The sequence below is a fragment of the Bombina bombina genome, chromosome 10 (assembly GCF_027579735.1).
Source record: "Bombina bombina isolate aBomBom1 chromosome 10, aBomBom1.pri, whole genome shotgun sequence".
NCBI classification, from domain to species: domain Eukaryota; kingdom Metazoa; phylum Chordata; class Amphibia; order Anura; family Bombinatoridae; genus Bombina; species Bombina bombina.
Window position 1 is genome coordinate 75,164,421 of NC_069508.1, and position 144,179 is coordinate 75,308,599.

Genomic DNA, 144,179 nt, shown 5'->3' on the forward strand with positions numbered 1-144,179 from the left:
GGTGGCCTGCCTCTGCCTGTCATTTTTTTTAAAATGGACACTAACAATACTATTACACCAATTGAGTGGTGGCACTGTGAAAGTGGGCACAGTATACGCTGTGAGACTGACAACAACAAAAAAGACAGATGTTTTAAAAATCACAAATTGTTAATTTTTTTAAATATTACTAGTACTGTGGCAACAAATATGATTGTTTGGCACTATTTGGCAAATGAGCCTGTCTGGCACACACGCTGGGAGAAAGGAAACTGCAATTCAATGGCACTAGGAGACTGAAGAATCACAGTCAAAACAGTTATGATTAACAAAAATTCCAATCCTGTTACAATAAATATGAGTGGTGGCACTAATTGGCTAGTTGGGACTGGCACACAGGCAGGCAGGCAGGCAGGAGGAAAATGCAATTCAAGGGCACTAGTAGACTTCAGATTGATAGTCAAAACAATGTTGATTGACAAATTTTGCAATACTGTTAAAAGAAATATGATTGCTAGCACTAATTGGATAGTTGGGCCTGGCACACAGGCTGGCAGACAGTAGAAAAGTGCAATTCAATGGCACAAGCAAAATGAGGATTAAGATCAACAATAAAGATTTTTTTTATTTAAATTAGTAACTATACTGTGACAACAATTAGGATTGGTGTAAATAGTTGGCAAGACGGCCTGGCACAAAAGGATGGCAGGCAGGAGGGAGATGCAATTCAAGGACACTAGGAGACTGATTAATGACAGTCAAAACAGTGATGATTGACAATTTTTGCAATACTGTTAAAAGAAATATGATTGCTGACAACAATTGGCTAGGTGGGCCTGGCTCACAGCAGGCTGCAAGGCAGGAGGAAAGTGCTATTCAATGGCACCAGCAAACAGAGGTTTCAAATCACAGCAACTATTACCAAAAATTTTAATTTTTAATTATTAGAATACTGTCACAACAAATATGATTGGTGTAAATATTTTTTAAGTAGGCCTGGCACACAGGCTTGGAAGGCTGTAGAAAACTGCAATTCAAAGGCACGAGCAAACTGAGGGTTAAGATCATCAACAATAAAGATTTTTTTAATTTTAATTAGTAACTATACTGTGACAAAAAATTAAGATTGGTGTAAATAGTTGGCAAGACGGCCTGGCACAAAAGGATGGCAGGCAGAAGGGAGATGCAATTCAAGGACACTAGGAGACTGATTACTGACAGTCTAAACAGTGATGATTGACAATTTTTGCAATAGTGTTAACAGAAATATGATTGCTGACAACAATTGGCTAGGTGGGGGCCTGGCTCACAGCAGGCTGCAAGGCAGCAGGAAAGTGCGTTTCAAGGGCACCAGCAAACTGACGATTCAAATCACAGCAACTATTACCAAAAATTTTAATTTTTAATTATTAGAATAATTGTCACAACAAATATGATTGGTGTAAATATTTTTTAAGTAGGCCTGGCACACAGGCTTGGAAGGCTGTAGACAACTGAATTCAAAGGCACGAGCAAACTGAGGGTTAAGATCATCAACAATAAAGATTTTTTTAATTATAATTAGTAACTATACTGTGACAAAAAATTAGGATTGGTGTAAATAGTTGGCAAGACGGCCTGGCACAAAAGGATGGCAGGCAGGAGGGAGATGCAATTCAAGGACACTAGGAGACTGATTACTGACAGTCTAAACAGTGATGATTGACAATTTTTGCAATACTGTTAACAGAAATATGATTGCTGACAATAATTGGCTAGGTGGGGGCCTGGCTCACAGCAGGCTGCAAGGCAGCAGGAAAGTGTGTTTCAATGGCACCAGCAAACTGACGATTCAAATCACAGCAACTATTACCAAAAATTTTAATTTTTAATTATTAGAATACTGTCACAACAAATATGATTGGTGTAAATATTTTTTAAGTAGGCCTGGCACACAGGCTTTGAAGGCTGTAGACAACTGAATTCAAAGGCACGAGCAAACTGAGGGTTAAGATCATCAACAATAAAGATTTTTTTAATTATAATTAGTAACTATACTGTGACAAAAAATTAGGATTGGTGTAAATAGTTGGCAAGACGGCCTGGCACAAAAGGATGGCAGGCAGGAGGGAGATGCAATTCAAGGACACTAGGAGACTGATTACTGACAGTCTAAACAGTGATGATTGACAATTTTTGCAATACTGTTAACAGAAATATGATTGCTGACAACAATTGGCTAGGTAGGGGCCTGGCTCACAGCAGGCTGCAAGGCAGGAGGAAAGTGCGTTTCAATGGCACCAGCAAACTGACGATTCAAATTATTACCAAAAATTTTAATTTTTAATTATTAGAATACTGTCACAACAAATATGATTGGTGTAAATATTTTTTAAGTAGGCCTGGCACACAGGCTTGGAAGGCTGTAGAAAAGTGCAATTCAAAGGCACGAGCAAACTGAGGGTTAAGATCAACACTAAAAAATGTTTTTATTTAAATTAATAACTATACTGTCTGACTGTGACAACAATTATGATTGATGTAAATAGTTGGCTAGACGGCCTGACACAAAAGGCTGGCAGTGGCAGGCAGGAGGTAAATGAAATTCAATGGCCCTAGGAGACTGAATATTTTTTATTTATTACTGTTACGAGAATTGTGATTGGTGCCACTAATTGGCTACTTGGGCCTGGCAGACAGGCTGGCAGATATTAGTCGTGGATGGTAGGTAGGGCAGTAATTGAACACAGTATGCTGTGTAAGTGACAAAAACACAGGACTGATAGAAAATTAAGTTACATTACACTAGCAAAATATTTTAAAATTTTAGATTTTAATATTAAAATTATGTTAAGAAGTGCAATGCACATATGACTCTATGAGTGGTCGCACTGGCTGGCTGCTACGTAGGGCAGCAATTATAACAACAGTATGCTGTGTAAGTCACATAGACAGTTAGACACAGGCCTGATAGAAAATATAATTAGATTACACTAGCATAATGATTTAAAGACTTTTTTTTGGAATTTTTAAGAAAAAGGTTAAGCACATACATATGAGTCGTGGCTGATAGCCTTGGAAGGGCAGCTATTAAAAACAGTAGGCTATGTATGTCGGATACACACACACCTGATAGAAAATACTATTAGATTACACTAGAAAAATTATTGAAATTATTTTTTTGGGGGGGAAATTAAAAAAAGGTTAAACACATATGAGTCGTGGCTCATAGACTAGGGAGGGCAGCAAGTAAACACAGTAGGCTCTCTATGTCAGCAAAACATACAGGCCGGATAGAAAATTAGATTTGATTACACTAGCAAACAAATTTAAACTTTTTTTTTTTTTATATATATTAAAATTAAGGTGAAAGAAAAATAGATATGAGTGCTGGGTGGCTGCCTGGCACAGACCAATTAACCAAAAGACTGAAAAAAAAAGAGGTATATTAATGCTGAGTGAGCCTGACAGACACAGGCATGATAGTAAATGTAATTAGATTACACTAGAAAAATAATTTTTTGTGTTTTTTTTTTAAATTAAAAATAATGTTATAAACGGATATTAACACTGCTGGCTGCTGGCTGGCACAGAGCAATGAACCAGAGTATATGCTGTGTGACACTGGCCTGATAGAAAATGAAAAAAAATTACACTAGAAAAATAATTATATTTTTGGGTTAGTTAAATTTAAACTAATGTTGTTAGGGAGATATCAGTGGTGGCAGTAGTCACAGCATATGCTGTGAGCCTTAAACACACAGCTGAAAGCCAGGCAAATGCTAATTAAAAAAAAAAAAAAAAAAACGGCACGAAATATAGCCCTAAAAAGGGCTTTTTGGGGTGCTGTGCTTGCAGCAGAGATGAGTGGAGTCCTTCTGGACTGTAAATACACTAGCCTAGCTATGTTTTTACTATTAATGTCAGGAGCGAAAAAACAACACGTCCTCTCATTAAAAAAGCAAGGTCGTTATGAGTCTAAAATGGCGGATTCCGGGTAGCTGGGAGTGTCTGTGAGGGAGTGTCTGATGTTGATTGACTCTAATGTGTCAGGCGGCTGTGACATAAAGGGTCAAAGTTTCCACAATGATGACACATAGGGGCGGATCGAACATCGCCATGTGTTCGCCCACAAACGCGAACGCGAACAAGCTATGTTCGCTGTGAACCGTTCGTGGGCGAACAGTTCGGGACATCACTACATATATATATATCTCTATACTATAATTGTGTTTGTAATGTCCGTCGCCGTTGGCAGTTGCTCACGCATCCTCAATGGAATGTTGGCAGCGCAAGGACAAAATAATTCACCTGGATGCATTCCGGTGGATGCAGCGAAGGCAAACGGAGCATTACAAAAGCAACACCTAATCGCCCACATTAAAGTATTTAAAAAAAAAGAAAAAACGGCCGCATCAAGTATTAAAAAAAAAACTAACCGCCTGCATTCAAGTATTAAAAAAAAAAAAAAACACCTGCATCAAGTATTAAAAAAAAAAACTCCACCCGCACGAAATATAACAAAAAAATTCTTACACAAAGTATTAACTCCTAAACCGCAAAATGCCTATATCGCAATAAACCTATTAACCCCTTAACCGCAAAACCCCTACATCGCAATAAACCTATTTACCCTATTAACCCCTAAACTGCAAAACCCCAACATCGCAATAAACCTATTTACCCTATTAACCCCTAAACCCCTACATCGCAATAAACCTATTTAACTTATTAACCCTTTAAACTTAGTACAGTACACTAACCTAACAACCCCTAACCTAACACCCCATTAACTAAACCCAAACAACCTAAACTAATACATTTTAAAGTTACAAAAAAATTAAAAAAAATAAGTTTACAAAAAATAAAAAAAGTTAACATTAAAGAAAATAAAAAAATCAAATTACCAAATTTAACAAAATTAAACCTAATCCCTATGAAAATAAAAAAGACCCCCCAAAATAAAAACACCCCCTATTCTAATAATAAACTACCAGTAGTCCTTAAAAGGGATTTGCAGGGCATTACCCCAAGATAATCAGCTCTTTTACAAAAAAATATACAAAGACCCACCTAACATTAAACCCCCCCACCCCCCAAAATAAAAGAAGCTAACACTAAAAAACCTAAACTACCCATTGCCCTGAAAAGGGCATTTAGCTCTTTTTCTCCCCATCCCTAATTTAAATAAAACAAATCCCCCCCCCAAAAAAACCCTTAAAAAATCCTAAATCTAACCCCCAGGTTGGTACTCACGGTTCCTGAAGTCCGGCGGAGAAGGTCCTGTTCCAGGCGGTGAAGTCTTCTTCCAAGCGCAACCTCTTCTTCTTCCAGGAGCTGAAGACTGAAGACCGCAGAGCTGAAGACCGGCGACCGCGGAGCCATGGAGCATGGAGGATCCTCTTCGTACGATCTCCGCCGTACACTGAATTTGAATAGCCAATAAAATTTCACTTGTTCTCATCCTATTGGCTAATTTAAACACTCAATAGGATTTGAGTAGCTTTCATCCAATTGGCCAATTTGAATTGGAAGAATCAAATCAGCCAATAGGAATTCAAGGGACGTGATCTTTATCTTCTAGATTAGATTAGGGTTAGATTAGGGGTATGTGGGTGGTGGGTTGTAATGTTGGGGGGGGGTATTGTATGTTTTTTTTTCAGGCAAAAGAGCTGAATTCTTTGGGGCATGCCCAGCAAAAGGCCCTTTTAAGGGCTGGTAAGGTAAAAGAGCTGTAAACTTTTTATTTTAGAATAGGGTAGGGCATTCTTTTATTTTGGGGGGCTTTGTTATTTTTTTAGGGGGCTTAGAGTAGGTGTAATTAGTTTAAAATTCTTGTAATCTTTTTTTATTTTTTGTAATTTAGTGTTTGTTTTTTTTGTAATTTAGTGTTTGTGTTTTTTTTGTAATTTAGTTTGGTTGATTTAATTGTAGGTAATTGTAGGTAGTTTATTTAATTAATTTATTGATAGTGTAGTGTTAGGTTTAATTGTAACTTAGGTTAGGATTTATTTTACAGGTAATTTTGTAATTATTTTAACTAGGTAGCTATTAAATAGTTATTAACTTTTTAATAGCTATTGTACCTAGTTAAAATAAATACAAAGTTGCCTGTAAAATACATATAAATCCTAAAAAAGCTACAATGTAATTATTGTTTATATTGTAGCTATATTAGGGTTTATTTTACAGGTAAGTATTTAGCTTTAAATATGATTAATTTATTTAATAAGATTTATTTTATTTCGTTAGATTTAAATTATATTTAATTTAGGGGGTGTTAGGGTTAGGGTTAGACTTAGCTTTAGGGGTTAATACATTTAGTAGAGTAGCGGTGAGGTCCGGTCTGCAGATTAGGGGTTAATAAGTGTAGGTAGGTAGCGGCGACATTGGGGGGGCAGATTAGGGGTTAATAAATATAATATAGGGGTCTGCGATGTTAGGGACAGCAGATTAGGGGTACATAGGGATAATGTAGGTTGCGGCAGTGTGCGGTCGGCAAATTAAGGGTTAAAAATTTTTTATTAGAGTGGCGGCGATGTGGGTGGACATCGGTTTAGGGGTGCATAGGTAGTTTATGGGTGTTAGTGTACTTTAGAGCACAGTAGTTAAGAGTTTTGTGAACCGGCGTTAGCCCATAAACCTTTTAACTCCTGACTTTTTTCTGCGGCTGGAGTTTGGTCGTTAGAGTTCTAACGCTCACTTCAGCCTGTGGTTATCTATTAATTTAAAATATCTCTACTTTCTACTAAATATAATATGCTAAATCTCTATGGTGGTACCACTAAAACCAACACAGATAAATTGTGAAATAAACTCTATGAGTGTCCTCCGTTATTTGTCAAACAGTTTATTTAGGAATCAATATATGTTAATAATAAGATAAATATTTACAGGTATATATATATCAATCTATTTTACAGATACAGTCCACATTTTAAGATACAGGGCAACTTTTCTAAACTAACCCCAATTGTGCTACACAGAATATTATCCCAGAAATACTTAACCAGATTCTCTGTGTCCAACATCATCCATCTTTTAGCAGGAGCAGGATACAAAAGAAGAGACAGAGGCTCTGGTGTTACAGTATTTTATAACCCAATTCAAAAGGGAGTGGCTTATCAAATGCCACTCAAAAAGACCAATGGGAGTGTCTATAGTTCAGAGAGAAAGGTGTACCTGGGGGAAGGGATCCCAATAACAGCTAAGTGAATATTCCAGTGATAAAATGTCACCACTTTCCCTCACTTTTTCTTCTCCTATGTTGCCCCGTTTTCTAGTTATACCCACTAGTACAGAAGAACACAGTGGGAGCGAAAACCTTACAGGAGAAATTCTCCCACCATCCCTTCGAAATCATTCCCTCAGCGATATGAGCTCTTCTGTACTTTCCTAGGACTGTCAATTCCTAATCTAACTTTATACAATTCATTAGAAAAATTAATTTAAAATTATACATAGAAACACAAAATCCTATGCTAAACCCCATTAGCAACATTTATATAATGGTCTTAAATATTGGGAAAAGTTCATGTATGAGTGTGTGAGTGTGGGTACACTAGATGGGTATGCGTGTAGTAAAATCTTTATTAAGAAAGTGTGAATTGTGCCTGTAAAACAAAAGTTATAATGGTTCACTGAAGTTCTTTGTTGTCATCTTTTGGCATCTAGTCCTTGCTTTTGGCATCTGGTCCTTGCTTTTGCTTTACCAAATCTCTCTCTTTGAACCACTTTGTTTTTTCCAAGACCCTCAAAGGAATGAAAAAAAGATTAAAACCAGGCATATATTTACTTCACACTACAACACTCCATCATTCACAGTTATTAACTTCAAGTTGGAAAGTGCCTCTGTTATTGCATCATCCCACTCGCACCCTTACTTAACTTATGTTGCTTGATTTATATGATTATTTACCCCTTTATGATATATATATATATATATATATATATAATTATTTTGGCCTAATGCACCATTTTACATCTCCATTGTGATACATTATACTTATTTAATTTGTCCAACGCCACCATCATAGCTTCATGGTAAGATCAGTCCTGAAGACACCTGAAAAACAACAATCTATAATATGTGTTATTGGGGAAAAACTGGAAGGAAAGTGAGAAGCCTTCTATCTTCATTGGTTTTCTTCCTGCAAGATAAGACTTCAGACAGTTTACATAGAAATGGTATTGCATGTGGCCTCCCAAAACTAATCACAATGGAGGTATCTGTTATTGTTTTTTAGAAAGAGAATGCATCAATTAACTATACATTCTTAATATTGGCATTTAAAACTTAATAATGAAAAACACTTAAAATTATTAATTGAACTTAAAACTAAAGTACACATTACACGATACAAATGTACTGCAAACAAATATGCTTATAAAAAAAATGAATGATTTAATTTGAGCCCTCCAGCTCTGTCAGTTGCTTCTTTAGAAACCCAATTTGATCTCTCATTCTCCTGTTTTTTTGTTTGAGTTCCCAATAACTTAAGTTGGCCTTATTGTTTATCTCATTTGACCTCAGCCTCCAATTTTATCCTCTGTTAATATCGCCATTTAAATTCCTGTCTCTCCAGTTTTCTGTATTTGATGCTCTACTATTCTGATATCCACAAACATTCCTTCTATTACCCCTCTCTGATTCCTGCCTGTGAATATTCAGATTATTCTCCATTGACTGCTTCACTGCAGAATTTGCCTTAATGGTGCATGGGTGATAATTCCACCACTTCTCAGCTCTAGTGAGCACAATATGTAGGTTTGTGGAGTTTGGATCATACAGCTTTACAAACTCCTGACATTTTCTGGGGAGAGCTTCAAGTATCCTCTGTATGTGAGCTGGTGACCCCCAGACCGTTTGGGTCTGTGGCTGGCGCAGCACACACCAAAATAAAACTCTTTTTGCTACTTCAAATGGCCCATCTAATGGTCTCATGGTAATTTCACTAATCTCTTTCTCTAGACTAGTAAAATTGAAAAAGGTTTTAGCTATCCTGCCAGCCTGATCACATATACTTGAATTAAATCCTAATAACCTGTTGGCATAGGGGCCCATGGCATCTTGAAGCAATTCGGTCCATTCCGGCATGCTCATACCTAATTTTATGGCTTTTTCAGTTCCCTTGTGAAACCAATGTGAAAAGTTATTAAAGATGTTTGTGGGGATTGTGCCCCACCATTTCTTAAAAATGTCTTTATCTGCTACAGTCATTGGCCTGGTCTGATTTGAAAAACCTGTAGGAACTTTCAGGTTGTTAAAATTCTCAGAAATTATGACAGGGGCAATTGGAACCGAACTTGGGTTTTTAGTGGGGCCCATTTGCATTTTATCTTGTTTTACTACTTGTTTTGGCTCTTTCCTTTGTGGCAGTAAGTTATCACTATCTGCATTGTTCCCAGAAATATCACTAATTATTTTTTCTTTTTGTTCAATTTTCATCTGTAACTCAGTAATTTTGTTTGAGTATTCATTACTGATGTGTTCTGTTAATTTTAATTTACGTTGTAATTTACTGATCTGTATGGTGTTAGTTAAAGCAGAAAGCTTAATACAATCTCTGTCAGTCTGTGTGTTATCTAACTTTAATTTAAGGTCTTTATTTTACTCTGTAAGTTCTCCAATAATGTCCGTTAATCTCTTTATAGTTGAAATCACTGCCTGCGCTATCATACATTTTCTTTTATTATTATTCATCTTTTTAAGAGTTAATACCTGTGTTAGTATATCTAAAACACTTTCACACTTGTTGTTTTTAGCTTCTGGGATGAGGAATGGACCATTATATTTATGAATGTAATTGTTAAAGTAATCACAGATTTCCTGTGAAATATAGTTTTTTCCAGACATTTTTAACAGATAGCCGTTAGAACTAAAATAATAAAAAAAAAAAAATTCTATTTATATATTATATACTAGAATAGTGTGTCTCTCACAGCATAGTAGGTTTTTTTTTTTTTTTTTTTAAATGTTAACACAGGATGTACAAGATACCATTGAGATGCTAATTTTACACAACAAAGGACATAGCAGTTAAGCCATGTAGAAGGGTAGTAATTAGATCTGTTATAAGCAGGTCAGCATTCCAGCAGAGGTGGTAATATAGTTAAATTTAGTTTTTCTAACCACTGCTGATTATTCTTTATTTTAAATCTGGGGAACAGACTATTGTGTGTCTCTCACAGCATAGTTTGCCAGACTATTTTAACTGCCCCAAATGCAAGGAATTATAATCTCTATAGGGCAATGAAACTAAACAGAAATTAAGAAGAACAAAATTAAAAAATTAAATATTGTTCTCTTTTAAAAGGTGTGAACCATCAATAATACTAACCTAAATAAAATAAATGAACAAAGCAAAGGAAGGAATCCTTTTTACTGATATTTTCCCAAATTGAGGAAAAATTATAAAAATATTTTAAGTACAGGAAGATTCTATAGAACTTCTAAATGCTAATTTCAACTGTAGTTTTGGTTCCAGGATCTGCTCCAAACACAGGAAATGCAAATTTTTAACTTTGTTACCCAAAACAAAGCTTAATTAAACTGTAATTTCTTAACTTTAAATTCTACACAATTTCCCATACAATTCAGAATTAAATTTATGTATAGGGCAAGCTACAGCTCTGTGTGTGACACATTCACAGAAATGAATCCTTTGTAAAAAGAAATAAATAAAAAAAACCTTACTGTTGGCAGCTATTACATAGTACTGTAAAGCTTTTGTTTGTAAAACCATTTAGATGGGACCAACACAACACATGTCTCTAAACTTCATTAGAAAACTGATAGAAAACTGGCTCAACAATAAAAGTATCCAGTTTCCAAAAACAAGAAAAATACAAGAGTTAAAGGGACAGTCTAGTATAATCAACTTCACAATTTACTTCCATCATCAAACTTGCTTTTTTTCTCTTGGTATTCTAAGTTGAAGCCAAACATAGGTAGGCTCATATGCTGATTTCTAAGCCTTTTAGGGTTGCCTCTTATCACATGCTTTTTTAAAAAAAAATCTCTTTTCAACACAAACACAGAGATAACACTGTGGGGGTTATTTAAGATTTAGTAAGCTACAAACAGCAGGCCTGCTGAAACCAACCATTATGTGCTTCCCCTATGCAAAAATGCAAATATATACAGACCAGAAATACAGGTTTTTTAAAGCCATGCTTTTCTTGAGAAACATACAACAGGCCTTTGAAACCAACCACTATTTGCGCTTTTTAAATAAAGTACTACATACAAAAACTTTGCTATAAAACACAAAATCTACATTTACTGCAGTTAAATTTAAAATAAATCAACATTCATTTGATTCCTGCAAAACTAAATGGCATATGGATTCGTCTACAACTTCGTGGTCGCCAAAATTGGTTATCTATTAATTTAAAATATCTCTACTTTCTACTAAATATAATATACTAAATCTCAATGGTGGTACCACTAAAACCAACACAGATAAATTGTGAAATAAACTCTATGAGGGTCCTCCATTATTTGTCAAACAGTTTATTTAGGAATCAATATATGTTAATAATAAGATAAATATTTACAGGTATATATATATCAATCTATTTTACAGATACAGTCCACATTTTAAGATACAGGGCAACTTTTCTAAACTAACCCCAATTGTGCTACACAGAATATTATCCCAGAAATACTTAGCCAGATTCTCTGTGTCCAGCATCATCCATCTTTTAGCAGGAGCAGGATACAAAAGAAGAGACAGAGGCTCTGGTGTTACAGTATTTTATAACCCAATTCAAAAGGGAGTGGCTTATCAAATGCCACTCAAAAAGACCAATGGGAGTGTCTATAGTTCAGAGAGAAAGGTGTACCTGGGGGAAGGGATCCCAATAACAGCTAAGTGAATATTCCAGTGATAAAATGTCACCACATAGCCAAGACTCTAAATACCGGCGTTAGAAAGATCCCATTGAAAAGATAGGATACGCAATTGACGTAAGGGGATCTGCGGTATGGAAAAGTCGTGGCTGGAAAGTGAGCGTTAGACCCTTTCCTGACTGACTCTAAATACCAGCGGGCATTAAAAACCAGCGTTAGGACCCCCTAACGCTGGTTTGGACGGCTAACGCAGAACTCTAAATCTAGGCGATAGATTTTTTTTTTATTAAAGAAGATTTGAGCCTCTAACATGGCCAGGCTTAGGCAAAGCCCTCATCTATCTTGACAAACAATGACAAGAGAGGGGTGTTAATTGTTGTGAAACAACATAGTATTTTGAACTTGTGATTTGGACCTTGAATTTTTCATATTCTCAAGGATTTAATCGCCTCGGAAACTGCTTCTATTTATATAGATATAGTATAGAGATATGTATTCAACATTAACATTATCATATATATATATATATATATATATATATATTTATTTAATAATAAAATATTTTCTATGTGCATCGGGGTTCGCAATATTATAAACTATTTTAAAAAATATTAATAAAAATTATTTAAAATTATTATGCATACTGTAATATATATATATATATATATATATATATATATATATATAATACTAAAAATACTAAAATACTAAATGACAGTTCAAAAATACTAAACATACATAATATGTTTAGTATTTTTGAACTGTCATTTCTTATGCGCTCCTTTAATCTTTGGCTTGGTCAGTTGTTAAATAGAATCGGTACAATTTGAGGGATATATTTAATCGCACTTTGAATTTGGTATTAATAGTAAATATACTTGTATGCGATTGGGCATTAATATTATAGCAACATTTGTATCTATATTAGCGATGTACGGCTTGACACTCAGCATTTTACGTAGTTATGGGCGCTGGCTCAATACCAGTATGTGATTGGTGGAGCCTGGAACTAGGCGTTTGTTTACATTGCGTGCATGCCGACATCGCTAATGGTTCAATGGTGGGATTGTATTTGTTTTTTGCTGTCATTTGGTTAGGGTTGTGTAGACATATGTAGATTATGTTTATCTCCTTGTTTTTAATGTTAATGTTTTGGTTTTAAGGCACGATCGGCATGGCAATACAGGATGTGGTGGTCGACCACGGGATTGCTGTGGGTTCCGGTTTCACATGGGTAGCTGTGTGGGCGGGTAATAGGTCTGTATATAAGTTTGGTAAGCACCATATGTTTGTTTGTTGTTGGTCTGAAAACGGGATAAAACCCGAAACGTCACTACAATAAAAGGAATCTATATATAAAATAAGACATGGTGAGTGCCTTTCTCTTTTTTGAATTGTGTGTGTGTGTGTGTGTGTATATATATATATATATATATATATATATATATATATATATCAGCAAAGAAAGAAAAAACACCAGCGCTAGTGTCCAATAGTAATAAGAGACTACCTCTAGTCTGTTAGAAACTTCAAATGTTCCCAAAGATTAAATAAACAAACACAGAAATCATATATCAATGTATATTTGCTACTAAGGAGCGTAGGAGGTTGTGTACCCCTTACACTGTTAGTGAGATAATATAATAAAGAGAAAATCAAACAACTTAAGCACACAGAAACAGTCTCTAGGTGAGATAATAAAAATAGAATGTGCAAGCAGTGCAATCTATATGAAGGCTACACCTTTCACCAATTTCCAAGTGCAGGGTATCAGACAAATGTGTATAATACCTGCTTACCAGATCTCACCTCAATGGTATAAGGTAAGAGTGATGCTCTGTGTCAGGGGAGAGGAATCTGTGTCCACCCTTCGATATTTGTGGAGTGTTGTCTTGTAGTGGTTGATCCAATTCACTTTAACAATTGATTCTCAAAGTGTTTTCAGAGTAGATCAAATGTAAACAGAAGACATAAATCACATAGCGTGATACTGTATACACCAGTGGCGTATTTAGGTTTTCTGCTGCCCTAGGCACTCAAAATTCTGCTGCCCCTCCCCCTCTAGGTTTTGGCTGTTTTTTGGCCACAATATTTTTTTGGTCAGGGTATTGTAACTTTTTTTTAGGAAATGTTCACCAGGACTTGCATGTGTGTGTGTATGTATGTGTGTATAATATATATATATATATATTTATATATATATATATATATATATATATATATATATATATATATATATATATATTAGGTATGTGATATGTCAACAATTACAGGTACCAGTATGTTAACCTAATTAAAAATACTTTGTTGCCAGTCACTTGCTATGCTCTAATTAAGGGATACCCCAGTACTATTTACTTGTAATCTGACAACTTCCAGCAACTATGATATCAATCACGTTGTTCTCAAAGTTAAATATACTATTATACTGTTTACATAGTATGTGCCTATTACAGATATTATGTCTAGTCATATATTATAGTGACATTTACAGATATTCTGGTACGTTTACACGTTATGTGCACAAACGTAAGATAATATACAGTTACAGATGCCCTGGTGCTAGTTACATGTATGTGCCCACCCAGTTATATTTCCTATGACCCTAAGCATGTGTTATGCTCACAGTTACAGATGTCATGCCAGTGGTGCTAGTTACATGTTATGTGCCCAGTTATATTTACTATGCCCCTAAGCATGTGTTATGCTCACAATTACAGACCCTGATGCTAGTTACATGTTATGTGACCAGCCCTATCACAGACATTAGCCACATGTTATGCTCACTGTCAATACCTAACCCTGGTACCAGTTTACCCGCCATAGTCACAACTTCTCCGGGTGCCTCCACACCCTCTGTATTGGGCATCCCTTTACTCACCGCGGGTTCCGGTGACTCTCCCCTCACAGTCCCATGATCCAGCAGCAGCGGTCAGAGGCTCCAGTAAAGTCCATGAGGACCCGGGTGCAGGACAGCCTCTGATCACTCAGCACTCCCTGTACTGTGTGTTCAGCTCTGGGTGGGTTTGTTCTTGGTGCTGGGCTTCGGTGCAGCCTATGCATGCTACTTGAGTGTAACGTGAAAAGCCGGTCAAAAGTCGCCTTGTCTAAATTACATTTTTTTTTTTTAAATCCTGCCTGGCCACATATTCAGTGCAGCGGCCAAGTGCCGCCCCCCAGAATCTGCCGCAATAGGCACTGGCCTTGTTAGCCTATGCATTAATATGCCCCTGGTATTCACTGATTAGAATTTATTGGGTGAGAAATGCAAACTTACAGAATTAAACCTCAGTCCATAATGAGGTAAGCTTAAAAGCACAACACATTCTAAAATCATCTTCAAACGATAAGTGGCTATGATATTGCTCTGCCCTTCATGAAAATGATGTGGTCACACAGTAAAAACAAGTCTTCTGATTTAATAAATACTTATTAAAGTATATATTCACAATAAAATCAAACAGCCGGTTCTTAGAAGTCTGAGCGTCCACTCAGTGACACCTTTACACGTTTTGAAGTTTATCATCAACTTCTTCATCAGACGTAAATAGGCTTTCAGAATCTCGGGCTTCACAATTTAAAAGGAACCTGAGTGGGCATCATTTTACCGGCGTCTGACGTCATTTGTCACATGATTTGCAGTTAACCAATGGAAATTAGTGTTTGCCTTGTTGTTATAAAAACGGTAATCCCCTTTGTATGTGACGTGCCCGAATACAATTATTATACATATTAACAGGAACTACTGCAATTATATTGTGAGCGTAAGCCTATATTTGTTACCACTTTGAGCTATCAATCCCAGTACCCTATCTAAGAGCATTGTATCTGTTTAATTGCAAACAAATTTGTATGCGATCTCACGATCGTATAGAGGGGCATATATTTTTTTGTCTTTTAATTTCTTAGTTGTTGAGTTTATTAGAATCACCCCTGCTGATCCTAATTCTGATACTTATTGTAATGGAAACAAAGAGGTGAAGTTTTATTGTATACAGTTTAAAGGGACACTGAACCCAATTTTTTTCTTTCATGATTCAGATAGAGCATGCAATTTTAAGCAACTTTCTAATTTACTCCTATTATCAATTTTTCTTCGTTATCTTGCTATCTTTATTTGAAAAAGAAGACATCCAAGCTAAGGAGCCAGCACATTTTTGGTTTAAACCCATGGACAGCACTTGTTTATTGGTGCTGACCAATCAGCAAGGACAACCCAGGTTGTTCACCAAAAATGGGCCGGCATTAAACTTACATTCTTGCTTTTCAAATAAACATACCAAGAGAAGAGATTTTCTAAATCACAAAAGAAAAAAATGTGGGTTCAGTGTCCCTTTAAGTGAAACTTTATAGAGCTCCTGCTCAGGGTAAAATATGTGTGTATCTCCCTTTCTTTCCTTTTTATGGTTTAAAATCTATAGGTACAGTAGTTATGCTTCTTATATGTTAAACAACAAGAAGAAGATGAGACAAAAAGAGAAAGGGCGCCTCCTAGTGTAGCCAATATAGAACTGGACAGATATAATCAGATATAAATCTTATACTCACAAATTGTGAAGGCAAAGATAATGCCAAGGTAAACGCTCTGGGAACTCAGCAGTGTCCCAGTTGACTGTGCACCAGATGGCAGGGCAGCTCCTCCTGTTAAATTGTTATGGCAATCTGTAGAAATGGAAGATATATAGAGGGCGACTCCTACTGCAGATCAGTTAGCTTTAAATTCTCCCACTGTAAAGACTTCCCCTGTGCTACTTGATTCAATGGTCCTTTGTCCATTAATGGTGTATTTGCACATGCTACATCTACTCATATGGCACCTATAGAAACCTATTTTTGTACCTAGTATGAGTCCTAATTGTACTGAATCCCTATAGGCTAGTTTGTTAAATCCTTTTTTGCACATTACTACTTTGCTGGGTGCTAGTTTCTCTTTTATTGTAGGTGCTCATCTAAAGGTACATCATGGTTTATCTCCCAAAATGTTTTTTAAATACGGATCCCTTTTTAATAGTGTCCAATGTTTGGACAGAATTTTTTTGATTTCCCTATAATTATTGTTGTATCTTGTAATGAAGGTAGATTCATAACCTGAATTTGATGTTGATTTACTTTTTTTGTTATTAGTTAATAATTCATTCCTATTTTGGGAGCGTGCCCTATAGTAACTATGTTCAATTAGTTGTTCAGGATAATGTTTCTCCTTAAATCTATCTTTAAGAATCTGGCTTTGGGTGTCATATGTGCTTGTGTCTGTACAATTTCTACGAATTCTTCTAAATTGACTGTATGGTATGTTTAATTTCCAACTGGAATAATGGTTACTGTGGTAGTCTAGTAAGTTATTACTATCCACTGTTTTGAAAAAAGTGCATGATTTCACCTTATCATCTATGCCCCACATAAGGGAAACATCCAAAAAATCAATTGTATTTTCCTGTATATTCCATGTAAAAGTTATACCCATATTATTACTATTTATTTAATTTTGAAATGCTATCAATGAGTCTAAAGGACCTCTCCAAAGGAATAACAGGTTGTCTATGTAACGGCCATAGAAGACCAGATTATGTTCCCAGTTTGTGTTGAATATATAGATAAATTCAAAGTGACCCATAAATAGGTTAGCAAAACTGGGAGCAAATCTGGTCCCCAAGGCCGTTCCCTTAATCTGGATATAGAAATTATCTAAAAACTGAAAATAGTTGTGAGTTAAAATAAAATCTATAAGGTCTAAAATGTATTTTCGTTGGAGATCTGACATATATATGTCTTCGCTCAAAAAATGATCTATTGAATTTAAGCCTATGTCATGCGAAATATTAGAGTAAAGCGAAGTGACATCGCAAGATACCCAATACAAATTATTTTGTTTTTTGATATTGGAAAGTTTGAGTAATAAGTCTGTGGTGTCTCTAATGTAGGACCTTAGTTGTACTACATATTTTTGAAGAAAGAAATCAATGTATGATGATAAATTGTCAGTTATACTGTTCATTCCTGCAATGATAGGCCTACCCGGTGGATTATGTAACTGTTTATGTATTTTGGGCAGGTGATAATAATAAGGTGTGTTGGGACTTTTAGGAGTTAAAAAGTTTTTCTCTTTTTTGTTCAAAATGCCATTAGTATGTCCACAATTGATCAATGTTATTAGCTCTTTTATAAAACTATTTGTTGGATCTTGATCTAATTTTTTGTAGTATTCTTGGTCTAGTACTATCCTATGTGCTTCCTTGATATAGTCACTGTAGTTCTGGATCACTATCCCTCCGTCTTTATCGGCCTGGCGAATGACAATGTTCTTATCTCTTGTGAGTTCTAAAAGTGCCCTCTTTTCATTGGGCCAAATGTTATTATGTCTATTGCCACTAGAGGGTAGTTTTTCAAAGTCTTCCAAAACTAGATTTTGGAAGATATCCAGATATGCTGCATCTTCTCTGTTAGGATTAAATGAAGAAGGTGGCGCAAAGTTTGTGTGTATAATGCCCTCAAAAAGTTGTTCTGATAAATCCTCCGGGTCAATATATATCACCGGTGCATTTTTATGTGTTGGCATATCATCTGTAAGAATTGGGATACCTGTATTTTTTTTTAGTTTGAAGTTGTTTTTTTGCAAAATAGCGTTGTAATGATAATTTTCTAGTAAATTTGTTGAGATCTACATATAATTCAAACATCTTATGTGAATTTGAGGGACAAAAACTGAGGCCTTTGCCTAGAATTCTTATTTGGTCATTAGTGAGTTTTATCTGACAAATTGAAGATTCCTTTGCTTAATTGTTGTAACTTTTCTTTCTGGGAGGTAATTCCCCTTCCCCTGCGTCCCCGTTTGTGTGCAATCTTTTGTTTTTTCCTGGTTGCTGATATGGGGTGTTTTGCCCTTCTCTCCTCCATAAGGGTGCTAGGGGTATGCGATCCTCTAAAAAAGAAGAGGAACTATGGGGTGTGGGTGAATTATGTGTTGGTATATTACCAACATAGTTACTATAGGGCACGCTCCCAAAATAGGAATAAATTATAAACTAATAACAAAAAAATTAAATCAACATCAAATTCAGGTTATGTATCTACCTTCATTACAAGATACAACAATAATTATAGGGAAATCAAAAAAATTCTGTCCAAACATTGGACACTATTAAAAAGGGATCCGTATTTAAAAAACATTTTGGGAGATAAACCATTATGTACCTTTAGACGAGCACCTACAGTAAAAGAGAAACTAGCACCCAGCAAAGTAGTAATGTGCAAAAAAGGATTTAACAAACTAGCCTATAGGGATTTAGTACAATTAGGACCCACACTAGGTACAAAAATAGGTTTCTATAGGTGCCATATGAGTAGATGTAGCATGTGCAAATACACCATTAATGGACAAAGGACCATTGAATCAAGTAGCACAGGGGAAGTCTTTACAGTGGGAGAATTTAAAGCTAACTGATCTGCACTAGGAGTCGCCCTCTATATATCTTCCATTTCAACAAGAAGAAGATGATGTTCTCATATTAGCTCATAATCCTTCCTATTGGAGAATGGCTGCTATGTTCATGTCTTCATTAAGATTCATTGGATTCATAGTTCTCATGTAATGAATCCAATAGGTCTCTCTTTGTCTCAATTTCTGAAATCTGTCTCCTCCTCTTCCTTAAACCTGTACGTGTTTTAGTATGGTACCCTTAAGATGTTTAGGGTCCTGATTATGTTTATTCTTAAAATGATGGGAAAGACTATGTCCCGTGAACCCTGCCTCAATGTTTTTATGTGTTCCAGGAGGCGTATTTTATAAGGGCGTTTTGTACGGCCTATGTATTGCAAATTGCAACTGCACTCCAAAAGATAGACTACATTGGTGGTCTTGCAGTTGGTTAGATTATTAACAGTACAACGTTTGTTAGGGAGAACATTGGAATATTCCACTTTTGTCATTTTTTTCTGGTCATAGGCTTGTTTACATCCCTTAAAGTTTGCCCTATTACATTTAAAGACATCTTTACTTGTATTGGCTAGCCAATTTATTTTAGTTGTTTTAATTTGCTGGGGGCCAGAATTTGTTTACATTTTTTATTCCTTCTGAAGATAACTGTCTTTTAACGACATTTATCCTGCTGTAGGATATGCCAATATTTTTACAAAAATGTTTTGATCTATGGTGCTGCCTCACTATAGGTTGTAATCATCGCTATCTTGTTTTTATTCTTATTGTTTCTTTTCGGATTTGATTTAGTGTCAGTTCCTGCAAATCTCTGTTGTTTGTCCTTATTAGAGACTAATAGCTGACTTCTACCAATATTCCTTACTTTATTCAGAGAAGTATCTATGAGCTTCTTTGGATATTTCTTTTGGACTAATTTATTTTTTAACTCACTAGCTTTTTTGTCATAGTCCGTTATTTACAATAAAAAACACATTGTTCTGTAAGTGAAGAATATTGGAATATTAACTGCTGTTGGATTAGGGTGCAAGCAATAGGTCTTAGGGTTTTTTTTCAGTTTGTGTTCTCCATCGGCTTCTAAGGATAGAAGAAGTTATCATGGTCGCAATATTTGTTTAATGCACCTAGGGGTTTACTTGCGCACATATATTTTACTTTCAACTAGTAATACACGTGTTACCCAACAAGCGCAAAAAAACACTCGCAATCTAGTCCTCAATCATGTAAAAGTATGGTACATTGTCAGCAATTATGTTTAGAAGAGAAAAAAATTAAATTAATAAATCATACTCCTGTGCTGATGTTAGTAGTTTGTCCAGGCTCTGCTTTTATAAGTTAATGGAATATGAAACTCAAAAAATGTCTTTTATGATTCAGATACAGCATGCAATTTTGCTTTGTTCTTTTGCTATCCTTTATTAAAAAAATACCTAGGTAGGTTAAGAGCAGCAAAGCACCACTGGGAGCTAGCTTCTGATTGGTAGTTGCACTTATATGCCTCTTGTCATGGTCTTACCTGATGTGTTCAGCTAGATCCCAGTAGTGCATAGCTGCTCTATCAACAAAGGATACAAAGAGAATAATCACATTTGATAATTTAAGTAAATTAGAAAGTTCTTTAAAATTGTATTATGTATGGCCTAGATTTAGAGTTGGGCGGTAGCCGTCAAAACCAGTGTTAGAGGCTCCTAAAGCTGGTTTTTACCGCCCTCTGGTATTTGGAGCCAGTCATTAAAGGGTCTAACGCTCACTTTCCAGCCGTGACTTTTCCATACCGCAGATCCCCTTACGTCAATTGCGTATCCTATCTTTTCAATGGGATCTTTCTAACGCCGGTATTTAGAGTCGTGGCTGAAGTGAGCGTTAGAAATCTAACGACAAAACTCCAGCCGCAGAAAAAAGTCAGTAGTTAAGAGCTTTCTGGGCTAACGCCGGTTTATAAAGCTCTTAACTACTGTGCTCTAAAGTACACTAACACCCATAAACTACCTATGTACCCCTAAACTGAGGTCCCCCCATATCGCCGACACTCTATTAAAAATTTTTAACCCCTAATCTGCCGACCGCACGCCGCTGCCACCTACGTTATCCCTATGAACCCCTAATCTGCTGCCCCTAACACCGCCGACCCCTATATTAAATTTATTAACCCCTAATCTGCCCCCCTCACCGTCGCCTACACTTATTAACCCCTAATCTGCCGAGCGGACCGCACCGCTACTATAATAAAGTTATTAACCCCTAATCCGCCTCACTCCCACCTCAATAACCCTATAATAAATAGTATTAACCCCTAATCTGCCCTCCCTAACATCGCCGACACCTAACTTCAAGTATTAACCCCTAATCTGCCGATCAGAGCTCACCGCTACTCTAATACATTTTTTAACCCCTAAAGCTAATTCTAACCCTAAACCTAACACCCCTCTAAATTAAATATAATTTTATTCTAACGAAATAAATTAACTCTTATTAAATAAATTATTCCTATTTAAAGCTAAATACTTACCTGTAAAATAAACCCTAATATAGCTACAGTATAAATTATAATTATATTGTAGCTATTTTAGGATTAATATTTATTTTACAGGCAACTATGTATTTATTTTAACCAGGTACAATAGCTATTAAATAGTTAAGAACTATTTAATAGTTACCTAGTTAAAATAATTACAAAATTACCTGAAAAATAAATCCTAACCTAAGTTACAATTAAACCTAATACTACACTATCAATAAATTAATTAAATAAAATACATACAATTATCTACAATTAAACCTAACACTACACTATCAATAAATTAATTAAATACAATTCCTACAAATAAATACAATTAAATAAACTAACTAAAGTACAAAAAATAAAAAAGAACTAAGTTACAAAAAATAAAAAAATATTTACAAACATTAGAAAAATATTACAACAATTTTAAACTAATTACACCTACTCTAAGCCCCCTAATAAAATAACAAAGCCCCCCAAAATAAAAAATGCCCTACCCTATTCTACATTAAAAAAGTTCAAAGCTCTTTTACCTTACCAGCCCTGAAAAGGGCCCTTTGCGGGGCATGCCCCAAAGAATTCAGCTCTTTTGCCTGTAAAAAAAACACATACAATACCCCCCCCAACATTACAACCCACCACCCACATACCCCTAATCTAACCCAAACCCCCCTTAAATAAACCTAACACTAAGCCCCTGAAGATCTCCCTACCTTGTCTTCACCTCACCGGGTCCCGATCTGTCCAGAAGAGGGTCCGAAGTCTTGATCCAAGCCCAAGCGGGGGGCTGAAGAGTGACGTCCATCCTCGGGCTGAAGTCTGGATCCAAGCATCGGCTGAAGAAATCCATCATCGGGCTGAAGTCGGAAGTCCATCATCGGGATGAAGTCTTCTATCAAGCAGAATCTTCAATCTTCTTTCTTCCGGAGCGGAGCGGAGCCATCTTCTTCCAAGCCGACGCGGAACATCCTCTTCAACCGACGCCTACTCGCCGAATGACGGTTCCTTTAAATGACGTCATCCAAGATGGTGTCCCTCGAATTCCGATTGGCTGATAGGATTCTATCAGCCAATCGGAATTAAGGTAGAAATATTCTGATTGGCTGATGGAATCAGCCAATCAGATTCAAGTTCAATCCGATTGGCTGATTGGATCAGCCAATCAGATTGAGCTCGCATTCTATTGGCTGTTCCGATCAGCCAATAGAATGCGAGCTCAATCTGATTGGCTGATTGGATCAGCCAATCGGATTGAACTTGAATCTGATTGGCTGATTCCATCAGCCAATCAGAATATTCCTACCTTAATTCCGATTGTCTGATAGAATCCTATCAGCCAATCGGAATTCGAGGGACGCCATCTTGGATGACGTCATTTAAAGGAACCGTCATTCGGCGAGTAGGCGTCGGTTGAAGAGGATGTTCCGCGTCGGCTTGGAAGAAGATGGCTCCGCTCCGCAAGAAAGAAGATTGAAGATGCTGCTTGATAGAAAACTTCATCCCGATGATGGACTTTCGACTTCAGCCCGATGATGGATTTCTTCAGCCGCCGCTTGGATCCAGACTTCAGCCCGAGGATGGACGTCACTCTTCAGCCCCCCACTTGGGCTTGGATCAAGACTTCGGACCTTCTTCTGGACAGATCGGGACCCGGTGAGGTGAAGACAAGGTAGGGAGATCTTCAGGGGCTTAGTGTTAGGTTTATTTAAGGGGGGTTTGGGTTAGATTAGGGGTATGTAGGTGGTGGGTTGTAATGTTGGGGGGGTATTGTATGTGTTTTTTTTACAGGCAAAAGAGCTGAATTCTTTGGGGCATGCCCCGCAAAGGGCCCTTTTCAGGGCTGGTAAGGTAAAAGAGCTTTGAACTTTTTTAATGTAGAATAGGGTAGGGCATTTTTTTATTTTGGGGGGCTTTGTTATTTTATTAGGGGGCTTAGAGTAGGTGTATTTAGTTTAAAATTGTAATATTTTTCTAATGTTTGTAAATATTTTTTTATTTTTTGTAACTTAGTTCTTTTTATTTTTTTGTACTTTAGTTAGTTTATTTAATTGTATTTATTTGTAGGAATTGTATTTAATTAATTTATTGATAGTGTAGTGTTAGGTTTAATTGTAGATAATTGTATGTATTTTATTTAATTAATTTATTGATAGTGTAGTGTTAGGTTTAATTGTAACTTAGGTTAGGATTTATTGTACAGGTAATTTTGTAATTATTTTAACTATTTTAGCTATTAAATAGTTATTAACTATTTAATAGCTATTGTACCTGGTTAAAATAAATGCAAAGTTGCCTGTAAAATAAATATTAATCCTAAAATAGCTATAATATAATTATAATTTATATTGTAGCTATATTAGGGTTTATTTTACAGGTAAGTATTTAGCTTTAAATAGGAATAATTTATGTAATAAGAGTTAATTTATTTCGTTAGATAAAAATTATATTTAACTTAGGGGGGTGTTAGGGTTAGACTTATCTTTAGGGGTTAATACATTTATTAGAGTAGCGGCGAGATTCAGTCGGCAGATTAGGGGTTAATAATTGAAGTTAGGTGTTGGCGATGTTAGGGAGGGCAGATTAGGGGTTAATACTATTTATTATAGGGTTATTGAGGTGGGAGTGAGGCGGATTAGGGGTTAATAACTTTATTATAGTAGCGGTGCGGTCCGCTTGGCAGATTAGGGGTTAATAAGTGTAGGCAGGTGGAGGCGACGTTGTGGGGGGCAGATTAGGGGTTAATAAATATAATATAGGGGTCGGCGGTGTTAGGAGCAGCAGATTAGGGGTACACAGGGATAATGTAGGTAGCGGCGGTTTACGGAGCGGCAGATTAGGGGTTAATAATAATATGCAGGGGTCAGCAATAGCGGGGGCTGCAGATTAGGGGTTAATAAGTGTAAGGTTAGGGGTGTTTAGACTCGGGGTTCATGTTAGGGTGTTAGGTGCAGACGTAGGAAGTGTTTCCCCATAGGAAACAATGGGGCTGCGTTAGGAGCTGAACGCTGCTTTTTTGCAGGTGTTAGGTTTTTTTCAGCTCAAATGGTCCCGTTGTTTTCTATGGGGGAATTGTGCACGAGCACGTTTTTGAAGCTTGCCGCGTCCGTAAGCACCGCTGGAATTTAGAGTTGCAGTGGCGTTAAATTATGCTCTATGCTCCCTTTTTGGAGCTTAACGCACTGAAAACCCAGCCATTCTGTGAACTCTAAATACCAGCGGTATTTAAAAGGTGCGGGGGAAAAAAAGCCAGCGTAGCTAACGCACCCCTTTGGCCGCCAAACTCTAAATCTAGCCGTATGTGAATTATGAAAGAAAATTTTTGGGTTTCATGTCCCTTTAAATAATGCAAGTGCCATCTATGGTGTTTTGTTTACTGAATCATATAGTATATTAAAAAAACATATTTATATTTAAATAGAGAACAACATACAAGACCACCTTTACAATATTTTCAAGTTTGACAACACTCAAGATTAAGGTGCGTACACAATTTAGTCACTTGTCCGAAAATTGCCCAGGTCAAAATGTTTGTGTGCAAGCTTCAATTATCCACCAATCAGCAAGCTCTACCCAGGTTCTGAACCAAAAATGGGCCAACTCTTGAGCTTAAATTACTGCTTTTCAAATAAAGATACCAAGAGAACAAAGACAAATTGTAAATAGGAGTAAATAAGAAAGTTGCTTACAATTGCATGCTCTATCTGAATCATGAAAGAAAATATTTGGGTTGCATTTCCCTTTAAATGTTCAGTCTTACACTAACATCGGTCATGATTGGAGTGTATACAATTTCAGGAGAATGTTATTATCAAATTTGCAAAATAGAAAGGCTCTTAGTGAATAAAATATGAATATGGACAGAATAAAGGGTTGTATTATATATGAGTGTATATGTACTTAAGTTTCATTGTCAAAACATTTCACTGAGTAATAAGATAACATTTTTAGGAATATGACTGGTTCTGCATTTTTACAAATTGAGACAAGCTTTTTACTTTGGTAAAGATTAGCCATTATCTTTAAACAAAATGGAAAAAGAAAAGAAATTAGAGAACGTAATGTGCTGCTATTAAACATTAATAAAATGTTATGTTACTTTTAGTGAATAAAGCTGTAGGTTGTTCCAACCTTTCACACACAAGAGAAACTCTACATATCTGTGATGTTAAACTTTCCCAGTTACCATAGTAACAGAGAACACAAGATTGAATCTATAAACAACAAATTTTGAGACATCTGAAAATCTCCTTTATTGGGTTTCATAAACTTTGCACCAGCTATTAAAATTATTTTGACTGTTTTTAATGTGTATAATATATATATAATAATATATAATATAATATAATATATATATATATATATATATATATATATATATATATATATATATATATATATATATATATATATATATATATATATATATATATATATTAAACATTCTATAATTCAACCTTTTTATATATTTATATATGTTGAAAAAACTATTTAAATAAGTAATAATGTATATAGATAAACAATCTCACACCCACACATTTATATAAAGTGCAAACTGAATATAAAATGAAGGTAAATGTATGTGTGGTTCTTTAAGAATATCTTGTATTTTTCTGTGTTATTCTAATATTTTTATGGATTTTCTGCACTTGCAAATAGTAATACTTGATGATAAAATAAATCCTTGAACTAAAAAAAAACACGTTTTTACAGATATATTTTAATGCAGGGGAAATATATTATTTTTTCTGTTTGGTATAAAATTTCAAGACTAATTTGATTATTAGATTTTTGTTTGTTTGTATTAATCTATATTTTTATTACTTTGATAAAATAGAAATCTTAAGGGGATATTACATCCAAAAATAATATTTTGTGGTTAAGACTTTTTAAAAAGTCTTTTATTTACTTCTATTATCAAATTTGCTTTGTTACCATGATATTATATAATGAAGAGAGGTAGGCATCTGGAGCAGGGCCGTCTTTAATATTGACTGGACCCTGGGCAAACATTTTATTACCCCCCATGCAATTTCACTCTCCATCCCAAAAAAACAACTAAATCAATTTATTTTATATATTTTTTTTTATTAGTAAAAAAATGAAATAAATTACAATATGTGAAACTGGACCTAAGCAGTTCTAATAAGTAAATAAATAAATAAATTCCTCCACTGTGGATTAATTTAATATGCTTTTGAATGTGATTCTGGTGTGAGGTTAGCTGTTTAAAGAGATTTAGGGTAGCCAACAGGAGCAAAGCAAGGTAAAACTGAGGAGGAAGCATGGGGGTGCAGACAAATATAAGTTTATGGGAAGCTGTAAAATCTGAGACAGAGAGAAAACTATAAACTTACCTTAATGTGTGAAGTATCAGCATGACATTATACATCAGCCACAGCAACACATGTCACTTCTCTGCTAGGAACAAGTTCCCTCTCACCCTGCACTAGACAATGCTGCATGGGGGAGGGGCGTGTATGCACTCACTTATTCTTCCCACTGACACCTTTCTACAAAGCACTGTTCCCCTAACAAACTTCAGTTAGTTGATCTTAGGGCCACAGCAGAAAGAGTAGGGCTAAGGGAACCAGCAGACTGGATGCTGTCTGCCCAAGGCTGCATAGATACAGTGTGAGATGAGTTACACAGTCTCAAGACTGAAGAGAGCAGTGTGTGCAGCTGCACAGATGTTCAAATCCTCATGTGCCTGCCACTCCAGCTTTCTGGTGCATGTGCCTATAGTCATCCCTACCCAGAAACAATCCCCACCACCAGAACAGTTACCTGGTAACAATAGTATCCCCAGCAGGACCTTTTCTGATGCAGTGGGATTGGCTGGATGCCGAGTTAGGGCTTAGCATTCAGCGCTGCACATGGCACTAGCTTGGCATGTCACATGACACCAGCACGGTCTGGCACAGTTTCTCACAAATATATATAAGCAGAGAACTTTTGACTGTGACAGTATTAGGATTGACTGCCCCCCCCCCATGTCACATAACATCAGCAGTCTGGCATAAATCAAACAAAAACTGGGTCCTGGGCAGCTGCCCCTTTTGCCCTGTGTTAAAGACGGCCCTGGTCTGGAGTAGTAGATGGCAAGAAATAGCGCTGCCATCTAATGTTCTTGTAAATGGATAACATTCTTGCAAAACTACATCCATATAGTGCTTTAGAAATAGGCTAGCTCCTAAGCACATTTCCGTGTTTTCAACAAAAGATCCCAAGAGAAAGAAGAACAAATGATAATATAGTAAATTTGAAAGTTTTTTTAAAATCGTATGCTCTTTCTAAATCATGAAAGAAAATCTTTGGTTTCATATCACTTTAATATATATCTAAGGGAAATTATATTGTATTAATTCTCAGAAAGTGCATTTAAAAACATTGTTTAAAGGATAATCATGTTGTCAATCAATTTACATTTTGTTTTTATGACATTTATACATCTGCGGGCATTATCTTTATTAGGTGACTTTGCATACTGCAGTATTATGCATTCCATAATAGTTTTATTCTTCCTTTTAAAACAATAAAAATTAACCCTTTTGTTTCATTTTCCAAAAATAGTAAAATTATGAGCATTTTTACTGTTTTGCTCAGATATTCAAATGTTTCTTTAGTTTCTATTTATCATTATAGATAGCTTGTCTATCTATATACACATCTGATAAGATATATGTGGCTTTTTTACTACAACTGTTTCAACAAATATTATAAAAATAACAAGATTTTTATTGTAAATTACTGCTGAGATGTTGACAGGGTAATTTTGACAAAAATAAAATAAGAAAAAAATGAACTGTTGCATATTATTACCAAAAAGGAAAATAATTAAAATGTAAGAGCTTGATTAAAGTGTTGTGCTCGTTTTGTTTAGATAATGATTTCTCAACTTAAAATTCGAAGGGCTATATTACAAGTGGAGCGCTAAAATTAGCAAATTTTCACGGTTGCAGGCTTGCGATAATTAAACAGCATTACAAGTGGCTGGTTCTTGCTACTACAAGCTTGCAGTAGCAATTAGCTCTCCGAAAATTAACCAAAGGTCCGATCAAAATAGAGGGCATTATAGTTTTTTAAGTCTATGGAAGTTCACTCTCATGAGCGCAATGCTTACCAGCAATGCAAATGCGAACTCGTGTTTGCATTGCTGTCAACTTGTAATACAAGTGCACATTAGCGTGCACTGGTATTACAAAGTAAAGCGCTAATATCGCTTTCTTAAAAGCAATATTTAGCGGTCCACTTGTAATCTTGCCCTACATATTTACTCTCAAAAACACCACAAAAAGGGGCTGATGATCAAAACTTTGCCAGACAAGGTGTGGAAATCCACATCAACATTCACAGGGGTGGCCCTCAGGGAATTATAAAAAAAAAACAAAGAGGCAGTCCCTGTCAGTGGTGAGATATCTCCCATAGAATGTATTGGAACTCTTTAAAAAGGAAAACTTTGCTGGTGAGAGTGAAGTTAGCAGGGAGCAGGGGCACTCTTACAAATTAAACCCTTCAGCCAATACAGATCAGATTGTGCTGCTTCTAAAATATAGTACCGTACATTTGCGTCTATTTTTATATACATGTGGGGCATATTTGTTTTTTTCTTATTATGACACAATCTCGCAACTTTTTAGTTTTCGAGAAACTACAGTGAGATCTGCAGGGGAAAATGTTTAGCTAATTATGCAAAACCTGTAGAAGAAATTTCAAAAATGCCCATGAAACGCCCTTGTTCAACCCACTAGCTGAACTTATTTAACAATATGGAAAACAATGTATTACATTTTGTATTTTAAATACAAATTTCACCGTTTTTTTTGCATGTGCAGTGTTGTTTTACTGTGATTTCTACTGTGCACCTTTCACGTTTCATGCCTTGATGGCGCTTTCTCAAAAACAGTGTAGTGAATGCAGGTCCAATGCTACTTTTAAAAACCGGGCAGGACCGCCCCCCACTGGGAACGCTAACCAATCATGTGGCAAATCGAAGACCAGCCTCCCCTACACTGTGTTGCATAGGTAAACACTCGATACATTAGACAATATACACACATTGGTTATAACACAAAAACATAAAAATGTTACATCAAGAAGATGTTAGATCAAAAAGTATCTAAATAGTGAATTTTAGATTGACTACAATTATCATCAGTAGAAAAACCGGAATACAAAAAATTCATACATTGTGAAGCAGCAAAAGATATACCATTGTAGGGCTCTGGACTCAAATAATGATATATATATTAATTATAGTAATCAATCAAAGAGTGCACATATGTACCCATATATAGTCCCACTGGAAGTCCAGTTGGAAGCCCTGTAAAGCAGTCACTCAGTGACATAGTCACTCAGGGCTTCCACATTTGTCTAAGAAATGGGATCTTTGGTATTCATGTGTGAGATTTGTCTGATTGAGTGTTCTCTAGGTATCTACTCTTTGTAAACAAAGATGTAACGCTACACATAATAGGAAGGGGTGGAGTTGTAAGAGTCTGAAGAGGTATAAAAGGAAGGGGATCCTCACCAGGAAATACATCTGATCCGAATGTCTTGATAAAGTCTACAGAGGCCAGATGAAATGCGTAGATGGCGATTGGTCTATAGCTAGCTTGTCACTTACTAAAAGGTGTTTACAAGTAATATATTATTTGCCTTCAGGGGACAAACTAAGATCGGGTGAAAGCAGTGCTTAGTGCCTGGAGAGCCGTCTGGATCCGCAATTGATCTGAACTTTGTTTTAAGGCGATCTTATCTTTTAATTCTTTTAAATGCATATGATTATGTGCTCTAATAAATGGTTAATGTTTTTACCTTGAATCTAGAATGCACTTCTTTGTTCTTGTATTCCAGTGTTACTTTGCCTGAGTACTCCTTAGTGCTCAGAGAATGTGGAAGCTGCATTTTATGTTTTTGTGTTATAACCAATGTGTGTATATCGTCTAATGTATCAAGTGTTTACCTACGCAACACAGTGTAGTGGAGGCTGGTCTTCGATTTGCTATATGAATGGTTAGCATTCCCAGTGGGACGGTCCTGCCCGGTTTTTAAAAGTAGCACTTGGTCTGCATTCACTAAACTGTCTTTAAAAAAGCACCATCAAGGCGTGAAATGCGTCAGATGATGTAGGGTGTGTCCTTTCCTACAGTCCTCCGCTTTTGTCCTCTGCATATTGTAAGTTTTAAAGTTTGCTAAATAATTTTAAGTTGTTATACATTATATTAGTGCTATGGTGGTATTGTTGCCTTGATACTTTGGCTACCCACATGCTTAGATGAATTTATCTTGTTTATATTATACACGCTGTGACTAGCGTGTTTCTTTCCAGCTGGCGAAACATCGGCTGATTTCAATCCTTAGTGAATGGGTTTCACAGTGAATACATTTTTTAGGAGCTTTCGTTTGTTGAACTTATATACAGTATATATATATATATATATATATATATATATATATATATATATATATATGTTGAATAGGGTATGTTCTAATAGCGCTTGCAGAAGATGTTCCTCATGAGCAAGTGGAGGGGAGAGAAACAAAAATGGGAATGTCCCCAGATGAGTGTTGAATAATTGGAGATCAAAATAAGTGATAATAAATGCTCACCTGTTAGATCACAGGGATCAGCGATCAGCGACAAATAGATGCTAGTGGTGTGTGTAAACAACAGACACAAATACCACATATGATGGGAAATATATATGAGAAGGTGTGTAATTATAGATATTTAGAACCGGGAGGCAAACAATAAGTTACCGTGGAACCGGAGTGTACTTGTGGGAATCTCCTGTTCTTACCACACTGTAATTTTGGACAGAGGGTAAAAGTGAAGGAAGTTCCTATTTAATATGAGCTGATATCCAGAAATAAAATATATAAAAAATATACATGAGCCAAAAAATAAATATATTAAAAACAAATTTTATTATTATTGATAAACAATAGAAATGTAAAAATGTGTAAAAAGTAATACTGGTGTAGTGGATATGATACGAGAGACTGTTTGCAAAAGGGGTACAACCGTAAACGGTAAAGGTGAAAAAATGTAAAAATATAATAAAAGTGTAAGTAGCCAAATGGCCGTAAACGGTAAAGGTGAAAAAATGTAAAAATATAATAAAAGTGTAAGTAGCCAAATGGCACGACATGGCACATTGTCGTGCCATTTGGCTACTTACACTTTTATTATATTTTTACATTTTTTCACCTTTACCGTTTACGGTTGTACCCCTTTTGCAAACAGTCTCTCGTATCATATCCACTACACCAGTATTACTATTTACACATTTTTACATTTCTATTGTTTATCAATAATAATAAAATTTGTTTTTAATATATTTATTTTTTGGCTCATGTATATTTTTTATATATTTTATTTCTGGATATCAGCTCATATTAAATAGGAACTTCCTTCACTTTTACCCTCTGTCCAAAATTACAGTGTGGTAAGAACAGGAGATTCCCACAAGTACACTCCGGTTCCACGGTAACTAATTGTTTGCCTCCCGGTTCTAAATATCTATAATTACACACCTTCTCATATATATTTTCCATCATATGTGGTATTTGTGTCTGTTGTTTACACACACCACTAGCATCTATTCGTCGCTGATCGCTGATCCCTGTGATCTAACAGGTGAGCATTTATTATCACTTATTTTGATCTCCAATTATTCAACACTCATCTGGGGACATTCCCATTTTTGTTTCTTTCCCCTCCACTTGCTCATGAGGAACATCTTCTGCAAGCGCTATTAGAACATACCCTATTCAACTTTTTTCCCAATTCCAGTCTCACCAAGGAGGAATGAGACACCACTAATAGCAGCAGGCATTGGACATTTTCATAGAGCATTTTATTGCACAACAACTTCTACTCATTTTTTGGCGCAACTACCTACCACCCCCTTTCTTCATATATATATATATATATATATATATATATATATATATATATATATATATTTCTTTCATGTAATTAGCAAGAGTCCATGAACTAGTGACGTATGGGATATACATTCCTACCAGGAGGGGCAAAGTTTCCCAAACCTCAAAATGCCTATAAATACACCCCTCACCACACCCACAAATCAGTTTTACAAACTTTGCCTCCTATGGAGGTGGTGAAGTAAGTTTGTGCTAGATTCTACGTTGATATGCGCTCCGCAGCAGGTTGGAGCCCGGTTTTCCTCTCAGCGTGCAGTGAATGTCAGATGGATGTGAGGAGAGTATTGCCTATTTGAATTCAATGATCTCCTTCTACGGGGTCTATTTCATAGGTTCTCTGTTATCGGTCGTAGAGATTCATCTCTTACCTCCCTTTTCAGATCGACAATATACTCTTATTTATATACCATTACCTCTGCTGATTTTCGTTTCAGTACTGGTTTGGCTTTCTACAACATGTAGATGAGTGTCCTGGGGTATGTAAGTCTTATTTTCTGTGACACTCTAAGCTATGGTTGGGCACTTTTTTATAAAGTTCTAAATATATGTATTCAAACATTTATTTGCCTTGACTCAGGATGTTCAACATTCCTTATTTCAGACAGTCAGTTTCATATTTGGGATAATGCATATGAATAAATCAATTTTTTTCTTACCTTAAAATTTGACTTTTTCCCTGTTTCCGGCATCATACGTGTCGCCGGAAGTTGCGTCATTTTTTGACGTTCTTTTGCGCCAAAAGTGTCGGCGTTCCGGATGTGGCGTCATTTTTGGCGCCAAAAGCATTTAGGCGCCAAATAATGTGGGCGTCATTTTTGGCGCTAAAAAAATATGGGCGTCACTATTGTCTCCACATTATTTAAGTCTCATTATTTATTGCTTCTGGTTGCTAGAAGCTTGTTCACTGGCATTTTTTCCCATTCCTGAAACTGTCATTTAAGGAATTTGATCAATTTTGCTTTATATGTTGTTTTTTCTATTACATATTGCAAGATGTCCCACGTTGAAACTGAGTCAGAAGATACTTCTGGAAAATCGCTGCCTGGTGCTGGAGCTACCAAAGCTAAGTGTATCTGCTGTAAACTTATGGTATCTGTTCCTCCAGCTGTTGTTTGTCATGACAAACTTGTTAATGCAGATAATATTTCCTTTAGTACTGTTACATTACCTGTTGCTGTTCCGTCAACATCTAATTTTCAGAGTGTTCCTGATAACATAAGAGATTTTGTTTCTAAATCCATTAAGAAGGCTATGTCTGTTATTCCTCCTTCTAGTAAACGTAAAAAGTATTTTAAAACTTCTCATTTTTCAGATGAATTTTTAAATGAACATCATCATTCTGATTCTGATAATGGTTCTTCTGGTTCAGAGGATTCTGTCTCAGAGGTTGATGCTGATAAATCTTCATATTTATTTAAAATGGAATTTATTCGTTCTTTACTTAAAGAAGTCCTAATTGCATTAGAAATTGAGGATTCTGGTCCTCTTGATACTAAATCTAAACGTTTAGATAAGGTTTTTAAATCTCCTGTAGTTATGCCAGAAGTTTTTCCTGTCCCTGGTGCTATTTCTGAAGTAATTTCCAGGGAATGGAATAATTTGGGTAATTCATTTACTCCTTCTAAACGTTTTAAGCAATTATATCCTGTGCCATCTGACAGATTAGAGTTTTTGGACAAAATCCCTAAGGTTGATGGGGCTGTCTCTACTCTTGCAAAGCGTACTACTATTCCTACGGCAGATGGTACTTCCTTTAAGGATCCTTTAGATAGGAAAATTGAATCCTTTCTAAGAAAAGCTTACTTGTGTTCAGGTAATCTTCTTAGACCTGCTATATCTTTAGCGGATGTTGCTGCAGCTTCAACTTTTTGGTTAGAAGCTTTAGCGCAACAAGTAACAGATCATTTTATTTGTGATGCCATCTTTGATATCATTAGAGTTGATGTCAGGTATATGTCTCTAGGTATTTTAGCTAGAAGAGCTTTATGGCTTAAAACTTGGAATGCTGATATGTCTTCTAAGTCTACTCTGCTTTCCCTTTCTTTCCAGGGTAATAAATTGTTTGGTTCTCAGTTGGATTCTATTATCTCAACTGTTACTGGAGGGAAAGGAACTTTTTTACCACAGGATAAAAAATCTAAAGGTAAATTTAGGTCTAATAATCGTTTTCGTTCCTTTCGTCACAACAAGGAACAAAAACCTGATCCTTCATCCTCAGGAGCGGTATCAGTTTGGAAACCATCTCCAGTCTGGAATAAATCCAAGCCTTTTAGAAAATCAAAGCCAGCTCCTAAGTCCACATGAAGGTGCGGCCCTCATTCCAGCTCAGCTGGTAGGGGGCAGATTAAGTTTTTTCAAAGAAATTTGGATCAATTCCGTTCACAATCTTTGGATTCAGAACATTGTTTCAGAAGGGTACAGAATTGGCTTCAAGATAAGGCCTCCTGCAAAGAGATTTCTGAAATGCATTTCTGAAATGTGTTTCAGATCTAGAGTTGGCTGGAGTAATTATGCCAGTTCCAGTTCTGGAACAGGGACTGGGGTTTTATTCAAATCTCTTCATTGAACCAAAGAAGGAGAATTCCTTCAGACCAGTTCTGGATCTAAAAATATTGAATCGTTATGTAAGGATACCAACATTCAAAATGGTAACTGTAAGGACTATCCTGACTTTTGTTCAGCAAGGGCATTATATGTCTACAATAGATTTACAGGATGCATATCTGCATATTCCGATTCATCCAGATCACTATCAGTTTCTGAGATTCTCTTTTCTAGACAAGCATTACCAGTTTGTGGCTCTGCCGTTTGGCCTAGCTACAGCTCCAAGAATTTTTACAAAGGTTCTCGGTGCCCTTCTGTCCGTAATCAGAGAACAGGGTATTGTGGTATTTCCTTATTTGGACGATATCTTGGTACTTGCTCAGTCTTCACATTTAGCAGAATCTCATACGAATCGACTTGTGTTGTTTCTTCAACATCATGGTTGGAGGATCAATTTACCAAAAAGTTAATTGATTCCTCAGACACATGTAACCTTTTTAGGTTTCCAGATAGATTCAGTGTCCATGACTCTATCTTTGACAGACAAGAGACGTCTAAAATTGATATCAGCTTGTCGAAACCTTCAGTCACAATCATTCCCTTTGGTAGCCTTATGCATGGAAATTCTAGGTCTTATGACTGCTGCATCGGACGCGATCCCCTTTGCTCATTTTCACATGCGGCTTCTTCAGCTCTGTATGCTGAACCAGTGGTGCAGGGATTACACAAAGATATCTCAATTAATATCTTTAAAACCGATTGTACGACATTCTCTGACGTGGTGGACGGATCACCATCGTTTAGTTCAGGGGGCTTCTTTTGTTCTTCCAACCTGGACTGTAATTTCAACAGATGCAAGTCTTACAGGTTGGGGAGCTGTGTGGGGGTCTCTGACAGCACAAGGGGTTTGGGAATCTCAGGAGGTGAGATTACCGATCAATATTTTGGAACTCCGTGCAATTTTCAGAGCTCTTCAGTCTTGGCCTCTTCTAAAGAGAGAATCGTTCATTTGTTTTCAGACAGACAATGTCACAACTGTGGCATACATCAATCATCAAGGAGGGACTCACAGTCCTCTGGCTATGAAAGAAGTATCTCGAATTCTGGTGTGGGCGGAATCCAGCTCCTGTCTAGTTTCTGCGGTTCATATCCCAGGTATAGTCAATTGGGAAGCGGATTATCTCAGTCGCCAAACGTTACATCCGGGCGAATGGTCTCTTCACCCAGAGGTATTTCTTCAGATTGTTCAAATGTGGGGACTTCCAGAAATAGATTTGATGGCCTCTCATCTAAACAAGAAACTTCCCAGGTATCTGTCCAGATCCAGGGATCCTCAAGCGGTAGCAGTAGATTCATTGTCACTTCCTTGGAAGTATCATACTGCCTATATCTTTCCGCCTCTAGTTCTTCTTCCAAGAGTAATCTCCAAGATTATGAAGGAATGCTCGTTTGTTCTGCTGGTAGCTCCAGCATGGCCTCACAGGTTTTGGTATGCGGATCTTGTCCAGATGGCCTCTTGCCAACCGTGGACTCTTCTGTTAAGGCCAGACCTTCTGTCGCAAGGTCCTTTTTTCCATCAGGATCTCAAATCCTTAAATTTAAAGGTATGGAGATTGAACGCTTGATTCTTAGTCAAAGAGGTTTCTCTGACTCTGTGATTAATACTATGTTACAGGCTCGTAAATCTGTATCTAGGGAGATATATTATAGAGTCTGGAAGACATATTTCTTGGTGTCTTTCTCGTCATTTTTCCTGGCATTCTTTTAGAATTCCGAGAATTTTACAGTTTCTTCAGGATGGTTTGGATAAAGGTTTGTCTGCAAGTTCCTTGAAAGGACAAATCTCTGCTCTTTCTGTTCTTTTTCACAGAAAGATTGCCAATCTTCCTGATATTCATTGTTTTGTACAAGCTTTGGTTCGTATAAAACCTGTCATTAAGTCAATTTCTCCTCCTTGGAGTTTGAATTTGGTTCTGAGGGCTCTTCAAGCTCCTCCGTTTGAACCTATGCATTCATTGGACATTAAATTACTTTCTTGGAAAGTTTTGTTCCTTTTGGCTATCTCTTCTGCCAGAAGAATTTCTGAATTATCTGCTCTTTCTTGTGAGTCTCCTTTTCTGATTTTTCACCAGGATAAGGCGGTGTTGCGAACTTCTTTTAAATTTTTACCTAAGGTTGTGAATTCCAACAACATTAGTAGAGAAATTGTGGTTCCTTCATTATGTCCTAATCCTAAGAATTCTAAGGAGAAATCATTGCATTCTTTGGATGTAGTTAGAGCTTTGAAATATTATGTTGAAGCTACTAAGAATTTCCGAAAGACTTCTAGTCTATTTGTTATCTTTTCCGGTTCTAGGAAAGGTCAGAAGGCCTCTGCCATTTCTTTGGCATCTTGGTTGAAATCTTTAATTCATCATGCTTATGTCGAGTCGGGTAAAACTCTGCCTCAAAGGATTACAGCTCATTCTACTAGGTCAGTTTCTTTGCATACTTTTACTAAATTCTACCATTTTGATGTGTTTTCTTCTTCTGAAGCTGTCTTTGGTAGAAAAGTACTTCAGGCAGCTGTTTCAGTTTGAATCTTCTGCTTATATTTTCAGTTTTTTTCTTTATAAGATTTAAACTTTATTTTTGGGTGTGGATTTTTTTCAGCGGAATTGGCTGTCTTTATTTTATCCCTCCCTCTCTAGTGACTCTTGCGTGGAAGATCCACATCTTGGGTAGTCATTATCCCATACGTCACTAGCTCATGGACTCTTGCTAATTACATGAAAGAAAACATGATTTATGTAAGAACTTACCTGATAAATTCATTTCTTTCATATTAGCAAGAGTCCATGAGGCCCACCCTTTTTTTGTGGTGGTTATGATTTTTTGTATAAAGCACAATTATTCCAATTCCTTATATTTATGCTTCACACTTTTTTCTTATCACCCCACTTCTTGGCTATTCGTTAAACTGATTTGTGGGTGTGGTGAGGGGTGTATTTATAGGCATTTTGAGGTTTGGGAAACTTTGCCCCTCCTGGTAGGAATGTATATCCCATACGTCACTAGCTCATGGACTCTTGCTAATATGAAAGAAATGAATTTATCAGGTAAGTTCTTACATAAATCATGTTATATACACATACTTTGGAGCCCTTCCTAGTCAAACTCCTTGTCATCTAGTAAATCCCTTTTAACCTGTTTAAAATATATATATATATGTGTGTAATAATTTATTTTAAATGTGTTTTGTAAAACTTTTTTTCACCCCTACACTTTACACAACTCTTAGGTTGTGCAAATTCTTCTAGTTCTATTTGGGCTTTCAACACATAACTTTCTACTAATATCAGCCTAATTTAGTGCAGTTATTATATCCTTTGTGTAATGCACGTGGGATATTCCTCTTCAAACCGAACTTGGCCAGTAGTTTTGTTATCCCAGCATCGAGCCGGAAAGATAGGGAATATCCCAGAACAGAGAAAGTTAGTAAGATGAGGAAGGTGGTACTCACCACAGGCAGGGCAGTCCCCAGCGACAACGGCAGAGTGGTCCAAACCAGTAGAATGGTCTGGCAGGCAGGATTTGGCAATAGTAAAGCAGTCCAAGGGCACACCACTAGAATGGTCAGACAGGCAGGGTTCAGCAGCAGTATATCAATCCAGGAGTTAAAGGTTAAGAGTCAGAGTAGTCAGACAGGCAGAGTTCAGTAACAGTAATCAATCCAGCAATTTTATGGGTTAAGAGGCAGAGTAGTCAGACAGGCAGAGTTCATCAGCAATAATAAATAATGCAGTAAGTATAGTACGATCTGTCACACCCAGGAGCACATAAAGTAACACCTATACTTGGGCAGTGATGGATCATACTAGGATCACTTAAATAGGCGTAGGATTCTCGTCACAGCGTGACCGGCATCAGAGAGGGAGAGGAGCGTGCGGTGATGATGTCAGCACTGCACGCATCCAGGCCAGACACAGCCCTAGGCAACAATCAAGGAAAGAGACGCTACGCCCCTAGCAATGACTAGAGCAGCACGGCGTGACACTTTGAAAGTAATGGGTTTACTAGAATGATGTCAGCTGTGCCAAACATTCTCTGATAAATCTGATTTAACATGAACTTGTAATATCAAGTTGTGAGCTAATATTAGCTGAAGTCCAGTGATGCTGCTTATTGCGTCACATGCTCCATTGCCCAGCTGTTAGTGCGCATCGGGTTTCGCTCTCCCGCCAGCAATTTACTATAAACTTGTAAAACTTTTTAACCCACCCCCTTTAACAGTTTTCTTTGAGTGTTGTTTGCACACTAGTGATAATCTGGTAATCTGACCCATATCCTGTATACGGTAAAAAGATTTGTTTACAATGTACAGAAAGCGATATTAAGACAATTTTTATATTTCAGGCAGTATAAAGTACCATACTGTGAGTTTTATCTTTTATAGCTCAATATATTTCTTTATCAATTAACTGAATATCATTCTATTGATCTGAAAGAAAAAAAACTCAGGAAATCATTAGCTTTCTTGAAAATCTATACTTGGATAATAAATATTGAAAAAACTGTTTAAATCTAGCAATCGATAACGCTACACCTTATAGTACAATATTAAAAATCAAAGCAGTTCCAAATTTGGCTGTACATAGACAGTATGTGTTCTATATTAATTTTCCTGAGTAAAAAATGTAAAGTTGTACTTAAAAAGGGACATGAAGCCTTTTTTTTTTATTTCATTATTCAGAAAGAGCATGCAACGTTCCAATTTACTCCTATTATTCTCTTGTTTTCTTTTGCTGAAAGGTTTATCTAGGTAAGCTCAAGAGCAGAAAATAACCTAGGTTCTAGCTGCTGATTGGTGGCTGTATATATATATATATATATATATACTGATTGTCATTGGCTCACCCATGTTTTCAGTTCGAAACCAGTAGTGCATTGCTGCTCCATCAACAAATGATACCAAGAGAATGAAGCAAATTTGATCATCAAAATAAATTGGATAGTTGTTTAAAAATGTATGTTCTATCTAAATCATGAAAGAACATTTTTGGGTTTCATGTCGCTTTTATGTAATTTATATAAATATTCCCAAAATCGTGAACATCTGCACAGAGATTAGAGCAACTGTTTTTTGGATTTTTTTTTTAGCTATCTAGTCTCTAGAGCAGAGCTTTCCAAACTTTTCATGTTGGTGACACACTTTGTAGACCTACATCATTTTGCGACACAGTAATTCAGTTGTACTAGCAAACAGGAGGTTAAACTAACCTGTTTTAAGAGATATGGACACATACATAAATTATATAATAACAAAATGTATTTACAAGTAACAGTATGTATGTGCAAGAATTAAAAAAAGTTTAATAACACCAATAGCTATTACTAGTTTAATGGGATGTATGAGGTTGGTGGGATAAACACAGTTTCTAATTTACTCGAATTTAGGGCTAGATTTATTAAAGCTGAGGCAGACAGGGGCACGTATACGCGCCCCAGTACGCCTCAGCTCGCCTGTGGCAGGGCGAAATTACCCGCAGGTATTTGCCATTGCACACGAGTGCAATTTTGCGCTCGCGTGCAATCCCGCCCCCTGCCCGTGCACAGCCAATCACGCGCGGGCAGGAGCTGTCAATCTCCTCAGTCTGACTAGACCGAGGAGATTGAATTTTGCCACATTAGAGGTGGCGAAGAGGTTAGGGAAGCGGCGGTCTGGTGACCGCTGCTTGATAAATGACGATAAGCAAGTTCTTGTGAGAACTTGCAGCCGTAGGGGTTTAATAAATCTAGCCCATAATCATTAAGCAGCTGTCCCACTCACTGACTACATATGCAGTCATGAGCCGATTGGTTCCTGACTGCACGTGTAGTCTCCTCAATGTGCCATCAATGCCGCCAATGGGAATAGTTTCAGTTCCCGCTGAGCTGCGCCAATAGGTTAAGATGATCTGTGACCCACTAGGTATCAATCATGTGTCAACCATGTGATATGCGTAGCAGGCAGATGGAAAGTCGGAAACCAAAAAAAAATGTAAATTAAAAAAAAACACCTACATACTTCCGCCGACACACTGTGTCACGACACACAGTTTGGAAAGCTCTGCTCTAGAGCTTAGAATAAAATGCAACTATTGTTTGAGGCTAAACACTCTTAAACATCTTAAATTTAGATGTCTTTTTATCAAGTGCTACATAATTTATGAGTATAAAAATACAGTGCAACAGCACATTTTCAACAAATTTAGTTAAAGGGACACTGAACCCAATCTTTTTTCTTTCGTGATTCAGATAGAGCATGAAATTTTAAGCAACTTTCTAGTTTACTCCTATTATCAAATTGTCTTCATTATCTTGATATCTTTTTTTGAAATGCAAGAATGTAAGTTTAGATGCTGGCCAATTTTTGGTGAACAACCTGGGTTGTTCTTGCTGATTGGTGGATAAATTCATCCACCAATAAAAAAGTGCTATCCCGAGTTCTGAACCAAAAAAAAAAAAAAGCTTAGATGTCTTCTTTTTCAAATAAAGATAGCAAGAGAACGAATACAAATTGATAATAGTAGTAAATTAGAAAGTTGCTTAAAATTGCATGCTCTATCTGAATCACGAAAGAAAAAATTTGGGTTCAGTGTCCCTTTAATGATATTGACAAAGATGTTTTTTATTTAATATATCAAAAAAATTGTTAACGATGGCAAATAATAAAGAAAAATAATTAAGAAAATTAGTATTATCTTTTGATTTAGAAACCAGTAAAGAAAGAAAATTATGAAAAAAGAAGAGGTTTCTGGCAAATTATTATTGCCCTTTTTACGCAGTTCGTTATTGCTTATTGTTCACAACACCTGTCTAAATCATTTATAATGTCCAATTGAGCTTTACAGAAATATGTTCTCTAAGTATAAGGATACTTCAAAAATGCTGGTAAAGATATCAATTTCTCATAGAAAATTTCTTCCTAACTCTAACAATGTCTTAATCAAAACCATACGTGCCTGGTGGATCAGGTGATATAAATCACAAGCAAGAAATTGCTTCCACATCACCTAAAATGAAGAGAGATTAAAGCAGACATTACTATCAGGCTGAAAGACAAGTCTGTCTCTATACAAGTAATGATTTACTCTACCTATCAGACTAGACTTCACCAACAATGGCAAAAAACATGAACAACAGATTTGGACAAACTCCTTATGCACAGGTAATGTTTTTGTGTTTTATTGTGTGGTGGGGTTATTTTTCTATATCTGTGCAGAAAACCCAGAAGACACCTAAACGCCAAAGAACCACTGTTTCTCTTTAAATAATGACCAAATTACTAAATTATGTTCATTCTCTGATGCACATTAATTGTGTTCTGGATGAGAAGAAATTACCCCTTAAAGGAACATTAAACCCCCAAAAATATCTTTCATGATACAGATAGAGCATGTGATTTTAAACAACATTCCAATTTACTTCTATTATCTAAACTGTTTTGTTCTCTTGAATTCTTTAATTGAAAGAGTTACCAAGGTAGACCCAGGAGTCGCTGATTGGTGACTGCACATACATCTCATGCTATTGGCTCTCCTAATTCTCACATTAATGCATTTATTCTGCTTCAACAAATGATACCAAGAGAATGCAGCAAATTAAATAATATAAGTAAAGTGGACAGTTGTTTAAAATTGAATTCTCCATCTAAATCATTAAAGAAACAAAATGTAAGTTTCATGTCCCTTTAAGGATAAAGGATTTTCTATGTTTCTGTGTTTAAATGGACCGTGTATTGTAAAATGTGCTCATCTTTAATATTTTCCAAATTATTTATTTTACCTGCTGGGGTGTATTTATTTTTATCCAAAACATCACTTACATTAAAGGGACAATCTACACCAGAATATTTAATGTTTTAAAAGATAGATAATACCTTTATTACCCATCCCCCAGTTTTGCATAACCAACAGAGTTATATTTATATATTTTTCCCTCTGTTATTATCTTGTATCATAGCCTCTGCAAACTGTCCCTTATTTCAGTTCTTTTGACAGACTTGCATTTTAGCCAATCAGTGCTGGCTCCTAGGAACTCCACATGCATGAGCACTGTGTTGTCTATATGAAACACATGAACTAACACCCTCTAGAGATGGAAAACTGTCAAAATGCCCTAAGCTAAGAGGTAGCCTTCAAGGGCTTAGAAATTAGCATATAAACCTATTACTTAGCTTTCAACTAAGAATACCAAGATAACAAAGCAAAATTGTTGATAGAAGTAAAAAGAGAACAAAGCAAAATTGTTGATAGAAGTAAATTGGAAATTTGTTTAAAATGACATGCCCTATCTGAATAATGAAAGTTTGTTTTGGACTAGACTGTCCCTTTAATTGTAGCATTGAAAACTTTAATACTTAAAGGGACATGAAACCCACATTTTTTCTTTCATGATTCAGATAGAGAATGCAATTTTAAACAACTTTCTAATTTACTTCTATCTAATTTGTTTCATTTTCTTGTCATCATTTGTTGAAGGAGCAGCAATGCACTAATGGTTTCTAACTGAACACATGGGTGAGCCAATGACAATCAGTATATATATGCAGCCACCAATCAACATCTAGAACCTAGGTTCTCTGCTGTCCTGAGCTTGCCTAGATAAACTTTTCAGCAAAGGATTACAAGAGAAGGAAGCAAATTAAATAATAGAAGTAAATTGGAAAGTTGTTTAAAACGGTATGCTCTGTCTAAATTATGAAAGAAAATGTTTGGGTTTCATGTCCCTTTAAAGGGACACTGAACCCAACTTTTTTCTTTCATGATTCAGATAGAGCATGCCATTTTAAACAACTTTATAATTTACTCCTATTATCAATTTTTCATCATTCTTTTGCTTTCTTTATTTGAAAAAGCTAAGCTTTTTTTTTGTTCAGCCTCTGGGCAGCACTTTTTATTGGTGGATGAATTTATCAACCAATCAGCAAGGACAACCGAGGTTGTTAACCAAAAATGGTCCAGCATCTAAACTTACATTCTTGCATTTCAAATAAAGATACCAAGAGAATGAGGAAAATTTGATAATAGGAGTAAATTAGAAAGTTTCTTAAAATTTCATGCTCTATCTGAACCGTGAAAGAAAAAATTTGGGTTCAGTGTCCCTTTAAATATTGGCTTTAAAAATTTAAATAATCACAGCCAGCAAAATAAATGACACCCCAGTGGGAAGTAGGAGAAATTTAAAATAAATTGTTAATTGTCATTTGTTCTCTCTAAAGGCCTGATGATAAAATATTCTCCTGCTTGGAGAGAATTTCTAATGCAGACTACACAGGGGCTTAACTCACTGGCATCTACTTATCAAGCCGTCAACTTACTTGCATTCGACGGCACCAATACACTCATCTAAGATCGCTGCCGCGGACCTGAATACGTTCTCCAAAGTTACCAAAAAAGCTGTCAGAAAGCCGCACACCAAGTACGGGGCGATGAGCAGCAGACTATTGTTAACTAACAGTCATCGATCTCGCTGCTATTCGGCTTTTTCCCAGCTTTATTGGTAAACTGTCACTAAATACCCACACTATACTATACTGTTAACCCCCTATACTGCCGCTCTCAGAGCCCACCGCAACTCTAATAAATGTATTAACCCCTAAACCGCCGCTCCCGGACCCCGCCGCAACTAAATAAAGTGTTTAACCCCTAAACCGCCACTCCGGGAGCCCACCGCCACCTACATTATACTTATTAACCCATAATCTTCCCACCTACACCGCCGCCACCGACATTATACTTATTAACCCTAATCTGCCCCCCCTACACCACCGCCACCTGCATTATACTTATAAACCCCTAATCTGCCCCCCCACATCGCCGCCACCTACCTACGTTTATTATCCCCTAATCTGCCGCTCCCAACGTCGCCCCCACTATATTAAATTTATTAACCCCTAAACCTAAGTCTAACCCTAACACCCCCTAACTTAAATATACTTTAAATAAATCTAAATAAATATTCCTATTATTAACTAAATTATTCCTATTTAAAACTAAATACTTACCTATAAAATAAACCCTAAGCTAGCTACAATATAACTAATAGTTGCATTGTAGCTATCTTAGGGTTTATTTTTATTTTACAGGCAACTTTGTATTTATTTTAACTAGGTAGAATAGTTACTAAATAGTTATTAACTATTTACTAACTACCTAGTTAAAATAAATACAAATTGATCTGTAAAATAAAACCTAACCTAAGTTACAATTACACCTAACACTACACTATAATTAAATTAATTTCCTAAATTAAATTAAATGAAATAGAATTAAATAAAATTATCTAAAGTACAAAAAAAAAACAAAGACTAAATTGCAGAAAAAAAGAAACAAATTACCAGATTTTTAAACTAATTACACCTAATCTAATCCAACTAACAAAATAAAAAAGCCCCCCCAAAATAGAAAAGCCCTACCCTACACTAAATTACAAATAGCCTTTAGAAGGGCCTTTTGTGGGGCATTGCCCCAAAGTAATCAGCTCTTTTACCTGTAAAAAAAAGGACAAATCCCCCCCAACATTAAAACCCACCACCCACACAACCAACCCTACTCTAAAATCCACCCAATACCCCCTTAAAAAAACCTAACACTAAGGCCTTGAAGATCACCTTACCGGGAGAAGTCTTCACCCAACCGGGCTGAATTCCTGAACGAAGCCGGCAGAAGTGGTCCTCCAGATGGGCGGAGGATGGGCAGAAGTGGTCCTCCAGATGGGCAGAAGTGGTCCTCCAGATGGGCAGAAGTCTTCATCCAGACGTAATTTAGTGTAGGGTAGGGCTTTTTTATTTTGGGGGGGCTTTTTATTTTGTTAGGGAGATTAGATTAGGTGTAATTAGTTTAAAAATCTTGTTATTTGTTTCTTATTTTCTGTAATTTAGTGGGGGGGTTATACTTTAGACAATTTTATTTAATTTTATTTAATTGTATTTACTTTAGGGAATTAATTTAATTATAGTGTAGTGTTAGGTGTAATTGTAACATAGGTTAGGTTTTATTTTACAGGTAAATTTGTATTTATTTTAACTAGGTAGTTAGTAAATAGTTAACTATTTAGTAACTATTCTACCTAGTTAAAATAAATACAAACTTGCCTGTAAAATAAAAATAAATGATAAGATAGATACAATGTAACTATTAGTTATATTGTAGCTAGCTTAGGGTTTATTTTATAGGTAAGTATTTAGTTTTAAATAGAAATTGTTTAGTTATTAATAGTAAGTTTTATTTAGATTTATTTAAATTATATTTAAGTTAGGGGGTGTTAGGGTTAGGGTTAGACTTAGGTTTAGGGGTTAATACATTTAATATAGTGGCGGCGACTTTGGGGGCGGCAGATTAGGGGTTAATAAATGTAGGTGGATGGCGGCGATCTAGGGGGGGCAGATTAGGAGTTAATAAATATAATGTAGGTGGTGGCGGTGTAGGGGGGGCAGATTAGGGGTGTTTAGACTCGGGGTACATGTTAGGGTGTTAGGTGTAAACGTTACTATAGGAATCAATGGGATATCGGGCAGCAGCGAAGATAAGCTTTCGCTGCTTTCAGACTTCCATTGATTCCTATGGCATCCGCGGCCTCCAGTGTGGCAGATTTAAAACCAGGTACGTTGGGCCGGAATAGTGGCGAGTGTTACTGGTAGAAAATTGTTAACTAGCAAAAGTAGTCAGATAGTGCCAAATTTGCATTTGGAACATCTGTAATGACGTAAGCATCGATCTGTGTCGTACTGAGTCCGGCGGATCATTTGCTACGTCACAAAATTCTACTTTTGCCGGTCTGTAGGGTTTGATAACTAAGGCAAATCAGGCTCGCGACAAATACGCTGCGGAATTCCAGCGTATTAGCGGTTGACGGCTTGATAAATAGATGCCACTGAATGCTATAAGAAAAAGTGCGGAACCTGGAAGTCCCAGAGAGATGAACTGTGCCTCCCATAAAGCTCCCATAAAGCTCTCGACTCAGATGAGATGATCTAAAATAATCCTCCAGCACTACAATATCTCTCATAGTATTCTAGAAAGGAACAAGATTCTCTAAGGGGCATACCCTACATTTCTGTATGTGATGGAGAGACAAGCCCAGTGCAATATAACACTTTATCACCTCAAAATTTTGTTACACGTACACTTTGCTTTGTATTTTATATTACTTTACTCTTCAGATTGGGTCATGTTTTATTACATTTAAGCTTTGCACTTTGTCTTTTGTATTTTTATGCATTTAGATTGTTAATACAGCAATGATTTAAAAAAATCTGATTATTCTTTGAAGGTTTCTGTGCTACTTTAGCAAATTAGTATCATATTTTGTATATTGCTATGTATCTTTAAAGAAAAATGGCAGTACTGTCTTAGCTAGTGTATTCAAAGAAAGCAGAAATCCTATTGTAAGAAAATAAAAAAAAGCAATGCACAGGTGATACGTTTAATATCTAACTAATAGTTGATAAAATGGCAAGCTTTCTGGACACTGAAGGCCCTGACGAAATTGTCAACAAAATATATGGTATCCCCATTTCCTTAAACATACATACAGTTCAGACTGCTGGTGCATGAAGCATAGTCAAATCTTAGTTAAAACAGTGATATCTTCTACCATTTTTGCTAATGCAAATATATTGCAAAAATGTGTCTGTTTCAAAGTGAAATGCATTGATATACAAGGAACAATGGGCGCCATGTACTAAGGCATCAATTTTTTCGCACAGACCGTATCGAAATAACCCGCCGGCATTCGCACCATACGGATGGCACTTCGCTACATGAATGTACTAAAAACCAAGCCGTAAAATTTTGCGTCTATTGTGTGTCGAAGACAATCGGATTATTGATAACTTTGAAGCTTCGTTCGGCGCGAAAGAGCAAAGTTAAGAAGCAGTCTGCGACCTGATTGGTTTAGTTCTTTACTCACGTGACGATCTAGGTGTCATAATCGTCAGACAAGCGGCAACGTCTGGCTGCTGACATGTATAAGAATGTGCATTTTCCCAGAAATCTTATAATATTGTTTATTTACTTTTCGGTATTCACTTTGACAAGATGGCTTGCTCTGGAGATTCTGCTACTTCTAAGAAGACTCGCAACCCTAACTTCTCGCATCAACAGAATGTTGTACTTGTTGATCTAGTACTCGAATATTATGACAATATTTATGGTAGTCGAGTCAAGCAAACCCCAGGCGCTCGTAAGAAGATTATTTGGGAGAAAATTAGTGACGCAGTGAGTGCTCAAGGACCCACTAAAAAAGATATCGAGTCCTGCAAAAAAAGGTTCAACGATATCAAGCGTCAAACAAAATCCAAAATTGCCAAAGAAAAGCAATATGCTCGAGGTACTGGAGGCGGACAACCTTATGTCGCAGATTTGAAAGACTTTGAAAGAAAAGTTTTACAGAGGCTTGGCACGGAGGTCATTGAGGGCATTACCGATGACTGTGATAGCGATATTCGTGGTAATTATCATTTATAAATTAATATTTATATTGTTTACTTGTCTGCTCCAAAATTGTTTCTCTTACGTTCATGTTTTACAAAATTGGATTCTGTTAACGGAATCTTGATTGTACAATTTCTGGTTTACCGTTCATTTAAAATAGATTTATGAATTACATTACTTCTCTCTGTATCTATTTTTTTAAAGTTCCAGTGAACGAAAAATAAAGCATTCATGATGGAGCTTGGAATGAACCGGTGGCAAAAAAGTGTAAGGCTGCCAACAGTTTTAATAGTCCGGGTATGGCTTGTGAACGCGCTGTCATAGGTTCCAGGTATTCTGCTATTTCATAGTAAAGTTCCATAATAGCTTCTCTGTCCAAACGGAATCTCTGGATAATCTCTCGATCAGAAATGCTTTCCAAACCCATACGTGGAAGGAAAACTCTAGGGACTCTGATTCTTCTACCTCTCCTTCTTTGCAAGTTGTGAATCGGTGCCTGTATAGCCCTTCTTCCTCGTAATTGAATTAATCGGAAAATAAACATGTGTAAAAGTGTCTCCATCTCCATTCAGTGATCCAAAAACCAATAATGCTACAATAGTAGTCTAGTCCTTTCATTTAAGTACTTCTACCTGGCGTCAGGTTGAGACGCCCTATAGTTTTCTATTGTATTCGCTACCTAAATGGTCGCGAAGCAAATCACGCGAAGTTACAGTGAAAGTTGGAGCGGACGGATTAGTTGTAACATTCATAATTTCCGATTACAGCGAATTTACGTGCAATCGAACATGTAGTAAGTGGAAAAAGGCTTTGGAACGATCAGTTGCGTAAAATTACGATCGCTGATGAAAATAGTGGTTTTTCGACCAGATCGCAGATTGGTACATACGAGAAGCAGATCGTGAGCAAATTTTGACGCGGAAATACAGATGGACGGTCACTTCGAAGCTTAGTACATGGCGCCCAATGTGTGAATGAGGATGCAAGGGTAATATACAGCAAAAAAAAAAAAAAAAAATAGTTTTAAGTACACTTTATTTAAATTTCCTGTGACATTCTAATTCAAAGAATAGAGGGGTGGAGGTGTGTTTAGGGAAAAAAAAATACTGTGTAAGATTTAATACAAGTTATAATAATTTAACCCCTTAAGAACCGTGAATTTCAGAGAAAAACTTGTCCAAAAGACCAGGGATCTTTTAGCATTTTTGCTATCACTCAATTTAAACAGAAACAGACTCTTGATTATTTAGATATACCTATGAAAACTATATATCTTTTTTTTTTTTTTTTTTTAAGTTGACAACCCAAGGTATTGATATAGGTCCATTTATGTTGTATTTAATGCCATAGTTTTGTTGCCAAATGTGATCATAGTAAAAAAAATATTAACTTTTTCTTAAAGTTTTGGTTTCTCACTAACATTATTTACATACCACGGACGAGATCACAAGCCTGCTAATTTTACTCCCATAAACTAACATAGAACCGCATCGCAAATTGGTATCATATATTCAGCACAAGGACTTACACAGGGAAAATTGAGAAATTTTACTCCATTTTCACCCTGCCACACATAGGCAAGTGCAGCAAGCCTTGTGCTGAATATATAAGTAACATTGTGGTTATTAAAATTAAAAAGGGTCTCCATTTTTTCCCAAAGAATTTATTAGGAATCAATATATGTTAATAATAAGAGAAATATTTACAGGTATATATACACATCTATTTTACAGCAAAACAGTCCAAATAATCACTATAGGGCAACTTCTACTATAACCCCAATTTGTGCAACACTGCTAAAATAATCATAGGAATATACTTAGCCACATTCTCCAGTGTGTCCACCATCAGCCATCTTTTCAGCAGGAACAAGATAAGAAAGAGAGAGATAGAGAGTGTTCCAGTTTTTTTTATACCCCAATTCAATAGGGAGTGGTTTATCAAATGCCAGTCAAAGGCTATTGGAAGTGTCTTTAGTTTAGAGAGAAAGGTGTAACTGGGGGAAGGGATTTTAGGTCATTAAGCTATGTCACCACAACCATAACTCCCTAAGTTGTAACTAACACCTAACAAATGCACAATATCTCCCTGTCAACCATCATCACCCCCACCGCAATAACTGAATAAAATCTATTAACCCCTAATCCGCCAACCCCCACATCACAATCTCTTCTATCTTCATCCAGAAAGAAGGCGGAGTGGAGCGGAGTTGACCGCAGAGCAAGAAGCTGGCCACGGAGCCATCCAGCATGAAGGATCTGAGCTACTGAAATCCTATTGGCTCATTTGAACAGCCAATAGGATTTAGTAGCTCTCATCCTATTGGCTGATTTGAAAATTTCAGCCAAAAGGAATGCAAAGTAAACTATAAAATGGGTACCTTGCATTCAATCCTCAGTGTGCGGTGACGATCGTATGGAGAGGATCCTTCTGGCCGGTGTTCTTGCTCTGCGGTAACTTCCACTCCATGCCGCCTTCGCCCTGGATGAAGATGAAAGAGGTCCCCGTCTGGAAGAAGAACTTCACTGCCTGGAGGAAGACCTTCTTCGTCTGACTTCAGGAACGGTGAATACCTGTTTGGGGTTAGATTTAGGCTTTTTTTTTATTTCTTGGGGTGTCTTTATTTTTTAGATTAGGGATTTTTCCATTTATTAATTAAGTAATTTAGTAGACACAGATGACTTCCCTGCCTATATATTTATGTTAAAATAATTTTTATTTCGTTCCACAAGGCATGTAAAACTCACAATCAGCAACAATCACTGTATCAGCTTCAGAATTTTACATAGATGCAGTTAAAACATTACAGTGGTGCATTCCGCTAATTACCCATGGATACACACTATTTATTCCGTTTCTGAGATAGTGTCCATCTCTAATCGAGATTTAGTCCATAGCGTGTGATCCAACATAGGCCTCAGGAATATATTCTTTTTTTTTTTTTTTAACCAAATAAACAAGTAAACATTATAAACTCATAATAACTGCACTCTGTGTGGTCATAGTTTCTCTAATCAAATCAAATAATCTCCATCTATTGGGACACCGATTTCAAACCCTTGATCGACTTTAATTATCTCTATACATAGTACTCCGTCAATTTTATAATAATAATTTTCCTGTGCTATCCTATCTGTATCTTTATTTGTTATTCATAGTCCAGTAATACCAAATTGACTTAAACTGTTCTTCCGTACCCTGTATTCTTGATGCTCCTTCTGACATAATATATATATCCTGGATCTTATCCTTAACTTCCCTCCAAGTAGGGGCACCCTCTTTCCAATGCCTAGCTATACAGATCCTGGTAGTTGTGCATAGTATTTCTCCTACATAGGTGTGTCCGGTCCATGGCTTCATCCTTACTTGTGGGAATATTCTCTTCCCTAACAGGAAATGGCAAAGAGGCACACAGCAAAAGCTGTCCATATAGCCCCTCCTCTGGCCCCGCCCCCCAGTCATTCTCTTTGCCGCTCTGAACAAGTAGCATCTCCACGGGGATGGTAAAGAGTTTGTGGTGTTTAGTTGTAGTTTTTATTTCTTCTATCAAGAGTTTGTTATTTTAAAATAGTGCCGGTTTGTACTATTTACTCTACAACAGAAAGTGATAAAGATTTCTGTTAAAGAGGAATATGATTTTAGCACAAATAACTAGAATCCATTGCTGTTACCACACAGGACTGTTGAGCCAGAGAACTTCAGTTGGGGGTAACAGTTTGCAGACTCATCTGCTCCAGGTATGACAAGTCTCTTTTCTACCAACACATGGTAATGCTAGAAGACTGTCAGTTTTTCCCTCAGGGGACCGGTAAGCCATTTTCTTAGACTGAGTAACAGATTACAGGCTTATTTTTTTGGGGCTTTTGTACTGGTAGACACTGTTGTGGGCCAAATCAATTCACTTATATTACATTTTTATGGCATTTCAAATGTTTTGTGAACATTAATACACTTTGGGGAACGTTTTAATTATTCCTGGCATTGTTTTAGACGCCTAATCTAGTCAGGAAAGCCCCTTCACTCTAGTATGCAGAGGGAGGAGGCCTAATTTTCGCGCCTCAGTTGCGCAGTTAATTTCAAAGGCAGTGCATGCAGCTTCATGTGAGAGGGTCCTGTGGATAAGAAACAGACTCCGGAAGGCTTATTTCTGTGGTGAATAACCCCTAAGGAAGGTAAAAGCTGCAGCAAAGGCTGTAGCAGGGACTGTAGTGTGTAAAACCGGTTAAATTGAACAATTGGCTCCGGTTTGCTTATTTAAGGGTCTAGAGACTTCATATTTGGTGTGCAATACTTTCAAAGCATTAAGACACTGGGGTATAAATTTTATAAAGATTGGATATTGCCTTCATAGTTTTTTGAACATTCAGAAATAAAGTGTGTCATTTTATTATTTATGTTAAAATTGTTTTTATTGAGATAACATCAACATACATAACAAGTGTCTTATACAGATGATTACATATTCGGTACATCAAGTGTTGGTATGCACTAGTTAGTACATACCGTGTTCAGATTATGATTTTATCTGTGTTATCTATCCTAAGCAATACATTCTCAAAAACCAATACATCGCACCTGATGTTTTTCTCGTGAAAGACTGTTAACACATGTCTCATTTTTTGTTACCAAAAAAAAATACAAAAAAAAAAAAAAAACCCATTTAACAAACTGTAATTGAACAAACAAATCAAACAATTGGTCATTTAAAATCAATCAATTGTATATCACTGCAACTTTCTGCAAAGTAATCCTCTAGTGTTTTTTCCTCTTTCAGTAGTGGAGGGGGGCCTACGTTAGCCTGTTTAGTTTCCCTACCTATTGTATTTCCTGTATTAGTTAACACTTTTCTCACCTCTGTGCTTGTTTCTTTTTGAGATGCTATTTCTTTCTGTGTTCATGGTGTGGAGTTGAATTGGTTAGATTGGATGTGTTATCCAATAAAACCAGATTTTATGAAACACATCAACCGTTCCTAATAGCATTGCTGCCATTTCATGTAAGGAGTATGTCATTTTAAATCTTTCTAGTATCTCATTCCATGTTGGTACTCCCTCCTTCCAGTACCTGGCAATGCTCACCCTCGTGATTGTGCATAGTATTCTAATGAAGGTATTGATATGTTTGTTGAAGTTTGGTAAAGGGGCATTTAACAATCCCTGAGAAACAGTCAACGAGATTCGCTCCTCTAGAAGAAAGCCAAGATGAGTTGAGAGCTTAGCCCAAATGTGAGCTACTCTGGGGCATTCCCACCACATGTGCATGTAGGTTCCAATTGAGTTGCATCCCCTATAGCAATTTCTACTTCTGCTTTCTGTGTAATGTGAAGTTTTAATTGGCGTCAAATACCATCGAAAGATGGTCTTGAGGCTATTTTCTCGCAGGTCAGCACTAATTAGCCCCCTGCATGAGGAGTGGAATATGTCTTGCCATTCTGGCCTTTCCAATGTTATGTTTGTGTCTGTTTCCCATTTAAGCATTATAGGTGATTTAGTGCTGTCCTCTGAGTTTTGTATTGCCAAATATAATTGTGAGATGGCTTGCTTAGGTCTTTCCCTTGTGGTGCATAGTCTCTCCAGTGTGGTACTGGGTTGTGTGGCAATGTTTGGTATGAATTTGTTCAGGGCTGACATTATTTGTAAGTATAGGTACCATTTGAGGGGAAAAGGTGCTAGTCTATCTTGTATCTGAGTAAAAGTCAGTGGTTTCTTATTTATTAATAGGTCTCCCACTCTGTAAAGTCCCTTGTTCTCCCATTTATCTAGCTGTTTTCGGTATTCGTTTGGGATAAGATATTTGATTGGCATCTTGGAGGAAAACTCTGGAAACCCTCCCTTTCTATGTGCCATCGCCTTCCAGTGATCCAGTGAAAGTGTAGTAATAGGGGAGCATTTTTTGATCTGGTGCTGAGGCAGCAATCTATCCCAGATCAGATCGGCTGGGGAGTCGAGATTTCCTATCTCTGCCTCTATCTCCTTCCACACTAAATCTCTTACTGGAGAGCCCAGCAGAGCATTTTGGGCCAGTCTAGCTGCCTCATAGTAATTTAGAAGATTTGGGGCCCCTACACCCCCCAGCTGCCTATGTTTGGTTAAAATTGTATGGGGAATTCTTGCCTGCTTCTTGCCATTGATAAAAAGGTTAAATTCTGATTGTAAAATTTTTAAATCAGGTTTTTGGATTGGGATGGGCAAAGTCCTAAACAGATATAGAATCCTTGGTAAGCAATTCATCTTTATGGCGGATATTCTGCCATACCAGGAAAAGTTTAATAGTCTCCATTTTGCAATGTCAGAACGCAGTTCTTTGAATAGGGGAAGGTAATTAACCTTATATAAGTCTGTGTATTGTGTCGTTAGTTTAATTCCCAGATATTTAATATGTGATCTAACCCAAGAGAATGAGAAATTTAGTTCAATTAGTTTTTTTGTGTGGGCTGGTAAAGCTATGGCCATTGCCTCACTTTTGTCCATGTTTATTTTATAGCCTGACACTAGAGAGAACCGTTGTAGAATATCATATAGGCCTGTAAGAGATGTCAGGGGTCTGGTCAATGTTAGCAAGACATCGTCCGCGAATAGAGAGATCTTGTAGTCTGTATTTTTAACCTGAAGTCCAGTTATTTCGGGTGAATGTCTGATATTGGCTGCCAGCGGCTCCATGCATAAGGCAAACAATAAGGGAGAGAGCGGGCAGCCTTGTCTCGTACCATTTTTTATGTGTATTAGTTTGGAGTGGTGACCCATGGCCCTTACTGTGGCAGTAGGTTTGGAGTATATACAGCGTAGGGCTTCTACAAAGGGACCTTTGAATCCCATTTTGTCCAGGACTGTGAACATATATGTCCAATCTACTCTGTCAAACGCCTTCTCTGCGTCCAATGATAGGACCAGAGAAGGCGTTTTCATCCTGTCAAGCTGGGCTATGGTTGCTATAATTCATCTAACGTTATCAGGGGCTTCCCTACCTGCCACAAACCCAACCTGATCCGGGTGTATTATACTCGGTAGGATACTCTTTAATCTGTTCGCTAAAATTTTAGTAAAGATCTTTAGATCCTGGTTTATGAGGGAGATGGGTCTGTAGCTAGCGCATTTCTGTGGGTCTTTACCTGGCTTGGGTATAACAACTATCTTGGCTCCTAATAGGTCACATGGGATCTCATGCCCTTGCATGATATAATTCGAGAATTTGACTAAATGTGGTGTTAGGGAAGATTTAAATAATTTGTAATATTCTCCAGGTAGCCCGTCAGGACCCGGAGCTTTCCCTGGTTTTAGATCCTTGATGGCCCTGAGCACTTCATTTGCGGTTATCGCTTGGTTTAGACTCTCTCTATCTGTTTCCTGTATAGAGGGCAAGTGAGCACTATCTAGAAATTTTTTTAATATGGATTCTGTGGTAGGGGACTGGGTGACATGAGTCCCCTCGTACAGTGTGCCGTAGTATTGGGCGAAGCAGTCTACAATTTCTTGTGGGTGGGTGGATATATTGCCTTCTTGTGTCTGGATCTGAGCTATAGAGGCAATTCTCGCCCGCTCACGAATCCTATTTGCTAGGTATCTATCTGGCTTGTTTGCATATATATAGTAATTGGTCTTAAGCCGAAAGGCTGCTTTGACTGCTTGATCATTTAGGATAGATGCCAACTCTGTTCGTTTACCTTGGAGCAGTTTCAGTGTGGTCGTAGATAATGTGAGTTTATGTTGTCTCTCTAAAGTGTCTATCTCTTTCTGTAAGTCTACTCTCCGTGTATGTCGTTTCTTGAGAAAGCTGGATTTTTCTTTTATAAGTAGTCCCCTCAGATAAGTCTTGTGTGCCGCCCATGTCATGATAGGGTTGGTCGTCGTCCCCGTGTTAATGTCCCAATATTCTAACATACTACGTTCCACTGCAGCGTGGACCATGGGGTCTTTTAAACAGATGGGGTCGTATGTCCATGATCTGGTTCTATTCGGAACTCGAATATTACCTAGTGCGAGCTGCACTATAGAGTGGTCTGACCACACACATGGATGAATGTTTGATTTTATGAGGATGGATTGTAAAAACTGGCTGACAAATATGTAGTCCAGCTTACTGTATGTTTTGTGTGCCGCGGAAAAAAAGGTAGAGTCATTTGTGTGTCCATATAGTGTTTTCCAAGAGTCTATCAACAGGCCTGTAGTTAGATAATCTTGTATTGTCTTAATCATCTTGCGTTGTTTGTGTTGTTTATTGGTAAGTGGGGTGTTGCATTGTTTGGATTGTAATGTAAGATCTACATTGAAGTCTCCCGCAAAAATTGTCCTAGTTTGGGACCACCCTGTCATAAGATGTGTGATATGTCTGAAGAAAGTGTCTTGTTGTCATTTTATTATTTAAAGAGACAGTAACGGTTTTCTTTAAAATCATTTTTATTGCATTAATAGCCTGCCTAAATCTGCCTTACATGTCTGTGCCATCAGATAGCTTATGTTCTGTGTGTATAGAGGCCAAGGTGGTCCCCCCTTTAAGTGTATGTGATAATTGTGCCATGGCGTACAAACAAAGTAAGGACAATACTGTCACATTTAATAAAATTGCCCAAGATGATTCTTCTAATGAAGGTAGTGGGGATAGTTCATCATCCTCTCCTTCTGTGTCTACACCAGTTTTGCCCGCGCAGGCGATACCTAGTACATCTAGCGCGCCAATGCTTGTTACTATGCAGCAATTAACAGCAGTAGTGGATAATTCTATAGCAAATCTTTTATCCAAACTGCCAGCTTTTCAGAGAAAGCGTGATTGTTCAGTTTTAAATACAGAAAAGGATGAACAAGTAGACGCTGACGATACCTTATCTGTTTTACCCTCACACCAATCGGAATTGGCAGTGAGGGAGGGGCTGTCTGAGGGAGAAATTTCTGACTCAGGAAAAATTTCTCAACAGGCAGAACCTGATATAGTAGCATTTAAATTTAAGCTAGAACATCTCCGCACCCTGCTTAAGGAGGTACTAGCTACCCTGGATGATTGTGATTCTTTGGTAATCCCAGAGAAGTTGTGCAAATTAGACAAATTCTTAGAGGTCCCAGTGCACGCTGATGCTTTTCCGATACCCAAGAGGGTAGCGGACATAGTGAATAAGGAATGGGAGAAGCCGGGTATACCGTTCGTCCCACCTCCTATATTTAAGAAAATGTTCCCCATCGTAGACCCCAGAAGGGACGCCTGGCAGACGGTCCCTAAGGTAGAGGGGGCAGTTTCAACATTAGTAAAGCGCACAACTATTCCTATAGAGGACAGTTGCGCTTTCAAAGATCCTATGGATAAAAAATTGGAAGGATTACTTAAAAAGATTTTTGTTCAGCAAGGTCTCCATCTTCAACCAATTACGTGCATCATTACTGTCACCTCAGCGGCGTCTTTTTGGTTTGAGGAATTAGAAAGCTCGCTCCAGAAGGAGACTTCATATGATGAAGTCATGGACAGAATTCACGCACTTAAGTTAGCTAATTCCTTTATTTTGGATGCCGCTTTTCAAATAACGAAATTAGCGGCGAAAAACTCAGGTTTTGCTATGGGGGCGCGCAGGGCGCTTTGGCTAAAATCCTGGTCGGCAGATGTGTCGTCCAAGACTAAATTACTTAATATTCCTTTCAAAGGTAAGACCCTTTTTGGGCTGGAATTGAAGGAGATTATTTCAGACATCACTGGGGGAAAGGGCCATGCCCTCCCACAAGATAGGCCTTTCAAGGCTAAGAACAAGTCTAATTTTCGTTCCTTTCGCAATTTCAGGAACGGACCGGCTTCTAACTCTGCAGCCTCTAGACAAGAGGGCAATGCTGCCCAGCCCAAACCTGCATGGAAAGCTATGCAAGGCTGGAACAAGGGTAAACAGGCCAAGAAGCCTGCTGCTGCTACCAAGACAGCATGAAGGGGTAGCCCCCGATCCGGGACCGGATCTAGTAGGGGGCAGATTATCTCTCTTTGCTCAGGCTTGGGCAAGAGATGTTCCGGATCCCTGGGCACTAGAAATAGTCTCCCAGGGATATCTTCTAGAGTTCAAGGAACTTCCTCCAAGGGGAAGGTTCCACATGTCTTGCTTATCTTTAGACCAGATAAAGAGACAGGCATTCTTACATTGCGTAGGAGACCTATTAAAGATGGGAGTGATACACACAGTTCCAACATGCGGAACGAGGTCTAGGTTTTTACTCAAACCTATTTGTAGTTCCCAAAAAAGAGGGAACTTTCAGGCCAATTCTGGATTTAAAAATTCTAAACAAATTCCTCAGAGTTCCATCATTCAAAATGGAAACCATTCGGACAATATTACCAACAATCCAGGAGGGTCAATATATGACTACCGTGGACTTAAAGGATGCGTACCTGCATATTCCAATCCACAAAGATCACCATCAGTTCCTAAGGTTCGCCTTTCTGGACAAACATTACCAGTTCGTGGCTCTTCCATTCGGTTTAGCCACTGCTCCCAGAATTTTCACGAAGGTACTAGGGTCCCTTCTAGCGGTTCTAAGGCCGAGGGGCATTTCTGTAGCACCTTACCTAGACGACATCCTAATCCAAGCGACGTCCCTTTCAAAGGCAAAGACTCATACAGACATTGTCTTAGCCTTTCTCAGGTCTCACAGGTGGAAGGTGAACATAGAAAAGAGTTCCCTGTCCCCGTCCACAAGGGTTCCTTTTCTAGGAACAATAATAGATTCCGTAGAAATGAAGATTTTTCTGACAGAGGTCAGAAAATTAAAGCTTCTAAACGCTTGTCAAGTTCTTCAATCTATTCCTCAGCCTTCCATAGCTCAGTGCATGGAAATAATTGGACTAATGGTTGCAGCAATGGACGTGGTTCCTTTTGCTCGAATTCATTTAAGACCTTTGCAACTGTGCATGCTCAAACAGTGGAATGGGGATTATGCAGATTTGTCTCCCCAAATTCAAGTAGACTAGGTAACCAGGGATTCGCTCCTCTGGTGGTTGACTCAGGATCACCTGTCTCAGGGAATGAGTTTCCGCAGACCGGAGTGGGTCATTGTTACGACCGACGCCAGCCTCTTGGGCTGGGGCGCGGTCTGGGACTCTCTGAAAGCTCAGGGTCTATGGTCTCGGGAAGAGTCTCTTCTCCCGATGAACTAAGAGCGATATTCAATGCGCTCCTGGCTTGGCCTCAACTAGTGAAGGCCAGGTTCATAAGATTTCAGTCGGACAACATGACTGTAGCGTACATCAATCATCAGGGGGGAACAAAGAGTTCCTTAGCGATGAGAGAGGTCTCCAAGATCATCAAATGGGCAGAGGATCACTGCTGCCACCTATCTGCAATTCACATCCCAGGAGTAGACAACTGGGAGGCGGATTATCTGAGTCATCAGACTTTCCATCCGGGGGAGTGGGAACTTCACCCGGAGGTCTTTGCTCAGTTAACCCAACTATGGGGCATTCCAGGGATGGATCTGATGGCGTCTCGTCAGAACTTCAAGGTTCCTCACTACGGGTCCAGATCCAGGGATCCCAAGGTGACACTAGTGGATGCATTGGTGGCGCCCTGGTCATTCAATCTGGCTTATGTGTTTCCACCATTTCCTCTCCTTTCCAGACTTGTAGCCAGGATCAAAAAGGAGAAGGCCTCGGTGATTCTAATAGCTCCTGCATGGCCACGCAGGACTTGGTATGCAGACCTGGTGAATATGTCATCGGTTCCACCATGGAAGCTACCTTTGAGGCAGGATCTTCTAATACAAGGTCCATTCAGACATCCAAACTAGTCTCTCTGCAACTGACTGCTTGAAAATTGAACGCTTAATTTTATCTAAGCGAGGGTTTTCAGATTCGGTTATAGATACTCTGGTCCAAGCCAGAAAACCGGTGACTAGGAAAATTTACCATAAAATATGGCTAAAGTATATCCGTTGGTGCGACTCCAAAGGTTTTTCTTGGAGTAAAATCAAAATTCCTAGAATACTTTCCTTTCTCCAAGAGGGTTTGGATAAAGGTTTGTCAGCTAGCTCTTTAAAAGGATAGATATCTGCTCTGTCTGTTTTGTTACACAAACGACTGGCAGCCGTGCCAGATGTACAGGTGTTTGTACAGGCGTTAGTTAGAATCAAGCCTGTCTACAGACCTATAACTCCTCCATGGAGTCTAAACTTAGTTCTTTCTGTTCTTCAAGGGGTTCCGTTTGAACCCTTACATTTCATAGATATTAAGTTACTATCTTGGAAAGTTTTGTTTTTGGTTGCTATTTCTTCTGCTAGAAGAGTTTCTGAATTGTCTGCTTTGCAGTGTTCTTCTCCCTATCTGGTGTTCCATACAGATAAGGTAGTTTTACGTACGAAGCCTGGTTTTCTTCCAAAAGTGGTTTCCAACAGGAATATTAACCAGGAGATAGTTGTTCCTTCCCTGTGTACGAATCCAGTTTCAAAGAAGGAACGTTTGTTACACAACCTAGATGTGGTCCGTGCTTTAAAATTCTACTTAGACGCAACTAAGGATTTCAGACAGACTTCATCCTTGTTTGTCATTTATTCTGGTAAGAGGAGAGGGCAGAAAGCTACTGCTACCTCTCTTTCCTTTTGGCTGAAAAGCATCATCCGATTGGCTTATGAGACTGCCGGACGGCAGCCTCCTGAACGAATTACAGCTCACTCTACTAGGGCTGTGGCTTCCACATGGGCCTTCAAGAACGAGGCTTCTGTTGATCAGATCTGTAAGGCAGCGACTTGGTCTTCTCTGCACACTTTTACAAAATTTTACAAATTCAATACTTTTGCTTCTTCGGAGGCTGTTTTTGGGAGAAAGGTTTTGCAAGCCGTGGTGCCTTCCGTGTAGGTTGCCTGACTTGTTCCCTCCCTTCATCTGTGTCCTAAAGCTTTGGTATTGGTTCCCACAAGTAAGGATGAAGCCGTGGACCGGACACACCTATGTAGGAGAAAACAGAATTTATATCTTACCTGATAATTTCCTTTCTACTACAGTGTGTCCGGTCCACGGCCCGCCCTGGCTTTTTTTGTCAGGCTTAAAATTTTTTATCTCTATACACTACAGTCACCACGGCACCCTATAGTTTCTCCTTTTTCTCCTAACCGTCAGTCGAATGACTGGGGGGTGGGGCCAGAGGAGGGGCTATATGGACAGCTTTTGCTGTGTGCCTCTTTGCCATTTCCTGTTAGGGAAGAGAATATTCCCACAAGTAAGGATGAAGCCGTGGACCGGACACACCGTAGGAGAAAGGAATTTATCAGGTAAGATATAAACTCTGTTTTTAATATATGTGTTAATTGCTGGTATAAATTTCGGGAAACCTCTATTCAGCAGTGCCTGAAATATGGTCAGTGATATGTTTTCTTCTAATGTGTTGCTTAGTAGTTCGTTTAACCTTTGCCATATGTTCTTTATTACCACGCACTCCCACCACATGTGCTTGTACGAGCCTATCTTCCCGCAGCCCCGATAACAAAGTTTGGTGTTGCTACTTAAGTAGTGGGATGTACCTATCGGGGTCAGATACCACCTGAATGCCGTCTTAATGATGTTTTCCTTAAGGTCAGCGCTTATCAGTCCCTTACAGGATTTATACAGAATTTGGTCCCATTCTTCTTTCGGGAGGGTAAGTCTTAAATCGTCTTCCCATTTTAATACTATGTTGGATTTGTTACTAATCTTGCTTTTTTGAATATCTATATAGAGTCTGGAAATCGTTTGTTTTTCCCTATCTATTGACCTACAGATCCTCTCAAGACTTGTCCCTGGTTTCTGTTTGTTGTGTACAATGTATTGATTTAGAGCTGAGGAAATCTGTAAATATACGTACCAATGTAATTTGTCTGGTTGTATGGCGTCCTGTAGATGATTAAATGTGGTAATACTATTATGTGTCAAGAAGTCTGCCACTCTATATAACCCCTTGTTTGCCCACTTTCCTATTTGTTTCTGTATCTCTTTTGGTACAATATATCTGATGGGCATAATCCCTGTATTTGTGGGTATGAGCTCCTGGGTTTTTGTCGCTGCTTTCCAGAGGGTCATCGTGTCCCTAATGGTGGGTGATTTACTCAAGGTACCTTCTCTTCCTATAACAGAGTCCCATAGAATGCTATCTGGGTATTCTTTGCCAAAAAGTTCTGTCTCTATTTTTGTCCAAATCACATTTTGTGATTGTGTACTTAGAAGGGTGGCTTGTGCAACCCTTGACGCACGATAATAGTCTGCTAGATTTGGTAAACCCACTCCTCCTAGCTGTCTATGTTGGGCCAACACCTGGGAAGCTATTCTGGCTCTCCTGTCTCCTCCTAAGAAGGACTGGAGATCTGACTGTAGTTTCTTTAAGTCCAGGGGAGGTATTTTAATTGGTAATGCACGAAATAAATATAAAATTCTGGGGAATATGTTCATTTTAATGGTTGATAGTTGGCCAAACCACGAGAAACTACCCTTCCTCCACTTCTGTATATCTTGTCTAATTTGTTTGTATAATGGGATGTAGTTCAATTTATATAATTTATCAAATGAATCTGAGATCCTGGTTCCTAGGTAAGGTAAGGAGTGTTTAGTCCATGTAATTTCAAAGTTAACCTCTATAAGTTTTTGGGTATGAGAAGGGATGAGTATCGGGAGTGCCTCACACTTATCTAAATTCACCTTATATCCCGATATCTCAGAAAATTCCTTCAAAATCTAATATAAATGCGTTAAAGAATTAAGTGGTTTAGTCAGCGTCAGTAAGACATCATCGGCGAATAACGACAGTTTATATTCTGATTTACCTATGTTTACTCCTTTAACCTCCTTGGACCGTCTAATACAGGACGCCAGCGGTTCGATACATAACGCAAACAGGAGCGGGGACAATGGGCATCCCTGTCGCATACCGTTTAGAATCTGTATGGATCTAGATTGATAACCTGCTGCACTTATTGTGGCGGTTGCTGAGGAGTAGATTCCCTTAACTGCTTGTATAAATTCCCCTTTAAACCCAAACGTCCTTAGGACTTCAAACATGTATGTCCAATCTATCCTATCGAACACCTTCTCCGTGTCCAATGATAGGAGCAGAGAAGGCGTTCCCGTTTCTCTCAAGTGTTCTATCAGATCTATGGTTCTCCGTATATTGTCCTCTTCCCTGAATAAACCCCACCTGGTCAGGATGTATGATATGTGGGAGTATCGTCTTGAGTCTATTAGCTAAAAATTTTGTTAGAATTTTTATGTCCTGGTTGATCAGGGAAATCAGTCTGTAGTTTTTACATAGTGTTGGGTCCTTTCCTGGCTTGGGGATAACTACTATCTTGGCCTTGAGAATATCTGTTGGGATTTCTACTCCAGTCATAACATCATTACAGAATTTCCTAATATGTGGGATCAATGTCATCTTAAATAATTTATAATATTCACTGGATAGACAATCGGGTCCTGCTGCCTTACCTATCTTTAATTCTTTTAGCATGTTAATGATCTCTTGAGTAGTGACCTCCCCATTTAGTGTGTCTATGTCTGTGGCACTGATGGTTTTCAATTTAGCTTGTCGTAGAAAGTTTGCGGTGGAGGTGTGTGTTTCCACTGATCTTATCACCTTCCTACCATCATAGAGAGTTTCATAAAATGATGCAAAAGTATCTGCAATCTCTTGTGGGTTGGACTTCCTCACCCCCTCTTGAGTCTGTATATATGGGATAGAGCTCATTTTTGTTCTCTCTCTTAGTTTGTTGGCCAAAAATTTGTCAGGTTTGTTAGAGTGTATAAAGTAAGTGCTTTTCAATCTCTGGATAGCCCTCAGTGCCCCGTCATTTAAAACCTTTGCAAGGAGATTTTGTTTGGTCTGGAGTAATTTGAAAGTGGAGGCTGATAGTGTTATTTTATGTTGAGCCTCAAGCTTGAGTATATCTGCCTGTAATTGTTCTATAGTCTTATTGGCTAGTCTAATAATTTTTTCTTTTTCTTGAATAAGAATCCCTCTTATAAATGGTTTATGCGCGGCCCAGGAGGACAACGGATTATTTGTTGAAAGCTCATTAAGTTGCCAGTATTCCTCTAAGAGTTTAAGTATCCGAGTGTATGTATGTTTGTTGCTTAGAATACTTGGGTCATATGTCCAAGATCTTTGTCTTTGATTATCAATTATCCCCATTAGGTCTACCTGTACAATAGAACGGTCTGACCACACACATGGGTGTATGTGTGCCTTTTTAATATTGGGTAACAAAATCTGACTTATTGTGACATGATCCAGTCTGGTATACGTTCTATGTGCATGTGAATAGAAAGTGTGGTCTGCTGTCTCTCCATGTAATGTCTCCCAGGTGTCAACCAAGTTATATGAGGCTAAGGATTCCCTTACTGACTTAATTATTGCTTTTTGTCTTTGTTGTTTCATTGTTATCTTTTTTTCTATGGGGTTTAAGCATAATGTCAATGGGATGTTGAAGTCTCCCGCCAATATTGTTTGTGTTTGAGACCATTGAGTGAGGTGGTGTGAGATCTGTTTAAAGAACATATGTTGTTGCTCATTTGATGCGTAAACATTACAGAGTGAGATTTTCGTGTCCTGTATCCTGCCCCTTACTATAAGAAATCTGCCTTCTTTGTCAGCTATGACCTCTTCTTCTATGAAGTGTAAGGAGGAATGAATAAGGATAGAGACTCCTCTCTTTTTTTGGGCTGCAGTAGCGTGATAATGAGAGGGAAAGTGTTTATGCCAGAACTTAGGTATCAGTGTTGGTGTAAAATGAGTTTCCTGTAGGAAAACTATCTTGGCTTTCAATTTTAAATATTGGGTGAGGGCAGTCTTTCTCTTGACATTAGTGTTTAGCCCTCTCACATTGTGTGAGATAACTGTAAAATCAGGGGCGCGATCCGATATAGATCGCAGTTTGCGGCGCAAGTGAGGGAACCCACATTGCCCGCAGTTTCAGCTCGCAACTCGAGCTATCCCATATATGTCGCCGTCAGATGCTAACGTGCCGTAAGTCTGACAAACCAGCGATGTCCATAAATCTGCGCAAGTACAAATTTCTGGCGTCGCCAGTGACTTGCGGCACGTTAGAAACTGCCGGCGCCTACAAAACCTGACTAAAGTCTAAATCACCCACACTGTCTAACACGCCTCCCTAACATAGCCCGACACGTCTAACACACCTCCCTAACATAGCCCGACACGTCTAACCCTCTATCCGCTATCCCCCCTCACTATCCTAACAATAAAATATGTATTAACCCCTAAACCGCCACTACCTAATAAAGTTATTAACCCCTAAACCGCCGCCAGCTATATTAACCCTTTAAGGACACAGCTTTCAGTTTGCTCAACTGTTTTATGACGGAAAAATTCCGTCATATGTCCTTAAGAGGTTAAATCTATAACCCCCTAAAGTGAGCCCCTAACACCGCCGCCATCTACCTTACCTACCCCCTAAAGTGAGCCCCTACCCCGCCGCTATTTTAAAATTATTAACCCCTAATCTAATCCCCCTACCCCGCCGCGATCTATATTAAATTATTTAACCTCTAAAATACTAAACTATCCCTACCACTAAACCTAAGTCTAACCCTACAAATAGCCCTGAAAAGGGCTTTTTGCGTGGCATTGCCCCAAAGTAACAGCTCTTTTGCCAGCCCTTAAAAGAGCTTTTTGCGGGGCATGCCCCAAAGTAACAGCTCTTTTGCCAGCCCTTAAAAGGGCTTTTGGCGGGGCTTTGTCACAAAGTAAACTGCTCTTTTGCCTACAATCTACATCCCCCTACACCGCGGCCACCTATAATAAATGTATTAACCCCTAATCTAATCCACCTACACCGCCGCCAGCTATATTAACCCTAATTATATTAGGGTTAATATAGTTAATATAGTTATTATATTATATATATTAACTATATTAACCCTAATTATATTAGGGTTAATACAGTTAATATCGTTATTATATTATATATATATTAAGTATAATAACCCTATCTAACTCGAACATCCTAACTAAACTCTTATTAAAATAAATCTAATATTAATATTATTAATTAAAATATTCCTATTTAAATCTAAATACTTACCTATAAAATAAACCCTAAGATAGCTACAATGTAATTAATAATTACATTATAGCTATGTTAGGGTTTATATTTATTTTACAGGTAAATTGTTAATTATTTTAACTAGGTATAATAGCTATTAAATAGTTATTAACTATTTAATAGCTACCTAGTTAAAATAATTACCCAATTACCTGTAAAATAAATCCTAACCTAAGTTACAAATACACCTACACTATCAATAAATTAAATAAACTACAAATATCTATCTAAAAATACAATTAAATAAACTAAACTAAATTACAAAAAATAAAAAAAAGATTACAAGATTTTTAAGCTAATTACACCTATTCTAAGCCCCCTAATAAAATAATAAAGCCCCCCAAAATAAAAAAATTCCCTACCCTATTCTAAATTAAAAGAAGTTCAAAGCTCTTTTACCTTACCAGCCCTTAAAAGGGCCTTTTGTGGGGGCATGCCCCAAAGAAAACTGCTCTTTTGCCTGCAAAAAAAAACACAATACTACCCCCCAACATTACAACCCACCACCCACATACCCCTAATCTAACCCAAACCCCCCTTAAATAAACCTAACACTACCCCCCCCCCCTGAAGATCTCCCTACCTTGTATTCACCCCGCCGGGCAGAACTCCTGATCCGATCCGGGCGATGTGTTCCAGCAAGCGGCAGTGAAGTCTTCTTCCATCCGGGCGATGTCTTGAAGCAAGCGGCAGAGAGTCTTCTTCCATCGGCGACGTCTTCAAGCAAATCGGCATCTTCAATCTTCTTACTTCGGAATTCGACGGACGCCATATTGGATGACGTCATTTAAAGGAACCTCATTCGTCGGGAAGTCGTCGTGCCGGAAGGATGCTCCGCGGCGGAGGAGCGAAGTAAGAAGATTGAAGATGCCGATTTGCTTGAAGATGTCGCAGATGGAAGAAGACTCTCTGCCGCTTGCTTCAAGACATCGCCCGGATGGAAGAAGACTTCACTGCCGCTTGCTGGAACACATCGCCCGGATCGGATCAGGAGTACTGCCCGGCGGGGTGAATACAAGGTAGGGAGATCTTCAGGGGGGGTAGTGTTAGGTTTATTTAAGGGGGGTTTGGGTTAGATTAGGGGTATGTGGGTGGTGGGTTGTAATGTTGGGGGGTAGTATTGTGTGTTTTTTTGCAGGCAAAAGAGCAGTTTTCTTTGGGGCATGCCCCCACAAAAGGCCCTTTTAAGGGCTGGTAAGGTAAAAGAGCTTTGAACTTGTTTTAATTTAGAATAGGGTAGGGAATTTTTTTATTTTGGGGGGCTTTATTATTTTATTAGGGGGCTTAGAATAGGTGTAATTAGCTTAAAAATCTTGTAATCTTTTTTTTATTTTTTGTAATTTAGTGTTTTTTTTTTTTTGTAATTTAGTTTAGTTTATTTAATTGTATTTTTAGATAGATATTTGTAGTTTATTTAATTTATTGATAGTGTAGGTGTATTTGTAACTTAGGTTAGGATTTATTTTACAGGTATCTGGGTAATTATTTTAACTAGGTAGCTATTAAATAGTTAATAACTATTTAATAGCTATTATACCTAGTTAAAATAATTAACAATTTACCTGTAAAATAAATATAAACCCTAAAATAGCTATAATGTAATTATTAATTACATTGTAGCTATCTTAGGGTTTATTTTATAGGTAAGTATTTAGATTTAAATAGGAATATTTTAGTTTATAATATGAATTAGATTTATTTAATATGAATTTAGTTAGGGGTGTTAGGGTTAGATAGAGTTAATATAGTTTATATAAATACTATAGTAACTATATTAACTATATTAACCTTAATATAATTAGGGTTAATATATATAATGTAATAACTATATTAACTATAATATACTTAGGGTTAATATAGATAATATAGCTGGCGGCGGGGTAGGTAGATTAAATTAGGGGTTAATAATTTTAATATAGATGGCGGCGGTGTAAGGGGTTCACATTAGGGGATAGATCAGTTAGATGGTGGCAGTTTTAGGGGTTCACATTAGGGGATAGATCAGTTAGATGGTGGCGGTTTTAGGGGCTCACAGTAGAGGGTTAGTTTATGTAGATGGCGGCGGTTTAGGGGTTAAATACTTTATTAGGGATTGCGGCAGGGGATCGCGGTTGACAGGGAGATAGACATTGCGCATGCGTTAGGTGTTAGGTTTATTTTAGAAGATCGCGGTTGACAGGGAGATAGACATTGCGCATGCGTTAGGTGTTAGGTTTATTTTAGCAGCCAGTTTAGGGAGTTACGGGGCTCCAATAGTCAGCGTAAGGCTTCTTACGGCTGCTTTTTGTGGCGAGGTGAAAATGGAGTAAGATTTCTCCATTTTCGCCACGTAAGTCCTTACGCTGTATATTGGATACCAAATTGCGCGGGTTTGGTATACCTGCCTATGGCCCAAAAAACTACGGGCGACGGCAGAAATATACGCGCGTGACTTCTAGGTTACGCCGTATATAGGATACCAAACCCGCGCAAATATTGGCGTCGCCGACTTTTGCGGGCGACGATTTTTATCGGATCGACCCCCAGATGTCATTAGATGTCATTATCAATACAATATGAACCAGCCATCAATGAAATAGCACTGAGTATCTCCTTGAATTGGATTGACAGAGTCATTCTGAAGCACCGGTGTCCTATATGACCACACATAAAAAAAAAAAAATACAGTAACATTTCAAACATTGCAAACATATAATAACAAACATTATTCAAGTACAATCCTCGAATAATTAACATAATAAAAAAGGGGAGAGTCTGTGCAGGGTTATAACCAATTATAATTGAAGCTATAGTTCCAAAGGTTGCTAACTCTTAAGTAATTAAAGGTATATTCCCGAAAAGCGCCTTTACTGTTCAGTATTAATAATAGTCCTCATGGGATAGTCTCTTCTGTACCGTTCTCCACATCATGCCATAACATCACTAAATCTTAGAAGACTATCTTTACGTGTTAAGTAACATTTGACTCTAGCCTATAGGTAATGAACTTCTGACATATCTTAAGAGCGGCCTAAGGCAGGCTTTCACCTAGTAACATTCTTAACATGTTCTCCAAGCGGGAGAAATTATAAAGCATAGGGTATAAAAACAATTCAGAGTATACTCATCTGTCTCTTGACCTTCTGTAGGGTCCAGTGGTTTGTCCTTAAGGGGGTTGGAAAATATCCCTTTCTTTAAGTGATCATCTTGACTTTTTCTTGGACACTTTAGTCCATTTGGTTCTTTTGGTCCTTTCTTCTCTCTGGGAGGGTCTTTCAGCTTCCGAGTCGCTATGGCTTGTAGGTAGATCAGGAGCATCTAGCCCAAGATACGTGCAGATTTCCGGAATATCTCGCCTTTCTTTAATTGTCATAGTTCTGCCATCGTGAAGAATGTTTAAGGAAAAGGGGAATCCCCATCTGTAATTTATTTGGTTCTTGCGAAGCAGCAGGGTGAGTGGTCTGAGCGAGCCTCGTCTTTGTAGAGTCCGTACACATAGATCTTGATAGAACTGGATTACCCCTCCTTGATATTTAAAAGTCGGATTCTTCCTCGCTGCTTGGAGGATTAGTTCTTTTTCAGGAAACCGAAGCAGCTTAACTATTACATCTCTGGGGGGATACTCTCCTTTCGGCTTTGGTTTGAGGGCCCTATGTGCCCTTTCTAATTGGAAGTAGTCCCCTTCAGCACTGCCTGTAATTGCTCGAAAAAGTTGTTTTAGGTAATTATGCAGGTCTGACTGTGTTATAGTTTCCGGAATTCCTTTTAGTCGCAAATTGCTGCGATGGGTGCGATTCTCTAGCTCCTCCATTTTGTCTTGGAGAGCATCCAGCTCCAATTGCTGATCCAGAGTCCTTTGGGATAGGTTAGTCACGGTCTCTTCTGTATTGTTTTCGTTATCTTCCAAGGTTGAAACTCTCGTGCCCAAGTCAAGAATTTCATGCTTAAGCTCCGCCAAGCTATTGGTGATGGAGCTTTGAAAAGTGTCCATTTTATTCCACATCTTTTCAAAGTTTTTCTCTATATCCTTTTTTGAGACTAATGCCTTAATATCTGCTCTCGTGACCGGGATAAGATCCTCAGCACCGGCCTGCGCACTTAATTCTGCATCCATTTCCTCCTCCTGCTCTGTGTATTGGGGCTCTGTTACTTTCTCCCCCTTAGAGGGTTTGAAGAATAAACTGGCTGCTGCTGCTGCTTTGCCCCCCACAGATGTTTTGTGTAATTTTCTGGATGTCATTTTGTTTATGTACTTAGCAGGGTCGCAGCACCCAGAGATAATATTAATCTAATCAGCACCCCTTTTAAAAAGTCGCAGGTAGCAAGTTGCAGGGTGAAGAATATGTTATGTCACAAGTCACTTTGTCCTTTTTAAGTATATCAGTAATGATGAGTCTGTTATATACAAGTTACTCCCGTATTAACAAAAGTGTGTATGCATTTTCTTGCTTAGCTTCCTCTCTTTGTTGTTTTTCTTTTCTCCGTGTTAACTTTATCCCTCCTTGGGTCACCTGTTGACCAAATCACCCTGCTTCCTTATTGGTAGTTTAATTTATTATGATCATCTTTGCCATTAAGCTCTGACCTTTCCGTTTCATCTCATATTAATAAGTCTGTTGTGAGACCCGTTATATATGGCCTTCTGTGCCACTACGCCATGTAGTAAGTACCCTGATGCGTTTAAACCGCAAGAAAAAGTTCCTCTTACCCATTCCGGAGATCTCCAGTTGCTTTGTCGGGTAGGCTTATTGATGAGGGTATCACTGTCTTGTCGTCATGTCCCAGATAAGTTTGCAGCATTTGTGTTTTACTGTATTGCCGCGTCTGCTAATGCAAACCTCCTCGTGGGCTGCCAAGATGGCACCTCTTCTTAGCCGTCTCGGAGCAATCTCCTCAAATAGGTCTCCTTCCTCCTATCTTGCTGGTCTCTAGGAGCTTTTTTTTTTGTATCCTCCTTATGCTATCTGCACACCAAGGCCGGTTCTAGTTGCTATAATAGCGCTTTACAGGGTTTGAAACCTCTTTATGTGAGACCCTGCACAGAGCGGCACAATTATGCGGCCATCTCCGTCTCCAGTCAGGGTCCGCCCCCCTGCCTATATATTTAAAGGGACACTGAACCCAATTTATTTCCTTCGTGATTCAGATAGAGCATACATTTTTAAGCATTATTCTAATTTACTCCTATTATCACATTTTCTTCATTTTCTTGGTATCTTTATTTGAAATGCAAGAATGTAAGTTTAGATGCCGGCCCATTTTTGGTGAACAACCTGGGTTGTTCTTGCTGATTGGTGGATAAATTCATCCACCAATAAAAAATTGCTGTCTAGAGTGCTGAACAAAAAAAAAACTTAGATGCCTTCTTTTTCAAATAAAGATAGCAAGAGAACAATGTAAAATTGATAATAGGAGTCAATTAGAAAGTTGCTTAAAATTGCATGCTCTATCTGAATTACAAAATAAAAAATTTGGGTTCAGTGCCCCTTTAACATTAGCTTGGGCTGTGCATTGCACTGGGCTGTGCATTGCCTTGGCAGTGTGCATTCTTACAACATATGTTCACATTTTTTTAAAGTGAACATTTTATAAGTGAGGCATTAAGAAAAGAATTATACAAGAATTGAGCAAGGATTGGGCAAGGGGCAAGACACAAGGCAAGTACTTTTGTAATATTATGTTTTATGTATCTCACTATTTCCTTATGCATTTGCTGCTATAATACCGTGTCTTATATGTTTAATTGGTTCCCACTTTTGTAAAAATGCTCAATATATTCATAATCCTTTTTGTTACCTCTTGTCTCTATAACAAACTACATTATTCAATTACTCCTTCTCCCTCTCCACCTGCACTGTTCATTAGCCCATCTCTCTTAAAACCACCTTACTTTTGTAGTCATACACTTTACCTATTCCTAAACACTCTCTCTCCCCCCTGCACCTTGTCTCATTACTGCAAATCTGTATCTCAACAAACCAGACCACACAGGATATGTGTGTCTAAAGGAGAGGTGCACCAGAAAAACAACCTCCCCTGTAGTGAAATAAAGGGATAAGGCAGTAGTACAGATAGGCAAATAGGACAATGATATATATATATATATATATATATATATTTTTTTTTTATTGTTATTTGATATTGTTGTATTTTATATATATATATATATATATATATATATATATATAATACAACAATATCAAATAACAATAAAAAATAATAACATATATATATATATATATATATATATATATATATTGATTTTTAGTTCAATAAACACTTATGGTGTATGATTGTAGTACGATCCCAGATAGTCTTTCAACAAAGGACCAACAGAAAAGTTGGAGGGCAACTCTCTCCACAAGAAGAAGAAGATAATAACCACGAGTTCTAGAAGACACAAAAAAGAGAGGCACCCTTGGTGCAGCAACTTCTAAATGAGTGTAACTATATCAAATGAGGATGATCAGGTACTCACAAAGATGACGGCACATCCAGTGCAATAATGAACAAGCCAAAGCTTCAGAGCCGTTTGGCTGACTCCCCAGCGGCAAATGGGCTGCAAACAGGACTTGTCTCCTGATAGCAACACAGCTTCCGGTGCTTCTGCCTTCCCTTTCACAGGCACGTTAGTGTCCCTTACACTCGTATGCTTAGCTTCTCACCACTTCCTGTTAGAATCACCTCTTTCTGACCACCATCTCCTCACTTGCAACATATCACCCATCCCTACAACTCTCCCTCCTTCTACTCCTCACACCAGACTTCACAGAAGCATTATGCCATTAGATCAGCAACAGCTTGCTAATTCCATTGAACCTCTCCTCCCATCCTTCTCCTCCTTTTCCTGCCCTGACCAATCTATCTGCCACTATAATTCCACCCTTACATCCACCCTTGACAATCTGGCCCCTCTTACCATAGCTTGGGAATCACACACTCATCCTGAGCCCTGGCATACTCCTCTGACCCAGTACCTACACAGATGTTCCCATACTGCTGAGCGGCACTGGAGAAAATCTCTTCATTACAAATTCATCTTGAACTCCTACTATTCTTTCCTTAATCTCTATAAGCAACATTAGTTCTCTACTCTTATCTCTACTCTTTCTTCAAACCCAAAATGTCTGTTCTCCACTTCCAATACTCTTCTCTGCCCACCCCCACCTCCAAATACAACTTCTCTGTCAGCTAAAGACTTTGCCAGCCACTTCAATAACTAAATTGACTCCATCAGAAACGAAATCAGCTCTCAACATACTTCGATTCTCTCACCCCCTCAAACGCTCACAATCAACCACAACCCGCATAGCTATAAACTAAGCTCTTTCTCCCCTGTTACTGAGAAAGAAGTTTCTGCACTTATACTGCGCTCTCACCTCACTACTTGTCCCCTTGACCCTCACAGCTACTCCCCTCACACCTACACTCAAACACACTTTCAACCTCTCCCTCAGCACCGGTATCTCTGAAACATGCACTGGTCACACCTATCCTCAAAAAACCTTCCCTTGATCCAACCTACCCATCCAACTACCACCCTATTTCCCTCCTCCCTCTTGTCTCAAAGCTTCTCGAAAAGCTAGTATATGCATGCCTATCCCATTTCCTTACATTAAACTCCCTCTTTGACCCACTGCTATCTGGATTTCTCCCTATCACTCTACAGAGACAGCAATCATTAAGGTTACCAACTACCTACTTACAGCAAAATCAAAAGGCCACTTCTCTCTGCGTATCCTCCTTAATTTGTCCGCAGCCTTTGATATTGTTGACCATCATCTTTTGCTCCAGACCCTCCAATCCTTCGGCATCTGTGACACAGCCCTCTCGTGGTTCTCTTCCTACCTGTCAAACCTTACCTTTAGTGTAGCCTTCTCTGGGGCCTCCTCTGCTTTCTGTCGCGGTACCGCAAGGATCTTTCCTCTGTCCCCTTCTCTTCTCAATCTACACGTCATCACTAGATTCTCTAATTAAGTCCCACGGTTTCCAATATCATATGTATGCCAATGACACCCAAATCTACTTCTCTGCACCAGACCTATCTCCTTGCTTGCTAACCCCTGTCACTAACTGTCTTTCTCAAATCTCTTCCTGGATGTCCTTTCACTACCTCAAGCTAAATCTCTCCAAAACTGAGCTCCTTATTTTACCCCCTTCTTCCAAAATCTCCACCCCAATCTCAGTATAACTGTCGAGAACTCTATCATTACCCCTACCCCACATGCCGATGTCTTGGGGTCACATTTGACTCAGATCTTTCTTTCACTCCTCACATTCAGTCCTTGGCTAAAACCTAACACTTCCACCTTAAACCATCTATAAAATTAGACATTTACTTACACAAGACACAACTAAGATTTTAATCCACTCTCTCATTCTTTCCTGCCTTGATTACTGCAACTCTGTCTTCTCTGGTCTCCCCAGCTGCCGCCTAACTCCTTTACAATACATAATGAATGCCTCTGCCAGTCTTATCTTCCTTATACGTCGCTCTTCATCTGCTGTACCTCTCTGCCAATCCCTTCACTGGCTTCCTCTTGGCTCTAGGATTAAACACAAAATATTCACTCTGACATGCAAATCCCTCAACTGCACTGCTCCCCCCTATATCTCAGACCTTGTCTCAAGATACTCTCCCTCCCATCCCCTTCGCTCTGCTCATGACCTCCTACTCTCCTCCTCTCTTGTTACCTCCTCACACTCCTGTTTACAGGACTTCTCTAGAATGGCTCCCATCTTGTGGAACTCTCTGCCTAGCTCCACAAGACTCTCCCCTAGTTTTGAAAGCTTCAAGCAGCACTCCCTAAAGACTCTACCTATTCAGGGATGCATAAAACCTACACTAACCTTTCTTTATACCAGTTCCTCTCCTCCATTGCTATCCCCTGAACCCACTTAGCATGTAAGCCCAAGAGTCCAGCTGTTTGTAGATCACCTTCTTAAGAGCTGACTACAACAGTGTGACTCTTGGCAGGGCCCTTTACCCATTTGATCCCTATAAATTTTTTGTTGCACTCCGCATTTGTTTATAGCACTGTGGAATCAGTTGGCACTCACAATTAGATATATTGTGTTGTGGGGGGTTGGCAGTTTAGGGGTTAATACTGTTATTATTAGTTTGCGATGTAGGCTGATGGTGGATATAGGGTTTAGATGTGTCGGGTTTATTTTTGGGAGGCAGGTTAGACTTTTACGGGCGATTTTTTTTTTTTTTTTTTTTTTTCTTATGTGTCGGCAGTTTTTAAACTGCTGTAAGTCACTGGCAAATCCAGAAACGTGCATTTACTCACATTTCTACTCACATTTCTGGACCACACCAGTTTATCTGACTTACGGCAGTATATGAACTGCCGGTGCGGTTTATGTGATTTCCCGATGCGCAAGGTGAAATTACGGGCGACGCAGGTTTCAGCAGTTATGTCATCTCGCCCCACGTGTGTAGTCATAACACATTTTGTTGTAAACGCTTCTCCGGGATCCCCTTCAATCAGAAATAGCAGACATGTATGGTTTTGCCATTGCTTTTTGGTAATTAAAAGGCAGCAAATTGCAACTGTGCACCACACATCTGAAAGTCCATGCAGTGAAGGGGTTAATAAGTTAGCAGGTAAGGGTCATAATATTATAATGTAGGTATTACCCTACCACCTCCCAAACAGCTCTCATCCCCCCCACACTGCTCACCACCATCTTAGGTACTTAAAGACAATCTGAAATGTTATGGCTTTTTTAACATTAATTATTATTTAAATTTAAACATTTCTGCAGTGTAGGATTCCCCTTCTTACCCTCCTACTTCTCTAATCCCTCCCAAACAGCTCTCTAACCCTCCCCCCTCCTATTGGTCTCTGCCATCTTAGGTACTGGCAGCTGTCTGCTAGTATCCTGTTTAAATGTATATTAATAAAATAAAAGCTTTCTGTAATGTAGTGGCCCCCCTTAACCTCCCCCTTAAAAATGATCATATTTTAGGGCCCCCTTCATCCCTCTTATAATCCCCTTTCCATAGGTAGTTGATCCCTCCCTCTCTCCCTTTGAGTAAATTATTTTCTGCAGTGTAGCAATCACGCCCTCTTCCTCCCCCTCCTGCCTTCTCCCTCTGGCTGCAGTCTTGGCTGTCAAAGCTTACAGATGGGAAAGCAGCATGAGGGAGAAGGTTGGATGTAGGTACTACGTCAACAGGGTATGCTAGCCAAAGTACTCTGTGATGTAGTACCTACGTCAAATAGGCTTAACGTGGTTAAAAAAATAAAGGTTATGTTTTATGTTATTGTGCAATTCACTGAAAAGTAATATAACACATGAAAAGGCATACATAAGAAGCTGGTTCTTTAAAGGGACAGTCTAGTCCAAAATAAACTTTCATGATTCAGATAGAGAATGCAATTTTAAACAATTTTCCAATTTACTTTTATCACCAGTTTTGATTTGTTCTCTTAGTATTCTTAGTTTAAAGCTAAGCCTAGGAGGTTCATATGCTAATTTATAAGACCTTGAAGGCTGCCTCTTCTCTCAGGGCATTTTGACAGTTTTTCACCACTAGAGGGTGTTAGTTCCTGTGTGTTATATAGATGACACTGTGCTCACCCTTATGGAGTTCCAGTGAGCCAGCTCGGATTGGCTAAAATGGATGTCTGTCAAAAGAACTGAAATAAGGAGGCAGTCTGCAGAGGCTTAGATACAAGGTAATCACAGAGGTAAAAAGTGTATTTATATAACTGTGTTGGTTGTGCAAAACTAGGGAATGGGTAATAATGGGAGTATCTATCTTTTTAAACAATAACAATTCCGGTGTAGACTGTCCCTTTAAGCTTAGAAAATAGAATTTAATGAAGTCTCTAGACATAAAAGATTTTTTTATTGCAAACAATTTCCCCATGTGTTTTTTTTTTTTTAAAACTTTATTTTAAAAACATCTTCTCTGTCATCATTGTTTCAAAAAGCAGGTAATTCTCTTTTCAATGAGGGGTCTTGGAGGTTGCTGCAAAGAGAGTTGAAACCAAGGGGTTTGAAAAACCTCCCTCCATCCAGTTTCCTTGCAGCTAGAGTAAGCTTCCCGGTCCGGTCCCCTTTGTGATGTCACCACGTACGTACGTGGTGACATCACCAGCACTCCCATGAAGTCTGGGAGTGCCGCCCACTAGGCCCAAACGTTCCCCAGTCTATTTGTGTGTGGATCGCTGAAAACAGTGTTTGATCATCAATCCCCCTGCATGGTGAAAAAGGCTCATCATGTGCATCGAATCAGTGAATATCTTATTTTCTGTAACTGATTTTTAACATCCACCACTTACCAGAAGCCATCTGGTCTTGAGTCTGCAGCTAACAAGGCCACAGTTATATTGTTAGGGTAAAGTATATTTTTTGCAGTTCTTAGATACTAAAACCAATTAGCAAAAAATTATATAGGAGGATTATACTTGATAAATCTGCAATGTGCTTTTACAGTTCTGAGAATTAGAAGATCCTGCATCATTTCAGATAAATTACATGAAAAGTGTACAATAATAAAATACATTATAAAAGTACAGTATATTGCAAAGCGGTTTTACTAAGCAGTACTAAATAATTGATATTAAAATCTCAAAGTGTTTATTGTCCCTTTAAAGGGACACTCAATTCAAAATAAACTTTTATGATTCAGATAGAGCATGCAGTTTTAAGACACTTTTCAATTTACTTCCACTATAAAATTTTGCAGTCTTTATATGAACACACTTTTTGGGAAACACGCTCCTTCTGAGCATGTGTACAAGCTCACAGGGTATATGTATACTAGACTGTGATTGGCTGATGTCTGTCACATGATACAGGGGACCAGAAAATGAGAGAAAAAAATAAATTTATCAGAAAAAAAACCTACTGCTTATTTGAAATTGAGAGTGTGGGGCCGATGCCCCTGTTTCTGTGTGAGCCTTCAGGCTCGCCAGAAACAGCAGTTATGAAGCAGCGGTCTTATGAACAGCTGCTCCATAACTGGTCCACCTGCGGACATCAATCCGCCCGATCCTATACGATCGGGCTGATTGACACCCCATGCTAGCAGCCGATTGATCGCAAATTTGCAGGGGTCGGCATTGCACAAGCAGTTCACAAGAACTGCTTGTGCAATGATAAATGCCAACAGCGTATTCTGTCGGCATTTATGGATGTGCAGCGGACATGATATGCTACATTGTATCATGTCTGCTCGCACTTTCATAAATCGGCCCCTAAGTATTAAATCATTTTATTTTTATTATGCAATTGTTAATTATGCAATTCTACTGCATTGAATGGTCCTTTAACTTCAGAAATAGCTATTTATTTTCCCCCCATAAGTCTTGGACATGTTACATGTGTTTGTAGTATACAGGTGTTGCAGCTATATATTATTAGCTTTTGAAACAGATAGAAGCGTTCTTTTATAGCATTGGTTGAGTCATACATTCCCAGGGCTTCTTTATTTTTATCAAAGTAAAAATTTAAGGTATGAAGTTTTATGCATAACTAACTCCGAAGTTTGGTTATAAATGTGCCAGAAGTGTCAGTGACTATAAAAAATGGAGTGAAAATATAATTTAATCATATGCCTGTTTGAGCACAATAAAGTTAGTCATTCTTTTGTTAAATTTTTAGAGTAGGACATAATGAAGATGTTGCAGAATTTTCTTTTTACCATACTGAGATTCTAAAAGATATATGCATTTCATAGATTGTACCTTAAAGTGATAGTAAATCTTAACGTTTGCTAAACCAGTGAAACAAATAAAGGGGACTTTCAGTCATGAAGTATAAAACAGTTTATGCTGAAAGTTCCTTTATTCGTCTGAAGCGTTCACCGCACTGAGCTCCTCAGGCCGCCCACGTCAGAACACTATTTTGCTGTAAGGTGACGTTTCCACCTTTTAGCCAATAGCCATGCGGGCCAGCTGGCATTATGCACCTCACAGCAAAATATCGTTCTGCCGTGCGTCGAACATTTCAGACAAATAAAGAAACTTTCAGCATGAAATATTTTATACTTCATTACTTAAAGTCCTCTTTATTTGTTCCACTAGTAAATACTAGTGTTTCACAAACACTAGGATTTACCAACACTTTAAGTATTAAAGCTCAATGTCAAATAGTAGCTTTTAAACTTAGTTAAATCTAATTCACAAAATAAAAAGAATAAGGTTTGGAGAGAATGTGAAATTAAAATTATATACAACTCATAATGTCCTAGATTAGGAGTGGCGCACGAGGGAAAAGGGGCTTATTGCGGCGTTGGAAGTAGCGAACATTTCACAGTTTGAAAGTAAATGCGTTCACTTAAGCACAATTGAATTTAATGTGCATCAGGATAGAGCAACTTCACACAAAACACATCCAAATTGTATTTAAAAGTAGTTACACTAATAATTATATTATCTAATAAAAGTGCATTGGAGTCCTTTGCAGACAAGTAGCTGAAAACATGTAAAATCATATTTATGCAGTATTCATAGTTGTATTTTATGAACTTGTTATAAAAGGATTTATATTTACTGAAACCATCTACTTCTTTTGTTTTTCATGCTTAGCTCACATCATTTTTATGTCAGCTGAACAATCATCTTTTCCCAAATTGAAGATGAAGATATTATTCATAAAAATATTTCAACAAAATGAGTTCTTAGAAAAGAATGCTTGAGTTAAGTTTAAAGGGACACGAAACCTAAATTTTTTTCTTCTTGATTCAGATCAGAACATACAATTTTAAACAACTTTCTATTTGACTTCTATTATAAAATTTGCTGGGAGCTTGCTGACAGACAATGAAAAAATGCATATATTTGCAGCCACCAATTAGCATGTTCTGAGCCAACCTAGGTATACTTTTCAACAAAGGACACATAGAGAATGAAACACGTTAGATTATAGAAATAAATTGGAAAATTATTTAAAATTCCATGCATCTAAATCATGAAAAAAAAAAAGGCTTTATGTTCCTTTAAGACCTATGTGTAAATTATTACAAAATTATTTAGGAAAGCAACTGCAATAAATAGCTTGTTTGCATAATAAGAGCCATCATCCAGAAAGTCTCGAGTCTGGTATCCTTGTTGGGCAAATTCTGAGGTTAAAACGGAACTGTTCTTGTTAATCAGATTTTGAGTTACAAACTAAAGAGATGGCATCTAGGTTACTAGAACGGGTTTATTCTAAGAGATAGATAAGACAAGCTTGGGTAAGTCAAGAAAAAGCCCAAGAAGGGATTTTTGTAGGGACATAGGAAAGGAACTCACATTGGTATTAATTAAGGGGTATATTCTTTTAACAGATGGACATTGTGTGTATTGTAGAAAAAACCCTGGAAATCTTACATTCAGTATTATTATTATTGGTTATTTGTAGAGCACCAAAAGATTCCGCAGTGCTATAAACAAAGGCAGTATACAAGGTAACATTTAAAGGGATCAAATGGGTAGAGGGCCCTGCTGAGAGTCGCACTGTTTATGTGTATTATGAAGGTGATCTGCAAACAGTTGGGCTCTTAGGCTAACATGCTAAGGGGGTTCATGGCAGATAGTAATGGAGGAGAGGAACTGGTGTTAGGAAAGGTTAGTTTAGGTTGTATGCATCCCTGAACAGTAGAGTCTTTAGGGAGCTCTTGAAGCTTTCAAAACTAATGGAGAGTCTTGTGGAGCAAAGCAGAGGGTTCCACAAGATGGGAGCCAGTCTGGAGAGGTCCTGTAAATGGGAATGTGAGGAGGTAACAAGAGAGGAGGAGAGTAGGAGGTTGTGAACAGAGTGAAGGGGGCGGGAGGGAGTGTATCTGGAGACAAGATTTGAGATATAGGGGGGGCAGTGCAGTTGAGGGCCTTGTATACCAAGGGAAAATTTTGTGTTTAATCCTGGAAGCAAGAGGAAGCCAGTGATAGGATTGGCAGAGAGGAGCAGCAGATTAAGAGTGACATGTAAAGAAGATGAGTCTGGCAGAGGCATTCATTATGGATTGTAAAGGAGCTAGGCGATAGCTAGGAAAACCAGAGAGGACGGAGTTGCAGTAGTCGAGGTGGGAAAAGATGAGAGTGGATTAAAATCTTAGTCGTGTCTTGAGTAAGGAAATGTCTAATTTTAGAGATGTTTTTAAGGTGGAAGCGGCAGAATTTATTCAAGGACTGAATATGAGGAGTGAAGGAAAGATCTGAGTCAAAAATAAGGAGCTCAGTTTTGGCGAGATTTTTCTTAAAGTAGTGAAAGGACATCCAGGAAGAGATGTAAGAAAGACAGTTAGTGACATGGGTTAGCAAGGAAGGAGATAGGTCTGGTTCAGAGAGGTAGATTTGGGTGTCATTGGCATACAAATGATATTGAAACCCATGGGACTTTATTAAGGAACTAAATGATGATATGTTGATTGAGAAGAGAAGGAGACCGTCGACAGAGCCTTGAGTTAACCCAACAGAAAGTGGTGACAGGGCAAAGGAAGCCCCAGAGAAGGCTACGTTAAAGGTACAGTTAGACAGGTAGGAAGAGAACCATGAGAGGGCTGTGTCACAAATGCCGAAGGATTGGACGGTTTGGAGCAAAAGAGGGCGGTCAACCGTATCAAAGGCTTTAGACAGATTAAGTAGGATAAGTAGAGAGGGTACAAAATCAGAAGAGAAATATTAAATCAGACAGTGGATTGCATGCACCACCACAGGGGTTATATATGTATTACACTATTCATGTCCAATGTTTTATGTTGGTAAAACGAAACGAGACCTGAGGGACAGGGTTAGAGAACATAGAAATTATATGAGAAATAAAAACAACCAAAGCTTAGTAGCTAGGCAATTTGAGTGTTATCTTTAATTGCTTTTACAAACAAAATGGATTTATAAGTTAAAGGGGCATGAAATCCAAAATGTTTCTTTCATGACTCAGAGCATACAATTTTAAAAAAAGTTTCCAATTTACTTCTATTATCAAATGTGCTTTGTTCTCATGTTATTATTTGTTGAAGAGATACCTAGGTAGGTAGTAAGCACATTCCTGAAGCACTACATGATAGGGAACATTGCTGCCATTTAGTGTTCCTACTAATGTATAACATTATTGTAAAACTTCTGCCATATATTGCTGCAGACACGTGCACGCACCTGAGCTTGCCTCCCTGCTTTTCAACAAAGGATACTAAGAAAACAAAGGAAATTTAATAATAGAAGTAAATTGGAAAGTTGTTTAAAATAGTATATTCTATCTGAATCATGAAAGAAACATGTTTGGGTTGTATGTCCCTTTAAATACATTGCAGCTAAAGGTCTAAATGAAAAAAATAGATAACTCCTGTTTTTGTAATTAAATTGTGACTTTCATATATGTTTTGAGACATGACTTCTAGAAGATATTTATACTTGAGGTTTGAAACAAATATATCTACATTGTAAATGCAGTATTGTATATTGTGCTTAGTTACCTGATTTTGACTTGTCCATTTTTATCCTTTAAAAAACACCATGATATGATATAAATTCAATGTAAATGTATTTGAATTCATTTATTTTTTTGAATAGGATATAAAAGATGTCTGTATATGTTAATATTATGGACATAAGCATAAAAGATGACAAATAATAAGTATATATATGTTTTGAGATTGAAGATATAGTGAAAAAAACTAGAGGAGTATAAATGGATCAAATGTAAGTGGTGACCGTGATGGATAAGAAGCTCAAGAGATATTGTTTTGTTCCATTTGATGAAGCCCCATAAGCCAGGCCAGGAAAGACATTTCTCAGACTATCATCTAATAGTCCTTTGTTACCCTGAACAGTGCTAGTAACATGAATGAGAATGTATACAGATATCTCTAAAGACATTGTTGTTCAAGGAAGCCTACTACCCAACTCAGTAGCAAATACATTCTACTTACCTATTAACTGCCCTCATCTAACTGTATTAACATAATTCTCTACCTTGCAGTCTTCACTTCCTGTGGTCTCACCCTCCTACCCTTCTAGATTGTAAATTCCCAGGGGAATAGAGCCTTCAATCCCTCCTGTATTTGTTAGACAACGTTTGTACCCCTAGACAGCACTGCAGAATTTGTTGTCATTTTATAAATAAAGCTGAATAATATTAAATATTAATGTACACTGTTTAAAGTGGTTGTATACTGAGACCCCTGTGTGCTGTTGGATCAGCAAACCATTAAGCTGACTAAGGACAGCACTGGGGGGAGGAAATAACTGTGGCCATAGTCACTGAGTTTGGCAATTTGAATATTCTTATGGAAGGTTCATGTGTATTATTTACAGCATTAAAGGAGCGAGTGTAAACACTAACGCCTAGATTTAGAGTTTGGCGTTAGCCGTCAAAAGCAGCATTAAGGGGTCCTAACACTGCTTTTTACCGCCCGCTGGTATTTAGAGTCAGCCAGGAAAGGGTCTACCGCTCACTTCACTCCAGACTACCGCAGATCCCCTTACGTCAATTGCATATCCTATCTTTTCTATGGGATTTGCCTAACGCTGGTATTTTGAGTCTTGGAAGAACTGAGCGGTACAGCCTATACCAACAAGACTCCTACCGCCAAAAAAAGTCAGTAGTTAAGAGCTTTATGGCCTAACGCTGGAATAAAGCTCCTAACTACTGTGCTATAAAGTACACTAACACCCATAAACTACCTATGTACCCCTAAACCGAGCCCCCTCCCCACATCGCCAACCCTACGAACCCCTAATCTGCTGCCCCTAACATTGCTGACACCTATATTATATTTATAACCCCCTAATCTGCCCCCCCCAACGTCGCCGCTACCTAACTACACTTATTAACCCCTAATCTGCTGACCGGACCTCGCCGCCACTATAATAAATTTATTAACCCCTAAACCGCCGCACTCCCGCCTCGCAAACACTATAATACATTTTATTAACCCCTAATCTGCCCTCCCTAACATTGCCACCACCTACCTACAATTATTAACCCCTAATCTCCCACCGGCAACGTCGCCGCTACTATAATAAAGTTATTAACCCCTAAACCTAACTCTAACCCTAACACCATCTTGGATGACCTTTAATTGACGTCATCCAAGATGGCGTCCCTTCAATTCCGATTGGCTGATAGGATTCTATAAGCCAATCGGAATTAAGGTCGGAAAAATCTGATTGGCTGATTCAATCAGCCAATCAGATGGAAGTTCAATCCGATTGGCTGATCCAATCAGCCAATCGTATTGAGCTTTCATTCTATTGGCTGATTGGAACAGCCAATCTTGGATGACGTCAATTAAAGGTATGATTACTTTTGTAATTTAGAATAGGGTAGGGCATTTTTTTTATTTTTGGGGGCTTTTTTTATTTTATTAGGGGGCTTAGATTAGGTGTAATTAGTTTAAACTTCTTGTAAAAATGTTTTATTTTTTGTAATTTAGTGTTTTGTTTTTTTGTATTATAGATTAGTTTATTTAATTGTATTTTAGTTTAGCTAATTGTAGGTAATTTATTTAATTAATTTAATGATAGTGTAGTGTTAGGTGTATTTGTAACTTAGGTTTGGATTTATTTTACAGGTAATTTTGTACTTATTTTAACTAGGTAGCTATTAAATAGTTATTAACTATTTAATAGCTATTGTACCTAGTTAAAATAAATACAAAGTTGCCTGTAAAATTAATATAAATCCTAAAATAGCTACAATGTTACTATTAGTTATATTGTAGCTATATTAGGGTTTATTTGATAGGTAAGTATTTAGTTTTAAATAAGAATAATTTAGTTAATTATAGGAATATTATTTTGTTTAATTAAAATTATATTTAACTTAGGGGGGTGTTAGGGTTAGGGTTAGAGTTAGAGTTAGGTTTAGGGGTTAATAACTTTATTATAGTAGCCGCGACATTGCCAGTGGGAGATTAGGGGTTAATAATTGTAGGTAGGTGGCGGCGATGTTAGGGAGGGCAGATTAGGGGTTAATAAAAGTTATTATAGTGTTTGCGAGGCGGGGGTGTGACGGTTTAGGGGTTAATACATTTATTATAGTGGCGGCGAGGTCGGGTTGGCAGATTAGGGGTTAATAAGTGTAGGTAGGTGGCGGCGATGTTGGGGGGGCAGATTAGGGGGTAATAAATATAATATAGGTGTCGGCGATGTTAGGGGCAGTAGATTAGGGGTTCATAGCTATAATGTAGGTTGCGGAGGTGGTCCGGATCGTCAGATTAGGGGTTAATAATAAAATGCAGGTTTCAGCGATAGCGGGGGCGGCAGATTAGGGGTTCGTAAGTGTAAGGTTAGGGGTGTTTAGACTCAGGGTTCATGTTAGGGTGTTAGGTGTAGACTTACAGAATGTTTCCCCATAGGAAACAATGGGGCTGCGCTAGGAGCTGAACGTTGCTTTTTTGCAGGTGTTAGTTTTTTTTTCAGCCAGCTCAGCCCCATTGTTTCCTATGGGGATATCGTGCACAAGCACGTTTTTCCAGCTTACCGCTACCGTAGGCAACGCTGGTATTGAGAGTTGAAGGGAAGGTAAATTATGCTCAACGCTCCCTTTTCTGAGCCTAACGCAGCCACTCAGAAAACTCTCTAAATTCCAGCATTGTCTTAAGGGTGTGCTGGGAAAAAAGCAGCGTTAGAAACGTGGGTCTTTACCATCGAAACTCTAAATCTAGGCTTAAGTGCCCGGATTTTCAAGCATGCTGTAGTCAATGCCTTATCTATAGGGCTATTAGACCACAGATTTGTAGCTCATTGTTGTAGATTGTTGCTGTGCTATTGTTTTGTAAGAATGTTTTTAATCATGAATTTTGATGAGGTGGAATGAGGTAAAAATAAAGAAATGTAATATGAATCTGAGAGTCATACTTTAGCTGCCATAGGAACTTTTGGAAGCTCTCTCTCTTTTTATTTTATTATTTTTACATTATTCAATATCTATTTATAAATGTTGTTACAAAATAGCAGAACATAAAAGATGATACACAAGATTGAAAAGTTGTTATGGTGATTTATCTGCGTTTAACGATAAAGAACATTTCTGAATAAAAAAAATAATTAAAATAGGCATACAGTAAACAATCATATGCACAAAATGTATTTATCATTTTAATTTATTTGTGCTTCTATTTCAAGACTTATGTGAGAATTCAAGTTAATATATATGCATGCAGGAAAGGGAGATATTTGGGCCTCATATGACAAAATTGATCAAAACTGTAAAATATAGAAGCACATGCTTATGAAATATGCACCTCTTAGAAGACCACAACTAAACTCTATGATTCTAAAATAAATTCACATCCCTATTCTAAAGCCATATAGCCATTTCCTCTCATTGCGTTTATATATATATATATGTAAACGTAAGTTCTAACACAAACCATATCATGTTTTGTTTGTTTTTAAAGCAAACCAAACAATTTTAGTAAATACCTTTACTCTGCATTGCTTCCAACAATGACAACAAGCTACCATGTTATGATTAAGGTTTCAATATTTCTTAAATATTTCAATCACGTAGTTTATGGTTCCACATTTAGAATTTTATCTACCAAAAACAGCAACATTTAGAATTACATGCCTATATTATAATATTATTCAATAGAAATTGAAAACAAAGTTACCTTATTCCATGTTGAAATCAATGCAGAAAATGTCAGTAGAAAATATATATCTCTATAAAAAATATTACATAATTGTAAAACTAACCAAAATTCCAACATATATTAATTAACATGTGTCAAGTAGAGCTCTGGTTAACTGTTACGCAAGACAAAAAAGCTGCACAAAGAACTTTAACATTTAAAAATATAGTTACACTCACAATAAAAATGTCTGATAATAATTGATTAAAAAGAAAATTGCATAAAAACTTATAAGGGCTCACAAATATGAGGTCTAAGGTGTTGGAAAAAAAGGCATACAAGGGTGTGTGTGTGATTATATGTGTATTTGCAGACATATTATTATTATTATACTTTATTTATGAAGCGCCAACATATTCCACAGCGCTGTCCATGGATACAATTAATTTAAATAAAACAATACAAGACTTGTAAGAGACAGGACACAATTTACAAACACATACAGGAGGGATTGAGGGCCATATTCCCGTGGGAACTTACAATCTAGAATGGTTGGAGGTTGAGAAACAGGAGGCGAGGACTGTAAGATTGAGAAAGATGTTAATACAGAGTTAGATGAGGGAAATGTTAGGTAAGTGAAGTTAATGTGTTATTGAGTTGAGTGATATGCTTCCCTGAATTTAAAGGAAGAAATATTAGGGCAAAGCCTGACAGCACGAGGGAGAGTGTTCCAGAGGGTAGGTGCTGCACAACAGAAGTCCTGCAGTCTAGCATGAGAGGAGGTGATAGTTGCGGATGCAAGGAGCAGGTCATTGTTGGATCTTAGTGGACGGGCTAGAGTATACTTGTGTATTACAGAGGATAGGTAGAGGGGAGCAGCGTTGGTGAGAGCTTTGTATGTAAGAGTGAGAATTTTGAATTTAATTCTGCTGTGAATGGGGAGCCAATGAAGGGACTCGCAGAGAGGTGCAGCAGATACAGATCGATGGGAAAGGTGGATCAGCCTGGCAGAGGCATTTAGGATGGATTGAAGGGGGGAAAGGCAGCCAGCGAGTAGGAAGGCAGGAAGGCCAGCGAGTAGGTTATTGCAGTAGTCAAGTTGGAAGATAACAAGGGAGTGGATTATTTGCTTTGTGGTTTCAGCGCTCAGAAAAGGGTGAATTTTGGAAATATTGCGTAGATGGTTGCGGCAGGATGTAGAAAGCGATTGGATATGGGGAATGAAGGATAGGTTTGAGTCAAGTGTGACTCAGAGGCAGCGGACTTGGGGTGATGGGGAAATGGTGATGCAGTCAACAGGGATAGAGAAGTCAGCGTAGAGCTTGAGGGGGGGATAAGAAGGAGCTCAGTCTAGAACATGTTAATCTTTAGGTGGTGAGAGGCCATCCAGGAAGAAATACCAGATAAGCAGTCTCTGACATTAGAAAGGACAGAGGGAGAGAGAGCAGGGGTGGAGAGGTAGATCTGGGTGTCATCAGCATAAAGGTGATATTAGAAGCCATAACTGTTGATAAGTTTACCCAGCAAAGAAGTATAGATGGAGAAGAGTAGAGGACCCAGAACAGATCCTTGAGGTACTCCAACAGACAGAGGCATAGGAGAGGAGGAGTCACCGGCAAATGACACAGAAAAAGACCTGTGAGAAAGATAGGAGTGAATCCAGGAAAGAGCAGTGTCACAGAGGCCAAAAGAGATAAGGGTCTGTAGGAGGAGGGGGTGGTCAACTGTGTCGAAGGCAGCTGAGAGGTCAAGTAAGATGAGTATAGAGTAGTGGCCAATATTTTTAGCAGAGAAAAGATCGTTTGTAACCTTGGTAAGGGCAGTCTCAGTTGAGTGTTTTGGGTGGAATCCGGATTGCAGTGGGTCAAGCAAGGAGTTGGCAGACAGGAAGTAGGTTAGGCAATTGTAAACTAGTTTTTCAAGGAGTTTTGATGTTAGTGGAAGCAGTGCTATGGGGCAGTAGCTTTCAGGAGAATTAGGGTCGAGGGAGGGTTTTTTGAGTATGGGAGTGACTTTTGCGTGTTTGAAAGAAGATGGTAATGAGCCGGTAGAGAGAGATGGGTTGAAGATGTGGTTAAGAGCAGGAGTGAGGGTGGAAGATAGGGAGGGCAGTAGATGGAATAGGGTCAAGTGGGCAGGTAGTGAGGCGTGAGGAAGATAGTAAGGAAGAAACTTCATTCTCAGTGGCTGGATGGAAGATACAGAGGGTGGTAGAGGGAGTAATTGGGCCTGTTGTTGGAATATTGCAGGTTGGTGTTAGGATGTTGCTTCGGATAGTATGTGTTTTGTTTAAAAAGTTGTCTGCCAGGTCTTGAGCACTAAAGACAGACAGGAGTGGTGGAGCAGTTGGGTAGAGGAGAGAGTTAAAGGTGGCGGAGAGTCGTTTAGGGTTTTAGGAAAGAGTAGATATGAGAGAAGAGAAGTAGGTTTGCTTGGCTAAGTGAAGGGCAGAAGTGTATGAACGAAGAATAAACTTATAGTATATGAAATCAAGTTCAGAGTTAGTTTTCCTCCAGACACGCTCAGCAGTACGGGAGCATTTTTGCAAATAGCGTGTTTGCTGAACATGCCAGGGCTGTAACTGACGGGGTGGTGTTTTGTGCAGCTGGGGAGGGGCAAGTGTGTCTATTGCAGAGGAGAGAGTTTTGTTATAGTGGGCTGTAGCGAGATCAGGGCAGATTATAGTGGAAGTGTGAGGGAGGAGAATTTGAATGATTTTTGAAAATTGGAGCGGATCCACAGCATGTGTATTTCTACAGACGCGGGGGCGGGATGGAGAAGTGTGTTTAGCTGTTGCATATAATACAGGTGGTGTCAGATATAGAGCAGAAGTAGGAAAATACCAGGTCAATGGAGTGTCTATCACAGCGAGTCTGGAATAGGGTGGATTGTGAGAGACCGAAGGAGGATGTGAGTGAAAGAAGTTTAGAGGCAGCAGGGGCAGATGGGTTGTCAATGGGAATGTTGAAGTCCCCAAGAATTAGGGTTGGTATATTTGAAGAGATAAAGTGAGGAAGTCAGGCGGCAAAGTTGTCAAAGAATTGGGAGATTGGTCCAGGAGGGCGATAGATGACTGCCACTTTGAGGGAGAGGGGGGAGAACAGGCAAATACAGTGGACTTCAAAGGAGGAGAAGGAGAGGGATGGGATTTGAGGTAGGTATTGATAAGTGCAGGAGGGGGAGAGCAGGATGCCAACACCGCCACCACATTTCTCACCTGGCCTAGGGGTATGGCTAAAGTGAAGACAACTGTGTGTGAGAGCAGCAATGGAAACAGTGTCAGACGGAGATAGCCAGGTTTCTGTAATTTCTAAAAGGGTGAAAGCATTTGATATAAACAGGTCATGAATGGCAGTAAGTTTGTTGCAGACAGAGCGAGAGTTCCATAGTGCGCAGGTGAAAGGAGTGTGTGCATGTGGGATGCATTGGATTAAAATGAGGTTATGTGTGTTGCTTTTATTAAAGTTTCTATAAGGAGTGCGTGATTGGGTAATGGTGGGAATGAGGGTGGGCCCAGGATTTGGAGAGATGTCGCCTGATGCTGATAGCAACAAGATGTAAAGTAAGAGTAGGTGAGAATGAGATTTATAGCAGTATTTCTGTGAGGTGGTGCAGTTTGTTGATATAGATTTTAAAATAGAAAGTAGATCATGAGAGCTAAGGTATGGAGAAGAAAGGAGAGAGTGGCCTATATAAACAGCATGTGGAGAAGGGTAAGGTATGAGCATGTGAGCCTACTTGTGGAATAGACATGAGAATGTTAAAAGGAAAAGCAGTCCTGAAAACATAGCAGCATGTTAAGTGCAAAAGATTTTTTTTGAATGAAATTATTTAGCTTGCCTCAAATCTTCTTCAAATCTTGTTCAATTCTTGTCTAATTCTCAGCGCTGCCACTTAAAGATGGTCACCTAGACAGATGGGAGCTTAGAGAGATAAAATACTGCAAACGCTCAGGCCCCAGCAAGCACTCTCCCCTAACTGGTCTTAAATGTATAAGGCTACAGCAGACAGCTGAGTTTAGTTGATTGGAGACAGGGAGATAAGTTACACCCAGGTGAGAAGACTAAGAATTGCTACAAGATCAGAGGGATAGATTCAAGAAAGGAAATTGGGTGGGTATTAATTAATTCACATATAATAAACAAATAGATACATATGTATACATATATAGACATATAAAAGTGCATATGAACCTTTTGCAGTCAAGTAGCTGAAAACATGTAAAACCATATTTATGCAATATATATATATATTTAATAAAGTGTTTAACTATGTATTTACCGCAAATATTTTGTATTCCAATGTTCTTCACATAGGGGAATATGTTCTAAGTATTTTTAAATAGATATTTAGTTATATATCTATACATGTATACCTATAAATAATCATTAATCATAATCATTAAAATTACTGTCTGAATCATGAAGTTTAATTTTCACTTTAGTGTCACTTTAATAATTTTATACTTGTGTTTAAGATTAATGTCTATCTGCTAGAATACGAGTTTTGCGTTAGAGGCTGTGCGGTGCTAACGAGCAGTTTATGCTCACCGCTCACTTACAGACAGCGCTGGTATTACTGGTTTTTACAAACCCAGCGTTAACCGCAAAAAAGTGATCGTAGAGCAAAATTTTGCTCCACATCTCACCTCAATACCAGCACTGCTTACGTTAGCGGTGAGCTGGCTGAACATGCTTGTGCACGATTTCCCCATAGAAATCAATGGGGGAGAGCCGGCTGAAAAAAAACCTAACACCTGCAAAAAAGCAGCGTAAAGCTCCTAACCCAGCCCCATTGATTCCTATGGGGAAACAAAAGTTATGTCTACACCTAACACCCTAACATGAACCCCGAGTCTAAACACCCCTAATCTTACACTTATTAACCCTTAATCTGCCACCCCCGACATCGCCGCCACATACATTATATTATTAACCCCTAATCTGCCGCTCCGGACACCGCCACCTACATTATACTTTTGAACCCCTAATCTGCTGCCCCCAATGTCGCCGCAACCTACCTACATTTATTAACCCTAATCTGCCACCCCCAACGTCGCTGCTACTATATTAAAGTTATTAACCCCTAAACCAAAGTCTATCCCTAACACCCCCTAACTGAAATATAATTTAAATAAATATAAATAAAATAACTATCATTAACTAAATTATTCCTATTTAAAACTAAATCCTTACCTATAAAATAAACCCTAAGCTAGCTACAATATAACTAATAGTTATATTGTATCTATCTTAGGGTTTATTTTTATTTTACAGGCAAGTTTGTATTTATTTTAACTAGGTACAATAGTTATTAACTATTTAATAACTACCTAGCTAAAATAAAGACAAAAGTACCTGTAAAATAAAACCTAACCTAAGTTACAATTACACCTAACACTACACTATAATTAAATAAATTAACTAAATTAAATAAAAATAATAAAAAAATTACAAGATTTTTAAACTAATTACACCTAATCTAATCCCCCTAACAAAATAAAAAAGCCCCCAAAAATAAAAAAGCCCTACCCTACACTAAATTACAAATAGCCCTTAAAAGGGCCTTTTGCGGGGCATTGCCCCAAAGTAATCAGCTCTTTTACCAGTAAAAAAAAAATACAAATCCCCCCCCAACATTAAAACCCACCACCCACACAACCAATCCTACTCTAAACCCACCCAATCCCCCCATAAAAAAACACTAACCCCCTGAAGAGCACCCTACTGGGAGACGTCTTCATCCAACCGGGCAGAAGTGGTCCTCCATATGGGCAGAAGTCTTCATCCAAGCCGGGCAGAAGTGGTCCTCCAGACGGGCAGAAGTCTTCATCCATCCGGCATTTTCTATCTTCATCCATCCGGCGCGGAGTGGGTTCATCTTCAAGACATCCGACGCAGAGCATCCTCTTCATCCGGAGTCTTCTTACTAAATGACGGTACCTTTAAGTGACGTCATCCAAGATGGCGTCCCTTCAATTCCGATTGGCTGAAAGAATTCTATCAGCCAATCGGAATTAAGGTAGAAAAATCCTGCTCAATCCTATTGGCTGATTGCATTAGCCATTAGGATTTTGTTCTACCTTAATTCCGATTGGCTGATAGAATTCTATCAGTCAATTGGAATTGAAGGGACGCCATCTTGGATGACGTCACTTAAAGGTACCGTGATTGTCGATATCTTGAAGATGGACCCGCTCCGTGCCGGATGGATGAAGATAGAAGATGCCGTCTGGATGAAGACTTCTGCCTGTAGTTTTAAATAGGAATAATTTAGATAATGATAGTTATTTTATTTATATTTTTTTAAATTATATTTAAGTTGGGGGGGGTTAGGGTTAGGCTTAGACTTAGATTTAGGGGTTAATAACTTTAATATAGTGGCGACGACGTTGGGGGTGGCAGATTAGTGGTTAATAAATGTAGGTAGGTGTCGGCGATGTTAGGGACGGCAGATTAGAGGTAAATAAAATGTAACCCACAATACTAACCCAAACAATACTAGGTATTTGATATTAATAGTGGGGCTAGCCTTTATAGTGCCATTGTAAAACACTTCCTTGCGCAAAATGTAACTAGTGTTTGCGAGGCGGGAGTGCGGCGGTTTAGGGGTTAATATATTTATTATTATTATTATTATTATCGGTTATTTGTAGAGCGCCAACAGATTCTGCAGTGCTATTAACAAAGGCGGAGTACAAAAAAAACAGTTATAGGGATCAAATGGGTAGAGGGCCCTGCCAAGAGTTGCACTGTTGTAGTCAGCTCTTGAGAAGGTGATCAACAAACAGCTGGCCTCTTAAGCTTACATGCTAGGGGGTTCAGGGGATAGCAATGGAGGAGAGGAACTGGTATAAAGTAAGGTTAGCGTAGGTTGTATGCATCCCTGAACAGTAGAGTCTTTAGGGAGCACTTGAAGCTTGTAAAACTAGAAGAGAGTCTTGTGGAGCGAGGCAGAGAGTTCCACAAGATGGGAGCCAGTCTGGAGAAGTCCTGTAAACGGGAGTGTGATAAGGTGACAAGAGACGAGGAGAGTAGGAGGTCTTGAGCAGAGAGAAGGGGACTGGAAGGAGAGTATCTGGAGACAATATCTGAGATATAGGGGGGAGCAGTGCAGTTGAGGGCTTTGTATGTCAGAGTGAGAATTTTGTGTTTGATCCTAGAGGCAAGAGGAAGCCAGTGAAGAGATTGGCAGAGAGGTGCAGCAGATGAAGAGCGACTTGTAAGGAAGATGAGTCTGGCAGAGGCATTTATTAAGGATTGTAAAGGAGCTAGGCGGTAGGTGGGGAGACCAGAGAGGACAGAGTTGCAGTAATAGTGGCGGCGATGTCCGGTTCGGCAGATTAGGGGTTACATTTTTTTTTAAATGTTTGCGATGTGGGGGGGGGGGGGGGCGCGGTTTAGGGGTTAATAGGTAGTTTATGGGTGTTAGTGTACTTTTTAGCACTTTAGTTAAGAGTTTTATGCTACGGCGTTGTAGTGTAAAACTCTTAACTACTGACTTTAAAATGCGGTACCGTTCTTGACAGGAGAGGGTCTACCGCTCACTTTTTGTCAGACTCGTAATACCGGTGCTATGCAAGTCCCATTGAAAAAATAGGATACGCAATTGACGTAAGTGGATTTGCGGTATTTCCGAGTCTGGCCAAAAAAAGTGAGCGGTACACCTGTACCTGCAAGACTCGTTATACCAACGGGCGTTAAAAAGCAGCATTGGGACCGGCCAACGCTGCTTTTTAAGCCTAAAGCAAGACTCGTAATCTAGCCGTATGTGTTTTTATCTCTGCCTTTGATTTTTACCCTCCACTAAAACCATTTTCCCCTTCTTGAAAATTTTCTCTATTCCCTTGACCTTAGATCTTACAATATCCTCATTAATTTTGCACAAGAACTTCAAATTGACTACAGTAAGCATAGGTAATCGCAAGCTATCTAAGGGACCTGTCCGAGGTCCAATTATATCTAAAGCCAAGATTAAAAAAAGTAAATTATCTATATCCTTAGTCTCAAACTTGCAATTTTTATCACTAACTCAATATACTCAGAGGGATTTACCATAGACTTATCACTCATCGACATTGTTTCCATTAAGACATGTGAATACAAATGAAAACAGGTTTATGAGAAGCATGTTGATGGCTCAAAAATGTAGCAACATGTGTTAACATGTGTTTGTTACTTTTATATCAATTTATAAAAAAATAAACAATTGAAAATGTGATTTGTTTGATAATAAGAGCCATCAATTAAAAAAACATAATTTGAGCTACATTTTATATTTTTAACTGAAAAAAATGAGGCTGGGTATTTTTTCTGATGTTTTGGAATACATAGATATTTTGAATACATAGGTATACTGTCCTATTCAAAAACATGCTAAGGAACAAATACTGTACATGTGAAATTTAAGTAAAATATGAGCAATTGCTTTTCACAATTATGTGAAACAGCATAGATCATAGACATGTTCTCATCTAGGTCACACTTCACCAGACATGTTAATTATTGCAATAACATTTCAATTCAAAGGTGAGCTTGTCTTGGCCACACAAATCTGCACCTTATCAGGTTCTAAATGTTCTAAGAAATGGCCCAAAAAAGATACAAGACAGCAACACACACAGCAAATATATGTACATGTGTTTTATAGTACTACAATTTCTTCATCTGAGCATTCAAAACTTGTTATGTGTGCACAGTTTTTAGCACATTTTCTGACCGTGCTCAGTGTTAGCACTCTTGGTAACGCGTCTCTTCTGATGCGTTACTGTTGCTAGGTCTCGTCACTTCGCAGGCGTGCTATCAATATGCAACCTGTCAGGTTAGTGTGCTTTGTTGGTTTCCTGCGCTATCATCAGAATCATTCCTTATCTGTGTATTGTTCTGCAATACTTGACCACTCTCCTGCCTAGCAAATGTGTACCTTGTTGCCAGCACTTTTACCTGAACTTTAGCCTGACCTTGACCTTTCTCCTGTCAAGCGAATTTGTAACCTGTTACCCAAGCACCGTTACCTGAACTTAAAGTGAAGGTAAACTTTGATGAATGAAAGCGTGTTTTTTAAAAATACTATTATGGGGGGCGGAGCTTACTACCAAAGTGGAAGGACGCATTTTCATGGAGCTCCAGTATTTCATTTGGACATTGACTTTTTCTTTGGATTTTTATAGCTATACCGGAGGGTAAATTACATACCAGCTCAATGACCCTTCCCTCAAGCCTCTGGTGTACTCTGAGGACTGAGTTTTAGACAACACGACTGGCTCAGGCTTGCTAGAGAAGCCCCACAGCGGACTGCTATTCAAATCTGGTCTCCACTTTGTTCTATTAACTAACCATCTCTTGGGTGTGTCATGAATGGAGTAATACCACTCAACTCTATCCTTCATCTGGGTCAAGTACCACTACATACCCTACTTCTCTAAACCCTAGAGGGAAAACCTCTTCCTAGGGGGAAAAAATGGATCTGGCCCGCATCTTGGCTGAGCTCAGCGCCCGATTAGACTTCCAACGGGTGGATTTTATACATATACCCTGAGGTCAGTTTCCAGCTGTCCTACTAGGGTAAACTTCAGTCAGGAAATTTCCCACGACTTATCTGCTGACCTACCTGAAGCAACACCGGAGCTTGGCACGGACCATGGGCGGCAGCAGTGGTCGGCGCACACTAATGCTGGGGTGAATGTTAGAGAGCCAGACCGCGCACCACTTTCCCCACAGTGTTTTGCAGTTGCGGGAGTTGGAGTGAGAACAGGAGACAAGGCAGCCACAAAACACGCATTGCCCCTGGTGGGGATAGCAGAGAAAATCCGGTCAACTAGAAATCTCCCACGGCTCAAAATAGTGCCTTTCCGGTTCCTGCCCTGCACATTAGTAGTCGCGATGGGGAGCCCAGACCTACTGAATGCAGGTTCATTTTACAAGCGGCTCTCTATCCATTATCTGCGGTTCTGGAGATTCCCATTCTTGAGACACTCCTATGGATATGTTGATAGAGCTAGTTGGCAAATGTTTACCCCATGAGTTACCATTACCTAAGTTTTTCATGTCACAGAAACTTTTTCTATACTTTTCTAAGAATGGCTCAAATAGGACAACATTGCTAGATTATGACGGCTGACAGCCTGAGATATTGCAGTACACTACTCTACTTGGCAGGGCATTAGTAATAGAGTGCATAGTTATATTAGACTTGCTGGCCCACTATGCCTAGCAGCAAGGAGACGACTTGTTATAAAGAACATATGTGATTTAGGATAATAACTTTTGTGGAAATGGTTAGGTACAGTTTTCACTTTTCATGTTATAGGTCATTGGTCCACTTATATTCACCAGTCTCGCACATAGTGACCAACCCTTTGGGTTGAGTGAGTCCTATATAATTTCACTTAGAGTCTCATTGTCTATGTGTGGTAGGTCCTCTAGAGTTTCATGAGCTGCCTAATAATAAGCTGTAAAACACTCCTATAGTTAGCATTTATGGACACTTATCTTAGAGGGCACGTTTGGCTCATTACAGTGAAATTTCTTATGTTTTTTCACACATATTGTTATTCATTTCTTCTTCCTAAAGAGTCTTTTATGTTATACATGCATTTTCACCTTGTTTATTAGTCTGCACGAGCTCCACTAGTATTGTGCCTGCATAATTTGCTAATTTGTTAGCTCAGCCTGTTCTCTCAAATGTGTACTCTCCCTACAAAGTTTTGATCCTGTCCATAGTATGAAAGGAAGAAATAGTGGTACTATTCTAGGTTTTACTCACTTAATAAGTTTAAAAATATATTTGCAATGTTTTTAACCAACAACTGTTAATAAGCATCCAGAAGGATGCATTGACCATATTTTGATACTGTGTATGTCCCATTTCACAAAATGCAGACACAAAATTGTCTTAAAACTAAGGAGGTAAAGTATAGGAGGGGTCATAGTCAAACATGTATACTGTTATTTATTGTGATGTGGGCTGTAAATAATCATAGTTTTCCCTACAAACTAACTACATGAGCTGGCTGGTAGGTATGTTTTGGATAGGGCACTGGCTTGTCATTTTGTTCTAATAGCTCACTGTGAATAAGTGTCGCGGACCAACTACTAGATCTATTTATATGGAGGCCTCTGTTATGCACCATACTCTTATTTAGGGGTTCACACTGTATGTCAAATGTGCTTCTATGTGACCCCATGTCTATATATTAACATCCCTTTTGACTTCATGTAGCCCCAACGATGCCATAGCCTCCCTCCTGTTGTGGGACTTCAGCAATATATTTAAGAAGCTACCTGCGGCCGAGGTGGCTTGATATGGAATTACTTGCTTTATTTCTGCTACAGGGGTGGATCTTAACCTATAAGTTAAAGCAAATGGGGCTCACTATTCATTTAAGTATTTAAAAAACAGCGCCTATCTCCAAATGCTAGACCTTCTGGGCTCATGTGTTCCCCCATATTGACTAGAGGTCTATTGTATCATTAGCACACAGTCCCTTTATATAATACGGTTTTGCTCTAACCTGTACCCCCCCCCGTATTTCAAGTTTCAGCAGCGTTTATTCGCTGTTAAATATATTACTCAAAGGTTGTAAACATGTTTTTGTGACATCTAGTTAGCTATTCTATGATAACATATTTACACCTTACAGGGGGTGACTCTACATTCCCAGTAGTAAGACTGGGTTATTTAATACACCCAGTATTAGTTGGCTGGGATTTTACAAGAGCGGCTTTGGTCCGCTATTCTGTATTACATTTTGTTCTTAGGTTGCATAGCTTATGTGTTTGTTTATTAAAAATTGTACAGTAATGAGTTTAGGCTACATCTATATCATATGCTACCCTACACTATGTTTTGCAAATTTAAAGATATTATTGCAATGGAGATGTAAGAAGCGATTACAGCATTTACTATTTTTTAAATTCTTCCATTGCGTTTAGCAGTTGATAATTTTACTTTAATTTTTCACTGGTCCAAGAGAGACCATTTTCAACATTTTACTCCCTTTAGATAACATATAGGGTTCAGTGAGTCCAGAAGTGGCTTATCACAATAGGAGAAGGAGATGCTTTCAAACATAAAATGAGGTTGCAGGTTAGCTTGTTACACTCTATTATGCGTGCTCACTTTGGATTTTCTTTGGAAATGTTTCTAATTTACATGTGACTATATAAGTGTATGGGCGCTCATTAACGTCATAATCTAAGTGAACGTTTCTGAACACTTATGTTTTGTTTGTTTTATTTTGAAGTTGTCATGCTAATAACCTCAATAAAAATTATAAAAAAAAAAAAATACTATTAAAACGGGCACTTTCATTCATCAAAGTTTACAAATCAGCCGTTTTGATTAAAAACTTACCTTTTTTTTTTTTCTTTTCACAGCCAGAACAGCTTCCCCTCCTGGAAATCCTCTCTTCACACATCAGCAATGACTAATCCGGCTTCCTCCAATCACAGCATGGCCTCAGGCAATGACTACCCTGGGGGGAAAGCCGTTATTGGAGGAAGCCGGATTAGTCATTGCTTTCATTCACCAAAGTTTACCTTCAATTTAAGCCTGTACTTGACCACTATTCTGCCTAGTTAATTTGTACCTTGTTGCCAGCACCATTACCTGAACTTGACCACTGTCCTACCTAGCAAATTTGTACCTTGTTGCCAGCACCAGACCTGTTTGACTGTGCTTCCTCGTGCCTGTATACCTCCATCTGGACTTTCACTTGTGACTTACCCAAACCTACTTGGTCCTGCCTCTCTGAACTGTAAGTGGCTCAGCTTAATTTTTTTTCTTTTTGTTACCACCGTTTTCATTCATGTTCTGTGTCCTACACAGTGTGTTGGGGCAGTGTATTTCTCTAGCCCCTTCTCAGCACACTAACTTCAAGCTTAATATAATTGCATAATATAAGCACATATATTTACATACCTAAAATATTTGTTTTCCCTTAAAAAAATAAATATATGACAAATTATAAAATTTCACAAAGTTTCATATGATGATACAATAACAGGTGTAGCACTGAGTTTCATATTAAAGTGCAATTTGCCTCTATATGTGCACACAGGCCACAGTTTTTGCTACATTTGTTTTGGAATAAGCATGAAAATATGCACATGCCTTAACTCTTATAAATTAAAATCGGAAGGGAGATATTTTTTAATATAGCTGACAGATTTATCAATGTTAAAATAAAGTTGGTAAGATTGGTATGGTGAATTATCACAAGGTTTACAAATGGATTTGAATGAGTTAGAATTTTAAACTTCTTGCAAAAAAAGCCATTCAAAAAACTTTGAGATGACATTCTGGAATAGGAACTAATGATACACCTACCTAGTCAGCATGCACTTATATTCTCTATACATCTGTTTTGTGTCTTTAGTATGGTGGGCTTTAATATTATTGCTGTATAATAAAATGTGAGTACAAATATCTAAGACTATATTAATTTTTTACTGAAACCAAAATGCAATGCAAATTTATAGAGGTCGTTAGTGTTCCTTTAATAAATCTGCATGATGTGATGTGTCAGCTGTTGGTTTGTAAAGTGCAAAACAGAAATTGAATCCAAAAATATGTAGCAATCAATGAAGTGTAAGCCATTAAATAATATTACAAGGGCCTTAATGGAAATCATGAACAAAAGGTTAAATATGCACTAGATGAATATTGTCCCACAATGAAATAGCTACTTCGTGTATGTGCAGATTTGGCAACATGTTTTACTCATTACTAGTTCAAAAGATGAATGGCTTAAAACTAATTATACGCAAGAGAAGAAATGGTATTATATGAACTACTTACTATCCATTCTGTGTGCAGAAGGAAGGAATAGAAGTGAATCCATCTAGGTCAAGAAAAAAGATTTTCAAATCTGTAGATTAAGATACAGAGAAATTTCATTGAAATAATGCAATTGCTTTAAGATCAGATGTAAGTATTTTCAATAATGGGATAGCTCACCTTTCCAAGAGTCTTAAAAGTCATTGAAATGTGATAAAGCCACATTAAGAACACAAAACCAAGTAGTAATCTAATTTCAGTCTGAAGAAGAAGTCATTTTTACCGTCTAACCATATTCAGTGCAAACAAAAGTGTGATACACATTATTTATTGATGCCATTTCTTTAAGTACAAAGCAAATAAGATTTTCATATTCTCCCCAGATAAGAGGTTCCAGTATATTGATCCTGCAATTCAGTGCCTGGGAATACAGTTAATAAACTTTATTATCTACTTCCATTGAATGCTAGCAAAGTGCATCAATAATCAAAAAAAGCAATGTGCTATACGCTAAAAAAAGCACAAATGATACAGAGTTCTCTTCATTTTCCCCTAAAGGTTTCAGTCAAAAGCATGTTTGTGTAATTAACTCATTGTGCACTTAAAGTGTATATTATTAGAATAAGTAATATTTATTGTAGCTTCTGACCTGTAGTTGTAATTTTTATTTTGTAGCTAAACCTGACAGCAAAAATTGACAATTTTTATATTATTCTGAACAACATTATTAAAGCAACTAACACATTTTAAAGAACAACTTAATTACTATTCACACAAGTATGTGCATGTCAATTTAAAAATAAATACATCTGATTTAACTCTTTATGTCCACTAGAAATAGAATCAGATATAGATTTATATTTTCATTTTACAGATTTCTTATGAGTCCATATTTGTAGACTTTGGATGAAATTCGTTGTTGCCTAATTTGCTTGAATATGTTGAATATCTAAAGTACAACAACCAAGATATGTAGTCCCAGATTACAAGTGGAGTGCTAATGTGTGCACGGCTGTGATAATCAATATCGCTGCACCGCGCTAAAATTAGCTTGCAAATTGCTATAACAAGTTCATGCTTAAACAGATTTATCAGATAAGGTTAAACAAGGCCAACATAGTTAGAGCAAGCTCTATACTTTCAGTGTATATCATGACCCTGCTAAATATTGCTGATATTACAAGCTATGGGTTACTCTTAAGCCCAAGCCAAAATAGCGTTTGAAGAATAAGTCCGACCTAAGACCTGAAGTAAAGTGTTAGGGTTAAAATAAAAGTTACACATAGTACAATAAAGCATTACACTCGTATATAAAAAAAATATAAAAAAATGTCAGTTTAATACTGAAAAGGTGTTTGGCTGGGAAGGGATGGGTGTGTCTATATATGTGTTTGGGATGGTTTTGCATTTGACAAAGGGACCTTTGTGGTTCCGAAACGTTAAGCTTTGCTTTTAAATTTTGACTAATAAATGTGAAGTTTTATACTCAAGTCCAGTGAATGCTTATCTCTGTGATACGAGAGAGAGAGAGAGAGAGAGAGTGAGAGAGTGAGAGAGTGAGAGAGTGAGAGAGAGAGAGAGAGAGAGAGAGTGAGAGAGTGAGAGAGTGAGAGAGTGAGAGAGTGAGAGAGTGAGAGAGTGAGAGAGTGTGAGAGAGAGTGAGAGAGAGTGAGAGTGAGAGAGAGAGAGAGAGAGAGAGAGAGAGAGAGAGAGAGAAAGAAAGAAAAAATAATAAATAATAACTCATTGTGTAAACCATTTACAAATCTAGACTTTAACGACAGAAACTCTCTGATTACACTGTTTCCAATGCAGCAAAGGATTCTGGGTGACATATGCAAATGAGGTTCACAATGACTCACTTTTTTACTTCTAGCCTGCTTTTTAAGGCAGACTTCCCTTTATTCCATAGCATCGCCACATTACACAGCTTCTAAGCTTAGCTAGGGGTAGTACAGTGATTCAGACCAATCCCAGGACAGCTGTTTTGTGGTTATTGCCACTCATCAGCTTGGAGTTGGTTGAATCACTGCTTGGTAAAGTTGTTTTCTGGGGGAAATACAACAGCAATTTAAAATATGGGGAGACGAAAAGTGAGTTTAAAATCCTCCACTAAATCCAAAATGTAGAGAAAATAACTCATTGTGTAAACCATTTACAAATTTAGACAAGTCAGAAGACTTGCTTTAACCACAGAAACTCTCTGATTACACTGTTTCCAATGCAGCAAAGGATTCTGGGTGAGATATGCAAATGAGGTTCACAATAACTCACTTTTTTACTTCTAGCCTTCTTTTTAAGGCAGACTTCCCTTTACGCCATAGCATCGCCGCAGTACAGAGCTTCTAAGCTTAGCTTGTGGTAGTACAGTGATGCTGTCCCCAGTGTGTGCCAGGGGCTCATAAACACAGGAGCTCATACTCCCAGCTGCTTTCCCCAGTATGTACCAGGGACTCTAAAAACACTGTATCTAGGAGGGGATGGGCCTCAATCTAAATCTTTATACTTTTCAAGGAAGCTCGCTCCCCAAAACTGCACACTGCATGCTCGGAAATATAGTCCAGGACTTTAGTGGCACTATATTGAGAGTGACATAGTAAACTATAACTTCCAGCATGCTATGTTTCTTTCTCTAAAAGAGAGCTAGATATTAGGAAGGATAGAAAGAAAAAATGGACAATGTATTTTTCTGCAGTTTGTACTCCAGGTGGGGAGAAAAATCCAGGGGGTGACAAATGCCCATCTTCCCCTGCCAATATTGCCTAAGGTAATATTTGGTTTATTTAAAAAACATCAATGTTTAAGGAAACAAAGTCAAAATTAAACTTTTGTGATTCAGATAAAGCATACCATTTTTAGAGACCTTTCAATTCACTTCACTTATCAAACTTATGCTATTCCCTTGTCATCCTTTATTGAAGAGTATACCTAGGTATGCCCAAGAGCAACAATGTACTATTACGAACTAGCTGTGGATTTGTGAACACAAATTTGCCTCTTTTCATTGGCTGAGTTTAGCTAGCTCTCAGTACTGCATTGGAACTCTAGAGCTGACTTTATCTACACAAACAAAGCACCTGTGAATGGCAACCTCAGATCATACAGGAATCCAGCAAAGGGTCAAATTATTCCCAATACATAATACCTTTGAATGATGTCCAACACATTATATGGATTTAAAGGGACACTAAAGTCAAAAATCTTCTTTCATAATATAGTGCCAAAAAAAAGCATGCGTAAGAGTTCACAGTATATAAATGTATGCTTTTTATAATTCACAGATGGCTGCCACATGATACAGAACGCAGGAAAACAGAAGAAATTTCATATTTGTCAGAAAAAAAAAATATCTTCTGCTCATTTGAAACTCAGACTAAGGACCTCATGCACTAAAGGAACCTTAGGAACCTGTCCCAACTTAGGAACCTGTCCACCCACCTTTGCGGTTAACAGGCACCGAATTTATTATTGCACAAGGACTTCCTTATGCAACACTTCCCTCTGCTTTTGCATGTCCAATTGCACATGAGTAGGGCCTGTCAATCACCCTTAACAAATGTGTTCAGGGTGTTTTATCTCCGACACCTCATTAAACCTTTCAAACAGTTATATGTAAATGTGAACAAAGATACATTTGAGACATTCATATGGGGCTCAGGGGTCTGCATTATCCAGTTTATCTGCTATACATTTGCTTTCTTGCATCAATGGATTTATGGAATTCACATGACTTCTTTGGCATTTTGGTTAGCATATTTTCAAGATGAAATGTATATTGCAAAAATCCTAATGAATGAAATTTATCTTTATGCTTTACTGATTGGTTTCACAAGGCAAATTTTGTAATACACTGGTGTTTGCAAAAATGCTATTTTGAAAAAGAAGCCAAGAGTTTTATGATAGTTCGCTGCTCAAAGCATTCAGTACTTTTCTTTTCGGAGCTTGATTTCTTCTTGTGAAAGTATAACACATTAAGATCTGGATTTGCAAAGATCTTAGTGTGTTGAAATTTCACAAGAAGAAGCCATTGGGGCATATTTATCAAGCTCCGAATGGAGCTTGATGCCTCGTGTTTCTGGCGAGCCTGCTGGCTCGCCAGAAACAACAATTGTGAAGCAGCGGTCACAAAGACCGCTGCTCCATAACCTGTCTACCTGCTCTGAGCAGGTGGACAGACATCGCCAGAAATCAACCCGATCGAGTACAATCGAGTTGATTGACACCCCCTGCAGGCGGCCTATTGGCCGCTAGTCTGAAGGGGGAGGCGTTGCACCAGCAGCTCTTGTGAGCTGCTGGTGCAATGCTGAATACGGCGAGCGTATTGCTCGCCATATTCAGCGAGGTCTATCCGACCTGATCCGCATTGTCGGATCAGGTCCGACAGACCTTGATAAATTGGGGCCATTGTCCCTTTAACATATCACTTCTCTGTTACTTCAATAATATTACTGTTTTAAGTAATACACCATTTTGGTATTAACCTATCTGGGCACATAATTTGCATATCTTACTCAAAGTTCTATGATGTCCTGTTATCTTGTTAACAGTATGCTATGGCTGTGTTTGTTTAGTTCCAAATCAAAATTCAGTCAAAATTGGAATGATTTGAATCACCCTAGTAACTAAACTAAATTAATCCGAATTCATTTGTAACGAAACATCCAAATTAGTTTAGATTCATTTGTTTTATTTGAATGCTCAATGCGCAATAGTCTGACTCTCTGAACTAATCACAATTCCTTTGTCGCTCCATATTTATTATATAAAAAAAATGAAGAGATATATTAAAATTAAATATAGTGAGATAGAACAGTGAAATAATTTGTTTGTGTTGGTTGGAACCAACGAATCAACGTAACTTAACAGAACAAATTAATCTGAACATAACAAACTCCCGATTTTCTAAATGCATCTGAGACGAATAACTACTATAACAAATCAATCCGAATGAATCCAAAATGAATGACGGCTATATAACGAATCAATCCAAATGCAACAAAACAAAATGATAAAATACTGAATCGATACAAAACAACATTTTCAAGTGTGCATATAGGATGTGAGCTGGAATTTATGCTTATTAATATTTTTTTAATTTTCATTACAGTTTTATGTCATGTTTTGGCAAAAAAAATCAAAAGCAATGTATCAATTTAGATTTTTTTTTTTATTATTGTGATATTGCCTTAAAAAAAAGTGTTATTGTACCAGGAACCATATAAGCATTGATCTGCAGAAGTTTAAAGACTTTGCAGTCTATACGCTACTCTTGCAGAGAAAGAACAAGTAAATGTTAATGTTTTTGATGTATACTGCTTGCCCAAAAGGGAAAGTGAGTATTTATGGAGAGGTGAAACCATTTTTCCAAGCTATTGAAAATCTTCATTTTTTAACACAAGGCATGAAGGAAAAAAAGAGATGGCGAAATAAGAACAATGATTAGAATACCATACTGAATATATGATGTAGTTAATGACAAATGTGCTAAGCATGAGCGAATATGGAGGGCAAAAAGGATACAGCTTTTCTACTGAATCCAAGATTTGAGAAGGGACACTATGCAGAATTTGAGCTGAAATATATAATAGGGTAAAATAATGTACAGTTCAACCTTCAAAGAATACAATAGCATGAAAAGTTTTAAAAAGAAAAATGACATTATTTAGTTTTATAAAAAATCATTTGAAGTAATGTACACTATATGGTTTTACTTTCTTTTTTTTTTTAACTGGACTTTTAGAAAACAAAAATTCTCCTACTGGAAAAATTGGAAACAATTAAAAAACATTGCTATGTAGAGGTGGACTGGGTCTGGGGGAAAGGTGGCAATTGCCCCCCAGGCCTTTTTTTTGCTGATGGAGGACTAGATTACGAGTGGAGTGGTAGTTTGTCTTCCCTCTCGCACATTAACTACACTAAAAGTACATTTTTTGCGCATGTCGGGTAGCGTGCGTATTACAATTTGAAAGTACATTTTTTTTGCATGAGCGCTAAACCGACACACACAAAAACCTGAACTTTTAATATTGCCCCTGCTCGTGCGTTAACTGTGATTGACTTTGGCGTTAGGTATCATGTGTATTACAAGTTACAGGCCGGTGAGGTAGCTGAGTTGGTAAATGCCCTGACTGCAAAAAAGCCTGTTTAAAAGATCCAAGGTCACAGGTCAAATCCCGGCAGGGCCGACTCAGCCCTTCATCCTTCCGAGGTCGATAAAATGTGTACCATTAAATTGGGTATAAATAACAACTATTACTATTCAACTGCCCATTTGGTTAATTCCGAGAGCGAGCACTGAAAAGGGGCTTTAAATCCCACTGGGAGAAAGGCGATATATAAATACTAGTTATTATTATAGTTAAAAGTAAAATGTTTTCAATTACATACTAACCCGACACATAAAGCCAAAGTTAGAATATCATGACCGTGTTAACGTATTCCCTATAGACTTCAATAGAGCACCAAAATGCTGAAAAAATCCCTAACACCCAACAAGTCACAAAAACCCAATCACTTTTTCTAAAGTGCGCTAACCTTAAACGATATATGAATATTTCAATTTCCAATGCTCGCATAGCAGAATATGTTCTATTTATTCTAATAATATATACACATATATAGGTATAGATATATATGTATATAGATATATATATGATTATCTATTTAAAATACATAGAACATATTCCCCTATGTGAAGAACATTGGAATATAAAATATATACAATAAATACATAGTTAAACACTTTATTAAACATTGCATAAAGGTCTCCAATGCACTTATATATATTTCTATATGTGTGCACATATGTATTTATGTGTTTATAAGTGTATATATATATCTGTAAATACATATATACACATATAAATACATATAAATACATCAATACATATGTATGTATGTATGGGTAGAACTTGAACTCTTGGCCAAAAGTTGCCAGCCCTCCCCTTTTGCTATATAAATATATCCTTCTAACTTCATATTTACAAGGCATTTCCATTGTGTTGCTATAGAATAACATGTTAGCCAAGTCTTAAAGGAACATGCAACATAAACAAATCATTTTTTTTCAGATAAAGGATGAAATTTTAAACAATGTTTATATAATGTACTTCATTCTCTTGGTATCATTTGTTAAAAAGTTAACCTAGGTAAGCTCAGGAGCTAAAAGCAAGCTGCTGATTGGTAGATGCACATTTATGCCTCTTGTCAAGGGCTTACCAATGTATTTAACTAGCTTCCAGCAGTGCAGGACTTGAAGTGTGTCCTCAAAAAGAAAAAGGAATATAGAGATAAAAAATATATAGATAAAAAATATAAGAAAGGTTTCCTAAATAACCCTAAAGTGTCTATATCACCATAGGTGTTGAATAACGTGTACACGTGAAAATAAACATAAAAATAAAGATAATAAGCAATTGATATATATATATATATATATATATATATATATATATATATATATATATATATCAGTCAAAAATTAAAAAAATTGAAATTATTAACTCAGATAATCCTAGTGACCGGAGGATGTGGTTAGCAGGAAAATGGAAAGTTCCCTTAATCCTTTATCCTGGAGATTCCACAACAATCCTGGTTGGTGTGTGGTTGGTGTGTAAATGAAATGGTGATGATGATAATCAGTGTAAGGTACCTAAAAAAAAGTGCAAAAAATTTGTCTAAAAGGTGGAGTCAATTGAAAAAACACTCACCAAATAGAAGACAATTCTTGGGGGGAAATACAAGCCTCACAAATCCTGGTAAGAATTAGGTTGTCTATTATTTGGTGAGTGTTTTTTTCAATTGACTCCAACTTTTAGACAACTTTTTTGCACATTTTCTATTTTTCCTTTTCAGGTACCTTTCACTGATTATCATCATCACCATTTCATTCACACACCAATCACACACCTATCACACACCTATCACACACCTATCACACACCTATCACACACCAATCACACACCAATCACACACCTATCACACACCAATCACACACCTATCACACACCTATCACACACCTATCACACACCTATCACACACCTATCACACACCTATCACACACCATCCAGGATCGTTGTGGAATCTCCAGGATAAAGGATTAAGGGAATTTTCCATTTTCCTGCTAACCACATCCTCCGGTCACTAGGATTATCTGATTTACTATTTTTTTTATTTTTTCTCTAATTAATATTTATATATATCTCATTAATTGACTATTATCTTTATTTTTATTTTCACGTGTACACGTTATTCAACACCTAGGTGAAATAGACACACATTTTTTATCTATATATTTTTTATCTTTATTTTCCTTTTGTCTTTATGAGGTCACACTTCAAGTCCTGCACTATTGTGCATATTATAAATATAGAGTAACCGCTTCCAGCTGAGTCTGGTCTTTGCTTATCTAACGTTTCCATATACGATATTTGTTTAGTTTTTATGTTATGTGATATGTTTTAACTTAAATGGCAATAAATATGTTTTAATATGCTCTAATATTTTGTCTCACATATTCAACTATCTGCTGAGTAACTTAATCCACCGTGATTAATTTTTTTATTCAATAATTTTTTTATTCCTTAATCTCCTGTTTGCAAACTTTAGCCTCTTTGGCGCTCCTATTTCTTGAACTTCTAGTATACGCTGTCTAAGATATTGTTAGGGGATCTTTTATAGTGAATCTTGTGGGCATTACCAGACGCTTTCTACTACATAACAAATTGCTGTAGTCCACAGACAACAAGGCTAGCTACTGTCATAAGGTTAGTATAGAATGCACTGTTTTCAGTTGTTATCTGATAAAGCCAATTATGGACAGACATGTAGCAGAGTTAGCCTTAAGAAGTCAGCAGGGTACATTTCAAGTTCTGAGAATTAGAAATTGCTAAATTTTAAAGTGAAGGTCAATTTCCATGAATTAGTTCCCGGTTTTTAATAATCCTATTTAAAATAAGGGAACTTTAATTAATCAAAATTGACATTTCACTCGTTTTCTTCAAAAACTTACCTTTTAATCCTGACAGCTGCTCCAGTGATTCCCCCGGTCATTAGAAGCCTCTTCATACTTTAGAAATGATTAATCCGGCTTCCTCCAGTTATGGCTTCCCCCGGGGGAATCATGGCCTGAGGCACGCTGTGATTGGAGAAAGCCAGATTTGTCATTTTGGACCCGCGAAGAGGGCTTGCGATGGCCGGAGGAAGCGCTGCAGCGGCTGTCAGGATTAAAAGGTACGTTTTTGAAGAAAAAAAAAATGTCAATTTTGATGAATTAAAGTGCCCTTGTTTTTAATAGGATTATTAAAAACCGGGCACTAATTGATCGAAATTGACCTTCACTTAAAGAGCTAAATAACATGAAAAGGGAGAAAATAAATAATGTAAATATTTTGCAAAGGTGTTTTATTACAACTAAATATTTTATATGCAAATTGCGAGGTGTTTACTGTCCCTTTAAGACAATCTCCTTTGCATATAACCAACCTATTTAATTCAGTATAATCTGTTTTAATTTTTTGCTGCTTGTTTTCAGATAAGATATTTTATTTTTTTAATTTGTTTTAAGATTCAGATTTAACATACAATTTTAAATAACTTTCCAATTTACTTCTATTATACATTTTGCTTAATTTTCTTAATATCCTTTATTTAAAGGGATACTAAACCCATTTTTTTTTCTTTCATGATTCAGATAGAGCATGCAATTTTAACCAACTTTCTAATTCACTCCTATTATTATTAATTTTTTTTCGTTCTCTTGGTATCTTTATTTGAAAAATCAGAAATGAAAGCTTAGGAGCCGACCCATTTTTGGTTCAGCACACTGGATAGCCCTTGCTGATTGGTGGCTACATCTAGCTACCAATCAGCAAGAGCTACCCAGGTGCTGAACCTAAACTGGATAAGCTTCTAAGCTTTCATTTCTGCTTTTTCAAATAAAGATACAACGAATAAAAATTGATAATAGGAGTAAATTAGAAAGTTGCTTAAAATGTCATGCTCTATCTGAATCATGAAAAAAATGTGGGATTCATGCTGCTGTAATAAAAAAAATTAAAAAAAAAACTCCAACATAAGCATTTTTGTAAACTGAACTAACAAAAAATAAACTTTAAACACAGCTTGTTAGCTAACAACTTGTCACCCCCCCTAGTTATAGAAGGTTATATATAATAAAACATTTTTGAAAAGAAAATTCTATTGCTTATGTTTGCTTTTAAAATACAGCTACACCAAGTACTGATAACAAAGATATTATACACACAAACACACACACACACACACACACATATATATATATTTATTATTTTTTTCAAATGAGCTGACAGAATTGTGCCTACCAAGGAAAAAAATAAGCAGAAATGTTCTGTACAAAAGGAAATCGTACCATCTTATTTAGAATGCCTGTGAAACATTAAAACCACCTCATTGTCAAATCTCTCTTCTGGGAATACAAGCTGTCATAGCCCATTTTAAACACTGAATATAGCCTTTTCATAATTGGATGTCCACACTACACCATTTTTTACTGAATGATCAGATTTAATTAGAGTTTGTTTATAGTAGTCTCTATCAAATAAGCCTTTAGCTGTCTGTTCCCATCACTTACAATTACAAGACTAAAAAATGGCTCCCTTGATAGATTATCCTTCTGCAATGAGGCCTCGAAGCTACAGGAACCTAGAGTCCTAAGCTATATATCTTCTAGGGTAGACTGTTATGTATCAATGTGACAAGTGAACAGCAGGTGTTCTCAGAATAACATGCAAGTGCAAAAGTCTGTAAAATTAGCTACATGTTTCATGATTTTCGCACACTGACTCACCCTAAATTCAAACTGCAATTTAATTGCAGTTATAAAATAATTTAGGATTTTTTCTTGCATTTTAGACTACATTTTTGGTTTACAGGATCTCAATATGTAGGTTATTATTAAAGGATAAGAAAAGTGTGTTTTATAAAAAATATTATTTCCTTTGTAAACTGCATTTTTAATATTTTGAGAAGGTAAATAATAATTGTTACCTTATTTTTTCGATTTTGAAACAGCCGATTCATTCTTCGGTCTAGCCATAGCTAACAGCCCCGTGAGCAAACAACTGAAATGGGTCCAAGCAATATTCAATACGGCAATGCACGATCCCGTTCGCATGAGAAGTAGTGAAACCCTCACTCGCGCCAAGAGTAAAGCTCCTGTGACCGCTATATAGACACAGAAAAAAACTCCTCCTCCTACTGAAATCTTTTCTAACAAAATTAATCGTGGGATTGAATATGGCGCTGCGCTCTCACGAGGGCTATAGGTAGAGCCATCTGTGAATGGCTTTACATAATGAGTTAAACGGAGGGAGTGCAAAATAGGGAATTTATATATTGATTTTTTTTTACATTAAAACAAAAAAAATAACATTAAATTATGAAAAATCAGTTTACTCTGTTTAAATTTTTTATTTTTTTTTATTTTTAAGGTTTACTGTCCCTTTAAAGGAATATAAATCTCAAAAAAATGTCTTTCATGATTTAGATAGAACAGGTCATTTTAAACAACTTTCTAATGTTTTTCTTTTATGATTTTTTTTCTATTTTTATTTTCATGGTATCTTTTGTTGAAAAAGCAGGGATATAAGCCCATAATTGCCTGGTATTTCTGGGCTGGACTGACCATCTCATGGGGATCAGACTGATATACTACAGGAAAGTTTTCCTCTGTGAAAAGCACAATTGGGCAAAAAGAAACTACTCCCAGGTGGCAACCGTGCCATAGAACAAGCTATTGATGCTGCAGTTCGTTCCTGGCAGATTGCTTCTCTTTCTATTTTGCCCAATTCTGGAACACTATATGGCAGCAGTTTTGCAAGAATGTTATTCATTTGCAAGAGAACTAGATGGCAGCACTATTAACTGCCATGTAGTATATCAGACTCCTACCTAAGTATCTCTTCAACAAAGAATATCATGGGAACGAATAAAATTTAGTTATAGAAGCAAATGAGAAACGTTTTAAAAATTGTATGCCTTGTTTGAATCACAAAAGACATTTTTTTGGGTTTCATATCATAAGTCCAGCATTTAAGAATACGAGGCAATGGGGTTGATTTAACAAGGGCTGAATGGCCCCTGTTTCCACACGAACCCCCCACATCGCCATAAACTAAATTAAGCTATTAACCCCTTAACCTAATAACCTGCTAACTTTACATTAAAATTACAACATCCCTATCTTATAATAAATTAAAACTTACCTGTAGAATTAAATTAAACTATATTAAACTATTAAATAACCTACCCTATTATACTAAAATAACATTAAACTACCAATTAAATTAACTATATTACATATTTAAAAACCTAACCTGTTACCTAACAGCTTGTCATCCACCTAGTTATAGAAAATTATATTGCTTATGTTTGCTTTTAAAACACAGCTACACCAAGTACTCATGACAAAGGTATTATATATATACACACACACACACACACACATTTTATATATATATATATATATATATATATATATATATACAGTGTATATATATATATATATATATATATATATATATAATATTATAAATATATATTTTAAATGAGCTGACAGAATTGTGCCTACCAAGGAAATAAATACGCAGAAATGTTCATTACAAAAGGAAATTATACCATCTTATTTAGAATGCTTTAAAACCACCTCATTGTCAAATCTCTCTTCTGGGAAAGACCCTAACTATTATACTAAAATTACATTAAACTACCAATTAAATTAACTATATTACATATTTAAAAACATAACCCTACTCAAATTATTTAAATCTACAATTAAAAATTACTAAATTACAAAAAAAAATGCTAATTTACAAAAATAAAAAACACTAAGTTACAAAAACAAACAAACCACAGCATCAAAAATAAAAAAACAATTACATCTAATCTAATAGCCCTATCAAAATACTCCCCCCCCAAAATAAAAAAAACCCCTAGCCTACATTAAATTACCAATTGCCCTTAAAAAAGCCTTTTGCGGGGCATTGCCCCCAAAAAATCAGCTGTTTTACCTTTAAAAAATACAAACACCCCCCCAACATTAAAACCCACCACCCAACCAACCAAACCCCCCAAATAAAACCCCTATCTAAAAAACCTAAGCTCCCCATTGCCTTGAAAAGAACATTTGTATGGGTATTGCCCTTAAAAGGGCATCCTCTTTTTCCGATGGTCAACGTAGAATGAAGTTTCCCTTTAAGGTACGTCATCCAAGATGGCATCCCTTACATTCCGATTGGCTGATAGAATTCTATCAGCCAATAGGAATTATAGGGGGAAAAATCTTATTGGCTGTTGCAATCAGCCAATAGGATTGACCTTTCATCCTATTGGCTGATCCAATCAGCCAATAGGATTGAGCTTGCATTCTATTGGCTATTCAAATCAGCCAAAAGAATGCGAGCTCAATCCTATTGGTTGATTGCAACAGCCAATATGATTTTTTCCCTTTTAATTCCTATTGGCTTATAGAATTCTATCAGCCAATCGGACTGTAAGGGACGCCATCTTGGATGACGTATCTTAAAGGGAAACTTCATTCTATGTTGACCATCGGAAGAAGAGGATGCTCTGTGCCGGATGTCTTGAAGATGGTTCTGCTCCGCGCCGGATGGATGAAGATAGAAGATGCCGTCTAGATGAAGACTTCTGCCATCTTCGATGAGGACTTTGACCCACTTGGATGAAGACTTCTGCCGGCTTTGATGAGGACTTCTGCCGGCTTTGATGAAGATGGATGTCCGGTCTTCGAAAACTGTAAATGGATCATCGGGGGTTAGTGTTAGTTTTTTTTTTTTAAGGGTTAATTGGGTGGGTTTTATTTTTAGGTTAGGGACTTTGGGCAGTAAAATAGCTAAATGCCCTTTTAAGGGCAATGCCCATACAAATGCCCTTTTCAGGGCAATGGGGAATTTAGGTTTTTAGATAGGGTTTTTATTTGGGGGTTTGGTTGGTTGGGTCGTGGGTTTTAATGTTGGGGGGTGTTTGTATTTTTTTTACAGGTAAAAGAACTGATTTCTTTGGAGCAATGCCCCGCAAAATGGACCTTTTAAGGGCCTTTGGTAGTTTATTGTAGGCTAGGGTTTTTTTTTATTTTGGGGGGGCTTTTTTTTTATTTGATAGAGCTATAAGATTAGGTGTAATTGTTTTGTTTTTTGTAACAGCGTTTATTTTTTTTGTAATTTAGTAATTTTTAATTGTAGATTTAAATAATTTGAGTAGGGTTAGGTTTTTAAATATGTAATATAGTTAATTTAATTGGTAGTTTAATGTAATTTTAGTATAATAGTTAGGGTAGGTTAATTAATAGTTTAATATAGTTTAATGTAATTCTACAGGTAAGTTAATTTATTATAAGATAGGGATGTTGTAATTTTAATGTAAAGTTAGCGGGTTGTTAGGTTAAGGGGTTAATAGCTTAATTTAGTTTATGGCGATGTGGGGGGCTGGCGGATTAGAGGTTAATAGGTTTAGTAAGTGGTATTGATGTGGGAGGCCACGGGTTTAGGGATTAATACTTTTATTTAGTTGTGGTGGGGTCCGGGAGCAGCAGGATAGGGGTTAATACTTTTATTTAGTTGCTGTGGGGTCCGGGAGCGGTGGGATAGGGCTTAATACTTTTATTTAGTTGTGGTGGGGTCCAGGAGTGGCGGGGTAGAGGTTAATAACTTTATTAAAGTTGCGGCGAGGTCTGTGATCGGCGGAATAGGGGTTAAACATTTTAGTATAGTGGCAGTGTTTAGTGACAGGGTATAAATAAATTTGGTAAAAAGCCGAATAGCAGCGAGATTGATGACTGTTAGTTAAAAACAGTCCGCTGCTCATCGCCCCATACTTGGTGTGCAGCTTTTTGCCGGCTTTTTTAATAAATATGGAGAGCGTATTCAGGTCTGCGGCCGCGATGTTAGGCGAGCGTATTGGTGCCGTCCAATGCAACATAGTTGACGGCTTGCTAAATAGGCCTCATATAATCAACAAATATAAGCAGAATACAAAATAGATAAATGGTATACCAAAATGAAGAAATTGCAGTGAATTTGAGATACTTGTTATTACCCCAGCAGTGAAACAGTTAATTAGGGAGAAATAGAAGCCAAAGGATAATGGTGGATTATCACATTGTAACCCCTGGTTGGATAAACCCTGTTTAGATTGTTAGCTATCAGCAATCATTTCTTGTTAGTATGGCAAATTACTAATTAAGCTTTGGGATTTTTGCTTTAGCAAAATTCATTTTAGCACAGGGAAGGACTGACAAATTTTGACCCAGGGGACTAGTACAACCAAGTGACCCAGGTATATAAACCGTCCCATTAAAAAAAGCTATAATTGATATAAAAAAAAAGATATTGAATGGTGGTCATTGATTATCATATAGCTACATTTACAGCACAGTTATAGTAATCAGGGCTTTTCTGGGGGTACAGGCACTGAGCTGGTTAAGCCCAGCTTCACACTGTATATGTGTGTATATATATATATATATATATATATATATTCATGTTTATTTTGTCATTCAAACAATGGGTAGAACAGAAACTGAACTTGCAGAAATAAATGTGGGCATACTAGGGTGTCTGGAAGACATAGTAGGGATATTTTACTTACATTAACACCAAGCGTGCAGAATAGCACCAATTGTACAGAATTCACAATAGTCTCAATGTATTAATGTGACAGTCTATTCCAGCATTTTTATTGCTAAAAAGATAGATAATCCCCTTATTACCCATTCCCCAGTGTTGCATAACCTACACGGTTATATTAATATACTTTTTACATCTGTGATTACCTTGTATCTAAGCCTCTGCAAACTGCCCCCTTATTTCAGTTATTTTGGCAGACTTGCAATTTAGCCAATCAAAGTTGAATACTAAGTAAATCCACAGGAGTGAGCACAATATCTATAATGGCACACATGAACTAGACTGTCCCTTTAAGCAGTGGATGATGATTTTTAGCCATTGCAGGGCAGGCTCTCCAGGTCCGAACTGAACGTCAGGCATACTGGGCAAATGCTCGTAATTTAGCCCCGCCCACCACGAGTATGTGACAGCATTATTTTTATCAATTATTTCTTTAAAAATATTTTATTGTGAATAATTCATTGTACTGAGTATGCTTATGATTATGTTACATAGTCATAAACAACAAATAATTCACAACAAAATTATGTTTGTTTATGCATGCAACTAGTCCTGACATGAACAACATTATTACGGGGGGTTATGGCCCATATAATGGTGGCCGCAGCAGCACATTGACTACCGTGACTGACTCTCACTCTGAGTGGTGACAACATGCCACACGGCCACATTACTGTAGTGTGGCCGACTGGTTGACCACTGTGTGGCTCTTTTTTTTCCTCTCAGTGGGAGAGACTTACACACAGTCACTTACTGTGCCGCGTGCTGTGACCACCTGACACGGTCAGTTATCTGGCGTAGGTAGGACAGGGATGCTCTCAGATGCAGAGCGAGGTCAGAGCAGACGACATGTGCAATGCATGTTTTCTCTCTGGTATGAAGGCCAAGGATAAGCGTACAAAAGGGCTTCAGTGTTTTCTTTGCACACTGTGCACCTAAAACCCATATCAAAGTGCCACCAAATATATTGATAGTTGTAGTGCGTGTGCTAACGTTACTTCTGAACTACATGTCCCATGGTGCTTGGCTCCTCTAGGATGGAGGTTTATGTTTATATTTTAAATCCCTACCGGTGTTCTGTCCATTCTGCAACTTAAAATGTTTACACTACTACATGTGTATGTGCACATAAAAAGGATCACACAGAGTTCATTTCTACACAGAGACTCAGGTCTATATTTAACAAAGTCTGACGGACCTGATCTGACAGTGCGGATCAGGTCCGCCAGACGTCGCTGAATACGGAGAGCAATACGCTTGCCGTATTCAGCATTGCACCAGCAGCTCACAAGAGCTGCTGGTGCAATGCCGCCCCCTGCAGACTCGCGGCCAATGGGCCACCAGCAGGGGGTGTCAATCAACCCGATCCTACTCGATCGGGTTGATTTCCGGCGATGTCTGTCCGCCTGCTCAGAGCAGGCGGACAGGTTATGGAGCAGCGGTCTTTGTGACCGCTGCTTCATAACTGCTGTTTTTGGCGAGCCTGATAGGCCCCTCCGTCTACAGCAGCAGGTGAGGCTGTGTTTTGTTTAAGAAATTATTGCCTGAGTCAGTATGAAATTCCTAATCGGCCTAATCTGATTATCACTGATTATAATAATAACAATTACCTATCTATTTCTGAATAATTTATTATGAGTCACTGTCACATACTGATATTTTGATAATTTATTAGAATATCAGTATGTGACAGTGACTCATAATTCATCATTCAGGAATAGATAGGTAATTGGTATCATTTTTATCATTTATTTCTAGAGATGGAAATACAAGGTACACTGTTTATGTGTGAATTTATACCTTTAATACATTGCTCAGTAAATTGGTAAAAAAGCTGTTGCCTACTACTATTACAATGGAGATTAGCTGGTTTTATCTTACTTTGATAAATACCTCTTTTAAATATCCCAGCAATTATGGAAGTGACAATGCTGCATAGAACCAATTAAATAATAACGTATTTATTCCAAAATTACTTTATCCTTAAAGGGACAGTCAACTTAAAAATGTTTTATTGCTTAAAAAGATAGATAATCCCTTAATTACCCATTCCCCAGTTTTGCACGCAAAACATGGTTAAATGAATACACTTTTTATCTCTGTGATTACCTTGTATCTAAGCCTCTTCTGACAGCTCCCTGATAACATTACATTTTATTTATTATCTATTGTTTTGCATTTAAGTCAATTAGTGCTGTGCTGTGCACAACCCACGGGCCTGAGTACAATGTCATCTATATGACTCACATGAACTAGCAGTCTCCCGTTGTGAAAAGCAAAAAAAAAGCATGTGATAAGAGGCTGTCTTTAGAGACTTTGAAACAGGCAGAAAATAAGAGGTTTAAAGGTTATGAAGTATATTAATATAACAATGTTGGTTAATATACTGAGGAATGGGTAGTAAAGGCATTATCTGCCTTTTAAACAATAACAATTTTTATGTAGACTGTCCCTTCAAAATTCTGCTTTTTCTATTCATATAAAGACTCATTACATATTATGATTGGAGTAATTATACTGTGTGTGTGTATATACATACAATGTCATATATATGTTTGGTATACAGTTAAAAAAGAAATGGTGAGCGGAGGGGTGTGGGCTTCTTAAATAACAGTGCCAATTAGTGGTGCCATTACTGGGCATCTAATTAACATTTGCCTATGAGATCTCCTGATTTAAATCCATCCCTTAGCATAATGATGATAATAATAATAATAAAACAATTTTCTGTATATTTCTCTAATATTTATTAAGCACAACAGGCTAGTGGAGCACACAAATATAAGAGCTAGTAGAGCTTATATTGCTCGAGTTATTTTTGCTCTCATTTTAACATTAACATATTTCTTTATTGTTTAAACAAAAGTCTAGAATACATAATAGACTTCTATTTGAGCGTGCTGAAAATCTCATGTCGGCTATCACTTGAGTGCTAATTCGATGCAGGGACGAATGCTCAGGATCATGCACGTGTCTGGAGCAGTTTAAGTCAGCAGTTCACGTGTCCGGAGAGCTATATGACAACAGTTTTGCAAGAAAATTTGTGCAAGAGCACCAGAGGGCAGCTCTATTCCCTGCAAAGTAATGCTCCAAACATTTACCTAGGTATCTATTTAAGGACACTGAACCCATTTTTTTGTGTGATTCAGATAGAGCATGCAATTTTAAGCAACTTTCTAATTTACTCCTATTATCAATTTTTTTTCATTCTCTTGCTATCTTTGTTTGAAAAATAAGGCATCTAAGCTAAGAAACCAGCCAATTTTTGGTTCAGGTTTCTGGACAGCACTTGTTTATTGGTGGCTGAATTTATCCAACAATCAGCAAGAACAACTCAGGTTGTTCACCAAAAATGGGCCGGCATCTAAACTTACATTCTTGCTTTTCAAATAAAGGTACCAAGAGAATGAAGAAAATTTGATAATAGGAGTTCATTAGAAAGTTGCTTAAAATTGCATGCTCTATCTGAATCACAAATGAAAACAAATTGGGTTCAGTGTCCCTTTAACAAAGAATGCCATGGGAATGAAGCAAATTCAATAGAAGTAAATTGGAAACTTTTTTTAAAACTGTATGCTCTGTTTGAATCACAACTAAAAATTGTGGGTTTCATATCCCTTTAAGTTTATGGACTCCATATATCAAGCTGTGAATGCAGCTTTAGAGCTCCTGCACAGACTGATTTTCCTTAACCTCTCCACCAGGTCTAAACTGGTGGTTAAAATCACCCTGGTATTACCCAATAACACTTATCCCTGCTCTTCTGTTATTGGCTGCTCAAGATCAGATGGTGGCTTTTAATGATTGGCTGCTCATGCAGTGATAAATGCAGGCAGTGCAATGCTGCCCACCAGCAACGATCACATGCGGACAGGTTACTAAGATGGGAGCCTTGTCTGCCAACACAATGGTAAATTAAGCCCATGTTTGCAATTGTTTAATATAAAGAAGATCCTTTTCTTATTCTAATATTCCTTTTTTTTTTTTTTGTGGTCTTTATGAGAACTAAAATATGATGCAAAATGTAAAATAAATGCAATTACAGCTCAGAGGATCCTGCTGATTAATGTAATTGCCTATAGCTAAATTAATGCTTCATCTGATAAACATCACAGTCCCCAAATACATGTAGGATCTTCCAGATTTTCAACCCACTTGCACACAGTGATATTAGCACTAGCAAGTACACTCATAATTACCAGCCCACAGTCAGGACTTGAAAGTATTTTTTATATTTGCATAGGATATATTAGCAATTAAGCATTATATCACAAGAGCTAATACAATTATATTGAACATATTTTTTCCTATGCATAATTAAATATTTCATATTACAATCTAATGACTAATTATATCTACACAATGGTTATAAAAGACAGTCTAATGTCTGTTCTTCTCGATATTTTGTTTTACCAAAGGTTTCTACACAACAAATGTTAACAATCTAATCTTCAAAATATTACATTTGAAAAGGGAATGTTTCCATTGATCTACATTGAAATATGTAAATAATAATAAACAAAAATCAACATTTGAATGTAAATCTTCAAATACTGTATTCAAAAAAATGAAACAAATTATTTTGCAAAAACAAATGCTACTTTTTAACAAACATTTACATTCATTAAGAATGAACAGATGCAGCTACCATTTATTATTTTTAATGACCGTTCTGAAACATTTGCCAAATTTACTGGTAACAGTAAACAACTGCAGGTTGTTTCAAATTGGTCTAGAAATTCATAGTAAAATTCCAAGCAAGTTTAATTTAACATACTGCACGCACTTTTTAAAACTCTATTAATTTGTATTGTGACTATACTTTATACAATTGAGAAACTGCCCTAAATACTATAATAGGCTGCTACCTCCATAGCATAAAATCCTGTGTGGAAATGCTTACAATATGCTGTATTTTTACTTCAAAAAGGGAAACATATTTATTTTTTTCTCCTTCTGAAGATCTCATGCAGAACCTGTATTAAAAGATCCAGCTAAATATTGTAAATCATATTTCAGAAAATACAAAAGCCAGAAGCGTTTTTTTCTCTATGAAGACTGCTACTTTTTTGTTTCTGGCAAAAATTATGCAGTGACATGCAATTTTTTTTCTTTCAGGCCACATGATAAACAGATTTATGCATAGTTGCCATATTAATTGCTAACTGCAATTTTCTGTTCTGTTTGTTAGTAAATATATTATTTAATTTATGCCATTTTATAAGATTGCTACTCTGATTTGTATGCACAGCACTCAAGTCATAAAAATATTAATGAATTTTATCCTGAAATAATCCTATATTAATGACCTTCATCTTTGCTTTCTCTATTTTTTTTTTAATTTGATATATTTTCTCTAAAATATGGCATATCCTTTTTTTCTAATTTGCTTTACAAATTACTTTTGCAAATATAACAATGAACCACTTACAATACCCTTCACACAAGGACATAATGGATTTCTAAAAAACACATTTTTTTTAAAGGTTATTCATTTTAAAGTCAAGTAGACTAGTTATACTACAAAATATATCTGATTCATTTAAATGACCACAGCTAAAAGTGGTATGTAGATTTCAAAATTGACACAGGGGATGAAAAATAACCAAATTATATTTAGTGCTAGATAACAAATTCAAATCATTGTATTGATAAAGAATAATACCATTTATTATATGCTGGTTGGTAAGTTAATTTAAGAGGTAAAGATGAAAAATCTGTATTGCGCAGTTAAAAAATGTAGATAGGTCCCCATTTATGAAGCAGTGTAGCAGCTTTCGGATTATTACAGTTGAAGCTCACTCATGTAAGCCTGAAACCAAACTACTGCTTCTCAATGAATCTGCAATATTGGAGGTAGTGGATGTCAAACAACTCATATTGATTTGAATAGGGCAGGGGTCAGCAACCTTCGGCTCCCAGATGTTTTGTAACTACATTTCCCATGATGCTCAGATAGCCTAAAGAGTGTCTCAGCATTGTGGGAAAACATAATTTATGCTTACCTGATAAATTCCTTTCTTCTGTAGTGTGATCAGTCCACGGGTCATCATTACTTCTGGGATATTACTCCTCCCCAACAGGAAGTGCAAGAGGATTCACCCAGCAGAGCTGCATATAGCTCCTCCCCTCTACGTCACTCCCAGTCATTCGACCAAGGACCAACGAGAAAGGAAAAGCCAAGGGTGAAGTGGTGACTGGAGTATAAATTAAAAAATATTTACCTGCCTTAAAAACAGGGCGGGCCGTGGACTGATCACACTACAGAAGAAAGGAATTTATCAGGTAAGCATAAATTATGTTTTCTTCTGTTAAGTGTGATCAGTCCACGGGTCATCATTACTTCTGGGATACCAATACCAAAGCAAAAGTACATGGATGACGGGAGGGATAGGCAGGCTTTATACAGAAGGAACCACTGCCTGAAGAACCTTTCTCCCAAAAATAGCCTCCGATGAAGCAAAAGTGTCAAATTTGTAAAATTTGGAAAAAGTATGAAGCGAAGACCAAGTTGCAGCCTTGCAAATCTGTTCAACAGAGGCCTCATTCTTGAAGGCCCAAGTGGAAGCCACAGCTCTAGTAGAATGAGCTGTAATTCTTTCAGGAGGCTGCTGTCCAGCAGTCTCATAAGCTAAACGAATTATGCTACGAAGCCAAGAAGAAAGAGAGGTAGCGGAAGCTTTTTGACCTCTCCTCTGCCCAGAGTAAATGACAAACAGAGAAGACGTTTGTCGAAATTCCTTAGTTGCCTGTAAGTAAAATTTTAGAGCACGGACTACATCCAGGTTGTGCAGTAGACGTTCCTTCTTTGAAGAAGGATTTGGGCATAAAGAAGGAACAACAATCTCTTGATTGATATTCCTGTTAGTAACTACCTTAGGTAAGAACCCAGGTTTAGTACGCAGGACTACCTTATCCGAATGAAAAATCAAATAAGGAGAATCACAATGTAAGGCTGATAATTCAGAGACTCTTCGAGCCGAGGAAATAGCCATTAAAAATAGAACTTTCCAAGATAACAACTTTATATCAATGGAATGAAGGGGTTCAAACGGAACGCCCTGTAAAACATTAAGAACAAGGTTTAAACTCCATGGTGGAGCAACAGTTTTAAACACAGGCTTAATTCTGGCCAAAGCCTGACAAAAAGCCTGGACGTCAGGAACTTCTGACAGACGTTTGTGTAACAGAATGGACAGAGCTGAGATCTGTCCCTTTAATGAACTAGCAGATAAACCCTTTTCTAAACCTTCTTGTAGAAAAGACAATATCCTAGGAATCCTAACCTTACTCCAAGAGTAACCTTTGGATTCACACCAATATAGGTATTTACGCCATATCTTATGGTAAATCTTTCTGGTAACAGGTTTCCTAGCCTGTATTAAGGTATCAATAACTGACTCAGAAAATCCACGTCTTGATAAAATCAAGCGTTCAATTTCCAAGCAGTCAGCTTCAGAGAAGTTAGATTTTGATGTTTGAAGGGACCCTGTATCAGAAGGTCCTGTTTCAGAGGTAGAGACCAAGGTGGACAGGATGACATGTCCACCAGGTCTGCATACCAAGTCCTGCGTGGCCACGCAGGTGCTATTAGAATCACTGATGCTCTCTCTTGTTTGATTCTGGCAATCAATCGAGGGAGCAACGGGAAGGGTGGAAACACGTAAGCCATCCTGAAGTCCCAAGGTGCTGTCAGAGCATCTATCAGGACTGCTCCTGGATCCCTGGATCTGGACCCGTAACGAGGAAGCTTGGCGTTCTGTCGAGACGCCATGAGATCTATCTCTGGTTTGCCCCAACGTCGAAGTATTTGGGCAAAGACCTCCGGATGAAGTTCCCACTCCCCCGGATGAAAAGTCTGACGACTTAAGAAATCTGCCTCCCAGTTCTCCACTCCCGGGATGTGGATTGCTGACAGGTGGCAAGAGTGAGACTCTGCCCAGCGAATTATCTTTGATACTTCCATCATAGCTAGGGAGCTTCTTGTCCCTCCCTGATGGTTGATGTAAGCTACAGTCGTGATGTTGTCCGACTGAAACCTGATGAACCCCCGAGTTGTCAACTGGGGCCAAGCCAGGAGGGCATTGAGAACTGCTCTCAATTCCAGAATGTTTATTGGCAGGAGACTCTCCTCCTGACTCCATTGTCCCTGAGCCTTCAGAGAATTCCAGACGGCACCCCAACCTAGAAGGCTGGCGTCTGTTGTTACAATTGTCCAGTCTGGTCTGCTGAATGGCATCCCCCTGGACAGATGTGGCCGAGAAAGCCACCATAGAAGAGAATTTCTGGTCTCTTGATCCAGATTCAGAGAAGGGGATAAGTCTGAGTAATCCCCATTCCACTGACTTAGCATGCACAGTTGCAGTGGTCTGAGGTGTAAGCGTGCAAAGGGTACTATGTCCATTGCCGCTACCATTAAGCCGATTACCTCCATGCATTGAGCCACTGACGGGTGTTGATTGGAATGAAGGGTGCGGCAAGCACTTTGAAGTCTTGTTAGCCTGTCCTCTGTCAGGTAAATCTTCATTTCTACAGAATCTATAAGAGTCCCCAGGAAGGGAACTCTTGTGAGTGGAACGAGTGAACTTTTCTTTTCGTTCACCTTCCATCCATGTGACCTTAGAAATGCCAGCACTAACTCTGTATGAGACTTGGCAGTTTGAAAGCTTGAAGCTTGTATCAGAATGTCGTCTAGGTATGGAGCTACCGAGATTCCCCGCGGTCTTAGTACCGCCAGAAGAGCACCCAGAACCTTTGTGAAGATTCTTGGAGCTGTAGCCAATCCGAATGGAAGAGCCACAAACTGGTAATGCCTGTCTAGGAAGGCAAACCTTAGGTACCGATAATGATCTTTGTGAATCGGTATGTGAAGGTAAGCATCTTTTAAATCTACAGTGGTCATGTATTGACCCTCTTGGATCATAGGTAAAATTGTCCGAATAGTCTCCATCTTGAACGATGGAACTCTTAGGAATTTGTTTAGGATCTTTAAGTCCAGGATTGGTCTGAAAGTTCCCTCTTTTTTGGGAACCACAAACAGATTTGAGTAAAACCCCTGTCCCTGTTCCGATCGTGGAACTGGATGGATTACTCCCATTAACAAGAGCTCTTGTACGCAGCGTAGAAATGCCTCTTTCTTTGTCTGGATTGTTGACAATCTTGACAGATGAAATCTCTCTCTTGGAGGAGAGTATTTGAAGTCCAGAAGGTATCCCTGAGATATTATCTCTAGCGCCCAGGGATCCTGAACATCTCTTGCCCAAGCCTGGGCGAAGAGAGAAAGTCTGCCCCCCACTAGATCCGATCCCGGATCGGGGGCCCTCAATTCATGCTGTTTTAGGGGCAGCAGCAGGTTTCCTAGTCTGCTTGCCCTTGTTCCAGGACTGGTTAGGTTTCCAGCCTTGTCTGTAGCGAGCAACAGCTCCTTCCTGTTTTGGTGCAGAGGAAGTTGATGCTGCTCCTGCTTTGAAATTACGAAAGGAACGAAAATTAGACTGTCTAGTCTTGGCTTTGGCTTTGTCCTGAGGCAGGGCATGGCCTTTACCTCCTGTAATGTCAGCGATAATCTCTTTCAACCCGGGCCCGAATAAGGTCTGCCCTTTGAAAGGTATATTAAGCAATTTAGACTTAGAAGTAACATCAGCTGACCAGGATTTTAGCCACAGCGCCCTGCGTGCCTGAATGGCGAATCCTGAATTCTTCGCCGTAAGTTTAGTAAGATGTACTACGGCCTCCGAAATGAATGACTTAGCTAGTTTAAGGACTCTAAGCCTGTCCGTAATGTCGTCCAGAGTAGCTGAACCAATGTTCTCTTCCAGAGACTCAATCCAGAATGCCGCTGCAGCCGTGATCGGCGCAATGCATGCAAGGGGTTGCAATATAAAACCTTGTTGAACAAACATTTTCTTAAGGTAACCCTCTAACTTTTTATCCATTGGATCTGAAAAAGCACAGCTATCCTCCACCGGGATAGTGGTACGCTTAGCTAAGGTAGAAACTGCTCCCTCCACCTTAGGGACCGTTTGCCATAAGTCCCTTGTGGTGGCGTCTATTGGAAACATTTTTCTAAATATCGGAGGGGGTGAGAACGGCACACCGGGTCTATCCCACTCCTTAGTAACAATTTCAGTAAGTCTCTTAGGTATAGGAAAAACCTCAGTACTCGTCGGTACCCCGCAAAATATTTATCCAACCTACACATTTTCTCTGGTATTGCAACTGTGTTACAATCATTCAGAGCCGCTAACACCTCCCCTAGTAATACACGGAGGTTTTCCAGTTTAAATTTAAAATTTGAAATATCTGAATCCAGTCTGTTTGGATCAGAACCGTCACCCACAGAATGAAGTTCTCCGTCCTCATGTTCTGCCACCTGTGACGCAGTGTCTGACATGGCCCTAATATTATCAGCGCACTCTGTTCTCACCCCAGAGTGATCACACTTACCTCTTAGTTCTGGTAATTTAGCCAAAACCTCAGTCATAACAGTAGCCATATCCTGTAATGTGATTTGTAATGGCCGCCCAGATGTACTCGGCGCTACAATATCACGCACCTCCCTCTGAGCGGGAGATGTAGGTACTGACACGTGAGGCGAGTTAGTCGGCATAACTCTCCCCTCGTTGTTTGGTGAAATTTGTTCAATTTGTACAGATTGACTTTTATTTAAAGTAGCATCAATACAGTTAGTACATAAATTTCTATTGGGCTCCACTTTGGCATTGCAACAAATGACACAGGTATCATCCTCTGAATCAGACATGTTTAACACACTAGCAAATAAACTTGCAACTTGGAAATACAATTCAATTAGAATAATATTAAAATGTACTGTGCCTTTAAGAAGCACAGAAGATCTATGACAGTTGAAAATTAATAAATTGAAACAGTTATAGCCTCAATCCTTGTAAACAACACAAATTTAGCAAAGGTTTAATCCCATTAGCAAAGATAACAAATTCTGAAAGCAGGAAACAAATTACAGAATAAACGTTTTTTATCTCAGTCAAACTATAATTCTCACAGCTCTGCTGAGAGAAATTACCTCCCTCAAAATAAGTTTTGAAGACCCCTGAGCTCTGTAGAGATGAACCGGATCATGCAGGGAATACAATGAGTTGCTGACTGAAATATTTGATGCATAGAAAAAGCGCCAAAAACGGCCCCTCCCCCTCACACACAGCAGTGAGGGAGAACAGAAACTGTCAGAAAAACAGATTAAGCAACTGCCAAGTGGAAAAATAGTGCCCAAACATTTATTCACACAGTACCTCAGCAAATGAAAACGATTTTACATTCCAGCAAAAACGTTAAACATAATCTCTAGTTATTAAACAGCTTTATGTATTTCTTACAGTGTAATTCTAGTGAAGTACCATTCCCCAGAATACTGAAGTGTAAAGTATACATACATGACATTATATCGGTATGGCAGGATTTTCTCATCAATTCCATTGTCAGAAAATAAAAACTGCTACATACCTCTATGCAGATTCATCTGCCCGCTGTCCCCTGATCTGAAGTTTACCTCACTCCTCAGATGGCCGAGAACAGCAATATGATCTTAACTACTCCGGCTAAAATCATAGCAAAACTCTGGTAGATTCTTCTTCAAACTCTGCCAGAGAGGTAATAACACACTCCGGTGCTATTTTAAAATAACAAACTTTTGATTGAAGATATAAAACTAAGTATAATCACCATAGTCCTCTCACACATCCTATCTAGTCGTTGGGTGCAAGAGAATGACTGGGAGTGACGTAGAGGGGAGGAGCTATATGCAGCTCTGCTGGGTGAATCCTCTTGCACTTCCTGTTGGGGAGGAGTAATATCCCAGAAGTAATGATGACCCGTGGACTGATCACACTTAACAGAAGAAATGTAGTTCCAAAACATCTGGGAGCCGAAGGTTGCTGACCCCTGGAATAGGAGAAATAATGGGACGGCACTCTACTTGATGTTTGCTGAACGTAAAAATGTTATTCACATATACAAAAGCAATGTTTTTGGGCTGCCTACCCCTATATCAAGCTACTCATATTTATTCATCCAGGATGACTGAAAAGGCCCTGCTCTCATGCAATTGGTTGCCCCAGATCAGGGGGTGGGGCTGCACAAACATTTGCTTGTGCAACGCTAAATTCCAGCAGACAATGCTGTGCCATAGGCCCCCAAGGATTAAGGATATGTTAATAAATTGGGGCCATATTATACAATAGATTTTACATGCTCTGATATACTAAACAGACACAGCAACAAATGCGACTACATCGCAAAATAACTGTCTTTACAGATTGCGTTATCTTTATAAAAGTGCCATGAATTGAAGCACAATATGTTGGCAATGCTGAAATGTAAATTTATTAAAATGTCATGTAAATCCATTGGCTGCCAAACAAATTCTGTCTGACACATCCAAGAAAGTAATCTTAAAGGGACAGTCTAGGCCAAAATAAACTTTCATGATTCAGATAGAGCATGTAATTTTAAACATTTTTCCAATTTACTTTTATCACCAATTTTGCTTTGTTCTCTTGGTATTCTTAGTTAAAAGCTTAACCTAGGAGGTTCATATGCTAATTTCTTAGACCTTGAAGCCCACCTCTTTCAGATTGCATTTTAACAGTTTTTCACCACTAGAGGGTGTTAGTTCACGTATTTCATATAGATAACACTGTGCTTGTGCACGAGAAGTTATCTGGGAGCAGGCACTAATTGGCTAGACTGCAAGTCTGTCAAAAGAACTGAAAAAAAGGGGCAGTTTGCAGAGGCTTAGATACAAGATAATCACAGAGGTTAAAAGTATATTATTATAACTGTGTTGGTTATGCAAAACTGGGAAATGGGTAATAAAGGGATTATCTATCTTTTAAAACAATAAAAATTCTGGTGTAGACTGTCCCTTTAATCTTTAACCCTAATCAATCATTCATGGATGAAGGAGCCTTTAAATTTCTCGGAGAGTTAAATTTTTTCAGTGAAGGTGGAATCAAGGGGGAAAGAGAAGGTCAATTAATGAGAAAAACAGAGAGGGGGCGTGAAATAAAATGAAAGATGGAGAAAGGGACAAACATATAAAATTTGCTCATCTGTCCATTATATGTATTATTTTTTAAAACACTTTATGCTTTCTTTCAATACTCTGGTTATTACCCTTTATTTGTTTCAACTTAAAGGGACAGTTTACCAAAAACTGTCTCTCCTTTAATTTGATCCCAGTGATCCAGTTTACCTGTTGAAGTGTATTACATTGTTTACAAATAGCTCATTTGCCTTTATATTGGCATTTGAAATAGCAAATTTAGCCTGCAGTATCCCTACCTATGCTGAAGTCTCTATACCTAGGTATAGGCTATTCAGCACCTATGTATACACAGCCAGCAGAAGAAATTACATTCACAGTGGGAGGTGGAAGAGATACATTTCTAAAATGCTCATGTGCAATTGTTCTTTCTAAGTATTGTACAGAGACAGAAAGATAAGGTCAGGAGGTATTTTAGTTATGAGATTACGAGATCTGATCTGTTTGCAAGCAAAGCCTATTTTGATGGGCTGTGGCTTCAAAGAGCAAATTCAGCTATTTATTATTTACAAAAAGAAGAATAAATGGTCAATGTCTAAAACATTTTATACACTGCAGCTGGTATAAGTCATGGGGAACACATTCAGGAAAAAAAACAATTTCACAGTAAACTGTCCCTTTAAAATTCAGACAGCATAGTTTGTATCTAAATGTATATTTTTTGGATTAGTTAGAACCAAATGAATTTTGTAATCTGAATAAAACATCTTAATTTAAAATAGGGAATATAGAATTACAAATCCTAATTGGAGAAATAAATTGCATTTAATTTAGCAAAAACAAAATCTCTGTTGAAGATACTTTGCTTTTTTAAAACACAATGGCTGTGTTGATTATGGACTTTTTTATTTTAGTGTTCATTATTTTTTTGTAATGTTAGGTTTTATTGTTTTTAGTAATGTTAGGCTTTTTATTTTTTGTATTATTATTATTTTTAAAACAAGTAATGTAAGTTTTTTTTTTTTTAGTTTAAGCTTAGGTTTTATTTTTATTTCACAGATAAGTTTATTTATTTTAAAGTAGTTTGTAAATAGTAATATTGTACTGGTTTAGGAGTAAATAGGTTTATTTCATGTTGGCGATGTGGGGGGACGGCGGTTTAGAGGTTAATAAGTTTATTTAGTGTTAGTGATGTGGGGGGACGGCAGTTTAGAGGTTAATAAGTTTGTTTAGTTTTGGTGATGTGGGGGGACGGCGGTTTAGAGGTTAATAAGTTTGTTTAGTGTTGGTGATGTGGTGGGACGGCGGTTTAGGAGTTAATAGGTTTATTTAGTGTTGGTGACGCGGGGGGGGCGGCGGTTTAGGAGCTAATAGGTTTATTTAGTGTTGGCGATGTGGGGGGACTTCACTTTAGGAATTAATAGGTTCATTTAGTGTTGGTGATGTGGGGGTACGGCGGTTTAGGAGTTAATACATTTATTTAGTTTTGGTGATGTGGGGGGACGGTGGCTTAGGAGTTAATAGTTATATTTAGTGTTGGTAAAGTGGGGGAACAATGGTTTAGGAATTAATAGGTTTATTTAGTGTCGGCAATGTGGAGGGACGGCGTTTTTTTTAGAATTTGATTAGATAAATATGAATATTAGGGTTAGGGTTATTAGGGCCGAAACAAATTACACATGTCTATTATCTATGATTATCTAAACAGAATACAGGTGTAGCTCGGATATATTGTAGGTTCAGTTCTAGACCACCGCAATAAAGAGAATATATAATATATAAGTGAGTCATAATATTTTTTTGTTTCCCAGTGCATATAAAAGTTATATTTAAACTATACTGTAGTTTATTATTATTATTTTTTTAAGCAAGTAATGTAAGGTTTTTTTTTTAGTTTAAATTTACGTTTTACTTTTATTTCACAGGTAAGTTTATTTATTTTAAAGTAGTTAGTAAATAGTAATATTGTAACTATCTTAGGTTTTATTTTTATTTCACAGGTAAGTTTATTTTAAAGTAGTTAGTAAATAGTAATATTGTAACTATCTTAGGTTTTATTTTTATTTCACAGGTAAGTTTATTTATTTTAAAGTAGTTAGTAAATAGTAATATTGTAACTATCTTAGGTTTTATTTTTATTTCACAGGTAAGTTTGTATTTATTTTAACTAGGTAGTTAGTAATATTATAACTTTTTTTTCTCAATATAATTTTTATTTAAATATAAATAGCATATTACAAACAGTTAAAGCGAAGAAAAAAAAAAAACATATGTAGTTATAGTACAGAGGAATATGCCAGCATTAGGATATTGTTACTTGAGACCAGAACCTCAGAGACCTTTGAATGCTAGAAATATAGTAATATTATGGGCTACTAGAAGTGTCGCAGGTCATCAACCCATCGTTAAGCTTATGATTATGGAATCACTAGTCAAGATTGGGTTACGTCCAAGGTCTGAGTCTGTAGTCGTAGCTGACCTAATGGTTGAATCACAATCCAGAGTTAGAATTATCTATATGTACGGAAGTCCAGCCAGAACACTGGGCATAGAGGTCACAGGAATCTAAAGCGGTCAACCTAAGGTCGAACCGTGGGTGATGTTTATGGCTAAGTAAGCCCTAATGGAGTATGGGCTAATTGGGGTTGCCTAATCTGTCCATCACACATAGGGGGGGTTAGGGGGGTCACACACCGTGAGGAGTAGGGGTTAGGAAGGGGGGGAAGAGGAGAGGAAAGAAAAAAAAAAGAAAAAGATGAAAGGAAACCAGAAGTTTTGTCTGCCAGGAGTTACTGGCACTCATGCCACTCCTGCCAGATCTCCCGGTATGACTCTAATGTATTGGTCTCACCGGCCACAAACCTTTCCATTGAAGCAAAGTGACTAACCAAGTCACACACTTCGGCCAGAGTTGGAGGCTCAATTTGTTTCCACGATTTGGCTATACATAGCTTTGTAGCTGCTAGGATGTATATTAGCATCTTCTTGACGGGGTGGAAATAGATGTGGGAAAGATGTGAAAAAGTGCAATTCATGGAGTGAGACATATATCAATATTGAGAGTTCTGATAAGAAGCTCGACATCCTTCCAGAGTTTTGTAATTTTAGTGCAGGACCACCAAACGTGGACATCTGATCCTAACTGCTGGCAGTTTCTCCAGCAGAGTGGGCTGCACGTTTTGTAAATCAGGGACAGTCTCACAGGCGTCCTATGCCATTTGAGTAGTACCTTGACATAGGTCTCTATCACAGTCACACAATGAAGGGTCTTTTTCATGAGTGAAATTGCTCTAGCGAAGTCTTCCATTGGGATCTGTTTCTCAAGGTCTCTACTCCACGCTTTCAGTTGCCAAGGGGTACCTATGGCTTGATCTTTTATGAGGGCTGCATAGTGAAAGGATAAGGACCTGGACAAAGTTTTGCCCTGCATCCACCTCTCCTCCCACTTAGTGTGCTCCCTTAGAGCTGACTTAGGAAAGCCTCTAGATCTAATGAGGCTCATGACTCTCATGCCCTCAAATTTAGGCCACTGAGGCCCAAGCTCTGTGGGTGTACCAACCTTTGGGGTCAGTGACAACTCTCCCGAAGGGTAAAAATCAGAGATTTATTTTTTTCCCTTGCTTAGCCAGTAATCTAAATATATATTTGGGAAATGCCATAGCATTCCTCTAACCCCATGAAAGGGGGATGGGTATGGAGAAATTGCCATAAACTGACATAGGTCGTGCCAGATTAAATAAGTTTGATGGACAATGGGATTAGTTATTTCTTTGCTCAGGTTCATGTGCTTAGGGACCCAAATTATATCTCTGAGGGAGAGTCCCAAGGGTAGAGACTGTTCCTCAAGTCTATACCAGCCAGGTTGCTCTTCAAGAACTCCTCATGCTGAGATGTGGGATAATCTTGCCGCTTCATAGTAGAGATATATGTTAGGAAACGCAATCCTGCCACTGGGGAATGGTCTTTGTAGGATTTTGTACGCCACTCTAGGTGTCTTGTTCTTTCAGACATAATGTAGAAATAATCTGTGGATTTGCTGTAAGTATCCATAGGGAATGTTGAGTGGGAGACATCTAAATAAGTAAAGGACCTTCGGCAAAAGTGACATTTTGACTGTCGCCACCCTACCAAGCCACGACACCTCCTGGAAGTCCCACTTTATTGTCAGGGATTTCAATTCTCCTATGAGTCTATCAAAGTTCATACTCACTACTGAGTTAAGATTGCCACTTAGGTATATTCCTAGGTGTGTCAGGTGGGATTCAGACCATTGGAAATCAAACGCTGTCTGAAGAGCAGTCAATCGAGCGGGCGGAAGATTAAGGGTGTATGCTTCCGTTTTCATCTTGTTGGATTTATAATAGCTAAGTTTCATAAATATGTCTATCAAGTGGAAAACCGCAGGAATAGATGTCTACGAATTTGTTATTAACAAAGTGACATCATCCGCAAACAGCAAGATTTTTTCCTCATGTGAGGGGTATTTGATCCCTGTTATCTGTGTGGAGTTTCTGTCCGCTTGGGCAAATGGTTCCATAACCAATGAGAAGAGGAGGGGCGATAGAAGGCACCCCTGTCTCGTACCATTTGAAATGTTGAGTTCAGGAGAGCAGAACCCAGGGCCTCTCACCTTAGCATGCGGTGCCGAGTAGAGAGTTTGGATGGCTATAATAGTCTGTTTTGGAAATCCAAAAACCTTGAATACCTCCCACAGGAACTCCCACCTGACCCTGTCGAAGGCCTTTTCAGCATCCAACTACAGGGCCACCATCAAGGTAGTGCTCTTGCTAGCGTTCGATAGGACCGATAGTAGCCTCCTCGTGTTATCAGGACCTTGACATCCTTTGGTGAACCCTACCTGGTCCATATGTATAAGAGAAGGTAGAAGGGATACCATTCTATCCGCAAGAAGCTTAGAGTAAAGTTTGGTGTCCACGTTTATCAATAAAATTGGACGATAGCTGCCGCACAATGTGGGGTCCTTGGTTGGCTTGATAATAGTGACTATAGAAGCCTCTAGAAATTCTCTTAATAGTTTGCCCTCTGTTTTGATTTCATTAAAGAGAGGGTGAAGAACCGGCATAAGTTGGTCTGAAAATGATTTATATAAGCTCCCAGGGAAGCTATCAGGTCCCGGTGCTTTATTGTTTTTAAGATTTCTGATCACCAATGTGATCTCTCTAGCATGAAAAGGTTGTATCATGGCGTCTCTCTGCTCTTCTGTAAGTTTTGGTAAATGTAATTTCTGGAGAAACTGGGATATCTCTTCCACCGAGGTCTCTTCTGGTGACTCACATGTTTTAATATTATACAGATTCTCATAGAACTCTGCGAATGCCGTTCCGATATCTGCCGGCGCGTAAACCCTCTGGCATTTGTGTAGAATTAATGGAATTCTGGCTGCAGCTGTACAGCATTTGAGTTTATTGGTTAATAAAGAGTCGGCCTTATTACTCTTATGATATAGTGTTTGTTTGAAGGCAGTCAGCGCTTTCTGGATCCTAGTGAGTTCTAGGTCTTTTATCAGGCCTCTCAAACGAGTGACTTCAGATGAGCCTTGCTGAGATGGGTCTGCTTTATTTTGATACTCCGCCCATCTTAGCTCAAGTACTAATTTGCCCAGAGGCGCCCCTGAGAGCTTGCAGATTTTGGCAAGCTTAGAAATGCATATTCCTCTCAAGAAGGCCTTCAATGCCGCCCATCTCACCTGGTGAGACGTCTGATCCTCCCTATTTATTGTAAGGAAATAGTGAATTTCCTCACGAAGGTGTTGGATAAACAGGGCATCTTTCCAAAGGAATTTGGGGAATTTCCATGATGGTCTGTCCCCATGGGTCTCTCCGCTTTTGATCTTAAAAGAGACCGCATCATGGTCTGACCAGACACAATACTGAATTATTGATTCTGTTACTAAATTCATCGTCCAGGAGTCTACGAAGAAATAGTCGAGGCAAGAGTAGGACCTATGCGAAGCTGAGAAATAAGTGTAGTCTCTCGTGTCAGGCCGGCATGCCCTCCACACGTCATACATGGAGTACTGAAAAATTACATTTCGGAATTTAGGGGCCACCGAGACGGAATAAGTAATATTGTCACTTTAATGTAGGTGTATTTTAATTACGCTAAGGTTAGGGGATGTTATGTTTAGGGGTTAACAGTTTAATTAAGGTAGTTGCAATGTGGGTGGACAGTGGTTTAGAGGTTAAATGGTTTATTTAGTGTAGCAATGTGGGGGGATGGTGGTTTAGAGGTTAATAGATTATTTAGTGTTTGCGATATGGGATGGCGGTTTAGGAGTTAAAAGGTTTATTTAGTGTTGGTGATGTGGGAGGATGGCGGTTTAGGGGTTAATATGTTTATTTAGTGTTGGCAATGCGGGTGCATGGCAGTTTAGGGGTTAATAGGTTTATTTAGTGTTGGTGATGTGGGGGGGTGGCGGTTTAGAGGTTAATAGGTTTATTTAGTGTAGGCGATGGGGGGGGGGGACGGTTTAGGAGTAAATAGGTTTATTTAGTATTGGCGATGTGGGAGGGATGGTGGTTTAGAGGTTAATACGTTTATTTAGTGTTGGTGATGTGGATGGATGGCAGTTTAAAGGTTACGTTTATTTAGTGTTGGTGATGTGGTGGGATGGCAGTTTAGGAGCTAATAGGTTAATTTAGTGTTAGTGATGTGGGGAAACGTTGGTTTAGGAATTAATAGGTTTATTTAGAGTTGGTGACGTGGGGGTATGGCAGTTTAAGAGTTAATAGATTTATTTAGTGTTGGCGATGTGGGGGGACGGTGGTTTAGGAGTTAATACCTTTATTTAGTGTTGGTAAAGTGGGGGGATGGTGGTTTAGGAATTAATAGGTTTAATAGGTTTATTTAGTGTCTGCGATGTGGAGGGACGGAGTTTTTTTATAATTAGATTAGATAAATATGAATATTAGGGTTATTAGGTCCGAAACCAATTGCACATGTCTATTATCTATGATTATCTAAACAGAATACAGGTGTAGCTCGGAGATATTGTGGGTTCGGTTCTAGACCACCGCAATAAAGAGAATATAAAAATAAAGTGAGTCATATTTTTTTGTTTCCCAGTACATATAAAAGTTATATTTAAACTATACTGTAGTCTATTAAGGGCTAGATTACAAGTGGAGTGCTAAATTATCGCGCTCCCGCAAACAGGCATATTTGCCCATTTGCGGGCATGCTATAATTAATCAGCCATTACAAGTGTCTGATTATTGGTACTGTGAGCTTGCTGTAGCAATTAGCGCTTATAAAATTAACCAGAGATCACATCTCTGGTTAATTTTAGAAATATGCCGCAAAATACTGTCTATCATATTTTATTAAAAAATAAACAGCCAGATTACGAGTTTTGCGTTTGCAAAAACCCGGTATAATCAGGCAATATGGCAGCGTTGAGCTCCCTACCGCACACGAATACCATCGCTGCTTTGAGCTGGTTTTATGTGCTTGTGCACAATTTCCCCAATGGGGAGAGCCAGCTAAAAAAAGCTTAACACCTGCAATAAAGGAGCGTAAAGCTCCGTAACACGGCCCCCTTGATTCCTATTGAAAAGAAAAAATATGTTTACACTTAACACCCTAACATAAACCCGAGTCTCAACACCCCTAATCTGCCGCCCCCGACATCGGCGCCACCTACATTATACTTATTAACCCCTAATCTGCCACCCCCATTGTCGCCGCAGCCACTATACTAAAGTTATTAACTCCTAAACCTCCAGCCTCCTACATCACTAACACTAAATAAATATATTAACCCCTAACCCTAAGTCTAACCCTAACCCTAACCCCCCTAACTTTAATATAATTAAAATAAATCTAAATAAAAATTACTATCATTAACTAAATAATTCCTATTTAAAACTAAATACTTACCTATAAAATAACCCCTAAGCTAGCTACAATATAACTGATAGTTACATTGTAGCTAGCTTAGGTTTTAGTTTTATTTCACAGCTAAGTTTGTATTTATTTTAACTAGGTAGACTAGTTAGTAAATAGTTATTAACTATTTACTAACTATCTTGTTAAAAAAAATACAAACTTACCTGTAAAATAAAACCTAACCTGTCTTACACTAACACCTAACATTACACTACAATTAAATAAATTACATTAATTAAATACAATTAACTAAATTAAAAAAAAAAAAACTAAATTACACAAAATAAAAAAAGAAATGATCAAATATTTAAACTAATTACACTTCATCTAATAGCCCTGTCAAAATAAAAAAGCCCCCCCAAAATAACAAAACTTAGCCTAAACTAAACTGCCAATAGCCCTTAAAAGGGCCTTTTGTGGGGCATTGCCCCAGAGAAATCAGCTCTTTTACCTGTAAAAAAAATGCAAACAACCCCCCAACAGTAAAACCCACCACCACACAACCAAACCCCCCAAATAAAATCCTATCTAAAAATCCTAAGCTCCCCATTGCCCTGAAAGGAGCATTTGGATGGGTATTGCCCTTAAAAAGGCATTTAGCTCTTTTTCTTTGCCCAAACCCCTAATCTAAAAATAAAACCCACCCAATAAACCCTTTAAAAAAGCTAGCACTAACCCACGAAGATCCACTTACAGTTTTTGAAGACCGGACATCCATCCTCATCAAGCCGGGAGAAGTCTTCATCCAAGTGGGCAGAAGTCTTCAAAGAAGCCGGGAGAAATCTTCATCCAAGCGGCATGAAGTTGTCCTTCAGGCGGGCAGAAGTCTTCATCCAGATGGCATCTTCTATTCTCATCCTTCCGATGTGGAGCGGATCCATCTTCAAGACATTCAGCGTTGAGCATCCTCTTCTTTGCTGGATCTTGAAGAATGAAGTTTCCTTTAAATGATGTCATCCAAGATGGCGTCCCTTGAATTTCCGGTTGGCTGATAGAATTCTATCAGCCAATCGGAATTAAAGGTGAAAAAATCCTAGAATGCAAGCCAATAGGATTGAGCTTGCATTCTATTGGCTGTTCCAATCACCCAATAGGATTGAAGCTCAATCCTATTGGCTGATTGCATCAGCCAATAGGATTTTTTCACCTTTAATTCCGATTGGCTGATAGAATTCTATAAGCCAATTGGAATTCAAGGGACGCCATCTTGGATGATGTCATTTAAAGGAAACTTCATTCTTCAAGATCCAGCAAAAGAAGAGGATGCTCCACACCGGATGTCTTAAATATGCCCGCCTGGAGGATGACTTCTTGCCACTTGGATGAAGACTTCTCCTGGCTTCGTTGAGGACTTCTGCCCGCTTGGATGAAGACTTCTCCCGGCTTGATGAGGATGGATGTCCGGTCTTCAAAAACTGTAAGTGGATCTTCGGGGGTTAGTGTTAGCTTTTTTTTAAGGGTTTATTGGGTGGGTTTTATTTTTAGATTAGGGGTTTGGCCAAAGAAAAAGAGCTAAATGCCTTTTTAAGGGCAATGCCTATCCAAATGCCCTTTTCAGGGCAAAGGGGAGCTTAGGTTTTTTAGATAGGATTTTATTTTGGGGGTAGGTTGTGACCCGACTTTTTCAAGAGGTGCAACCCAAAGAAACGCGTAGAGTTTGTTCAGCTGTTTTACGTCATCATCTCCTAGTTGCCACCTCCTGTGATGTGGTGATGGTTGGTCCGGTTTCCAGAGGATCCTTGTATTGTTGCCGCTTCCTCTGGCATTCCGAAAGCCAGACACTTTCACGAAAGTGTTGTGAGTGATGAATATTACATCTGCCATTGGCTTGTGGAGGACACCATTGGCGGTGATATTCTAGTGCTTGTTATACTTTGACATTGTGTACGTGTGTTTTTATGTGCGCTAATCGCACTTTGCATTAAACGGTTTTACACTTAGAGGGGCTTGCGCTCTGTTTTCTTTTTGCGTTTTAAATTTCTAGCTAATTTAGCTAAAGCAGAATAAGAATAATTATATTGGTGTAATAAAGACCAAAGGTAAAAGTTATACGTCCCCAAAGGACATCTTGATAAAACTCGACTTATTTTTTTCAAAGGGTATACTCAGCAGATCAAGTTAATACAAAACTTAGAGAAGCCTTCTGGGAAAAGATTGTACTCCCAAAAATCTCTCTGAATCAGCTATCTTTCTTAAATAAAGAAATTTCAATTGAGGAAATTATACAGGCGATTCAGATTAGCTAATGGTAAGGCGCCTGGTCCAGACCAGCTCCCTTCTGAACTCTACAAAATCCTAGAAGAACAAATTTCTCCCTCTCTGGCCATTCTCTTTAACAAATATGTTCTGTCTAATAGTAAACCATCTAAATACTTCACTGCATACAATGTTGTATTGGTATTAAAAAAAGATAAAGATGCAGAATTAATGGACTCATACCACCTAATCTCCCTCCTTAACACTGGCTATAAAATTCTAGCAAATATCATCACAAAAAGACTTAAAACAATGATAGGAGATATAATACATATAGATTAGTTAGGATTTATGCAAGGTAGAACATTCACGAAAAATATCAGAATGGCTATGCTATTAATAGAACATTTTCACATACAATCTAATAGTACATCTTAACAACAAAGTGATTTCGCCCTGCTCACCATAGATGCTGACATAGCGTTTGATTCCGTATCATGGGATCACTTATTTAATGCATTATATACGTTTGGATTTTCTGGTCACTTTCCTAACTTCATTAAATTAATCTACTATGACCCAATATGTTTTTTTAGTGTCAATGGTATTCTCTCTCCCAGTATAACTTTACAAAAAGGAAGAAGACAGGGATGCCCTTTATCCCCCCTATTATTTAATATTGCGCTAGAGCCATTAGCAGTGGTAGATAGAAAAGATCTGAAAGGGGTGTTAATTGGTATAAAACTATTTATTATCTTTTCATATGCATGCCATATTCTCTTTTTTATGAGTTATACAAAGAAAATATACCATGTCTTTTAAATATAATATCTGACTGCCGTGCTTTCTCCAGATACAGAATTAATCTAAATAGATCAATTATTACGTTTTTTTTTTTTTTTTAAAGACAGCCTTTTAGATAATCCCTTAATACAAGTTGAAAAGAAAATTAAACATCTTGGGATAGTATTAAGTAAAAACCCGGGAATAATGGTATGATCATAATTTTCCTCCTATCTGGCTAAAGTGTTTCACAACTCTTCGGAGCTGGTGAAACTTCCTTTGATATTATCAGCTAAAATTATCATGTTTAAAATGGTGTTATTGCCTAAAATTATATTTCTATTGCAAAATATTTCTGTTTTCTTGCGTAAAAAAAGATATTCAAAATTTTAATTCTCACTGCTCCAAATATTTATGGGGTAAGGGGAAACCTCATATATTAATATCTAAATTTTCCCCTTTAAAGGAAGATGGATGATTAGCATTTCCAAATATTAAATTCTACAATTGGACCTGCATGGCCAAAATGGCACTGGACTGGCTCTCTGAAGCCAATTACACAATACATGTTGTTGAAGAAGAGGCCTTGATTTCTCCCTACTTTCTTAGGGTGCTAATTACGTAGAATTAAATCCCAATATTCTAAACAGAGAATCCAAAAATATACTATTCAAAATATAGTTGGGGCCTGGAATAAGGTATGTGGAATGTTACAGCTGGATAATACTATGTCATACTATCTCCCAGTCAGAGGCAATACTTACTTTATATCAGGACTTCATTATTATGTATTCAAAATCTGGGCTCAAAAAGTTTTATGAAATATTATTCAGTTATTAGAACCTTAGACAAAACTCATCAAAACATATGAAAACCTAGATACAGAATTAGATTTCAATAAGAGACATTTTTATTTGTATATTTATAAATTTGGCATTATATTACTACTCCAAAAACGTTTACCACATAAAACTTGAAATATGGGAGTATTGGAATCTGTTGTTAATTGTTATCGCCTAGGAACACATTCCAGTTCTATGACTGATAATGATACACAATGCTAAACCCATGTTAAATAAATTATTTCGAAAATGGATTAAAGATATATAAGATTTAGATTTTGAAAATTTTAGTAAGAATTTTACAGTGGTTGCCAAATTACGCTCCTGCTATCTCAATAAGAGAATCGCATGCAAGACTGATAAATAGGTTATATATTACCCCTAATAAGATGACTAAGTGGAGTCCCCTTGAAATCAAATCCTGTTCTAGATGTAATATTTTTAATTCTGATTTACTACATGCCTTCTGGCTATGTCCAAAAATACAGACATTTTGGTTACAAATTGCCTTTTTTGTTAAACAAATTCTTAACAGTAAAAATGTAATTTTGATAGCTTACATATATTATTATTATTTTTTTATTGAGGTTAAAGTCAAGGCTTACAAACCAAACTTGTCAATAAGATCAATACATTGAAATTGTTTCTAGACATATAAGTAATAGACATTAGAAATCATAAGCAAAATATGTTCAACTGACAATTTTTAAGGATCATAAGAGTTTTCTTATGATCCTTAAAAAATGTTAGTTGTCGTACTGTAATCCCTCTGTATGGCACACAAAGCCACTATCAAAAGTATGAAGCTACAAAGGGCTAGCATGGACATTGTGAGACTATTCTTGAGTCTCAAATGGGAACCTATTTTTCTAATATATATATATATATATATATATATATATATATATATATATATATATATATATATATATATATATATATATATATATATATATATATATATATAATATATATATATAAAATAACAAGATATAGTTAGTGTAACAACCGTGTCATCTAGGTTTAATATGCATTAAAAAGCAGAGGAGGCCGTTGTCAAGACTTAAACTGCTGCATCTATGTTATACCATTTTAATGGTATGTACGTAAATATAGATACTACCGATGTATATAGTAATGTTAGGCCTTTAGGATGGATGGTAAAAATCCCTGACCTTATCAGACTACTTTATGAAGGGTAAGGTTATAATGTATGCATATTTTGGTAATAGTACACCACCCTATTAGTGCAAGCCCCTAAGTGACAGCCAGTCACATGTGCTATTGGAAGTATTAAAAATATTCCTAACCTATTTAAGAGACTAGTAGTTATGGGTTCAGCAATTAGGGAGCTCTGGGAGTATTTAAAGATTACCCAGGGTTGCACAGTAACTGTGAAACTTTACAGTATATTACAGATAGATGGGGCTTGAGTACTAAAATGTAGCTAGATCACAGAGCAACATTACCACCTCACTAAGTATTATAGCTAAATGGAGAATTTTTGATATGTCCTTAGGCAAACTCACTGGTAAACCTAGGTATAGTTATAAGTTTAATCAGAGATGTTTCACAATCTTAATATTGCAGTAGGGATCTTATATCTTGAGGTTAGAGGAGAGATAAACAAAACTATAGTGGGAAGTGATATTAATGTGGACTATCAGGCTATAAAAAAATTAGAAATATAATATCAATGATACATGTCCAAATCAAATTATAGAATAGATTTGACAGTAAAGTCAAAGTAAACTACCACAACTAATTAAACTGCAGGGTCATATAAGCTAGTCACAATATCAATAACGGAGGATTCAGCAGCTAAGCTTCATGAAGATGCCTGTTTAAAGCTATAATCCCTGATGTATAGTAGTATGAAACAAAGGCCTAAACACAGGTCAGTTAGTCAATATTTCCTGCTTTCAATGTTAATAAACTCACATTAGTAGAGACAGCATTGTGGTGTTATGTATGTTGACATATTGGGGCCTATCTATTTAGCTCCGTACGGAGCTTGAGGGCCAGTGTTTTTGGTGAGCCTGCAGGCTCGCCAGAAACACCAGTTATGGAGCAGCGGTCTAAAGACCGCTGCTCCATAACCCTGTCTGCCTGCTCTGATGAGGCGGACAGGAATCGCCGGAATTCAACCGATCGAGTACGATCAGGTTGATTGACACCCCCCTGCTGGCGGCCGATTGGTCGTGAGTAGGGATGGGCGAATGTGTAAATTTTCGAATTTCGAATGTAGAACGAATGTTATTACCGAAATTCAAATTCTAAATCCGAATGTCGATAAGAACGAATATTCTTAAAAATTCAAAAATCAAATGTTATTTACAGTTTTCGAATGTCATTTTCGAATTTGAATGTTTATAATTATATCTAATGTCCACATTCGAAATTTCGAATTTAACATTCTATTTAACAAATACTATTCAGAAGTTCAATAGTTCATGTGGTAGGGCGGGAATCTAGTAAATTGATACATAATAGATACAAATATATCATTTTGAATGTTTCCATATAGAATATTGCATAATTCGAATATTACATTTAAAGAAAAAGCATTAGAAATACTATTACAATCTAAATTCGAATTTTTCAAATTCAAATATTGCATAATTCGAATATTACATTTAAAGAAAAAGCATTAGAAATACTATTACAATCTAAATTCGAATTTTTCAAAAAGAATATTTTCGAATGTAATCGTAAAATTCAAAACCGAACATTCGAAAAT